The 105,913-nt window shown below is 52.1% G+C and overlaps 32 protein-coding genes across 32 annotated transcripts; 15 read left to right on the top strand and 17 right to left on the bottom strand.

The window, feature by feature from the left end:
• Positions 1-641: 641 nt before the first annotated feature.
• N0V96_001419 (uncharacterized protein) lies at positions 642-6,184 on the top strand (the record flags this gene model as incomplete). Its single annotated transcript, XM_065756227.1, has 4 exons — positions 642-807; positions 925-1,248; positions 1,341-5,557; positions 5,609-6,184. 4 exons carry the CDS (start codon positions 642-644, stop codon positions 6,182-6,184), a joined length of 5,283 nt encoding a protein of 1,760 aa, XP_065615467.1.
• Positions 6,185-7,027: 843 nt separating this feature from the next.
• On the bottom strand, positions 7,028-7,657 carry atl1 (Alkyltransferase-like protein 1; the record flags this gene model as incomplete). The annotated part of the gene is made up of 3 exons (XM_053191943.1): positions 7,028-7,172; positions 7,272-7,395; positions 7,543-7,657. The coding sequence occupies 3 exons, from the start codon at positions 7,655-7,657 to the stop codon at positions 7,028-7,030; spliced, it is 384 nt and encodes a 127-aa protein (XP_053050551.1).
• Positions 7,658-11,002: 3,345 nt separating this feature from the next.
• N0V96_001417 (uncharacterized protein) lies at positions 11,003-12,243 on the top strand (the record flags this gene model as incomplete). Its single annotated transcript, XM_053191944.2, has 2 exons — positions 11,003-11,007; positions 11,379-12,243. 2 exons carry the CDS (start codon positions 11,003-11,005, stop codon positions 12,241-12,243), a joined length of 870 nt encoding a protein of 289 aa, XP_053050552.2.
• Positions 12,244-12,623: 380 nt separating this feature from the next.
• N0V96_001416 (uncharacterized protein) lies at positions 12,624-13,939 on the bottom strand (the record flags this gene model as incomplete). The annotated part of the gene is made up of 3 exons (XM_053191945.1): positions 12,624-13,388; positions 13,446-13,576; positions 13,648-13,939. 3 exons carry the CDS (start codon positions 13,937-13,939, stop codon positions 12,624-12,626), a joined length of 1,188 nt encoding a protein of 395 aa, XP_053050553.1.
• An 818-nt stretch (positions 13,940-14,757) lies between these two features.
• On the bottom strand, positions 14,758-15,258 carry N0V96_001415 (uncharacterized protein; the record flags this gene model as incomplete). The annotated part of the gene is made up of 1 exon (XM_053191946.1): positions 14,758-15,258. The coding sequence occupies one exon, from the start codon at positions 15,256-15,258 to the stop codon at positions 14,758-14,760; it is 501 nt and encodes a 166-aa protein (XP_053050554.1).
• A 1,204-nt stretch (positions 15,259-16,462) lies between these two features.
• On the bottom strand, positions 16,463-17,062 carry N0V96_001414 (uncharacterized protein; the record flags this gene model as incomplete). The annotated part of the gene is made up of 1 exon (XM_053191947.1): positions 16,463-17,062. One exon carries the CDS (start codon positions 17,060-17,062, stop codon positions 16,463-16,465), a length of 600 nt encoding a protein of 199 aa, XP_053050555.1.
• A 460-nt stretch (positions 17,063-17,522) lies between these two features.
• On the bottom strand, positions 17,523-20,127 carry N0V96_001413 (uncharacterized protein; the record flags this gene model as incomplete). Its single annotated transcript, XM_053191948.1, has 3 exons — positions 17,523-18,107; positions 18,166-19,721; positions 19,854-20,127. 3 exons carry the CDS (start codon positions 20,125-20,127, stop codon positions 17,523-17,525), a joined length of 2,415 nt encoding a protein of 804 aa, XP_053050556.1.
• Positions 20,128-24,725: 4,598 nt separating this feature from the next.
• N0V96_001412 (uncharacterized protein) lies at positions 24,726-27,800 on the top strand (the record flags this gene model as incomplete). The annotated part of the gene is made up of 3 exons (XM_065756226.1): positions 24,726-26,297; positions 26,353-26,379; positions 26,445-27,800. The coding sequence occupies 3 exons, from the start codon at positions 24,726-24,728 to the stop codon at positions 27,798-27,800; spliced, it is 2,955 nt and encodes a 984-aa protein (XP_065615466.1).
• Positions 27,801-29,200: 1,400 nt separating this feature from the next.
• N0V96_001411 (uncharacterized protein) lies at positions 29,201-31,849 on the top strand (the record flags this gene model as incomplete). Its single annotated transcript, XM_053191950.1, has 2 exons — positions 29,201-31,098; positions 31,156-31,849. The coding sequence occupies 2 exons, from the start codon at positions 29,201-29,203 to the stop codon at positions 31,847-31,849; spliced, it is 2,592 nt and encodes an 863-aa protein (XP_053050558.1).
• A 1,475-nt stretch (positions 31,850-33,324) lies between these two features.
• N0V96_001410 (uncharacterized protein) lies at positions 33,325-35,352 on the bottom strand (the record flags this gene model as incomplete). Its single annotated transcript, XM_053191951.2, has 4 exons — positions 33,325-33,684; positions 33,761-34,729; positions 34,783-34,940; positions 35,016-35,352. 4 exons carry the CDS (start codon positions 35,350-35,352, stop codon positions 33,325-33,327), a joined length of 1,824 nt encoding a protein of 607 aa, XP_053050559.2.
• A 532-nt stretch (positions 35,353-35,884) lies between these two features.
• Positions 35,885-36,647, bottom strand: N0V96_001409 (uncharacterized protein; the record flags this gene model as incomplete). Its single annotated transcript, XM_053191952.1, has 2 exons — positions 35,885-36,153; positions 36,221-36,647. 2 exons carry the CDS (start codon positions 36,645-36,647, stop codon positions 35,885-35,887), a joined length of 696 nt encoding a protein of 231 aa, XP_053050560.1.
• Positions 36,648-38,068: 1,421 nt separating this feature from the next.
• Positions 38,069-39,001, bottom strand: CHT4_1 (Chitinase 4; the record flags this gene model as incomplete). The annotated part of the gene is made up of 1 exon (XM_053191953.1): positions 38,069-39,001. One exon carries the CDS (start codon positions 38,999-39,001, stop codon positions 38,069-38,071), a length of 933 nt encoding a protein of 310 aa, XP_053050561.1.
• A 1,867-nt stretch (positions 39,002-40,868) lies between these two features.
• N0V96_001407 (uncharacterized protein) lies at positions 40,869-42,862 on the top strand (the record flags this gene model as incomplete). Its single annotated transcript, XM_065756225.1, has 3 exons — positions 40,869-40,897; positions 41,034-42,109; positions 42,165-42,862. 3 exons carry the CDS (start codon positions 40,869-40,871, stop codon positions 42,860-42,862), a joined length of 1,803 nt encoding a protein of 600 aa, XP_065615465.1.
• Positions 42,863-42,939: 77 nt separating this feature from the next.
• Positions 42,940-44,135, bottom strand: N0V96_001406 (uncharacterized protein; the record flags this gene model as incomplete). The annotated part of the gene is made up of 3 exons (XM_053191955.1): positions 42,940-43,547; positions 43,604-43,998; positions 44,122-44,135. The coding sequence occupies 3 exons, from the start codon at positions 44,133-44,135 to the stop codon at positions 42,940-42,942; spliced, it is 1,017 nt and encodes a 338-aa protein (XP_053050563.1).
• A 627-nt stretch (positions 44,136-44,762) lies between these two features.
• On the top strand, positions 44,763-45,722 carry N0V96_001405 (uncharacterized protein; the record flags this gene model as incomplete). Its single annotated transcript, XM_053191956.1, has 1 exon — positions 44,763-45,722. One exon carries the CDS (start codon positions 44,763-44,765, stop codon positions 45,720-45,722), a length of 960 nt encoding a protein of 319 aa, XP_053050564.1.
• An 808-nt stretch (positions 45,723-46,530) lies between these two features.
• N0V96_001404 (uncharacterized protein) lies at positions 46,531-47,802 on the bottom strand (the record flags this gene model as incomplete). Its single annotated transcript, XM_053191957.1, has 3 exons — positions 46,531-46,995; positions 47,051-47,589; positions 47,652-47,802. The coding sequence occupies 3 exons, from the start codon at positions 47,800-47,802 to the stop codon at positions 46,531-46,533; spliced, it is 1,155 nt and encodes a 384-aa protein (XP_053050565.1).
• A 745-nt stretch (positions 47,803-48,547) lies between these two features.
• N0V96_001403 (uncharacterized protein) lies at positions 48,548-49,534 on the top strand (the record flags this gene model as incomplete). Its single annotated transcript, XM_053191958.2, has 1 exon — positions 48,548-49,534. One exon carries the CDS (start codon positions 48,548-48,550, stop codon positions 49,532-49,534), a length of 987 nt encoding a protein of 328 aa, XP_053050566.1.
• Positions 49,535-49,859: 325 nt separating this feature from the next.
• N0V96_001402 (uncharacterized protein) lies at positions 49,860-50,990 on the bottom strand (the record flags this gene model as incomplete). Its single annotated transcript, XM_053191959.1, has 1 exon — positions 49,860-50,990. The coding sequence occupies one exon, from the start codon at positions 50,988-50,990 to the stop codon at positions 49,860-49,862; it is 1,131 nt and encodes a 376-aa protein (XP_053050567.1).
• A 1,159-nt stretch (positions 50,991-52,149) lies between these two features.
• N0V96_001401 (uncharacterized protein) lies at positions 52,150-53,914 on the top strand (the record flags this gene model as incomplete). Its single annotated transcript, XM_065756224.1, has 7 exons — positions 52,150-52,153; positions 52,211-52,398; positions 52,461-52,680; positions 52,748-52,909; positions 52,974-53,075; positions 53,141-53,423; positions 53,479-53,914. 7 exons carry the CDS (start codon positions 52,150-52,152, stop codon positions 53,912-53,914), a joined length of 1,395 nt encoding a protein of 464 aa, XP_065615464.1.
• Positions 53,915-57,367: 3,453 nt separating this feature from the next.
• N0V96_001400 (uncharacterized protein) lies at positions 57,368-58,502 on the top strand (the record flags this gene model as incomplete). The annotated part of the gene is made up of 1 exon (XM_065756223.1): positions 57,368-58,502. A coding segment is annotated over one exon (1,135 nt), but the record flags the coding sequence as incomplete, so codon positions are not given.
• Positions 58,503-59,248: 746 nt separating this feature from the next.
• N0V96_001399 (uncharacterized protein) lies at positions 59,249-60,763 on the top strand (the record flags this gene model as incomplete). The annotated part of the gene is made up of 6 exons (XM_065756222.1): positions 59,249-59,381; positions 59,449-59,795; positions 59,855-59,942; positions 60,008-60,173; positions 60,232-60,430; positions 60,500-60,763. 6 exons carry the CDS (start codon positions 59,249-59,251, stop codon positions 60,761-60,763), a joined length of 1,197 nt encoding a protein of 398 aa, XP_065615462.1.
• Positions 60,764-62,390: 1,627 nt separating this feature from the next.
• Positions 62,391-63,570, bottom strand: N0V96_001398 (uncharacterized protein; the record flags this gene model as incomplete). Its single annotated transcript, XM_053191963.2, has 4 exons — positions 62,391-62,553; positions 62,625-63,138; positions 63,194-63,363; positions 63,422-63,570. 4 exons carry the CDS (start codon positions 63,568-63,570, stop codon positions 62,391-62,393), a joined length of 996 nt encoding a protein of 331 aa, XP_053050571.2.
• Positions 63,571-69,170: 5,600 nt separating this feature from the next.
• On the top strand, positions 69,171-70,739 carry N0V96_001397 (uncharacterized protein; the record flags this gene model as incomplete). The annotated part of the gene is made up of 2 exons (XM_053191964.1): positions 69,171-70,491; positions 70,561-70,739. The coding sequence occupies 2 exons, from the start codon at positions 69,171-69,173 to the stop codon at positions 70,737-70,739; spliced, it is 1,500 nt and encodes a 499-aa protein (XP_053050572.1).
• A 4,962-nt stretch (positions 70,740-75,701) lies between these two features.
• On the top strand, positions 75,702-76,851 carry BLI4 (putative oxidoreductase bli-4, mitochondrial; the record flags this gene model as incomplete). Its single annotated transcript, XM_053191965.1, has 3 exons — positions 75,702-75,716; positions 75,773-76,518; positions 76,575-76,851. 3 exons carry the CDS (start codon positions 75,702-75,704, stop codon positions 76,849-76,851), a joined length of 1,038 nt encoding a protein of 345 aa, XP_053050573.1.
• A 94-nt stretch (positions 76,852-76,945) lies between these two features.
• On the bottom strand, positions 76,946-79,682 carry N0V96_001395 (uncharacterized protein; the record flags this gene model as incomplete). Its single annotated transcript, XM_065756221.1, has 2 exons — positions 76,946-78,611; positions 78,685-79,682. 2 exons carry the CDS (start codon positions 79,680-79,682, stop codon positions 76,946-76,948), a joined length of 2,664 nt encoding a protein of 887 aa, XP_065615461.1.
• Positions 79,683-81,780: 2,098 nt separating this feature from the next.
• N0V96_001394 (uncharacterized protein) lies at positions 81,781-83,250 on the top strand (the record flags this gene model as incomplete). The annotated part of the gene is made up of 5 exons (XM_053191967.2): positions 81,781-81,808; positions 81,866-82,062; positions 82,115-82,473; positions 82,548-82,670; positions 82,728-83,250. 5 exons carry the CDS (start codon positions 81,781-81,783, stop codon positions 83,248-83,250), a joined length of 1,230 nt encoding a protein of 409 aa, XP_053050575.2.
• A 1,794-nt stretch (positions 83,251-85,044) lies between these two features.
• On the top strand, positions 85,045-87,432 carry N0V96_001393 (uncharacterized protein; the record flags this gene model as incomplete). The annotated part of the gene is made up of 5 exons (XM_053191968.2): positions 85,045-85,541; positions 85,597-85,802; positions 85,865-86,378; positions 86,435-86,756; positions 86,824-87,432. The coding sequence occupies 5 exons, from the start codon at positions 85,045-85,047 to the stop codon at positions 87,430-87,432; spliced, it is 2,148 nt and encodes a 715-aa protein (XP_053050576.1).
• A 597-nt stretch (positions 87,433-88,029) lies between these two features.
• On the bottom strand, positions 88,030-90,114 carry N0V96_001392 (uncharacterized protein; the record flags this gene model as incomplete). Its single annotated transcript, XM_053191969.1, has 1 exon — positions 88,030-90,114. The coding sequence occupies one exon, from the start codon at positions 90,112-90,114 to the stop codon at positions 88,030-88,032; it is 2,085 nt and encodes a 694-aa protein (XP_053050577.1).
• Positions 90,115-91,343: 1,229 nt separating this feature from the next.
• On the bottom strand, positions 91,344-92,402 carry N0V96_001391 (uncharacterized protein; the record flags this gene model as incomplete). Its single annotated transcript, XM_053191970.2, has 1 exon — positions 91,344-92,402. One exon carries the CDS (start codon positions 92,400-92,402, stop codon positions 91,344-91,346), a length of 1,059 nt encoding a protein of 352 aa, XP_053050578.2.
• A 4,309-nt stretch (positions 92,403-96,711) lies between these two features.
• On the bottom strand, positions 96,712-97,947 carry N0V96_001390 (uncharacterized protein; the record flags this gene model as incomplete). The annotated part of the gene is made up of 1 exon (XM_053191971.1): positions 96,712-97,947. The coding sequence occupies one exon, from the start codon at positions 97,945-97,947 to the stop codon at positions 96,712-96,714; it is 1,236 nt and encodes a 411-aa protein (XP_053050579.1).
• A 1,129-nt stretch (positions 97,948-99,076) lies between these two features.
• N0V96_001389 (uncharacterized protein) lies at positions 99,077-100,186 on the top strand (the record flags this gene model as incomplete). The annotated part of the gene is made up of 1 exon (XM_053191972.2): positions 99,077-100,186. The coding sequence occupies one exon, from the start codon at positions 99,077-99,079 to the stop codon at positions 100,184-100,186; it is 1,110 nt and encodes a 369-aa protein (XP_053050580.2).
• Positions 100,187-100,999: 813 nt separating this feature from the next.
• N0V96_001388 (uncharacterized protein) lies at positions 101,000-103,454 on the bottom strand (the record flags this gene model as incomplete). The annotated part of the gene is made up of 4 exons (XM_065756220.1): positions 101,000-102,258; positions 102,316-102,364; positions 102,419-103,164; positions 103,214-103,454. The coding sequence occupies 4 exons, from the start codon at positions 103,452-103,454 to the stop codon at positions 101,000-101,002; spliced, it is 2,295 nt and encodes a 764-aa protein (XP_065615460.1).
• Between the last annotated feature and the right edge of the window lie 2,459 nt (positions 103,455-105,913).

The following is a 105,913-nucleotide window of genomic DNA, read 5'->3' as shown; positions in this document are numbered from 1 at the left end:
GGGCTACCCTTTCCTACGAATATCTCCAACAATCTCGCGCGCGTCCCAAGCAACGCCAGACAACGCATTGCACCCGCAACGCAACACGACGACGGGCTCCCAGAGAGCCATAGGCGACCCGTCCTTGCTGTTGCTTGTTTTTATTCTGCTTCCTCGACACTTCGATACGATATTCGGTACCATATGACGCCTTTGTTCCTTCACTTTCACCGAGCTGCTGCTGCTGCTGCGCTGCCGCTTTTGTGGTGAATCCGAAAAAAAAAAGAGAATAGCCTTCCATCACTCCTTCACAGCCAACATAACAACAAAATTTCCCGACCCTCGATAGCATAAGAAGTAGTGCACCGGAAACAGCTTCTCTTCCCCTCTACGGACAGATAGGACCCTCCACACGCTCGCGCAATCGTCACCCGTCGACTCGATCACACTTTTGAGACAACGGCACAACTGCACAAGATACCGAACAGTGCTTCATACCCTCCGCAGTACAGGGTTCGAGCCTGGGGATCAGGACTGCACAATCCCGACACCCCGTTCGTTCTACCGTTTGCCTCGCGCGCGATTAACCTTATACAAGGAGGAACACTTTCCGCTCGCGCACCCGCTCCGAGAAAGCCCTTCTTCTCTTTCCCTTTCCCATCATGGCCAGCTCACCGCCGGCCTCCCCTGGGAATCATCTACCCCAAAGACCGCTGAGCGCAATGGTGCGACCATCACCACGGAGCAACAGCCGTCTGAGCATGACGAGCAAACATGGCGGTGGAAGCAAAGCCTCCGACGAAGACTCCCGGACGGCCGTCAAAGTTGGTAAGTGCGCAATTCCCATTTCCGGTGCCGTTCGTCGCTTGTCTGAGAATCGCGCGGCACCTCCCCTTTCATGCCGGTGTATCATCACACCACTAACCTCGTTCTCTTTCTACGTAGCTGTGCGTGTTCGACCGCCTCTGAAACCCACAGATCCAGGCTACGAATTAATTCCTCAACGATTTCAAAGATCAATGGCTCAGGTGACATCGAATACGAGCTTAGCGATCGACTCACCACAAGGAAGGAAACTATTCGTATTTGATCGCGTTTTTGGCTCCGATGTTGAACAAGAAGGCATTTGGGACTACTTGCAGGATTGCGTCGGCGCTTTCATCCAGGGCTACAATGTATCGCTGTTGGCGTATGGCCAGTCTGGCGCTGGAAAGTCGTACACGATGGGCACGTCAGGTCCTATCGATCAGGACGACCTCGAGGTGATGGGTTAGTTACACTGCGTTGTGTTACCGTGCTACTCGGTTATCTGCGAAGCTCTCCGGCTTCTACAATCTCACAAGCTGACAATGTTCTTCTAGGCGTTATTCCCCGAGCGGCGACGGCTTTGTTCGAAAAGCTCGACGGCCCGAAGAAACAAGCGAATCGTGGCTCCATGTCTCAGCTAAGAGCACCACATAGATACTCCGCCCAACCATCGTCGACCTCAGCAGCGGACAGGACATGGTCTTTAAAAGCGACATACCTCGAAATTTACAACGAGCAACTGCGCGATCTGCTTCTTCCGGACCACGTTCCACAACATGAGCGTGGCAACGTCACAATTCGTGAAGATGTCAAGGGCAACATCATCCTGACCGGCCTGCGACAGGTTGAAATTAACTCCGTGGAGGATCTCATGAATGCATTGAATTTCGGCTCGACCCTCCGACAGACAGATGCGACGGCCATTAACGCCAGGTCTTCCCGGTCCCACGCCGTGTTCAGTCTCAACTTGGTGCAGCGGAAGAGCGGCCTGCAGGGCTCAAATGGGGCCGACAAGCGTTTCTCCGTGCCCATCGAAGCTATGACGGGATCCGAGACCTGGGTTACCACAGACAGCAAGCTCCATTTCGTCGATCTGGCAGGTAGTGAGCGGCTGAAAAACACTGGCGCACAGGGCGAGCGTGCCAAGGAAGGTATTTCCATCAACGCTGGCCTGGCTGCGCTTGGAAAAGTCATTTCACAGCTTTCATCACGACAGGCCGGGTCGCACGTCTCTTATCGCGACTCTAAACTCACCCGTCTCCTCCAAGACTCGCTCGGTGGAAATGCCATCACGTACATGATTGCCTGCGTGACACCTGCCGAGTTCCATCTCAGCGAAACGTTAAACACCGTCCAATATGCACAGAGGGCCCGAGCCATCCAAAGTAAGCCACGGATTCAGCAGGTGGAGGAGGGTGACAAACAGGCCATCATTGATCGTCTGAAGGCGGAGGTTGCCTTCCTGCGCGAGCAAGTCCGCAGCGCGGAGCGAGGCGGGGGCGAGAGGCGCATCGCCTCCACGGGCGAGCGGTCTGAGCGACAAAATGAACGTGAAAGCGAACTGCAAAATCAGCTTCTGGACGTCCAAGAAAACTACACGACCCTGAGTCAACGTCACGCGAAGCTTATTGCTGAGATGGCCAAGGCCCGCGATAACGAAGCTGCCGAAAACAATCAACACGAGGAGTCCATGGGCGACACGGCCACAGAAAGACTAAATCGATCAAACTCGTTCGCTGCTGCAGTCGAACAAGTCGTGCTCGAGTACGAGAAGACCATTCAAACTCTTGAGCAATCGCTATCCAGCACGCGCGGCACACTCGCCAATACCGAGGCAAATCTGCTAGAAAAAGAGACCAAGTGCACGTACATTGAGACCATCAACACACAGCTACAGGCACGTTTACAAAAACTCATGGATAGGGAAGCGAGTACGGAAAATTACCTCCACGACCTGGAGAATAAGCTGGACGGCCACACCTCTGGGGAGGAAAAGAACACGACGATCATTGTGGAACTTCGCAAGGAGATCTCGCGGATCAGAGAGAATGAAGCCTCTTGCGAGGACTACATTTCTACCTTGGAGGAGCGACTCGCCGAGGCCGACCAGGATGCAGAGCTGATGCAGCGTGAGATTGATCGACTAGAGCAGGTGATTGAACGCCAGCGAAGTCTCGGAAAGCTGGACTCTCTGCTCCACGAGCTGGACCATATTCAGGGCGACAGCAAAGTTCCAGAGCCAACTGCCGAAGCATCGAACGGTGTTGCGCGCCAGATTGCTGACCACAGTCGTAGCCAGTCCCAGTCGCGTGTTATCCGCATGAGCCAGAATGATATCATTCCTGAGAATGCCGAAGAAGAAGCTGCGGCGGCAGCTGAGGCAACAGGTCCCGTTCAAAACGGCGATCACATTGAAAATGGCACCAATGTTGTGACACCTGATGCGAAGGAGAACCTTCAGGCTGATCTCAACGACTACCCCCCTCACAGCCCTGCTCAGTCCAAATTTGTGCACGACAAGCTGGAGAACGTCACCCAGGAGCTCATCGACTTGCGGGTAGAGCATGAGACCACGGTCAATGAATACGACCTTCTGCACTCCAAGTACGAGGAAGCCCTACGCACCTTGGCAGAGCTTCAGGACACCATCGACGAGTCTCGCCACCCCGAACGCAAGGTCCGAGACTCTATGATGTCTGTCACTTCTCCGAACCTCACCCGACCACCCTCGTTCTTCTCCGACGCCAGGTCGAGTGATCTTAAAGACGGCGGCCAATTTTCATCACGGTCGCTTTCATCAGAGCTTTCATCGGCGTTGGAGTCGCCTGCCACGATTGATCCGTCTGACGCCGAGACGGCAGTGACTGCAAAGCCCGAGTCGAGTTCCGAACATTTGTCAACGGAGGATCTCATGCACCAGGATCTCCTGGCGACGGAGGTTGAGAGGTTCAAGACTCTTGCTGCCGAGAAGGAAGATGCCGAGAAAGAGCTTGCCGAGAAGTACACACAGCTTGAACAGAAGCACCACGAAGCCCTTGATATGCTGGAGGAGCTCAAGACTGAAGTTGCCCAAGCAAAGGCATTGGAGGCGTCGTCACCACGAACTGGTCAACCCGTCATTCGCCGCAAATCCAGCCAAAATGTTATGATTATCGACCGCGCTCATCGATCTTTTGCGTCGCTCCGCAACATTGCCGCAGACAATTTCGAAGGCCAGCCTGATGTTATGCAAAACTTTGAGCTTAACCTCAACGCCGCTATGCATGAGCTGCATGCTCGCTCGGAGCGCATTCAGGAGCTCGAGGCTGACATTGCGTCCGCAAAGAAAGAGATGGAAACCAAGATGGCTCTAATTTCTGGGCTCACTCGCGAGCGATCTAGTTTGCAAGCGTCTCCGATGGACATGTCGATGATCTCCACCCTGAAGAACCAACTCGAGGCCAACGAGAAACAGATGGCAGAAATGAGAGAAACCCACGAAGCCACTGAGAAGAAGCTTATGGCCGAGCTCGAAACATTGCGCACTGCTGTGAGGGATGCTCCTGAAGGTACTACCGAGACCTTGGTTGCGACTGCCGCGGCCGGTGCCGTTGCCGACATCCCCATGGCATCGACCGAAGTCACCAACACCGAGTCAAGATCTTTGCAGACCACAGAGGAGAACGACAAGAAGATCATCGAACTACAAGCCGAACTCACGGCATGGGAGACGAAGCACCAGACTGCCCTCGACACCTTGCAAGAGACGGAGACAAAAATGAAGAAGACAATTGAAGAGCTCGAAACTGAAATTGTAGCGCTGAACACGCAGGCCTCTGCCCACTCCACTGCTCGGAGTGCTGAAGAAGTCAAGGAAATCGAGGAGAAGCACGAGACGCTGGTCAAGTCACTTCGCGACGAGATCGACGAGCACAAGGTTGCCATCACAACCAACTCTAGCAAGGTATCCGAACTGGAAGCAGCGCATGCTGCCACCAAGACGGAGCTGGAGGACGTTATCAGGGCCCGCAACTTGCATGAGACACAGGCTAAGACGCAGCAAAGTCTCATCACGAACCTGGAGAACCAGATTACGGCCCACGAGCAGGCCCTGAAGACGCATCAAGATGGTATGAAGCTGCTTCAGGAGAACCACGCAAAGGAGCTTGAGGAAATGAAGCAGATGGAGCAGAAGGGATACGAGGAGCAGGTCGCAGTCTTACTCAACGAGCATGCGGAAAATGTCAGAGCCCTCGAATGCGAGCTTAATGACGCCCGGGAAGATCTCATGAAGGTCGCCACCCAAGTTGCGTTCGCTCTTGGTCTGGATGTCAGCATCGAGAAGATCACAGAGCGTATCGACGACTTAATTGCCGACCAGAAGGCCTTGGGCGAGGAGCAGAAGAAGTCGAGCGCAGCTGAGAAGCAGGTTGCCGAGTTGTCGACCGTTAACGACAACCTGGTCAAGGAACTTGAGCAGGCCAAATCGACGCTGACCGATCTCCTTACTGCGGAGGGCGAGCCTCTGAAGAGCCCTGCTCCTCTCCCCGATCAGCTGTCTGCTATTCGTAAGAAGATTTCAGACCTGCAGAGCCGGAACAAGAAGAACTCTCGCCTTGTGGAGGAGCTCGAGGATCAGCTACAGAGCAACTTTGATCAGGTCCAAATGACCAACAACCGCCTGTCCACGCTGCAGACAGAGCGCAACTCACAGATTGAGGAAGCCCAGGCTGCCAAGTTCAAGGCCGAAAGTGAGCTTGATTCACTCAAGGCCGAATACGCGGCCCTCCAGGTATGTGCCATTCAAGTAGCTCGGTCTTTTTCAATTGCTAACGTAGTACAGGCCAAGATTGACGAAGCGTCGGCTTCTGGCCAAGTCCAAAGATCCAACTCGATTAGCTCGCCGCTGCGAAAGAGCGCCTCTGTTGCATCTCTGCCCTCTCCGCCGCCGGCCATCCCCTTGCCACCGCTGCCCGGCGCGTCGTCCGGCCCCAATGGCACGGTGCCAAGCACACCCACTCAAGCAGGTCGACCTGGCAGCAAAGACAACATGGGCTCCGCCAACCAAATCCAAGAAGACCAGGAGGCTCGCATCCGCACCATCGAGAAACATCTGCAGGCCGAGAAGCAACTCACCCAGACTCTGGAGGAGGCTCTCACCGATCTCGAGCGCCAGTCGAACAAGGTCAAGGCCGACAGCGATGCTTGGCGCAAGCGCTGCGTAGAGTTGGAGTCCGAGGTCAAGGAGCTCAAGGACCGTCCCGCGCCTACGCCGCAAGCCGACAACCGCTGGAGCTTGCATGCTGTTGAGGAGGAACGCAAGAAGCGCCAGGCTGCCGAGGCACAGCAGCGTCTTCTTGAAGAGCGCATGAATGCACTGTCCAAGAAGAAGAAGAAGGGTTCCCTCAACTGCTTCTAGTTGAGGCCTTGTTGCTGGAACCTCGCACCTCGGAGGGACCGAGTCCGATTGGATTGACCTGTCTCGCATCATCGACGTCGATTGGGCCGGGGTTTTGAAAAAAAAAATTTCGGCGTGCTAGGGCGTTCTCTTGATTTTCGATTTTGCCGTTTACACTACCCCTCGCGCCATATTGTATTTTGCGTTTGCGGCATTTTCCATGCTGGCCAAAGATGATTCCCCTTACGCATGGCGAAACCCAGAAAAATTGGGCAGGAGTTTCTCATACTGGTGGCTCGTACGTGCGTTATTCTTCTGGGAGGGTATTGATGATGGACCACTCCTTTTTTTTTTCAATACCACTACGCGACTTTGCTCATACGATATGCACCATCCATCCCTTCACTTCTCTTTGTTTCTATTCTAATTATTTCTCTTACATAACATTTGTTTTACGAATAGCAAGACCGACGTCGTGCACTAATGACGGCACGAGGGAAGGATGGTGGATGGGACGGTGATGGGTTGGAGGCGGACCGGTTTGCGTTTGGTGGCGGTCTCTTGAGGCGTTTGCGAGGCTGGGCTGGCTGCCTTTGGCTGCCTGGTTACTCAAAGGAGGTCTTGAGAGACGAGACGAGGGGGGTACTAGACACCTTGGCTATTGCTAGTTTGGTGCCCGCTGGAATGCCGTCGGTTGAATAAAAAGTGGTTTGGAAGTTCAGTATTTCACGTGTCTCGCCTCTTGCCGTGCCTCTGCCGTGCCTTTGCGTTGATGATTGTCAAGACAGGTTGCTGCCCTGTGACATTTTGGACTCTCCATGTCGAGACATCCCTCGGGTTCATCATCTTGACTGTGCCCCGCCTTCATTCTTCTTCAGAGGGGAGGACATCGGGAAACCAGCCGTAGGAACTAAAGTCGACCGTGAACTCGCCCATTGCCGTCCGCGAGACTTCGACGTCTTCGGCTTGGAGAGCTTCGGCTTGGTTTCGGGCGCCCGAGGGTTGGGAGCTAAGTGCGGGGATTTGATGTTAGCTGCGTGTGTGTACGTGAGTGTGAGTGCGAGTGTGAATATGGAGGTGTAGGAGTGGGTGGGTGAGGTGGATGTACCGTGGCGAAATGGTTCCTTTGGCGTTGATGACGCGCTGCCATGGGACGTTTTCGTTGTTGAAGCGGGATGTTGGGTCTGTGGGGAGGTGTTTGAGGCAGATGCCTACTTGACGGGGGCGTTCGGCTTTGGGGGGTTGTTAGCTGGTGGATGTTCATCGTGAATGTCATATATGATGCGTGTAATCGTGAGAGGGGTGAGATTTGATGAGATGAGATTCCGGGGATGAATGAGAGGGATGGGGTGGAGGGGCGGAGTGAGGAAGGGACTCACGGGTTCCGACGAGCCTGGCGATGTGGCCGTAGGTTGTTACTTTGCCGACGGGGATCTCTTGGACTGCGGTGTAGACTGCGTGGAAGAATGCTTCCGCCTCTTCTGTGCGAGCCATGGTTTTGAAAGATTGCTGACGGATTGTGGAGATCGGGGGGTTGATGTTGAGAATCGGGGTGGTGGTAGTGAGCGAGGGCGATGAGTTGGTGAAGATTGGTTGGTGTTGTGCTGGACGTGAAGTTACTACTAACAATTACGATGGGTTAGTGTAGGGATGTCTTGGTGTGATTGGCTAGAAGATGCTTGCCTCGGACTCTGCTTTCCGAGCGCTTCTCGGATTTGCAACTTCATCGCGCGTCAGACGATACCAAGAAAAGTCAACAGCGAATTCTCAGATTTGATTTCGAAGCTATGGTCACCTGATTTTTTGCTTAAACTGTTTTACGTGGTGTCAATACCTCCCAAAGACACCAAAGACGATACTTTGGTAAGTCCTCGCGCATATTATGGACCAATTACATGATCCACCGCGACGCACCAAGACAAGCCATCGCAGCAGATTATCCTGCCGTCTTTCAGCTCAGGTAAGCCCGATTCTATCTGACCCCTCTTTTCAAATGCTCCATGCCGTGTCGTTCAATAAGAGTCCAGAGCCCATATCAGTGGACTTTGCCGGCAACAACTCGAGATAAACGCTGTTCAAACTTATCCGAGCGACATCTCGATTCCCCGTCTTTGCCAGGAAGTCCACAGTCCTTCCCATGATTCTGTATCTAGCCCCCAAAGAACTCCGAAAACCCCGGGCCAAGGTCACGTAGCAGACTGCAAAATAGTATGTCCGATCAAGCAGGCTTCAGCCTACAAGCTGACGTTGTGGCTACGGCCTCGATGGGACATGTCTTGACCGGCCGATTACTCATATCATTCTGTTCTTTCAAAAGCCCTCAGCATTGGATGGGGCCACTCGCCACCAGTAGCGGACCTGGCTCGGACAGTTGCTGGAACGAATGCCATAATTCTAATGGGTACGCTTGCGACGGGATGCCAGGCCTTTGCTGCTGCTCAATGCTTGTCCGAGGTCATGGCGATCCATGGGCTGGAGGCCGATACGCTGCCGAGTGTCGATGTACTCAAGGGATTAGTTGGCTATTTGGCTCCTTTCACCCAAGGTCTGGGCTTTTCAAAGGTTCTCCAGCATATCACGAATCTTGCAGAGAGAGTGATTAGGCACGATGGCAAAGAGTTTCCACGCGAAGGAGAATCTAGCAGAACTGCACGTCTGCTCATGCAACTAAAAGATGTGGGGGGTGCGGCATCTCTGGCCGGGGCTATCAAGCAGCTCATTCACACATCCCAGAGAAACCAAAGAGATTATATGGCGCTCAAGACGCGCGGATCATGGCTTCCAGCTTTTGCAAGCCATATTCTCGGGATGTCTGTTGAAGTTCGCCTCAACCGAAAAGTTGTTTGGGCGAGCGGCGGCGACCATGGACATTGTCTCTTCCAGCTTGATGACGAACCTTCTGTTCAATCTGCGCTTTACCCATTCTCAAATACCGGCGGACTGAGGGTGCAAAAGGGTCACGAAGAGAAGATCCAAAACCCTCTGATGCTCGATTATCTGCTTGGAGAAGCTCTCGAGGCGCAAATCCTCCGACGACCAGAGATCGATCAGAATACTGCGGCTTCCATTCGAAGAACAATCCGAACCCTTTCCTACTTCCTAATGGAAAGGATGAGGATCCAGCTTCATTCGGACTCTTTTCTGTTCAACAGCTCTCAGTTTCATTCTGTTAATGATCGTTTTCAGGGTGCGAGAGCATTGGAGGAGGTCCTGATCTCGATGAATATCGGCGCTGGCCAACAAACCGTACCACAAAGGCCAAAATACAGTCTCGAGCTTGGGTCTCCACCAAGTATACAGCAAGCCAGGATAGAATACCAAGGACTCAGGTTCCTTCCCGTCGAGGATCTGATCATTTTGGTCAATAGCTGTCATGTTCATCAAGATCGCTTCAGTTGGAAGAAAGAATTCGACTGGGAAGAGGGCATGCATTCTCGCCCTTGCCTCTGCAGGACAGTCGGGAGAATGATCCACTGCTTTGCGATCACGGCTCTAGCACTCATGTTTTGCAAATTTAACGCCTCCGAGGTCAGAGTACAGGAAAGAGTGATCGCAGGCGATACTATGACGTTCTGGAGCCAAAACCTCATCATGGTCGACGATACAAATCTATTCGACGCCGTGCATAGAACGGCAACACACAGAGATTTGTTCGATCATCTTGGGGAACTTATCTGTTGTGACTACGAATTTGAATGGCTAGGAAAAGCCGGTGCGCCTGCCAGGATAGGAGAGTCCTACTCCATCCTTGGGATTTCGGGAAGAGAATTCACCATAAACTACGCATGCATAATGGAAAAGGAGTGCTTTGACGAATGTGGGAGGTTGTTCCGCATTCAATCTGGTCGGGCGTCTATGGCTGGAAGTTTCCGCAACGTCATCATGGAAGAGCCAATGCCCCTCCGTGGCGACATCTGGCAGTGGACGCGCCCTGTCTTGGACAAAACCATTGGTCTCGTCGACGAGATCGCGGAGCCTGTCTCGTTGGCCGGACAGACCCTGTTGGATCCGTGCTAAAGACCCCCGGATAGCGGTATTGCCATGGATGTGGGTGTCCATGAGCAAATGGTTTCTATCCGACTGAACTTGATCGGAAAAACATCGAGACCAGTAGCGGCATCATTCCAACTTTGCATTTCTCAGCTCTTCTACCGCTGGGCTATTCCTAAATGCAATCACCAGAAAGACGCTTCGTATACTGTGGAAAACGATCAGGATATAGTGCTCAATGGTTTCCATATTGCGTCTCTCTGCCAACGAGATGCCACACAAGTGGTGATATTCGCTTTACGTGGAAACAAACTCGAGCAACTCCTTGTTTGCGGGTTAATGCTCGACGAAGTGGCTAGGTGGGCGAGGGGCATCGACAAGAGTGCAACAGCTAACCTTGGTGTCCTTCAAAGTTCAGCTTGCCTGACTTGCTGCGTCCGCCTGGCTCGACAAGACGGGTATCTTCCATGCGTTGTGATGGGCGGTTGAGCATGAGATCGTGCTTTCTCTTATGCCTGTGGTATCACTTAATTATCATGAAGTTGTTTTCGCAGAAAGACGAGAAGGCTTCCTTCATACTACAAAATTGTCCAAGACCATCTATCGAGCAAATTTGGCTGGTAACGTGTCATAGACGCGTGCGTGACGACAGTGACCGATCTTCTTATCATTGACCGCCGGAAGGAGGTCCATTGCTGGGTGGTAAGCTTTCTACTTCATGTGATGGGACTGCAGTATTCTATGGCAATGCGCAGCAGACTTAGAGAAAATGACAGATCCATGTAGAGCGTACATGTAGATTTGACAAGCCATATTCCCGGATCCCGAGGTGGCTATTGCCGCGTCACCATGTCGTGCAAACTTCGGTTTCGGTGCAGAATACCCCGTCGACGGACCCGTCGTGACTACTTGAACCACTCAAATGCCCTCAGAGACCTCCGACGTCGCATTGCCGACGCCGGACTTGGCCCGATGCCCCGCGTTTCCAACTTGACTTCTCCCCGGATCCACATCCCTGGGGGCGGGGGCGGTACGACTCGGATACTGGGTACGAGAAATCGTTGAAGAAAGCCGAAACGTCCTCTTCCAATACCCCATTTCGCTGGCCTGTTCAACTACACAACTCCGAGTCTCAGACTTATCTCGCTCATCAAAGTCCACCGGAAGTTTCAATCATGGAATCCTTCATAAAGTCAAGGGAAACACGACCTCAACTCCTCCAAAGCCTCCTCGCAGCTCTCCCTCCACTTGACAAGTCCCTTGAGGAGTTCCGCGACGTCGCGACTCTCCCCGATGGCTACAAAATTGATCTCCAAGTCGTCCGCCCGCGCGGCGTAGACGAGTCAAACGCGGACCGGCCTCTCATCCTCCTCTGGCCAGGTGGCGGTTTCATCGTTGCCGGCGTCGAGCCGACGACCCGCCCCGCGCGGGAATTCGCGCTCGAGTTCGGCGCTGTGGTGGTCAACGCGACTTACCGTCTCGCGCCTGAGAACAAGTTTCCCAGGTCCGTCAAGGACGGATGGGAGACGGCAGTCTGGCTATCGAAGAATGCTAGTCGATTCGGCGCGGATATTAGCAAAGGCTTTGTCGTTGGCGGGTGGTCTGCTGGCGCGAACATTGCTTCGGTTGTCAGCCAGAGGTCTGGTGTCGAGGGACTGGGGATTACCGGCACGCTTCTGGGCATCCCGTTCTTACTTGTCGAGGAGATTGTACCGGACAAGTACGCCAAGGAGTGGGTTTCCCGCGAGACCAACGCTGAATGGAGCCCGACCTTCACTACCGCTGTCATCAACGATGTGTCGAAGGCGTTGCAGGCGGAGATCAAGTCGCCATGGTATTCGCCGTTCAACGACCCTGAGGCCATCCCAAAATCACCCAAGGCTTATATACAGGTTGGCGATCGAGACCCACTGAGGGATGATGGGTTGATTTACGCAAAGATTTTGAAGGATAATGGGGTTGAGTCGAGAGTTGATAGCTATCCCGACTGGGGGCATCAGGGCTGGACTATCTTTGCTCCTCATGACCAACCTGCGGAGCTGGGACCGAATACGATGAAGGGGATGCGGTGGCTGTTGGGGAAGGAGTAAACTCTGACTCAAAGAAGCGAAGTCACAGGCCACTGTAGAAAGTTATCGTAAGACTTTGGGACTGATAGAACGTGTGCAGGGCAAAAAAGGTGAAGGTAATTGGATGTGGGCCCAAAGGCCTCGGGATGTTGATGCACCCAGCTCTTTCATGACAGATTCAGCTAAGCGTAATCTTTGCGATGGATTGGTGTTATGATTTTAATAATTCAATCCATCTCAGCTTTCTGATGAAATTCTGAACATCTTCTACCTCAATGAATTTGAGAGGACACCGTATGGTCATTTTGAGTTCCATGAGGCCAGCACAACCAAGTGGGCGCCGTTTATCTTTGGCATCGCAACTGCAAGTCGAAGTGTTTTCTGCTTCAATTTAAGTATTGTTACAAAATGATACCCGCTTCTCTAAACTTCTTAAATGCCTCCAGCCAGCCCTCAATCGGATCTCTCTCTTCGACGAATCCCACAGACCTCAGCCTCTGCAAGCTAAGCTGTCGGTCAAAGGACAGCCAGTAACCGACACTATCAAGCTGGACACTTCCACCCCCAACGCCAGCAGTGACAGCCCTGCCACAGCCCTGTTCTCCGAATATCTGCTTATGTTTCTTGACGTACTCCCCGGGCTTCTCTGGATTGTCGTTCTCCCTCGGCCCAACGCCAACCAATCCGAACCAATCAGCGATCGATGGCCAGAGGTCACTAAACGTGGTAGGCTGCTCTCTATCGGCCATGTTAATGACCTTTCCGCCGCACTTGCCCCCATGAAGTGAGGCGTGGATGGCGATGCGACCGAGAGTCCGAGAAGAGACGGGAGTGCAAAGGCTGGTGTACCCCACCTGGTTTCCAGGGAACGGAACTTCAACATTGGACCTGGAGTTCTTGCTCACACCGTGGTTGCAGGCGTAAAGGGACAGGTACTGCGCCCAGTGGAGTGCTAACGAGAAACCAGATCCATTTGGGGAGAATCCGACTACTGCGTCTGGGCATACTTCTGACCAGGTCCAGGGTTTGCCGTCGCTTGCCTTTGCGAGGATCTTACGCCACCAGGGGTAGGCAACGGTCTTTGCGTAGTCTTGGGGGAGGTTGTCGGCCATTGATTCCTCCAAGGGGGGCTTGAAGGTTCCGCCAGGTGTGTAGATCCCATAGCCCTGCGTGATGGCTGTCAGCCTAGAGACTTAACATGATTGGCGATGGGGAACACTTACTCGGGTCCCGCCAGAGTAGACGAATGCTTTGATTTTCGTCGACAACGTGGTTACTGCATCAACAACCGTCTGCATCATGCCACAGTTGGTTTTGCACTCGGCAACATCGTCCCCATCGCCCTGATTGAAGACTGTAACAGGGATCGAAAGTTTAGTAGCGCCTTCCACTCGAGGACAATTCATGACAGGGAACGGTTCTCACCGAAATAGAAAACATGGGTGATGCCCTCGATTCCATCGACTTTGCCCTTGAGCTGCGAAGTCAGGTCTTCCAGCGTCCCAGTAAGATTGACACCAGAAGCAATTTGTAATCTGGGTCTAGTGGGTGACACAGGTGGCCAGAAAGAGTCGGATTCTGATAGCGGTCGGTTCATCACAGCCGTGACATTCTCAAAGGAGCCCTCGGAGGGGTAGTTGCAGAGCAGCTGCTCGACAGTCGCCCAGCCGAGCAGGCCAGAAGCGCCAAAGACGATGGCGTGGTTTGATTCTGACATTCTCCAAATGTTGTGGTTGTCAGTTGCATAGAGAATTGGAAGTCGAATGAAAGAGGACGTCCAAGGTAGAACAAGGAAGAGCTCGATATATACTGTACGTGTAGTGCTTAAAAGCGGCATCAAATTCCTTGGACTGGCAGGAGCGATCGATGCACGTGCCTGCCTAGATCATTCAGGGTCAAAGCCAATTTACTAGTACGTTAACGACCAATGAGAGTCGCGCGTTATACTGAGCCATGATGATTCATAGTGAGTTTTCAGAGTAGCTAGAAATTAGTTATATCTAGTGTGCAGGCCGTCGGGCGTTGCAAGATCCGTTTTATAAATTTTGTGCAATCCGTGGGACCGGGGAGCACGGCAACACTTCAATCTCCATCAATATCATGACGATCGAGGCGGAACCTTGTCTAGATACGTTCATCCAGCTCGTCAGACATTGAAGAACCAGATCGACTCCATCCGCCTGCCCGCTCGACTTTTCAATACGAGGCGAGGTTGAATAGCTAGGCGACAAAATCACCGAAATGAAGTCTGATCATTTCATGGGTCGATACAGCGGCCAAGGTAAGTAAGTGACTTCAATTGGGTATCGTAATCGCATTCATGTTCAATACCGCGCTAAGCATATCTCTCAAGTCCCATTCCGACTCAGAGCAAATCCACATTTCAAAGCTGGGTTCAGGTAGGATGCATTAGGTCTGTAGAATCCGGGTGATTTGAACATCGGTCCTCTCTCCCACTCTCTCCCTCTCCTTGCCTCCATCTTCCCCATCAACTCCCTCATCAACCCCCCCAGCACCACATCGAGACGACTTCTCTCACGGCATGGCCACCCAGATTCCACTCATGAAGAACAACGCACCGGCACAGACAAAGATGATGTGTGTAGAGGTATCAAGCGGCTCAGCAGGCGGGATGTTTGAAAACTGCAACACGGTGCGGATCGAGAAGTTGTTCGCAGCCTCCTGGATCGCCAGCGCCGTCAGGTTCCCGCAGGCCTCGTTCAGCGCGCGGTCCATGATGGCGGTCGGCAGCTTGAGGATGGCGGTGTCGAGGACCTCGGCGTTGAACTGGTTCCCGTTGGGCGAGGCCTCGAAGAAGGTGGCGCGGTAGGTGCTGTTTGCGCCGACGGTGGAGAGGTTGGCGATGCGGGAGTACTCGCCGCACGACATGATGGTCGACTGGGCGGGCGTCGTGGGGTTTGTCTGGCGGACGACGACGGCGGGGCCCGGGGCTGGAACCTCGATTGCTTTGCCGAAGGTGGAGGTGCTCATGAGGGAGACCGCCAGGAAGAGGTTGGTGAAGATTGAGTGCTGCATCTTGGCTTGCGGTGACACTTTTTTCGCTTTGATGTCGAGCTTAAACGAGAGGCGAGATGGGAGAATAGATGATGTTGTATTATGAAAGGTAAGCAAGGGTGTTGTCGAGAGAGCTTCAAGTTTAACTGAAAAGACTGCGACAGAAACCAGCCGATAAAGTTCAATGACAACCCAAAAGTTTAAAAGTGGCCGGCCACTGAGAAGTGAAGGAATACAACCCCAAAAGAAAAGAAGAGAGAGAAAAAAGAAGGATGACTCGGTCCAAAATGAGGGGAGAGTGGCAGCAGGCAACTGAAAAGAGAGGGATCCAGGAAGTCTGTGTCGTTATATGTGCCATAATTGACATAGAGGGGAGCAGTGGGAGGGGGGACACTCGGTAGGAGGGTGTTCTTGTCAGTGCAAGGGGCTGGAGCGTCTGAGACGAGATGACACATTTGGGATCTCAGATCAGACGGTCTGGTGTCTTGGGTGAAAGCCACGCCAGAGACTTGGGACGCCGCGGCTAGCTTATTTCTTCGTATATGATTGAGCACGTTCAAAGCCGTTGAATCCTTTTGCGAAATTCTTCTCTCTTTTGCAAAACTTGAGTTCGAGAACAGAGAGTTTCCATAGTCTCCAGTCTACAATGCGACCATCGAGAGAATAAGCTCAGCAAACGGGGCCATACTAAGAGTCCATGATCGCCAAGCAGGGTGTCTCACAATTCTCCTTCCCCAAGCACAGACCAATCAACCACAACAGAAGATTGTGGACGATGTGGTCCGGCTGTGGCCCCCTCCTGTTTGATCCTCCCTCTGGCACGACGGTCCATGTTTTTGGTCGCCACCAGCATGACGGCCCCGAGGCATCGAGCCAGTCAGACGTGAATTGGGCCTGATGAGCCGAGAAACCGACCACTGTCGTCCTACCAGGTATTTGCCTGGTCTAACGTCCGGCGTCATAAGACCCAGAACGACACTGATTGGAACTTGGCTTTGGCAGGTTTACTAGGGTGGCTAGGGCCACAGCTAATCGGGGGCTGCTTCACTGAATGAAAACTCTCGTATGGTCGTCAAGTGTCGTTATCATTATTCGTCAACGGCTAATGCCATCCTGTCATTGCCGGCGTCTCCGTGCCGCAACTCCCGCAAACCTCCCGGGCCCTTGTACCGGGGGTGGAATTTCGCTTCAAGTCCCAGACCCTTAACGCCTATTCCGTGCGAGTCTAGTCATCGTCGAGTATCGCAGACACAACCGCCCTCCTCGCCTTCTTGCCCTTCCCCTGAACGGGCTTCTGCATCTTGCCGCCCAAGCCACCCAAACTCAACGGCTTCGGCTCAATAGGTACGACACCGCACTTGATGCTCATACTCGCAAAGAAGCCACCCACGGGCCGCAGCTCGTCCTGAAAAACAGCCACGTTGGAAAATGCGCTGCACCGCTCCCCGCGAAACAGCTTGGCCTCGCACCCGTCCGCCTTGTTTCCCATAAAGATGCCGCACTGCGCCGTACCCGGTAGGTTATAGCATTGCCCATCCTTGGTCGTGAACGTCGGCTCCGTCGACGCGTTCTGCGGTAGCTCCATGTCGACAAAGGACGCGCCGCGGCAGTTCTTGACGCCTGGTGAGCTGGGGAACAGTCGGACTGTGATCGGGACGGGCGGCTTCTGTTCTTGTGGTGGAGGAGCGGTGGTGTTTGGTTGAGTGATGTCGACTTGGTCGGCCGTCGCGATGGGTTTCGGCGGCGCTGGTGGGGTGGGTGGGGGATCATCGCGGTCGACAACTTGAGGCATCGCGAGGGCTGTGGAGGCGAGCCATACCGCCATGAGGGCGGCTCGTATGATGGGATTTGATGATATTCGCATGTTATATGATGTGAATCACTCAAGGAAAGACAATTGAAGTTGTAGAGACTGAAGACAAATCTTGCGCTCGGGAGTCTGTCCCATCAATAGTTGGCGCACGCTGGAGACGACAGCAAAGGCAGAACGCCAAGATGCATCAGCCGCGTTTCAGACCAACTCCCTACGCGAATCCGCACGGATACAATCCTGAAACGCAGCTTTGGAGGCTTCACAAGTCTCATAGACCTCGATTGACAGTATCGTCTGATGGGAATGAGGGAAAAGATTGAATTAGAAGATGTAATCAGGCCCTCTGCCCAATCCCTAGAGCGGTATATGCAACAACACAACATGGTATCTGGATCTATAATCTTTGAACAACAATTACTACACCTCATCAAGCACCATAACATATGTGCACATCATGGCCACTTAATCAACTCTAGCCGCTCTTGAGAACCGACTCAGCCGACGATCTCTGCCCATCACTCTTGCTCTCCGCATTCAAAATCGCACTCTCCACAGCCGCAGCAACATCAATGTGGAAGAATGGCCGATTCATACCCTGCACGGCAGCAAGCTTGCCATCGCCACGTCCCACGACCCTCGCAGCACCGTCGTGACCCTTGCTTGTCGGAGAGATGACGTCCTCTTCCTCCTCGTCCCGGCTGCGCTGCGAGGTAACTCGGGGCTCGTGACCCGATCCAGAGTCGACGGGCGCGAAGCTGTAAATGGGCTTCCACCGACCAAAGTTGCCCTCATCCTTGACGGAGGGAAATCCGAAACCGGCGGCGGCGAGGGCACGGCGGGTCCAGCGGTTGTTGACGTTGGCAAAGTGCCACTCGACGACCTCAGGCTCGGCGTAGTGGTCTAGTGCGTTGCGGACGTCGATGAGGCCTTGAATCGAGGTCACGTCGATGTTGTTGACGGCAGAGCAGTCTAGGATGATGGCGCGGACGATGGGGCGGGTGTCGTCGAGATCGATCTTGGCGCCACGACGCGGGCCGGGGTCGTTCCAGGGACGGTCCTGTTGAGTGATTGTTAGATGAATTATCAAGCTGAGTACAGTAGGTAGGTGAACTTACGCCAAGCTTCTCGTAGCGATCGAGGATTGTCCGTCTGGCGTGCTTCTGCACATAGGCGACTAGAGCGTCCATGTAGTGCGCCTGATTGGTGTAGTTGAAGCCCTCGCCGAATCGGTAGACAAAGACACCAGGGTAAGGGGTCTGAACGTCGATGTTGGGGTTCGAGCCATCATCCTTCTCGAGAGGGATGTAGCTCTCGCGGGCAGGGACATCGATAGCCTCGCCCCTCTCGTTGAACGGGACGCCCTTGCCGGCGGTGTCCTTTGTGGCGCGGTAGACCTTGACGCGGCCGAGGAAATGGCCCTTTGCCTTTGCGAGACGCACCAACAGGAGAGCGGCGGAGGCACACATGGTTAGGTAGATGCCGTTCTCAATATTGGTGAAGATGGTCAGGAGAACGCCGGCGAAGAAGATGAAGACCTCGAGGGGCGAGACCTCCCAGAACTGGTACACCACCTTGGGCGGCGTGATGAGGTCACCGACCGCGTGGATAATGAGACCGGCGAGGGTAGCCATGGGGATATAGAAGAAGACGGAGGTCAGGGCGTACAGGGCCAGTAGCACGATTACGGCAGTGAAGATACCGGCGAGGGGAGTGCGAACACCGGCCTTGGACTTGATGGCAGTACGGGAGAAGGATCCGGTGGCCGGGTAGGCGCCGAGGAAGGGTCCAAAGAGGTTCGTGAAGCCGACGGCGACAAGCTCCTGCGAGGGATTGATGACGTAGTTATTGACTCTTCCGAATGACTTGGAGATGGCAATGTGCTCAATGATTAGGACGATGATGGTTACTGGCAAATCAGGGGCGACGGCACCCAGGAGCTCCGTGTCAATCTTGGGAGCGCCGGTGTGCTGGAAACCACTGGGGACCTTGCCCAGAATCTTAAACTTGGCCTTCTTGGCGTCCCAGTTGACGTGGCGGTTAACGAGCCAGCTGATTAGAACGTACAAGAGGATGACAAAGGCCATGCGGAGCGTCGACATGAAGAACCAGAACTTCTTGCGGTGGGGCTGCTTGTTCGACATGAAGTTGCAGAACGAGCGGATAGAGTACAGCAAGAACAAGGCCGTGAGACCCATGGCGGCATCGAGCCTGGCTGTAGGCAGCGCTTTCAAGAAATCGATAATAACCTCGTACGTCGGGTTGCGAGTGTTGACGCCCTGCAGACCGAGGAGGGCGGGGACTTGGCCCGCTGCGATGCTGATGGCGGCACCGGTCATGAAGGAAGTGATGGCCACAAGCGGGATGAACTCGACGATCCAGCCTAGGCGGACGAGACCGATGAACAGGAGGACGGCACCGGAGATAACGGCCAGGGCTTGAGCGATTTGAGGGCCGTCGTATTGCGGGTGAGAGTCCTTGACGCGGAGCACGATATTGCCGACGAGTTGGGACATGACGGCGACGGTTCCGATTGTGATGTCCTTGGAGGTTGCAAAGGCCCAGTAGAGAATGAAGCCGACGAAAGATGTATAGAGACCGTATTCGGGGGTCAATTGCGCGAGGAGGGCGTAAGCCATGCCCTGAGGGATGACGACAAAGCCGACAGTGACACCTTTACACAAAATTGTCAGCTGTCAAGATGTTGCGAGGTATTTAAGATGATATGGCAAATGAAATGTCATCACAAGGGCTCATTCGGTGTGTCCATTGAGCGAAAGCCAATGGCATTACATGAGAAACATACCAGCAATGATGTCTCCCAGAAGCCAGGTAGCATTGTAGTGAAAGATCCACGACCAAAAGGGGAACAAGCTCTTGATGTAGTTCACGGCGCCGTGAACCGTAGGCCGGTGCTCGTACAAGAACTCGGCGACGGTAGGTTCCCTCTCCTCGTACTGCTCAACAGAGCGGAATGAGGCAGCGGCGGACTGGACGGCCTCGGTAGGCTCGTTGCGGTACCGAGCATCGACGTCGATACCAAGGCCCTTGGCCAAGGTTCTTCCGACCTTGCTCGACATGGCGAAAGGCGCGTCCGGAAGCGACGGTCTGCCGTGTGTAATGATCCCGAAAGATTGATCCGAAGTAGTTTTCCCAAGATATAGGAAACACTTGGTAAAGGGTAGACAGGACTTGGTGACGAAGAATCAATGGGGTAGAAAACACCAAATCTCAAAAGAGGAGGTGAACGAGTCGACTAATAAGGTTTCTGACCTGGACCGGGAGACGGGACGACACGAACGAGGCATATTAAGTGTAAGGGCACGTCCGGGACCGGGGAACCTTATATGCTGCGGAACACAAGTCACCCCCAAGAAATAAATAAAAACTGACAAGAGCCCACGATGATGCTATCCCCCTCTTGGAAGCAAAGCTTGGCCGCGTCGCCAAGAAGCGTGGCTTCGGATCGTCCAGGCCTCGCCAAGGTGCCCTTCGATTGGAGCCCTGCGAATGTTGCACTCCCACATGCCGCCAAGGGTAGGGGTGTGGGAGTTGAAAGCCATTTTCTGACGACATAATCATTCTCTATGGCGTCGCATGGGATGTAGACTCCCTCTCATTTCGATTTCTTCCGTCTTGATGAATTTGAGGAAATCCAGAAAGTCTCTGGAGAAGGCATTCAGTCCCTTGGGACAGCCCACATGTTTTGAAGTAGCATCGCTTTTTCTGATATGCGGTGGCCCAGGCCGCACTGGGGGAAACGGGGTGGATGGCGGGGTGGACCACCAGTCTCTCCCCGTATGCATATTAGACCGAGCTAATAAAGGGTCCTCTTCTTTCGTGGGAAGAGCATGTCTGACTGACTGTTTTTCTGTAGGTACTTTCGCGTGTTGGAAATACGTACATGCACTCCAGGCCGGGGGTGTGGAATGCTAGCCTTTGGTGCGACCACTCTCTCGGACGACTGTCTTGCCTGACCAGAGCTAATTAGTCCAACCCAATTCGATGGCTTCTCCCTCGCCCGTGCCCGGCCACCGGGGATGCTGACTCTCTCGGTTGGACGCGTGGGGGCGACAGCAAGCAGGAGGAAGAGAGCTGTCAAAAAAGCAAAGTCCGCCGTCCCCAAAGTGACTGCGCGCCGGAATGGCCTTGATTCGGCATGTGCCATATGCAGCTGGGCTACCTGCTGCGCGGCTAACATACGCAGACATACGCACGCACGGCAGACCACGACTGGGATATTGGTACTAACAGTTAATGGATGTATGTATGTCTTCGCCTCCCGGACTACTCGAAAGCTGAGATCGGCTCTCCGTGTGATCATTCCGTCCTCTTCGGCGCCTTACACGTTGATCAGGGATCGACCGGTGAAGGACACGGCAGGTGGCACTGGGGCTGATCGGTAGAGGGTTGACTACTGGCGTTCCAGACCACCGGTGAGGGCATCGAGCGCGCGGGATGTTTGAGACGTTGGAAAGGCCGGACAAGGCGGGCGGTAGTGAAGAGTAGTGTAAAAGCTATTAGCAGACTGCGGCCGAGAAGAGAAGAAAAAAAAGGGAACTAAATTGGCCTTTCTTCGCGGTATGCGGCGGGTAACATAAGTTCATATTCAGTGGCTTGCTTGAGTACATGCAGGCTTACACTGGACCGACGGTCTTGCTCGTGCCTTTTCTCTCCTTTCTATTTTCCCAGCATGCCGGGTCGATGCTCCTCTCATTAAGCTTAAATGCCAGACGGGTTTGTCGGTTACTGCTGTCAGGTTCGTCTGCGATGCCGTGTCTAGCATAATCGACGTCGTGTGTGACCCAGATGTCCTGCCGAACACCCGAGATGGGAAAATCGACAATTCAATGCCACTCTCTTGGGGGAGCTCTGTCCACCATCACCTCCACCACCCTTTCTACCACCCTTTCTCTCACCCCCCGTAGGGATGACAAACACGGCTGGACCACTCCCCAGAAGATAACAGGAAGGCTGGTCCCTGTTCCATCTGTTCTCTGGTTTTCTCTCCGGGGCTGAAAGTGAAGGGTGTGATATGGGGGGAGGTGAGGATGCATGGGGGTGGTGTTGGAGAAAAAAAGAACGGGTCACGGGAAGCATATTGGACGATGGTGTCGAGCACGCCATTCTTGGCGTAAATGAGACCAGCGTTAAAGGATCCTCCCGATTCCAAAGGGATCGCACCCGCGCCAAACAAACACAAACAGAGCTGTGAAGAGTCCCCCAGCTTTCTCTCTCTCTTTATTATGCAGCACGCGAATACTCTCGGTGACATTGTCTCGATTTGGGGGCAAAGCCAGCTTGGCAAATCTCTACATGGTCCTGTACCGGAGGTTCGGAGTTGGCATGGTCTTACAGTAAGGTTTTCGCAGTAATCTCTTGTCTCTCTCTCTGGACTCTTCATTCGGTTCATCCAATTCCCTCCCCCCTGGTGGTCTTCTATGAGCATGCGCCCGCGCCCAGACAGCGAAGCTTCACCCAGTGAGCGCCTCAATGCCGGTGCCTTGAGCTTGGTGTTGCTTGTTCAGTCTCGGCATCGCGGGAAGGCAGCTCAGATAGCCAGCCAAGACGTTCAAGGCTGTCGGAAAGAAAAGTTTTCACAGGAACACCCCCAAAACCAGATTGAAAGTTGGAACGGCGTCTCTTGGTAAAGTCTTGGGTCTCTCCACAAACAGCAACTTGATCACGCGATGTGGGAGGGGTTGAGAGCGAGGATCGGAGGCAAAAAATCGGGGGAATGAAGGCAAAAGCCAGAACGTGTGCGGCCACTTTTCGGCCTTTGATATGTCTTGGAAGCTATCACATTGAGTTCGTTAGACGGCTGAGTTTTCGCGGTCCCAAGTGACTGCCGAAAGTGATATATCGGCCAAGACCCTGCGCTTTGGGAGGGACTATTACTATTACGAGACCGAATCGAGGCAACGAAATGGAACAGCGTGGGATGTAGCGTAATTCTCTGAGTCCCAGCTGAACGGGAGAGACTCATGCTAGACATGCATGCTGCCCGACGAATGTCTCTAGACAAATGCCCGATCGAGAAACAACTTGCTCAATCCTGCCAACAGAAGCGAGCTTCAGACTGTAGTGTCTCTCTCGTTCGCTTCATTGACGCCGTGCGTCTGCGATGTGTGTGTCTGCATGGATGTCCCTGGCGTACGGCTGAGAAGGTCGATCATATGGCATATCCTCGATGTGCATCAATGGCAAATCGTTAACCAGCGATCTTCGCGGCTGAGAGCCACGACGGCATCATTTCAAAGACTGGGCGCCGTCAATCGTGACGGAAGTGGCCCAGAACACTATCGATCTTCACTATTTCTCATCGCGCTTCGAGCGGCATTCCCGTTTGATACTGAGGAGTGACTGATAGATCAGACATCACAGGCGAATCTATGAATGTCGCCATACGCTTGAGCCCGCCGAGCTTCGGATAGTTCTATCCCGGAAACACAATTTTCCCACGCCTCACCCTTACATGAGCCATCTCGATCAGGTTTATTCACTGATGAGGCCTAGAGTGTGGAGAGTGAAAGAGTGAACTTGGAGTGAAGGATCATAACAGGACAGCTATGAACTTTCCTGCTTCAGTTTCTGTATCGCTGAAGGGAAGGGAAGCATGGTACACGATCGTAGCAGACGTAAGCTGCATCCATTTCACGGCCCCAGTTCCGATCCACATCCCATGACCGCATTAGATATCAGAACAAAACGATCCTAGAGTCTTCTGAAGCATTCGCCGTAATATTTAGCAAGCTGGTCCGAGAAATCTCTGAACACACCTTATCATCGGATCAAAGAACCTGTTGGATCCAATAGTACCTACGGAGGCCTCGATTCGTTCGAACGTCACAGCAATCCAAAAGCGACGGGATCGCCGGTACATCCAGCCTTTGCAGGGTTGTTCTCACATGAGAGCTCTCTGATTTCTTTGGAAAGAGCTTCCAGACTGGGCCGTAATAATCAAACAGAAGAATCCGGACGCGCTCTCGGATTGTGCCGAGAACGTAGACCCGTGATGGTATGCACATGCAAACACTGCAGAGACATGGGACCCTCTTTGGTGGAAATCCCATGGCTCTGGTCCCGTCAGTGCATCGCATCATGTACGGAATACGGGGGCAACTTACGAGACAGAGACGGGCAGAGAGGCCGCTCGCTTCCTACACAGTCCCTGGTGGCTACCCAGCCATTCCGCGCTCACCGGAGGCGGCGTTAGGCTCTGGAGGCCTGGTCTCCTGCTTAAATATGCCAAGAGACCATCTCGGTCTTTCCTGAGCACGTCATCGCCCGTCGGGCGAAGTAGGCCGAGTCCGCTCTGTTTTAGAGCGAAGGGTCCCAAAAAAGCGCCAGGGTCTTTGTAATGACAGCTTACGATGGTGCATTTAATTTTAGACAATAGTCTACAATCCTGTGGTCAGCATTTTCGGAATCGCTTTCCGGATGTCTGTTGGATGAGGCCTTCCGTTACCCGCTTCCGCCGGTCTTGGCGGGGCCGCCCCGAGGCCGGTCTCCGCCCCGGTACCCGGAGCCTCGGTCTCCGAGGGATCGGCCATCCTTCCTTCCCCACCTCCCACTTTCCATGGAGATGTGAACCCCGCGATCCTCACCAGTGTGCAATACGTTCTTCTGCCAACGTACAACAAACCGAGGACGCGGGTAGGTAATAGCATACTCTATCATGGCACCTGAACCGCGACACCTCCGCATCGGCGTCGACGTTGGCGGGACAAACACGGATGGCGTGGTTCTCGATCCCTCGCAGGCCTCTGAGCCCGATAAGGGCATCATCGCGTGGCACAAGTCGCCAACGACGACGAACCCCAGCGAGGGCATCAACAACGCCATAGTCACAATGTTTGAGTCCACCCAGATTGATCCGAGTGAAATCGCCAGCGTGACCATCGGCACAACGCACTTCGTTAACGCTCTGATCGAGCGAGATGCCGCTCGTTTAGCCCCGGTTGCCGTCATCAGACTGACGAGCCAGTTCTCCAAGCACGACCCGCCTTGTCTGGATTGGCCCCAAGATTTACGCGACCTGATTTTGGGCTACTATGCTCTTTGCAAGGGTGGCCTAGAGGTAGATGGCACTCTGATTTCTGACATAGACGCCGAGGAAATCAAAGCACAATGTGCTGTAGTTCGAGAGAAGGGCGTCAAGAATGTAGTCGTAAACGGCATCTTCAGCCCCATCGACTCCATCGAACGACAAGAAGAACGAGCTGCCGACATTATCCGATCAGAGATTCCTGGCTGCACCGTCACCTGCTCCAAAGATGTGGCTAACCTGGGCTTCCAGGAGCGGGAAAACGCAGCCATCCTCAACGCAACAGTGTTGAACTTTGCCCGCAGGACTATCAAATCATTCCAGGAGCCCATGAAAAGGCTAGGCATCAACTGCCCCGTCTTCATCTCTCAAAATGACGGTACGATCCTGTCAGGCGACATGGCCGCCAAACTACCCATCCGGACATTCTCCAGCGGCCCGACCAACAGCATGCGAGGAGCCGCCTTTCTGGTACAGAATCACCAACTTAGCAACAGTGCCGTTATGGTAGTCGACATTGGAGGTACGACTACCGATGTAGGTCTACTACAGGCCAACGGCTTCCCCCGCCAACAAGCCGCCTACAGTGAATTCGCCGGCGTCCGCCTGAACTTCTCCTGCCCAGATGTCAAGAGCATCGGCCTGGGTGGAGGCTCCATCGTCCGGAAGGGCGCCGAGAAGCTTACCGTTGGACCACACAGCGTTGGCTATAGGATCAAGACAGAGGCCATCGTCTTTGGAGGGTGCACCCTAACCGCCACGGACTGTACCGTCCTCGCCAGCTCATCCTCGCCCGCCGCCCCCATTGGAGACGCTACTCTGGTTCAGGGCGCTCTCGATGCCCAAGGCATGGCCCAATTCACCGCCATCGTCAAGCGAAAGCTCGAAAAGGTCATTGATACGATGAAGACCTCGCCTGAAGACATACCTGTTCTCCTAGTCGGCGGCGGTGCCGTGATTGCGCCTTACGAGCTAAGGGGAGCTAGCGAGGTGCTAAAGCCTGAGTGGGCGGGCGTCGCCAACGCGATCGGCGCAGCCATTGCACGTGTCAGTGCCACCGTTGACACGCTCAAGTCGACAGAGTCCAGATCGGTCCAAGAGATCTTGGGTGAAGTGGAGGAAGAGGCTAGGAAAAAGGCCGTTGATGCGGGTGCGGTTCCTTCGTCTGTTCAGATCGTGGAGGTGGATACGATACCCCTGGCTGTAAGTGTTCCCGGAAATCTGGGATACGTGAGATCATGTCGGCTGACAGATGTAGTACATTGCCAACAAATCGCGTTTCATTGTGCGTGCTGCTGGTGACTTTGACTTCTCTCGGACAGATTTTTCATCGCATTGCAAAGCAGCGAGGACGAGAGCCAAGATGACGAGGTCGCGACCATCCGAGTCGTAAAGACTGCCGCATTCCAGACCAAGGAAGAGACCGATGTCTTGACTTACAAGCCTCTTGTCAAAAATCGAGTCTGGTACATCAGCGAGACCGACCTCGACTGGATCAGCATCGGATGCTACATCCTCGGCACAGGCGGAGGGGGCTCCCCCTACTCTCAACAACTCATCCTGCGCGAGAAGCTGCGCAAAGGTGCAGTCGTCAAAGTCGTGAATCCCTACGACATACCCGACGATGCTCTCGTCGGCTGCGGAGGCTACGCAGGGTCCCCCACAGTCGCCATCGAGAAGAAGTCTGCCGACGAGATGCAGGAGGCCCAGGAAGAGATGTACAAGCGCTTGGGAGCGCCTGCCACGCACATGATCTCCGTTGAGATTGGCGGCGCGAACGGCCTGCAGAGCATGATGATTGGTTCTAGCACGAACATGAATGTCCCCGCAGTCGATGGCGACTGGATGGGCCGGGCGTACCCGACAAAGTGGCAGACGACGCCGGTGGTCTTCAACGAACGGAGTCCCATCTGGACGCCCGTGACTATGAGTGATGGGAATGGCAGTATCGTCACGATGTCGCGGGCCTCATCTGATAAGCAGGTTGAGCGGGTTATGCGTGCGGCTCTGGCGGAGATGGGCTCGCAAGTGGCTGTCGCTGATCCGCCGGTAACGGGAGCCGAGACCAAGAGGTGGGTGGTGGAACATACCATTTCTCAGTCGTGGCGAATCGGTCGAGCTGTTGCCAAGGCGAGGAAGCTCAACTGTGTCGATAATGTTGCGGAGACCATCATTGAGGAATGTGGCGGTCACGGCTCGGCCAAGGTTCTCTTCAAAGGCAAGATCGTGGGCGTCGAGAGGGTGCTCAGGAAAGGCCACGTCTATGGAGAGCTGGTCATCGAAGGCGCTGATATCTCTACATCGGAAGAGGAGGGACAAGAGGCAGACAAGAAACAGTCCACAGGATTCGTCAAGATCCCGTTCAAGAATGAGAACATCGCTGCAATTAAGGCTACGTCTGCCAAATCTGAGCCCCAGGAAGCTGGTATGGAGAAGCAGGAAGATGTCTTAGCTATTGTGCCAGATCTTATCGCAGTCATTGACGCGCAAAACGGTGAAGCCATTGGAACGCCAGAGTACAGGTACGGACTTTTGGTCATTGTTCTGGGTATCGCGGCTAGTGATCGTTGGGCTGGCTCTACGAGGGGTCTTGAGATCGGGGGACCTGAGGCTTTCGGATTCTCTCACCTCAAGTATCGGCCTCTAGGCAGCTTCGTGAAGCCTCGGAGTGTCATTGATGAGTTTAACACCGAGGTTCAAGGATGAGCTTTAACACTGTGGTCTCAAGATGAGGTGGTTGGTCTTACTTGGAGGGTACCAGTATAGTAGCATTAGAAACAGTACATGATCCTTTCAAAGAAGACCACCAGGCCAGTCAGTGACCCTCGCCTAAGCTCGCAGCTCGAGGTATCGAGCAAGCTGTAGGCATGGACTGGTATCCGGGAGAGCTTTGCCCAATCACCTGGCTGTGACACGAACCTCTTCCAAAGCTTCCGCGGGGCTCTCTGCTCGGATCACATTAGGGTCTGCCATCTCGTTCGTTTGCCCTCCGACGGCATAGTCAAACACCAAGAAACTTGTGAAAAAGAGGAACGTTTCAAAAAGGACTGAGAGATCGGACAAACTGTCTGCACAGCCTGAGTCGTTTCTGTGGTGGAAAGTGTCGCCAAGAGTCCCGAGGCTGCGATATGCTCAATCTCTAGGCCACTGTAATAAGGCCAGCTCGAATCCAAAGCACTCCTCCAATACAAGAAGATCCGCTCGAAGGATTTACTAGATCAGAGAGCAAGGGCGGTAACATTCCTGAAAGCCAGTGGGAAGAGTCATCATTATGATCAGCATAAGCTAGGCCGACCAAGCGGGCATACAGGTGCTCCTATGTAGCAGCAAACTCAGCCGTAGTTCGTCCAATTCGCATGCCTTCTACTCAGAGCTTCTCGAAGCCAAAATGCGACAACGGACTTCCAATGAAGGTAGCACCCAGCCGTCCCGTCGGCAGACAAGCAGGGTGGCGGCCGTCAACCCGCCTCCACGGACCAAAGCATCCTGACTCGGGAGGGAAACAAATAACGAGAAACGCCCACTTGCATTCTAAGAGATGGAAAAAAGGTTCGTTTCTAATGTGAAACGGTCGAGTTTGCGAAGAGATATACCTGCCAGTGCCTGCTTCCCGCCCCATTGTTTAAGTTTCTCTTGCAACTGTCGGGTCCAAGCGGGCTTTTGATCAATGCGACGACGGGACCGAGACCACGTTATTCGATTGCCGCGTGCGACCTCAGCTTATTGAAGCATCCTTGAAGCTAATAGATTCAATGCAACCATCAAAATGAAGAGAAAGTTTACACCATCCGGTCCATGACAAGTCCTACTGCGGGGTTGGAATCGCGGTGCGCGATGGCCGGTTTTCGCCGTTTACGCCATGATGCCCAATGGCCGCCTCAAGCTGGCATGAGTGGCATGCAGGAAGTTCTCAGCAGAGCTCGGAGGAAACTCTACTGGACTTGAGACCAACTTTAGCTTTGACGTTTCGTCACGTGTTGGCCGGGACAGCCATTTACTACTTGTATGATAAGGGATAATGGGAAATTTTCAGTGTGATTGTCGCTGCAGACTTTAGACTTCATTCGTCGTCAAGGTAGTAAACACATCATCAACCAGGATTCACGATGTGGAGCGTGTTGTGGTCCTTCCATGGCGCCGCGGCGTTGTTTCGCTGGTGGCTTATGCCAGATATCCATCTGCCTTCGCTATCTCACGCAGCCTCACATGCAGCTCACGACGCAGTACAAGCAGCATCGAACTGGGTATCCGGCTCATCCTCTGCAGACTTGACGAACTCAGCCGCAGTGGAGGCCCTGGACGATTTTGACGCTCTCAAGTATGTTGATCCTCTCATCGGCTCGAGGAATGGTGGCAACGTCTTCGTGGGTGCGACACTGCCGTACGGCATGGCAAAGGCGTCCGCGGACACGAATAGTAGCTCGAACCAAGGCGGCTTCACTCTGGATGGGAACCCGGTCACTGGCTTCTCGACAATGCATGACTCCGGCACTGGCGGACAACCTTCCCTTGGAAACTTCCCGCTCTTTGCCTACACAACTTGCCCTAGCGGAGTCATCAACTGGTGCACATTTCCAAAAAAGTCAAGGGCGAAGTACGGCTACTTTAACGAAAAGGACGTAATCGCAAAGCCAGGACTCTTCAACATCACACTGAAAACCGGCATCAGAGTCGAAATGACGACAACTGAGCGAGCATCTCTCATAAGATTCAACTTTCCCCAAGCAGGACAGCCTCTCATTCTCCAAGACCTCTCAGATCTCGGCGACACGAGACAAGACAACGCAACTATCAACGTGGACGCCAAATCCGGACGCATCACAGGCAACGCGCGCTTCCAACCGAGCTTTGGCAGCGGCACCTTTGTCCTTCACTTTTGTACCGACTTTAACGGCGCCGAGATCCTCGACACGGGCATTTTTGCAGACAGTCGCGCGAGCACAGAGGTCAAAAACATGACTATCTCGCGGTCCATCAACGGGTACCCCTTACCCGGCGGCGCTTTTGTGCGGTTCAAGTCCGCGGATCAGCCCATCACTGCGCGTGTCGCCACAAGCTTCATCAGCGAGCAGCGGGCGTGCGAACATGCTGAGGGTGAAATTTCGGATTACAACTTTGAGCGGGTGTCGGGTGAAGCAACAGCAATATGGCGTCGTAAGCTCAGTCCCATCAAGATCAACACCGATCGCGTGAACGAGTCGTTTGCGAGAAACTTCTATAGCGGCATCTATCGGACCATGGTCAACCCGCAAAACTACACCGGCGAGAACCCCCTATGGAAAAGCGATGAGCCGTACTGGGATTCGTTCTACTGTTTGTGGGACTCGTTTCGCTCCCAGATCCCGTTTCTGGTGATCATCGATCCAACTTCGGTAGCGCAAATGATCAGGTCTCTCATCGATACCTACGTTCACCTTGGGTGGCTGCCGGATTGCCGCATGAGCTTGTGCAAAGGTCTCACGCAGGGAGGATCCAACGCAGACAACGTCCTAGCAGACGCCTACTTGAAGAATATCACCGAAGGTATCGACTGGGACCTGGGCTATGAGGCAGTGAAAAAGGATGCAGATGAAGAACCGTTCGACTGGAGCGTTAATGGACGTGGTGGCATGGACAGCTGGAAGAAGCTGGGCTACATTCCCGTGCAGGACTTCGACGTCAAGGGCTTCGGAACATTGACGAGGAGTGTCTCAAGAACGCTCGAGTACAGCTACAACGACTTCTGCATCGCCTCCATGGCTGACCGGATGGGGCATGGGGATGATCGGGAGAAGTATCTTTCCTCGAGCAGCAACTGGCGCAACCTGTACAAGCAGGACCAGAAGTCAGCTTTCTTCAACGGTACCGACACAGGGTTCAGAGGATTCTTCGAGCCCAAGTTCCTCAACCAGACTTGGGCCTACCAGAATCCGCTCAACTGCAGTAATCTGGACGGCCAAAGCTCTTGTTCCCTACAGAACAATGGCCCAGAAACTTTTGAGAGCAGTCTTTGGGAGTATGGCTTGTAAGTCGACATGGAACGTGAGTGGCAGTGGGAGTCTCGAGTAACTGACTTCAATAGCTTTGTTCCTCATGATCAAGGAACGCTCATCAACACTCTTGGTGGTCCGGACGCCTTCGTCCGAAGGCTCAACTTCTTGCATGATCAAAACATCACCTACATTGGCAACGAACCCGCTTTCCTCACAGTCTTCCAGTACCATTACGCCGGTCGTCCGGCTCTCTCAGCCAGACGAGCCCACTTCTACATCCCCTCATTCTTTTCACCTGACCCAGCCGGACTTCCCGGTAACGATGATAGCGGGGCCATGGGATCATTCCTGGCTTTTTCCATGATGGGTCTCTTCCCAAATCCCGGGCAGGATGTGTATCTGATCATCCCACCCTTCTTCGAGAGCCTCGAAATCACGCACCCACAAACAGGTAGGACGGCAAAGGTCCGCAACATCAATTTTGACCCGACCTACCGCAACATCTACATCCAAAAGGCGACCTTGAATGGTCAGCCTTATAGAAAAAGCTGGGTTGATCACAAGTTCTTCACCGAAGGTCAGGAGCTGGTGCTTACTCTTGGCCGGCGTGAGAGTGACTGGGGAACGAGAGTCCAGGATCTCCCGCCAAGTTTGGGTCCGTATCAGGGATTCAACCGCACATTCCCTTCCAACCGTACCGATACGAGAATTGTAGATACCGGGATCATAGATACGACGTATAAGAGCGAGTTTGGGCATACAGGGGCGGACTTGCAGGTTTAGGGAGGCGGACGAGTAATTGACTAAGGCGATCACTATAGACTTTTTGCTTCAATCGGGCAGTTGGAATACCTTTTCTCACATTGTTTGTCAGTGTCAATAGGAGCAAAATGCCGTATGTTTTATTTTATTTTATTTTATTGAATATCAAATAACTACAGATATCATTAATCTGGCTATCTTTGGTCACTTTTACCCAGCCTCATCCGCCAAAGTGCGCCCACTCTCGCCTTAAACACCACGTTCCGCATCTTCAAACTTGGTAACATCATCCTCTACGCCCAGTTAATTGCCTTCTGTCCGTACACTTCACTCTTCTTCGTTGGGATGTCATCAAACAATGACGCCTTGATGAGAGCTTTTCCCGGAATCGCCTTTGTTGTGGTCTTGACAGGACTGCCAGATATGTCAGTACACAGATCAACGGGTCACCTAAGTAGTCGATAGCTTTACCTTCCACACTTTCCGCAAAAGCATCGCTGGGAACGCGATGTCAACAATGGTTTCTACCTGTTTTGGGGAAGAGATTGGACACACTTGAATGGTGTTTCCGGAATCAGTGTTTGAGTCCTGGTACTCTTTCAGCGTGTTTTGGCTGTCGTCGATCTCCCATTCACCATCGTCGACGAATAGGTTCATGGAAAAGGCTACATGTTTCCCTCACAGTCAGCCTAGCGAAATCTAAAGGCATCGATGTCTAACGTACGACCACCAGCGCGTTTGCAGTTTGAACTAATATTTTCAATCGTGTCAACTTATGACCTCCATTCGACATGTGTGGAGGCAATGGTGATGGTTGACTTACCAATGACAGATCACGATGTTATCCGGCTTCTTGTTGACTGTGACCTTTACCGAGCCACAGTTGCAATGACCTTGATACGGCGCCATGTTATTTTACTTGGGAATGAAGTTTACGTGTAGTCGAGATGAACGTCGAATGCGCACGGAATTGATGTGTGGGGAAGTCGTAGTCGAAACTGAGGTGTTTTTCTTGGAATCTCCCACCTAAGCTACAGCCACCTTTTTCATCAGATGATGACGAATCGAGCAGACTTACGTCAGGGATCACTTACTTTTAAGATGTCAAGCGTTTCCCAAAGCCTAACCCGGCCGGAGTTGGGGGAATGTTGGTTTTCCTAGTTCCGGAAGACAAGGGAGCTTAAATTCCTAGTTCCGAAGCGGATCTCAATTGTGGGGGATGAGGGGTCATGATGTCGCACGGCGGGCCCTCGATCGAGCAGCAAGCCGCGTGCCGTTGCGTCCGTCCCGTTGCGATTATTCAAGATCACGCACCGTCACGCTGTTGGACATGTTTCACTTGTAGACCTTGGCTGGGGGAAATTTCACCGCCTTTTGATGCTGTGGAACCCCACTACTCTTGTACGACGGACAAATAATCGGCAAGTTATAGTCTCGTTGAGCTTTCAGTATCCGGCGATACCTCGAAAAAGCTTCCTACATACAGCCGAAGGTGCTCAGGTCCAGTCGCTCCACTTGGAACCCTTCCAGTACACAGCTCCATCATGCTCAAACTGCGGCCCTTCGGCCTCGACAATGTGGCCCAGCTCGCAGTGATCAAACTGCACACGCGTCTGTTGGGTGTAGAACTCGTCGAAGCGCGGTGCGAGGGCTTCGAGTAGACTGCCAACATTTCCTGTAGGGTGGAGGGCCTTCCACGGTTGCGAGCACGTGGTGCCCTTGCAAGACTTGAGAACGAAGAGGAGGGAGTCGAGTCTGGGCAGGACCTTTTTGAGAGGGTAGCCGAGAAGTGTTGCGCCTGCAGCAAGGGCGGCTTCGTCGGCGTGCAAGAGGTTGTGAAGCTGGCCGGGGTCCGTCTGGATTAGGCAAATTGTCACTACGCTCTACTTCTTCACGTGCAGGATGTCAACCACTGGTTTCTAGCGAACTCACAGTCATATCGTACAACTCATGCTCGTTGGTGCACCAAACCGAGTAGTAGAGGTTGTAACCTTCGCCGACAACTCTCAGCGCTTTATACGTGTTGTTGAATATGCGCTTCGTGTCATCGCCATTGAAGCCGAACTTGCTCTCAGTAATTGCCCATCCCCAGTATTCAACATTGACATGCTCGCGAGTCAACGGGGACTCCGTCAGGTCCTTTGTCGAGAGTGGGATCGGGGCTCCATCAAAGTCGGCTCTCAACGGAGCACCCGCGAGCGACAGGATGGTGGGGACGAGGTCAACGTGTGCCGTGACAGCTTCGGTCACGCCTCCCTTGGGAACACCTGGTCCACGAACGATGAGCGGAATGTTGATATCTTCTTCGTACCCGCACTCCTTGCCAGGCTGCAGCCGGTGCTGGCTAATGTGGTAGCCGTTATCCGTCGTATAGAAGATGTATGTGTTATCCAGGATGCCATGCTTTTCCAATCTCTCCACGAGGCCGTCGACCAGCTCATCGACTGCTTGCAGGGCACGGAGACGTCCTTGGTAGTGCTTATCGTTATATGCCACGTTCTCATCCGTAAGCTTGGGTTGGCGACGGATCCAGTCGGCGCCCGAAGGCTTGTCAGGATTGAAGTTTTCTGTTCTCGGGACCTTGGCATCCTCAAAGAGGTGTTCGTGTCTCTTAGCAGCTAACGGGATGCTGACCCTGAACTTGTCATCAGAGACCGGCACGTCGTCATCTGGGCCCTTGACTGGGAGAAGGATACTGGAGTTGACGTTGCTGTGAGGTGCGATGGGAGCGATACCAAGGAAGAAAGGCTTGCCGGCGTCTACAGCTTCGTCCAGAAACCCGAAGGCCTTCTCGGCGACCAGATCCGTCGAGTACTCGCCGAGATGATTGACTGGCTTTTCATGGTCACGCTGGAAGGTGGCGTTGTAATAGTCATAGGTGTTAGGGTCAAGGAGGAAGTCCTGAAATGAGGTCAGTAGGAGGGATTTCTTGATTAGTAAAGCTGGACACAAACAGAAGAGTTCCAGCCCTTTAAATGCGGGCTGTCATAGTTCCAAACTGTATGAGCGTTGAACATTTTGCCGGTGTAATACGTGCTGTATCCGGCCTTTTGCAGCCAAATGGGCAGATAGTTCTCATTGTGGCCATTCTTCACAAAAATGGGGAAACCGCCTGCAAAATCAGTTAGTGTATGTTCACGAATCCCGTCGTCAGTCAATTGGATCAGTGGATGAGAGAATCTTTTACCGTATGGTGGGTTGAGGTCGGTGACGTTGGTATTGTGAGCTAGTTTGCCAGTCCACAAACTTGCACGCGATGGGCAGCAAACTGCCGTCGTGCAGAAATGTTTCTTGTACAGTGTCCCTTCTTCAATAAGCCGCTTCTGAATCAGCGGGATGTACTCCAAAGAGTTCATGTGCAGGTCCTGATCATCAGTCAAGACGAACACGATGTTTGGCCGCGAAGACGGCGGTATCGCATCTCGGTCGGGGCCAACGAGGGGAGTCTGGGCATCGCCTTGTGCCGCAACATTGCTTATAAGTAGCAAGACCGCCGAGGCCAGCGCTGATTTCTCGAGCTGCATTATGGTTCAATTTGATTCCGGCCCGTGGCTCAATTGATCAAGTCATAGAAAACTGAAAAGAAAATAGTATCGCGCAACCCCCAAGAGCAGTACTTAAAAGTTTGGCTCTTAGATAAGCCAAGTTCCCGTCTTCCGGCGCTACAAACCCGGCTCGCCGGATGGGAGAAGCGTCCTCCGTGCGCGAGTTCCGATGACGTGCTCCGTCCCCAGCATCGCAACAGACGAGTTATCCACATCCTTCACCGAAAGCGGAGAAGCAGGATCACATTCACAACGACGCTATCAAAATGAACAACACGTTACAGTGTCAGCGGAATTCTTGCGGTCAACGAGCGCAATATGAGTTGTCTTTTTGCATCACTCACGACGACTAAGTAAGTACTTCTAACCTAGCCGGCGGTTTCTCTGAAGACAACGTACAAGTTCCATACTTGTAGTTGCATCGAAGGGATATCTCAACCTAAACAGCTACTTGAGCGATTGATTCTTCCGCACACATCTGTGATGTTCTTGGGAAGCTGGATCGAATCCCTTACTGGGCCTGGATATTGAGGTTGCCATGGTCATCGTGAACGATGACCACGTTGTTAGAGCGCAACTTGGTGAAGTCGATAGCCACGATGCTGCCTCCAATCTTGCTCGCATCAATGATTTCTCCTTTGCGGTAGCTGCCAACGGTTAGGTAGTAGGTGTTGAGAGGCTGAATTTGGTATCGTACACTTGGCTCGGGAATGAAAGTAGCCAAAGGTCCATCCTGACCGTCGCCAGTCCTGGAGCCTCCAAGACCGATCAGGTAGTTTCCTGATAGGATAATCAGCTCAATGTCATGCTAATTTTAATCTTGCATGTTTGTAGTAAGGGAACTCACCTTGCTTGGCTAGTGCAACGGTAAAGTCATTGCCGGTTTGGATTTCAAAGGCATTTGGGGAGGCACTGTTAGGAAGAGGACTGTCGCTGAATTGCGGTGCGTCTTCATCAACTATAAGCTGCAGAGTGGTGCCCGGGACGGCGGTTCCGTCGTCTTTGAGAGAACCGAGGATGACATCTCTTTCACTGCTCACGTCGACCTCAACACCCATTGAAGGGCTGCCCTGGGAAGTTGCAACGATAGCATAGTACTGGCTGAGGACTGAAAATATCGTCCTGGAGCCTCTGGGGGTGTTCCCAGTCGCAAAGATGTTGGACCAAATTTGGCCCTGGACTCTGCCAGTGACCTTGGGAGGCTTGCTGAAAAGGACATACTGCTGCTGGGAACCAGATTGGTTTTGGACCGTGATGTTATACTTGTTGACCATTTTGAAGTATAGTAGAAAGACTCGGGCCTGAATACGATGGGGATAGAGCTAATAGTCTGAAGGTATTTGTGCTTTTTGTTCCGAACAGGATCCTAAAAGTGAGGGCGATCCCATCCAGACTTTATGTTCTTTAGTCCATTTAGCTGCGGTCATGCAAATCATGTCTTGAAATTATTCATTCGACTATAATCCAGCTGTGCATATTGCAATCTCAAAGGGGAATGAACTCTGACTATTGGCATGTGTTTGAATCCGGTCATGAACCTCACATTTCATGTACTCTTTCGTGTTTCCATGCCGCGCACGCGACAAGAAGCTAGTCGTCTTGCGTCGCCGCCACATCAGCTACCAGTATTGCTGTCCTAGTAAATGAGTCGGATAAGTGGTCGAGACTGGTTCATGACTCGTTGTGCCTAAAGTCAAGATCTTGTCTCAGCTGAGTGAACAGCATGTGAACAGGAAGATTGTCAGCCAGCCACAGTCATTGATCGAAGCCTAACCTTTCCTATATCGGGTGAGAGAATATTCAGAGACCGAATCCCAAGCTGAATTATCTCCAAGAACATGTACATGTCACAATTCTCAATGTAAAATGTGACGAAAGTCAGCCAGCCAGCCACTCGAGTGGCCTAGGCTTGTCCAACGGACTAGCTTCCAGATTGCGATCTGGGCCGTGTTACCTATACCCCGGAAAGCGGCTATTGAAGTGGGGAAATCTAATGAACGTTAAGACTGGCGCGACTGTCAACGAGGCATTTCGTGAAGAACATGTTTTGGAAACGGCCACCGCGTACCTCGTCCAAGCCTACGGGGAGAACGCTTGGGCCCGCATTCAATCATCTTTGAGCGACCTGCAGGTGTCGCAATACTCGATTGACTCAACCTCAGCCAGCCTCTTGACACAGTAAGACACATTATTATACCTACCTGGTCAGCCCATGCTATCACAGTACTCTGATACTTTGGCAGTCTGCATAAATGGAGGTCTTGTGCTTGCAGCTTTTATCGCACCACACTTTACACACCCGTCATCTGGTTTGGGCACTTACCAGTGGCACAAGTGGCTAGCTGGAGCTGCATTAGGATGTTCACGCTAATGCGATCACAGCGAATTCGATACAATACAAAAGCAACACGGCCAAGAAGTGACAAACGCAGGCGGTGGCAGGTGCTGCAGAACTATAAAGCTTCTATACCTCTCAGCTGCCTCTAGACACATACAGTCATGGAAACGGGATGACTTCAAAGATTCGATAGACAAGATTTCAAATTTGCCGCCTCACAGGAACACAAGTCACTTCTATCCACACAATTTCTCTTGATTACGTTTACTTGCATCTGTACACATACTTCGGCATTGAATTGAAGCTCAATAAGCACATGTAGCATGTGACTTTGGACCAATTTCATGATGTCCTGCTTCACGGCACAGTAGAATTTGTCTTCATCCCATTGCGAATGTTGTCATACTGAGAAGTCGGGTACGACAGTAAGTTCTGCGACTGTTCAAGTCTGCCCATCCCCTTCGCCATACTACGGACAAGACTCTCGTCACCCGCCTTGTCGCCCGTGGCCTCCCAAAACATGGCGCCGCCTAACCTCTTCTTCTTGATGTAAGCCTGCTTGTACTTTGCGCTCTTCATGTTGTCAAAGGTCACCAGCTCTCGCGTCGCGTTGTTGTATGAGTACGTGGCCTTGACCGTACTGTCCCAATGGACCGTCGCGCCGGGCCGGGGGAGGTCTTTGTAGAGATAGACTCCAGCTTGGCCGAGAGTGCCATTCGGTAGTCCGCTGTACGATTTTCCCAAACCCTTTGTGTTGCTGAAGGCGCGACCATAGAGGGGCATACCTAAGTTGATCTTGGCAGGAGAGATCCCTCCTCCTTCAACGTAGTCCTCGAAGGCCCTCTCAACGCTCGCCTTAGTGCTTTGCGGATTCCGCTTGCTGCGGAAGACATTGGACTGGTGGCCTGTGACATTCTCCCAGGCACCGGAAAAATCAAATGCCATGAGTGACCAGAAGTCAAGAGACTTATCCATTTCCTGGAAGTCAAATGCTTTGTAGTTCTGAGGTCCTGCAGGCGCGGGAAAACCTAGGGTGAAGTGGTACCCGCCTGCATTCTTCCTCGAAAAGTCGTCCAGGCCTGTGCGAAGTTCGGACAGGAGCTTTACGCAATTCTGATTCTTTTCAGTGGTGTTTGGGTACTCGTAGTCAATGTCGATGCCATCCATCCCAAAGTCGGCCATGAGTTTGACGGCGGAGGAGACAAAGGTTGCGCGACGGAATTTATCGGCGGCGACGGGTTCGAATTTGGGTGACCAGTTGTAGCCGCCGATGGAGAGGATGACTTTCATGTTTCGGTTTTTCATCTTCTTTAGGTAGAGTTGTTTGACAAGGCCGTGAGCATTCTGACCGGGCTCTGTAGTACTTTCGTTGCCAAAAGGCTTCCCGGTGTCGGTGCATGGATCTGATGAGATGCTGGACCAGAACGCAGATCAGGATCGGCACTCAAAGTCGAAGGAAGACGCTAGACTTACACAGTCCCATTTGGTTTGATATCTGCGAAAGCGTACAGCACATGCGTGATGTCTCGTACGGGAAGGTTGTCGGGGTTATAGCCCGCACCATAGATTCCCCAATTCGTGACATACAAGAGATTTCGATGAGCCTGCTTTGCGGTAGAGTTATTTCCACAGGGGGCCGTTCAAGGGACCAGTGAGTGCATATCTTATAGCAAGAGCGGCCACAAGAAATTGGAGTATCATTGTGGCGCGATCATAGGGTCAACGGAGGTTTGCTTTATTCAGCTACAAAACGTCGATGAAGGACACGAATATACGAACACCTATTACCCCTATGAGCTCCGTGGATAGTACAGAGGAAGATTGGAGATATGGCTGCCAAGAGATGAAAACTTTCGATGTTGAGACGACGCGTAGTCCATCTCCCCAAGCTTTCGGCAGCCGGGGGACGGCTCTCTCGGAAAATCCTACTTCTGGATCAATGCCATGGGATACAATTCTAACCTTGGTTTTGGGGCGGGCAGCTCAATTCTGCTATCATCAATCGTGTTCGTGGCAAGGCTTAGGAGGTCGGCATGGACTAGTCAAATGCTGCCATTGCGCAGCATCCGTTTATGGCCGAACGACTAGGCAAAACTTCTTTCGTTCTTGGTTTTGGATCGCTTCGCAGAAGCCAAGAAAGATAGGGGTATCCATCGTTGCAGTTTTTCAGCCCCCAAAAGCTTGTTCGCCTCCTTGAAGATTGACGGGAACCATCGGCGTCTAGCCCAACGACCATAAGTGCACTCAATATGTCAGCCGAGGCTGTCTGATTTTAAATTTCAGTCCACCACGATTGCGAACTGACGCACTTATCTTTTCTTGAAGGAACTTCTCTTGTCTGACGAAGCGGGAGATACGGTTGAGTCTTTGGATGAATCTCCATCGTGGTTCTGCTGAAGCCAGGGTTCAAGACGAGCCTCGCACACAGGAGATGAGAGCTCCCGCCCATGTCAGAACTCGGTCGTATTACAGTTCATTCCTCCATATTCTGACCACAGTCCGAAAGGAGAAATGTTAGGCTCAGTTGTAAATGAGTTTGGACTGGATGTAACCTAAGAAAGGTGGACAACGTTAAGAGACGGATCCCAGCTTTATGCGGGGAAGCGGGGTCAACTCCGAGCCTTCAATCATCTCCAACTGCTTTCTAAGCTGTCGAGGGAGGGAAGCCACTCGATCTCACCCCTTGAGTCTCGACAGCGTTGGCCCCCCTGTTCATTTCTCCACACAAGTGCCGACCACGCGGTCGACTCGCGCGGGCCATTGCGTGTTTTGGAGCCGAACTTCTCCTCTTTTCATCCTCCTCACGGCCGACGACTCCAACTATCCAAGCGAGATCTGAGTGCGAGATTCTACCGCCAGCCTCATTCGGAGGCTCGAGGTTTCAGCCATGGCGAAGAGAACATGGTCTGATGCCAATGACAACATGGAGTTTATGACGGTAGGATGAGCGGTCCTTGTTTGGGGCCTTCAGATCACACACTAATACTCCAGTCCTATGTAGTTGATGACGACCGGGAACGGGGAGCAGTCTTTTCCGCAAATTTCCCGAAAGATCAAGGCATGCGCGGCCTGTAGAAAGCACAAGGTATGCAAAGACAAATAGGAGCTGGATCGAAGAGGCGAAAATATCTCAAGGCTGACCCGGCCCCAAGATCAAATGTCTAATGGACGAGAGCGGACCACCATGTCGGCGATGTTCTGAAAGAAACCTGGGTTGTGTCTTGGGCAAGAACCTGCAGAGTATCATCGACGAGAAAACACAGTAAGTCCACAGCGAGGACCTGAAGGGAGACGAGGCATTGAGTCGACTAACCATCTAAAGGTACAACGAAGCAGTCTTACAAGACATTGAGAACCTGCACAACACTCTGAAAGAAGTCACCAAGAAGATGGGCCTACCTGAGCCAGCGGCACTACAGAGTTCAACACTTCAAACAGCAGCCGAGTCCCCGTCACAGCAGAGCCGGTCCGGCCCCGGGCTAGCTGCCAACGCAACCCGTTTTGGCGTGGCCGGGCAAGACAATCACGGTCCCTCGTGCGACAACTCCCCCAAGATATCCCCCGAAGACGAAAACCTCCCCCACGTGCCGATCCACTCACTCTACGCTCTCACCAAACTTAGGGCGCTCAGGTCGCCAGACGCCCCGGAAGGCCATTCCAGTCCGGCTCAAGATGACTTCATTGCCCGAGGTGCCTTGCGTCTAGACGATGCCGAACGCCTTTTCCGTCTTTATCGAGACCGTCTCGATGCCTTCATGTATGGCGTGGGGTGCAAGTACCAACAGCTTGATGAGTTGCGTCGCAAAAGTCCTATACTGGCTGCGGCGACCCTGACTGTTGCTGCGCTGCACGATCCCCAGGCAAACAGTCTGTACGGTATCTGCAGCTCGGAGTTCAGGCGGCTCACAGAGAGATCTATGTTCGATCGGCGAGTGAACCGTGATTATCTCCGCGCCATGTGCGTTGCGTCGTACTGGCTCTCTGATATGTCTTGGATGTTGTCCGGGTATGCAATAAGGAGAGCGGCGGAATGTAATCTACACAACAGTTATACCCGCGCCATACAAGAGAAGAGCGAGGAAGCTGCCGATGGGGCGCGGCTGTGGTACATATTGAACATATGCGATCAGCATCTTGCCACGCTGTATGGGAGGCCGGCTATCGTGCAGGAAGACTCGTCTATGCAACAATGGGAAAGTTTTCTTCAGTCACCGATATCGACCGAGGAAGACAAGCGCCTCGCAAGTCAAGTTGCCCTTCTTGGAATTATTGGTAGCATACGAGAGCTATTCGGGCCTGACAAGGGTCAACCGACGCCACGAACCTACGTCCACCAAATCACTCATTTCAACAAGGAGCTCGATCACTGGATCAAACATTGGTCTGAAACGCTATCAGGTGAGTCAGTCCTTTACTCAATATCCTCAGGGTAGTTGTACTAATCCACGTATAGAACAATACCAACACATAGGCCGCTTCCCTCGCAAAGGCGCTCTCTTACACTTCCACTTCGCCAAACTTCATCTCTATTCTCACATCTTCCGGGGCCTCTCCGGAGACAGCCCGATACCGCACCACTTTCTCGAATGCGCTGCAACAGCTATCTCTGTAGCGACGTCAACCATTGACTTCATCATCACCGACCCGGACGTCGCTGCAGGTGTAGTGGGCATGCCGTCATACCTGCACTGCATGACGGCATTTGCCTGCATGTTCCTCATCAAGGTGGCAGTCAAGTACGGCGGCGACTTGATCGAGCCGGAGCGCGTCTGGAACCTGACCACGAGCCTTGTGCGGCACTTCCGATCTCTACCAGCTGGTCGGTGGCACTTAGCTAATCTCATGGCGCCTGGTCTCGAGCGCATGGCTAGGACGTTGAGGTCTGGCCGTGGAGATACATCAGCGCAGGTATTGAATACGCAACCGGTCAACGGGGACCAGTCACAGGTCATCGATCCTCAGCTCGCCGGTGGTATCGCTGATGGGACTCTAATGGGCCCGGAAGGAGAGTTCTTCTTCGACTATGACATGAGTTTCGGTCTGTCTCCAGTATTTCAGTTCGACATGACATCGTTGAACCCGGATGGTACAGCAATTGGGGGCCAAGACTTTGCAAACGTAGAGTATCAGATGGAAAGACCCGGTTCATGACCACATTCAACAAAGAGAACGGCCCTTGTAGCTGCTTTTTGTTTCTCAAAGCTTCTCATTCGTACGCTTGTAATTATCTACATACCCTGAATATTCCTGGGTCGATATTCGCTCTCCAGATAATTTAGTTCCTCCTCTGTCAACTTCACCTTGAGCGCCCCTATCGTCTCTTTGATTCTCTTCTCGGAACTCAAGCCAACGATCGGCCAACATCCCTGCTGCAGCACCCACGCAGTCGATACAAGGGCCATGCTAACACCCTTCTTCTTCGCAATCTCTTCGACCCGGTTTACGATATCCAGGTTCGCATCTGCAAACCACGCCTGCGTCTTCTTATCCGTCTGACTACGCAGCGACGTTCCTTCATCATTCTCTTTGGCGAGGGGCTTCGCCAGCAGGCCGCGAGCGATTGGTGACCATGGGATCACACCGACACCGCTTGCTCGGCAAAACGGCAGCATTTCCCGCTCTTCTTCGCGGTAGAGCAGGTTGTAGAATGGCTGCATTGAGACGAACTCTGTCCAGCCGTTGGACCGGGCGATGTATTGCAGGCGGGCAAACTCCCATGTGTACATGGACGAGGCGCCGATGTATCGGACTTTGCCGGACTGGACGACGTCGTGGAGGGCTCGCATGATTTCTTCCGGTGGTGTTTCGCGATCGAGGCGGTGGATCTGGAGAACATCTACGGGTTATCAGCTTCCGGCACGTTTCTCGTTGCGCTACTCGTAGTAGTCTTACCGATGTAATCTGTGCCAAGACGTTCGAGACACTGGTCGACGGCATGGAATACATGTTTCCTGCTCAGGCCCATCTGGTTCACGAGCGGACCATCATTGACGCCGGCGGGTCTGGAGTCGTCGTCTGGAACAGGGTTGAAGATCTTGGAGAGGATGACGACTTTTTGGCGCGGAATATTGAACTTCTTCAGAGCCTTGCCAATGATTACCTCAGACTTTCCGTTTGAATATGTGTCTGCCGTGTCCCAAGTATTTATACCGTTATCGTACGCTGCTTTGAGGATCTGGAGTCCTTCTTCCTCATCGAGGACCCATGGTGAGCCTTCCCATTTGGAGGAGCCGAAGGTCATGCATCCGAGGATGATTTTGGAGACCTTGAGGCCCGTGTTGCCGAGTCTACATACTAACGATTAGCATTTTACAGATAGCCACAATGCTTATGGCAGTTTTTTGTAGTGAAGAGGAACAATTTCATGACAATGCGGGACCAAATGTGCTTGAGATCATTGTGGTACTAACCTCACGTATTCCATGTTTTTGACCCCAAAAAATCTTCAAATAGGTCTATCAATTCGGCTTGATTGAGTTTGATAGCGCTGACAATTGGCACTCTGTAGCAGTTCTCATCCAATTCATACAGAGCCCCGAGGTTTTGTTTTGTACCATCACGTCATTTTACCTCGCTCTGCGGCATCACTTCATCGGCTTTCAGCTCTGTCGCCGGGATCCCTCACCACCCCCACCACCTCCGACTGCGCGATTGCCCTCTTACGCAGTGCGGGGAAGCTCCCGGACATAGATCCACCGGTGGGATGTTCGGCATACTCACCGATGGCCGGATTAGACGACCTGCATCGGCGACCTCTCCGATCTACACGTTCTGAAGTCTGAACTTCGCGTGTGGCCGCATATCCGTTCTTCAGTCGCCGGATATGTTCGGTAAATGTGCAGGCAACAGAGGCGTGAGGAGAAACTCCGACAACAAAACCATGCGAGTGAACTGTACCCCTCATGACGGCACAGCAAGATCGGATCAGTTAAAGCCGAGGGGCACGCGATCGCGTCTCTTTTGTGACGAGACGCGTGAACGTTTCCTGACTGTAGAACTCTGTTTCCACAAGACCTTATCTAGAGAGTTACATGCCAAAAGTTGAGCCAAAATGTCAAACGAAATCCTCGTAACCGGCGCCGCAGGCTTCGTTGGCCAGGCCCTCGTCTCCGCCCTCATCAAGTCCGACCCCTCAGCAACCCTCACCATCACAGATGTAATCGAACCCCCCATCCCCGCCGACGTGGCAGGGGAAAGCAGCAAGATCAATGCTCTGAAAGCCGACCTCACCGATTCGGCAGCAGTGAGCTCTCTGCTCTCGAAGCAGTTCTCCGCTGTCTACCTCCTGCACGGTCTCATGTCCGGAGGGGCGGAAGCGAACCTCGACTTGGGCCTCAAAGTCAACCTCGATTCCGTCCGTGCCGTCCTCGACCACCTCCGGAAGCATTACCCCGGCACCACGGTTGTCTTTACCAGTTCGTGCGCCGTCTACGGCCCGCGCCAGCCTGTTATCGAGAGCGAGATTGTGCCGAAGCCGCGAACATCGTACGGCACCGAGAAGCTTATTATCGAGTTGCTTGTGGAGGACTTTTCGCGGCGTGGGCTTATCGACGGCCGCATTGTGCGACTTCCGACCGTCACAGTGCGACCTGGTGCGCCTTCTGCTGCAGCATCAAGTTTTGCATCAGGTATTGTTCGCGAGACTCTGAAGGGTATCAAGAATGTGTTGCCTGTTAGCCGTGATCTCGAAGTCTGGGTTTGTAGCCCCGCTACGGTGGTGAAGAACCTTGTCAAGGTCAAGGATGTGCCGAAAGAAAAGTTTGGGGAATCGAGAGTCGTCAACTTGCCTGGTATCACCGTCACGGTGCAGGAGATTCTCGATGCGGTGGAAAAGGTGGGCGGCAAAGAATCGCTGGCGCTCATCGAAGAAAAGAAAGATTCCGCCATCTTGGCTATTGTAGAGACATGGGCTGCCCGTTTCGATGTCAGTAGGGCGTATGGCTTGGGCTTGGAACCTGATGGTACGATTTTGGAAGCTGTTGAGGCATTTGCGAAGACCCTTCAGGCATGATCTGCCCATAGAATGACCAGCGCAGAACCAACTTAATAATTATGGAATTCACCAATCCTTTCCTAAATGTACTTCGCGTATTGCTCATGTACGGCTCTATCCTGATCATTAGCAAAGTACTCAAGTAGCATACCATTCGCTTTGAAGACATGAGAGGTGTAATAGTTTGCTCGACCTGCCGCAGCGGTTTCAAGTACATCGATACAATCCCCAGTTTCCTCAACGTCTTGCTACCATGGGCGTTCCACAATTGTGATCATGAGATGACTGATGTATCATTACCATGGTATCTATGCGTGCCTATACACAGCCTAGAGCTTTGACCTTGGCCTTCTCACAGGCCTCTTTTGCCGGGCTCTATCTTCGGAAACCACCAAATGGTCAATATCTAACGTGTTCACCATCGCGGGGGTAGCTTGGCTAAGGCTAGTAATGCCACAAAGTCTCATGGAGGTCTCCAACTCGTCTTTTAGAACTAACGTGCGTTCGATGGTTAGCCCTAGCCCTCATAGTACCGCATATGACAAGTTGAGAGGACTTACTTTGAGAGAGGTGTTCTACACCATCTTGGCCGTACACAAGAGAGTACAAGAACGGTCTTCCAACGCCCACAGCAGTAGCTCCAAGAGCGATAGCCTTGAGAATATCTGAGCCACGCTCGAAACCCCCATCTATGTAGACTTCGAGCTTTTCGAATATCTCGGGACATTGTTCTCGGAGTTCTAGCAGAACTAGAATAGAGGCTTGTGACCTTTTGCCACTGTCAGATGCTGGTTCCTCTTACTAGCGCTTTCGCGAGATTATAGACTTACCCATCCAAAGATCGGCCACCATGGTTGCTCAAGAAGACTGCTTCAACCCCATACTCAACCGCTAATCTGACATCGTCAGCAGTTTGGACCCCCTTGAGCACGATTGGCACGCCGCTGGCCTCTCTGATCCAGGTCAGGTCCTCCCATGTAATCGACTTGTCGATATACTGTGCCATCAAGCGTCCCAATCCGCTACCCTTCTTGTCTTTGCTGCTTTCGGCGCCGCTGATGGCCGCTCGGATCGTTCCTGCTTGGGCTGCACGCTCGTCTGCCTCTCTCTTTCCAGGGACGGGGGCATCGACAGTCACGAAAATTGCTTTTATGCCGAGTGCACGCGCCGATCGCAGGATTTCGATTGTCTTATGACGTTCCGAATTGATGTAGAGCTGGAAGAAGAAGGGCTGTGACGGCGGGGCGGCGGATACGATAGACTTGAGGGTGTAGGATGCATTGCTCGAAATCTAATGTTCATAGTCAGATGCGGCGCCTGTGGGATAGTTCCTCCTGAGCACTCACACATTGTATAATTCCTTCATTTGCTGCGCCGCGACTGAGAGCCAGCTCGCCATCTGGATGCACAAGCTTTGCCATCGCGGCTGGCGAGATGAAGAACGGGGCCGAGCTTTCGAATCCAAGAATGTTCGTCTTCATATCAATATGCGAGACGTTTCTTAGAATCCTTGGCCGGATCATGATCCTTCTTGTGAGCTGCTTGTTGTTTCGGTGCGTGATCAGATCGGTAGCCGCGGATGAGTAGAAGGCCCATGTCTTTGGCGTTAGTGCTTTCGAGGCCACAACCTCTAGATCTGGCGCCCCGATGATGGACTCTAGAGGCGGAATGCTGTCTTCCTCGGCAGAGGAGGGCTTCGAAGTCTCGGCGGGGGCAGATAATGTGCCATTTTTACTCTCGGGCTGTGATGCAGCAGCAGGGACGTCTGGCGTAGCATCTTTCAGTATACCGATGAACTTCTCGTCTGGTAGCTCCTCGAGGATATCTGGTGCGTGGACTTCGTCGAATATCTTTGTGGCATTTGAGCCAGCGCATTTAAGAAGAACTGACAATTGTTCATTTGTAAGTTCCCCCAAGAACGAGGCTAGTAGCTTATGCGGAACTCACCTGACGGACCTCCCGGATGTTCATTGATGAAGTCGGTGATATCCCAGACTTTGGAGTGTACTGCTATCCAGCAATCCGACTTGGTATTGTGCTTGCTGAGATCTGTCACACTTATTGTGGCTCTCTCGCTCTCCTCTGTCTTTGTCGTCATTGTGTTTCGAATTTTGCTCGCGTTCGGACTCGCTCCTCACCAATTCACAAGCACATTCCGAGAGTCTGCTAGTAACAAGACGCGAGAGATCTTTTTTTGCAAGAGGGAGTTTGGTCAAGCAGGTTGAAAATGGTGTAGCCTGGTGTTTAGATCCCATTTCCCATTCCCCGAAGTTGCCACAGCCACGGTCAAACCCTATTAACCCCTACACCGCGTTTGTCTGAGAGCTAATGGCATTTCGGATCGCCTCTCAGATCGCGACATCCCCGTCATTCCGGCCGGTGTTTTGCCACCCCTGTAAGCTCCGCACGCTCGTTCCCCATGTTTCGGCATTCTCGCCGATGTGGATAGCGGGTCAGCGACCATCACCGCGAGGATCTGATTCTTGCTCGCAACCACATGACTTCTCACGAATCCTCAAACATGTTTGCTACTACTGATCGATTGGATGAAGGTTTTCCATGCGGGTAGGAAAGTGCAAGCTGGTTGCGTGATCGGAGCAGAAGCCGTGTGGATTGTGGTTCTTCTCCATAAGCTGGCCGAGAAGCTCTCTCCGCAGTTGTCTCCGCATCTCAGACTTGGAGTCGAATATTAGGAGGGGTTGACTTTCTCGACCAAAAGTGAAGCTGTTTGCATCCCAGTCCTCACACTCAATTACGCCCCAAGATCATCGGCATCACCTTTCTGCTAGATCTGGCTTCCGTTGCATTATTTCGTTCTTCTCACGTTTATGAAGACCTTCACAATGCCTTCTAGCACCATCGCACCCAAATCAAAGCCCCTCCCGCCAGGGGTTTACACCCCCGTCGTCACAATCTACAAAGCCGGTGAACCTCTGCAACCAGTAGACTATGACGCACTTTACAAGCAATGCCAGGCCTTAGTCCGCGCTGGTATGCACGGTCTCGTCTACCTTGGAACCAACGGCGAGCTCGTTCTCCTGACAGCAGACGAGCGCAAGGCTATTCTCGAAACAGCAGTGCGCGCTGTCAAAGACCTTGGAAAGCCTGACTACCCTATTGTAGCTGGAATATCCGCGGAATCGACCCGCGAAGCCATCCTCAACGCCAAAGATGCCAGCGCAGCAGGCGCAAGCTTTGGACTTTTGCTCCCGCCCAGCTACTGGGCTAAAGCCTTATCCAGTGACGCGATATTGGGATTCTACCGAGACGTCGCGGATAACTCTCCCATCCCGATTGTCATTTACAATTTCCCCGGCGTCACATCTGGGGTGGATCTCGATTCGGATCAGATCACTGCTCTCGCGTCGCATCCCAATATTGTGGCCGTGAAGTTGACCTGCGGTAACGTCGGCAAGGTAACTCGTTTGACTAGCAAGTTTACACATGAGCAATTTGGTGTCTTTGGCGGTAGCAGTGACTACCTTCTTCCAACGCTGCAGGCTGGGGGAAGTGGCTGCGTAACGGGTATGGGAAACATCTTTCCGGGCTCAACGTCAGCAGTGTATGATCTGTGGAAGGCTGGGAAAGCAGAAGAGTCACTGAAACTGCAGTACGATGTCGCGAATGCAGAATGGGCTTGTAAGAAGGGTATTGCCTTGACAAAGTACGGTGCTTGGCACTTCTTTGGTCGCGACATCGGGCTTACTGACGAGTCGTCGTGGGAGATGAGGCGGCCGTATTTACCACTTGGCGACGCAACTAAGAAATGGGCTTTAGAAACACTTGGTGTACTCGGAGAAACGGAAAAGCAAAGATCGTGGAACAAATAGCCGGTTTACAGATAGATCATTGATCAGGCGTTTGTTGACTTGCGCTACTACCTCAACTGGGATCATACAGTATGCGTTCGCTACTGTAATAGGTATCAAGTGCATGTTCGACAATGCCAGGATTTCCCTTAGCAAGTCAAGAAGTAGTATCCGTACTTGACTCCATCATATTACACGGATCCTCCTATGAACGCATTCAAGTGCGATAAGCGGAGACAAATCTGATGCAAAATTCGAAGTGCAGCCATTTGTCAGAGCATAACGATCATGGTTTTCGAAGCGATGTGTGGGGCGTAACGGGTGTGTTTTGAAAATGGATATGAAGCTATGCCTGATCTACCCAGCTCTCTAAATCGTCTATTCTGACATATTTGATATACTGGCGATGAAATGTGAAAGCAACATGCACACGTTCCTCTTCAACAAAAATGCTAGGATAGCTCAACTCCCTATTCGTCTTCTCGATGGAGTTATTTGTCATGCAAAACCCATCGCCTTCCTCAAGGACCTTCTCCTTCCATGTCAAGCCATCGTCGCTAGACACCGCCACCGTAAGCGTTTTGCGCGGTGTTCCCCAAATCGCATTCTTTCCATTGACTGAAGCTTGGTTAGGCCTCTTGTCGTCTTCTGGTGTAATATCGTCATAGAGACCCTCTCGCTTGGCCATGTCAGGCTCGGCGGCGGAACGGTTGAATACCATGGCCAGGTTACCTGATGGTAGTCGTGCGGCGCAGATACCGCTGTTGGGATTCGGAAGAGAAGTCGGCTTGGGAGGAGCCCAGTTCAGGCCATCTGGCGATGTTGAACGGTAGACGTTGTCTGCCCACCGACTGCGGAAGAATGCTACATATTCGGAATCTTGGCTCTTTGGTGCGATGATGTTCATATGGACAGATCCAATGCTGTCAGGCACCACATTCTCCGTCCATGTTTGACCCTCGTCTTTAGAGTGAAACACCGCAGAGATGTCATTGTTTCCAATCCACCTCTGACCTGGTGTTGATCGGCAGTGGAAGACTGGAAGGACCCAAGTATCATCTCCGAGAACGACGAGAGGTTGTCGCACAAAGGCTCCGGTGACACCCTTCAGTGGATAGCGAGGCGATGACCACGTCTTGCCATTGTCGCTTGATGTGCGGGCCATGACGATTGCCCCATCTTGGTTGCCGGCATCTTGAGAGGTGTGGAAGAGCCAGATATCTCCCGTCTTGGGTGCTCGGAAGAGTACCGGGTTCTGGCAGCTGCGGTTGGTATCGGAAGATATCTTCTCAGGCGCCGACCAGGAAGTTGCGCCAGGCTCTTGACGAGATAGCCAGATGCTGATATCCGGGAGACCTTCCTGGGAGCCGCCGAACCATGCGCATAGTAGGGTTTTGTTGGGCAGTTGGAGTAGGTTGGATGCATGGGACTGAACCGTTGCCGCGGGGATGGCTGCAGTCTGCAGGTTTGCCGACATGGTAGACCTAGTTGTGCGGGCGCTCTGGTAAGTTATTGGGAATTTGAAGTCTATCTAACCCGATAATGGGAAGCTGGCCGAAGAGTGTCTGAACTGGTAAGTTGTCTAGTATCGGTCCAGCCATCAAGTCTGGTATTACCGCCCTGTAGAGCCAGGTTGAGTCTACATGTATGTCTTGAGTCGAATCATGTTTGCCGAGTACGACTGCAACACGCACTCTCTTCCCGCCCTTCCCCGCATCAACTACCTTCGCCCGCCGGCGCGATTTCCGGCCCCGCAATTCATACCTCCCGGGAAGCCCCCGTCCAGGCTCCGTGTCATAGGCGTTTGGAGAGTTCTGAGCTAGGACAAGTCTCCGAATTTCCTATTCTGTCTAAGGGTAACGAACAACGCTCACAGCCACGAGCAAAGCAGCGTAGAACAATGCCGGTCATTCTGAATACGGGACAAGCCAGAAACTGAGCAGGCGACGATCAATCATTGTCAAATAGCAACGCGATGCAACCTGATGACACCTCATGACTACGGCCTTCTCCCCGATAATAGTGTTGATTGATTTTCCAATAAGCACCCCCATGCATCCATGGCTCGAGAAATGCTGTGGATTACGCGGGGTAATTCGGCTCTTGGAACTGCTCCCCATGGGGGAAGGTGAGTGCTAGGGCCAGTTTGTGAATTGGCACGGGGATCGAGTCAGTTTATCCGGGTATATGATACAGTCACAACCTTCTTATTAACTGGATCTAAAACCAAGAGAGAGCCAAGAGTATAGAGTTTCTGGCCCGACGAACTCAGCTTCTTGCAACACGCCACTCAACTCCTTTCGACTTTCGCAGGCACACTCTCTTCGACAATGGGCGGTGGAACATCGCTGTGGGCTTCGCCCGACTGGAAGAAGGATCCGAAAGAGATCTTCAACTCCAAGCTTCTGCTGTTGGGAATCACAATAGCCTTTGCGGGATGTTCGTACGGTTTTGACCAGGGAAATATTGGGGGCATCATGACGTTTCCGTCCTTTCGGCGGGCCTTTGGGTTTGATACAATAAGCGAAGAAGAAGCCAATACGAGAGGTAAAGTCGTTCACTTCTATCACTCTGTTCCTGTTATTTGTTTGAACTGCTGCTAACAGAAACCCAACACAGAGGGCAACATAGCAGCCATGCGTAAGTAAACCTCAATCAATACCTGATTAACACATCCCCTCTAACATGGCATCTCAGTCGCTGCCGGCGGTACTGCCGGTGCTTTGCTAGCAGCGCCTCTCTCCGATTTCCTTGGCAGGAAGAAAGCCGTCACATCAATGGCCGCTCTATTTCTTATAGGTTGTTCCATGCAAGAAGTTCCCAACCTGAACGTCCTTTACGCCGGTAGACTCCTAGCTGGTGTAGCAATCGGTGCGACCTCAATGGTTAGTACTCTGGTTGCAAACCTAACGAGACTTCGGCGATGAGACTAATGCACAACCTTTAGTTAGCTCCCCAATACCTGGCAGAAAACTCCCCAAAGTCGATCCGAGGGTCCCTTACTACATCGTACAACTTGATGATCATCTTGGCACTCGCTATTGCCTTTTGGGTAAACTATGCAGTCAGCCTTTGGCCCAATCAGGACCCCGACAACAACAAAGCTTGGCAGTTGGCTCTTGGTATTCAGTTAATCCCAGGCTTCTTCCTCTTCGCTCTTATCTGGTGTAAGTCCTCGCTATACATAGCACCTTCCACGTTGGCCCCCAAAGACTAACGTGGCCATTAATATAGTCGTCGTCGAGACACCACGAGCCCTTATTTCGAAAGGCAAACAAGAGCGCGGACTTAAGAACCTGTGCAAGCTGAGAGGCCTGCCGGCCGAGCACCCATACGTACACCAAGAGTATCTAGAGATTCTGGCCCAGTCGGAAGCCGAGCAAAGCCAAGCAAAGGGTATGTCAAGACATAGGACACGGAGACATACATGCCCAAGAATAAAGTTGACCCATGCTCTTAGGCCATGGTTATGTGGTGGTGGTGAAAGACATCGTCACCAACGCCAGTAATCGGCGGCGACTTTTCCTTGCCGTCATGCTATTCCTGTTCCACAAGCTCACAGGTAGAACCACCCGAACTATCCTTCAAATCATGCTTTGTCATTAGGCTTACAAGGCGCGATTTTAGGCACTGACTCCCTGAACTACTTCGCGCCTCAAATTTTCGCCATGATTGGAGTACCTAAAGGCTCGAGTTCTCTTTTGACAACTGGAGTCTACGGGGTTGTAAAGCTTGCGACAACCATCATCTACGTCACTGTAATTGTTGATCGTGTTGGGCGTCGTCTCCCTCTCATGATAGGAGCAACAATTCAGGCTACAGCCATGCTCTACATAGGTCTCTTCCTCCGCTTTTCCGATGTTCAGCCTGGTAGTGGAACGACTCCGGGTGGCATTGTGGGCATTATCATGTGAGTTTCTTGAAGCGTACACTCTCAAAGTGATTTCTGTCTAATTCGAAGTCAGGATATACCTCTACGCCTTTGGTTGGTCTTTCGGGCACTCAGTAGCACCATATGTCGTAGCCGCTGAAATCTTCCCCTCGCGCGTCCGATCGGTCTGCATGTCCTGCTGCCTCTTCACAAATTGGATTGTCAACTACGGTATCACGTCCGCCACACCACACATGCTGAGTACCATGAAGTACGGCACGTTCTTGTTTTTCTCCATCATGACGTACATTGGTGTCATCTTTGTCTTTTTCTGTTTACCCGAGCTCAAGGGCCGAAGCATCGAATCCATGGACGACCTCTTTGCTCATTCACTATGGACCATGTTCAAGCGCGCCTATCCCACCGAGGATGAGAAGGTTCGGCATGATGTTCAGGAGCAATTGCAGCACGAGGAAGACAAAGTTGTTTCCCATGTAACGATGGTTGAGGATAGTGGTAGGCGTGCTTAAGTAACCAGCGCCTATCCTATGAGTTGGGAATTTGGAGTACAGTTGTGATATACAGACACAAGACTATTTGGGAATTATATAAGTCATGCTTGATTAAGTTATGGAGCGAGTTCAAAGTCAAGACTCTTTGCAATACCTTTGAGGCTACAGGGAGCCTTCCGCAACTAACCTTTCAGTCGAATCCCAGGCAGTGACAGTTGAAAGACACCTGGCATTGCGTAGGTTTCAGGTTTAACAAGTCTTGATGCTCTCTAGAAATGGCATTCAGCGATAACCGGCTTGTATAATCCCTCAGCAGACTCCTTCACAAGAGTCACGTCTATGAGAACACACTGAAGCAAGGATGCAAGTTTTATTCAAGCGTGACATCGCACCTATGACCGACCGGACTAATGAGCCAGACATTACGCATTTCCATCACAACATCGGTCATATCGTCAGCTATTCTTATGCCTCGGCGTTTGCGGGAGAATACTGCCACGGCGAACCGTAGCTCCATGTGAGCCAAGTGTGCTCCGATACAAACCCGAGTCCCGGCTCTCTAAGGAGGCAATGACTGCTTCTGCACTTTCGTCAATCCCTCATGCAGAAACGAGTCTCGTCAAATTTGCGCAGGGACCAGCTGGATTTGCTAAATTGATGAGTCTATGACATGGGCCATGCATCTTACCTCCCAGGGTCTGGAAAGACATTGGGGTTACGGTGGGGCGTGTACGACTGCGTCTCTACAACTGCGCCCTCAGAAATGAAGATTTCACCAAGCACCAACCAACCCGGAGGCGCAGACCTAGGCAGGTTGCCCCCCACTGTTCCATACAAACGCAACGTCTCTTCGATGCCATCCGATCTTCAGAGTCAAATGCCAACTGAAAAAGGTACCACAGTCTCTCTCCGCCTGAACTACCATGCTACGCAATCCCATCAAGATGTTAGAGGCAAGTGGGTAGTGTCTCGTATTGAATTCTTGGGTGTGGGGTCCTGCGCTGGATAAAAGATCAGAATTTGGTGTGATCAGTAATCAGGTTTTCCGGAGTTGAGTGCAATAGGTCTTGTCACTGACACCCGCCCAAGTTCTTTGTTTCTGTAAGTTTTGGAAGAGCATGCTTTTTTTCTGATCACTTTATGGCCTAGATGAAACCATTACTGGCAAATAGTTCTTCTTCGATTCATGCAAAACCTTGGCGACTGAAGGGCTCCCCTCTCTAAACTTCTGAGTTTGAAGAATGTGCTTCGTTACTAACATGAGCTACACTATTCTCGGTCCAATGGAAGTTTGTGATCAGAAAGCCAATTTGAGACTACGTTAAACCAGGACAAAACATACATGTTATATTCTTTTAGGAGGGCTTAAATTCCAATGAGCCAGTTGCTGCGAATGCCTGAGTACTGATAGATGTGTCAAACCCTTTTACAATTGGTACGTACATAAGTAGCTTCTTCGATGCTGGGTCAGACGAAAAGAGGCTGGGGATACGAGTCAAGGGAGTTGGTAAGCTGGGCCGGATATATTATACGCTTCCCCGATGCTCTTGGCTTACCCGATCAGATCCCGCGGCACCACTTCACGTAACGTTCCCGGCTTCGACCGCAGGAGGCGAGAAGATCCTCTCGCCATACAAAACCGCTGACAAACGCTGAATAGACAATTTAATACAGTGGGTTATTGACAAACTATCCTACTGTTCAAAAGTGCATGTAATCACCGAATAGCGTAGCATAATGACGGTCTAAGTAGACAGGCTTAGCTCAGGCTTAGATTAGGCAATGGTTGGAAATCGGCTGAGCTATCCGCAATATCCGCAAAAATAGACATTTATTATCCGTAACAAGGTAATCTAGACTGGGATGAAGTGGTCAACGTGTTAACTCAGTCTACCAGCAAGTACAAATGGCGGACGGATGTCACAATTTCACTTTCAGTTGTAGCCCAGCAAATCACCTTACAATAAACAACTAAACTTAGAAACTCATATCTGTGTATTGCGATGCCTGCCACCGAGCTTACGGACATATCGGCAGTCGAAGATGCGATCGGTTCTATCGATCCTAACAAGCCGGTGTACATGCTCAACATCTTGAAATTTCACCCCGTCGCTGTTTACGACCCTACTGCTCCCGGCGAAATCCTCTCCCTCCCCGCTTGTAGCGGTCAAGATGCGTGGCAACAACGCTACGTTCCCGCCTTTTTCGCTCTCCCAACGATGAATGGGACTCGCGTCCCGTTTTCAGGCAAAATGGTTGGCAAGGTTTTAGGACTGGAGGACGATGATTGGGATGAAGTGGCTCTTGTGCAATACGAGAACATCGGAGTCTTTAGAGACACAATCGCGAGCGAAGAGTACAAGCGATTCGTAGTGCCGCACCGAGTTGCCGCCCTGGCTGATGCGCGATTGTTCGTCTTAGAGTTTTCAGGTTCTCTTTGAGTAGAGCTGACTCAGAGGCTACGGGAAGCCTTCCGCAATTCTTTCCGGCGACGAATTCCGGCCTCTTTGTCCTTAGCTCGAGTCATGCACCCTAGCGATTGGCTGACATCTAAAGATAGCGACAAAAAAGAACCGTGTTATCCTGATAAGATAAAGTGAGAAAAGAGATAAGTGTGTCAAGTGAAATCAACGAGGAAGAATTCCTGCAAAGACTCAAGATGTACTCCGTAGTGAAGGGCCGATGACGCTCGTCCATGGCGGGGAAAGACATTCATACCGACACATTGGTGCTAGGACTGATCAGGCAAGTGTCCCAGTAATTACTTTGGAAACTTCCGTTATTTGTCCCCGTAATCCACTCATCGTGCTCGGGCCGCTGAAAGAGTCCCTCTTTTTCCTTCTTGACATCAAGAGCCCCCACGTGTCTGTTGTCTGTTACGCCCAACACGCCGGAGTTGGATCATAGCAACGTTGCTTGCTCTTCATAATGGAAGGTCAACCCGAGGCCATCATGTCTTTGCATTTTCAATCAGAAACGCGGCGACGAAAGGGCTCCAAACACGACAAAACAGGATGTCTGACCTGCCGATATCGGTAAGCCCGCCTCACCGATAACCCTGTCGCGGGACCTCTCATTCTGATAAGTATTCTTGGAACATCAGGAGGAAGAAGTGCGTTGAAAATACATTTCCCATCTGTGGAACATGTTCCAGATTGAATCTGAAATGTATCCGATCGACGGCTCGCGATGTAGTTCCGACGACCTGGGTCGAACAGAAGAAGAGCACACCGCAGGCAATTCAGGCACCGCAACCGTCCACGAGAGATAACTCGCATCGGCCATCGTCATGTTTTCCGTTGCTTCCTTCACCGCCGGGCATGGACCAGGCCGAACCGCCACAGAAGCGACAAGTAATGCGATACTACATTACAGTGTTGAGTCATTTCTTGACTGCAAGCGAGCAGTTCAACTCTTTCCTGTCTGGTTCGTCACTCTTTGAATGAACAAGACACATCTCTATATGTCCAGGTGGACTATAGCTGACATTGAAACTACTTCAGAGTTTCTGCCAATGGCTATGGAGTCGAGCGTGCTTTACGACGCACTCGTCGCTTTTGCTTCTGGTCACTTGTCACTCTCGAATGAGTCATATCGGGTCTCTGCCTTGGAAGCACACTCGACAGCGATCACCAACCTCGCCACAGCCCTCAGTCAGCCGCAGCACGAAATTTCATGGTACGAGACCAAAGCAGCAACATGCTTAGCCTTTGTCATTGGCGAAGTATGCGTGGGAGACAACGACGGGTGGTGTGCCCACCTCAACGGTGCCAAGCTTATCATCGAATCCGCTGTGGTCAACCCAAGCTCGGGCACGACTTTGCGAGGACCAGAAGTCTTCAAACTGAGCTCTGAGGGCCAGTGGATTCTTCGAAACTTTGCGTATCATGACATGATTGGCAGTGTGACTATGCGAAGGAGGCCGCTGCTGGACTGCAATTATCTGGACGGCATCACAGATGTTGTGGATACCTACCTAGGAGTCGCCACCGATCTCTTGCGCTATGTAGCTACTCTGAGTAGCATCGATGAAGAGACCAGACTCGATGTCACTCTGGGAGCCGAGGAAATGACCAGAAGAAGGGAATCGTTTCATGCCACCTGCGATGGTGTCGAGCAAGAGTTACAAGACTGGCGATGTAGGCCAGATGCTGCTCCAGAACTCGCTGCCTTGGCGCATGCATTCAGGAGCGCTGTCCTGATTGTCCTATTCCGACTGATACGGAGTCGATTAAGTTTGGACGAATTGTCTACTCGAGACGCAAGCTCTCAAGTAACAAGATGGGGCATACTACCGACAAAGATGAGGACGCAGGTGTCTAACATCCTCAGACACGTATCAGATATCCCAGTTGGATCACACACAGAATCAGCAATACTCTTTCCTCTCTTCCTTGCTGGCGGCGAGGCGACCGAGGACGAACACATGGATGCTGTCCGTGTTCGGTTACAGATGACATTGCAGAAACGACGGTTCCAGAACATTTCTCGTTCTTTAATAATATTAGAAGAGTTATGGCAAAGGCGGCAAAGCTCAGATTTGACTGAGGAGGTAGACTGGACCGACATTTTGGATGAGACTGGGGAGCATCTTCTCTTGACTTAGGGCCGGTTATCGGTACATGTGTTGATCCGTATCAGTCTACTAATGTGATAGGAATGCATAAACAAAGGCTAGCTAAATTGAGCGTGAGGTCGGCGACCATGTATAAACCACGCTCAGCGATCGATACTGAACCAATAATATTTAAGCTCACGACTAGATCTAGGGAGGCCAGGAAGATCGGAGCCGGTCCTTACCCCGCCTTAGGCCGACGCAAAGCCTCCACACACGCCAGATACGCCATGCAGATACGCCTTGAGCCCACATGATACCGTATCAGATAGTTGGCATCCAATCTCGGCCAGCGTTCAGATGAAAGCAACGATAACGATACAAAGTAGTACTCTTGGGACTAGATATGTATTGCCACTTCCCGCCGATGGTCATAAAGCTTGTCAGCTCGGGTACATCTGCTTTCAACGTCGGAAACCCTCGAGTACTACGTCCATCTCATTCTGTCCACTTGACCAGCCTTTACAAATATTCTTCAGATGGCCACCGCGTCGCAAAAGATCGTCAAGATAGCCGCGAAGCTTGGTCCAGAAATGGTATCAACCCTCAACCCCGCCGTAAACGGACTTCCATCTGCCAGCGCAGTCCTCCACCGATCACTGAAAAGCGCGCCACCACATGTGGTGTCGGCAAAGGGCAAATATTTAACATTTTCTGATGGCCGAACCATCCTAGACTCAACATGCGGCGCAGCAGTAGCGTGCATAGGATCGAACAATGCACGGGTAAAAAAAGCCATGGTTGAGCAAATTGACAAGTTTGCCTACTGCAACTCCATGTTTTTTGGCCACGAGATTGGGGAGAAGCTTGCAAATGAACTCATTCACGGCACAGGGGGTGCCATGTCGAAAGTGTACATAATGTGCTCGGGTATGCTTCTCAACCCCTTTCTAGCGGAAAGAATAACAATCACTCGACAGTGCACTAACGCTCCTAGGCTCTGAGGCTATGGAATCCGCAATGAAGATGGCACGACAATACTTCATGGAGTTGACTCCTCAACAGCCAAAGCGGATTAATTTCATTGCCAGAGAAGGATCATACCATGGCACGACGCTTGGCTCGCTGTCAATGAGCGGGCATGTTGCGCGGCGGAGTCTCTTCCTCGATATGCTGCTCCCGAACATATACAGAGTTTCGGCTTGCAATCCGTACCGCGGTATGAGCGAGGGCCAAACCGAGGAGGAATACATCGCTCAGCTAGCCGATGAGCTGGATCGAAAATTCCAAGAGCTTGGCCCCGATTCTGTTTGCGCATTTGTCGCAGAGCCTGTTGTTGGAGCGGTAAGTTGTCTTCCGTTCTCTCAACTATTATGACCTCGTTCTCATGTGTATTCCTGCAGACTCTGGGTTGTATTCCGGCTCTGCCTGGGTATTTCAAGGCCATGAGAAAGGTTTGCGACAAGTATGGCGCTCTCCTTATCTTGGATGGTAAGAACATTGAACTTCAAGCGGACTTGTTCATCACGTTGTACTAATCACTGGCATACATCTAGAGGTCATGTCCGGCATGGGCCGCTGCGGCTCTCTGCATGCGTGGCAACAAGAAGGAGTTATCCCTGACATTCAGACGCTTGCTAAAGGTCTCGGCGGCGGCTATGCGCCCATGGCTGGTATGCTTATCAATCACTGTGTGGCTGATGCTCTCAAGAAAGGAAGCGGGTAAGATCTCTTCAGTCTTCTCCTACATGTCATTCAGGGCTGACTAACCACTATACAGCTCATTCTCACATGGACACACTTATCAGGGCCATCCCGTTGGATGCGCTGCCGCACTAGAAGTCCAGCGGATAATCCGAGAAGAGGATCTCATTGCAAACGTTCGAGAACAGGGCGCTCTGCTTGAAGAGCGGTTGCGGTACTACCTAGATGACCACCCTCATGTTGGTAATATCCGAGGCAAAGGCCTCTTTTGGGGGGTAAGTCTATTAGAGCCTATTCACTCTTGACTTTCTTGAGGCGCAAACTCACAAGCTTTTCTCTTGTAGATCGAGTTTGTCATGGACAAAATTACCAAAGAACCTTTCCCAAGATCTGAGGATATTGCGAACAAAACTCATCTTGTTGGATTCAACGACTTCGGCATCAGCTTGTATCCAGGAATGGGAACGAAAGACGGTGTTCTGGGCGATCATGTCCTTCTTGCGCCTGCATACACCAGTACAAGCGAAGAGATTGAGGAAATCGCGTCTAGAACTCGAGATACTGTCTTACGAGTATTCGAGAGTATCGGAACTGCCACCCATATTTGAATGTTTAGGAGCGACTTGTCTGTACTCTTGATTTTAGATGGTATTCGGGTTTCCCCTTCAAAAATGCCGAACTCAACCAAACGACAAGATTGTCAGAAGCCCGCAATTAAGTACACTTTCACTAAAGTCCCTCAAGATGATAGGACATGACGATCGCCACCCTAGTCGACATACCAAATTCAAGCTAGCGGCGGCAGCCTAGTCATCACACCCTGATGCGTCAGCAGGTTTCTGCACACATTTCGCGCCTTGTTTATTGAGCTTACGGATCTCTGGCTTCTTTGCCCATGTTCCCAAGGCAAACAAAAACATTACAATCTTGTTCAAAACGCACAAGTAGCCACCATGAGCATACATCCGAGGTGTGCTGGTGATGTGACCTTCAACACACTCTCGTCTAACGCGTTCTCTGAATGGCCAGAGTCCATCGCCGGCATAATATGCAAGACTCCGCCCGTCGGCCGTAACAGCGCCCCGCACTTTGCGCAGTGCTGCTCCGGTACGGTCTACAATATCACAAGCCCGACGTCGCTCAATGACAAAGCGTACCCAGTCTCGTGCGCTACCTTTTGTCAAATCAGTCCGGAGATGAATGCCGACAATCCGAATAACCCCTACGGATTCAGTGACCACTTCATGTGTCTCACCGACGGCACAAGAGAGCCCTCATCTTGGGAGGTTGTCTGCGCCACGGTGACACTGTCAGGCGTGGCATGGCCAACAAGTTTTCCCAACACACCTGTTCTCTCGTGGACGACTAGGTCTTGGACGACCGATATTTACTCGCGTATCAGCGAGGTTACGTCTGTCGTTGATAGTCAGACTACAACGCCAACCGCGACGGTGACGACAGATATCACGATAATTTCGTCGTCTCAAAAAGCTTCTATCTCAATGTCTGACTCAAGCGCAGCATCCGCACCGCTTACTACAGCGTCATCAACACAAACGAGCGCGGCTGTGGTGACGCCAACGGGTAGCGGCGCCGCCGAATGCACGAGAGTGCATGCGAAACACCTCATATTGAGCGTACTGCTTCTCATAAGCGCCCTTTGTCGCGCTTAAACCTGTCACCTCGAGCGATCGAGTCAGGAGAGTTGCTGTCAAAGGTTCTGGGCACGCATTCATCAGTCGCAACGGGGTTTTCTTCGCTTATGTCGGATCTCTCTCAAGGTGATGACTCGCATTTCAGACTTAACGTCAAGAACTAAGGTTGGGGTGATCGGTCATAGTATATCAAGTGTTATTTAGTGGTCCGTGATCAATATGAGCGACCTTTGCTTGGACAACCTTGTTCAGACCTCTGGGTGAAACCCGACGACCCACGGGATAGATTAAGTCGCCAAGCTTTAAGACAAGCATTCTTCTCAGTACAAGGACTATCTATACCAGGTTGATGCTCAGGTGATCAACTCGTTGCTTCACCGCTTGTTGACTCGAATCCAGTTTGAGTCCATTCACATGATCATGAATGAGATAGGGAATGTGATATAGATTTCAATTTAATACTCCGAAAATATGACATCCATTGGGTTTTCCAGATTAATGCATTCCGTCTGGAAACCTTGGTAGGCACACACGATGGATTAGGGTTATCACATGGACAATACAACTCGACGTGATCCACTCAAAATCCAAGGGTCTGTCCGGCTTCCTTGGTCACAGCAGCCTTCACATTGGCAGATCCAAGCAGGGAGTAAGAGTAAGGAGGGCTGTTAGCATTCAGCGTGCCGACTGATGCAGTGTTTTGGCTTTCACCACCAAGCACAACATCAATAGCAACAGCATACCTATGGAGCAGCATCATCAGTCACGAAATATTACCAGCTTAAGGTGGACCAAAGTGGTTGAACACACTTACCCAATCTCCTTACTAGACTCGCTGAAGATGGCCTTCTTCCCAACATTCTCAAAGACAGAGCTCTGAATGAGAGCTTGTGCGCCCATGCGGGTGTTGAGGCCCGTATCCATTGTGTTGTAGAACTGGTTGTAAACATGGGCGGTTCCGAATCTCAACAGGGGGCCACGACTGCGAACGTTGTAGAAGTGATTGTTCGCATAGGTGACGTGGAGAGTTCCCGTATCCTCGGCGGCATTGCTGTCAGAGTGGCCAACCAGAGAGCCCTTGGAGTGGTCATGGAAGTACGTGTGAGAGATGGTGACCCAGTCAGCGGCGTGAGAGAGGTCAGTCAACCCATCATAGAAGTCCTTATCGCCGTCGCGGGTAGCAGATAAGTCGCAGTGGTCTACCCATACGTTCTTGGATAGCTGGATGGTAATGGCGTCGCCGTAGTCGGCTTCGACCTTGCTGATCTTCATGTTGCGGACGATGACATTCTTTTGACCAAGAATAGTGAGGCCGATTCCCTCGAGAGCTGTGGACGAAAAACCATGAGCTTCGAGTGAACTCAACTGAGTGGCGTCACTTACAGCTGCCTGTCTTTCCAACAATAGTTTTATCAGAGCCGACTTGAACTTTTGCCGCGCCGACAATGTTCCCTGAAACAATGACAATTCCTGGGCCAGATGCAATAGCCGCGGCGGACAATTGAGCCAGGTTTGTCACTGTGGTAGTAGTTCCCCCGGCGCCACCCTTGGTTCTAAATTTCACAGGTCAGTTCAGATTATTCAAAGAGTTTTGGTGTCGTCTCTCCTTACCCGCCATTCTGAGTAGCATAACCAATATTCGCTGCATCCGTGATAGCAGCCCTCTTATTCAAAAGATGACCGTTAGGATTCGTAGGAGTAGGCGAAGCCGACACAGCGACGGCCAGCAAGGCCCAGGACGCGAAGCCGGACAACTTCATGGCGACACAGATGAAAAAGACGAAGTACGGATATATACAAGATAAACAAATTTCACGATCTCGGTGGAGCGCCGAGGCTTATCATAAGTTTCAGGCAAACATGCGGACGTCGATCGCTTATATGCCGACTGCTGATAGACACAGTAGCATAATGATATGATTTCTTTACTACAAATCTCTCCTTACTCCTCCTCAAGTCTCAAACTGTTATGAAGCCAAGACATCCATGAGAGGAGAATATCTAGGCCGACATATTGCTCTCTTGGCATTGTGGCAACGTCTTCCTCCAATGCTAGCCGTTCCAGGACTCTCAAGATGCCCTCTTAGGTGGAATGCCCGGGGTATTTCAATTCCGCCGAATGAGACGGCATCCTCTCCATTCTTAACCATGCTTCACGAGATTCGACCATGGCTACTCGGTTGAAACGGACACTTACCAAAAGCGTAACGAACGCAACGTGAAGTCTTTCTCGATTGGTCCAGCAATCTATTCAGTTCTCTTGTCGACGGGGCTGTCGATCCCTACTCACATGCAAAAGGGTCCATTCTGCGGAGTAAATTGTTGTTGGAGGAAAATTGCTGGGGTCGGTCGCCCACTCGCCCCAAGAGAAATGGCGGGATAACGCGTGGGGGTCCGAAGAAAACGTGATCATCTTCGGGGTGCTACACTACATCGTCTCCACTTGGCCCCGGATTGATCGGGGCCGGCACGGCAGCCGCATCGGTGGATCATAATAGCGCCTATTTAGCGTTCGATTCATCGTTCTTGACTCTCGGAGTAAGACGTTCAACGGATCTAGCGCTGAAGGTATACCAAAAAAACAGACGAACGAATTTGGTAAGCAAGTCGGCGACTGACGGACAGTTAAGCTCTGACGTCCCACCAGATTGATTGTACTGCGATTCGGTGATGGGTGAGACATCCGGCTAAACTCCAACATGTGAGCTATTGGCTGGCATGATGAGCTTCTTTGGAACATACAAAAAACTTCACTTGGTGGTGTCTGAGAGCAAACGCAGCCCTCAACCTTCACTTCGGGCGAGGACGCTCACACGGCCGAGCCTCGCGGTGGTGGGCGTCTCGTACGAAGGGGGGGGATGCACGGAATAGTAGAGACTCACGGCCGAATCTGGGTAGTTGGAGACTTTTTCTGCGTCGCATGTGGCAGCCTGGACGAAGCAGAAATCCAAAAAGCCAAAATGGTTCGTCCTGCGTTCTCCAAACCATGGGCTTTGCATGTTTTCCATGTGAAATCCCTTCCTGGTGTCGCTTCCCTTCAGAATGGGCGGGAGGGAGATGCCCCGAGCACTCGCTATACTATTGGGTCCCAATCACAATGGCCAGAAGTAGAGCATGTAGCCCATTTTAGACCGTCAAAGAAGCTTTGGTCTCAGTCGTGAGGGCTGCGACCCCTATCTTAATGCTTGACTAAAATAAACCGATTGGCTATTGGAGATTCACAGCGTAGGGCTGGATAAAATTGCCCAAATCCTGTGAGAAAAGGGAAACAAAAACAAGCATTCAGCGGCAACAGGGCGGCAGGATCCGGAATGGCCTGGACTGGACTGTTCGAGCATGCCGCGTATGTTCAGGTTTCACGGCATCCCTCAACGCTTTTCTGTTTTGTTCGAGGTTGGTGCGGAAGGACCTCGACCCTATTTTAACATTCATCTCAAATCATCAGTTCGCTTGAAGTGCACCTGCGACGTCGGGTGAAGTTGCTCTTCTGGACAGCATTTGGTATTTCATCGGAATCAAGATGCTTTTCTAATCGATTCACCACAGTTCTTGGAGAGCCTGAAGGCTTCCCTATATTGCAGATGGGCTTGCTCTTTCCATTCCAGTTTGCCTTTAGAGCACACTTTTCTCACTAAACAGCCTCCTGTTCGGCCATTTTGGGATCCGAATGAATGTCACAGAACACAAGGGTGTTTCAGCTCTTAGCTTTGTCATTTCTGCCTCTTGGCTCTTCCATCGCGAGTAAGGACGGCATTTCGAGCGACTGAACTCTCGTAAAATTCAAGCTTAGCCAAGTCACAATCACGAGATCAATATTTAACCTTTTTGCAAAGCACTTCGAACCTCCAATTCTTCACGTATCTAACATCACCAATGACTTACCAAGATTGTCTTCAGGCACTCAAACGGGTTGGAGAGAATGAGATAAGATAGTCAGAGAGTCATCGCAAGATTGAAAGCTTAGCAGCTACCAGAAAGCGTGAACCACCCAGTCCGAGCCCGTGTTTCGACATTCACAGTGATTTTCCTCCATGGAACGAACACAAGCCCTCTGCCCTAACCCCAATATTTTCTGTTTCGCCGGATCCCTCTTGGAACCTGCACTGGCCTGAAGGTGAACAGCCAATGGAAGAGCTGACGTTGTCACCAGACCTCTCCCCTGAGCAGACTCGAGCAAGATCGAACGGAACTAACCGTTACCCTTCCTCTTGAACCCTTGCCAGACTTTTCCCGAAACAGCTGTTCAATTGATTCTTATGAAAGATGAAGCTACCGATGCAGGTACAAATTTTCGATTGCCAAAATTTGAAAGACTCTGTGGTCCATTAATTTGTTCTAGAAATTTTACAAACGTGCTGTTTCTCAACTGGCGGTCTGGACCAGTCGTTGGAACTGCAGCGTTCTTTCATATTTAGGGCCCTTCAGCTGGGTTTAGGATTCTATGCAATCACAGGCATATGTGGCACATGAGGAGGTGAGGCTGATACTCAGGGGTACCAAGTCTTGATCAGAGCCCTGAGCCAGGGTATGCCGACTTCTCTGAAGACTTGACTTTTCGAACCCGCCCTCTCCGACCTCACTCTTTTAGCCAACCTGAGCGGCTGTAACGGACTTTTGCGCATTAAAAGAGGGTATCCTAGCAATCTCGATCGAGATTTCGTAGATCATCACCCACTTTAGGGGAATTTCTCACAGAACTCCAACTGGGTCGTTTTAATTCAGAAGGCTGTTGGCACTTTGTCCAACCTCACTTTTGAGAAACCAGCCACACGACATTGACTCGGAAGAAAGTCAATGGATCGCGGTGCCAACTCATCGTCACCATTAACTGCCAAGAAGGGGGAACTTTTACCACCTGTTTGACACAACTATCCTGCCACCATTGTGTCCGCCTCGTCGCAGATGGGGCAGAGTGTCGTGGCATCAGTGGAGATGCTGCAATCATCTGCAAGGACTTGACATATTCAGGTCACAAGGCCAGCCACCTCGCTGAGGAAGTAGCTGGAGTGAAGGGATTCCCACACCTCATACAGAATGCCAACACCACTGGAACGTGGTACGGGACTTTTTCCGTCACCCACTTGGACTCATATCGATGATAGTCGGATCGGAAGAGCTTTTGGTCTGCTACACTTTGTCACGGAAAGACTGGAGAAAGGGGGCTGGCGCCCGCCACTATCTTGGCACTCGCAATTCAACCTCCCATGAAAGCACTTTCATTATTGCGTCCTATCAGCCTACGCATCGTCGCTGCTCATGGGCAGATGACAGCCTGGGGTTAACGGCGGATGGAGGGGACGCACAGATGAGAATCAAGGGAGCACGGGAGTAGTCATAAAGCCATCGGATGTCCGACGTGGAACCGCGTAATACTCTACGTACTCAAACTCGCAACTTTCGCAGCCGGCAAGGGAAGTTTTCGGGTTCAGAGCTCCCACATGGAGGAGGACGGGATAGAACAAGGGTATCCGAGCTTCCTTCGGTTGCGGTGAGCGAGCTAAGCACATGGAATGCTAGACAACGGTTGCAGAATATTGATGGAATTCCCACTCTTGGGGTCGTCAAACGACCTTCTTTTCGAGATTAAGCGTCGCGTGAAGGGTATTCGAGCTTGAACGGCGAGATGCAAACGGAATGAAAATAGGAGCCGTGATTTCCTCGGCGTGTGGCACGGAGCAATCGTTGAACCTGGCAATCCGTAATTTTCACAGACTGATTGACGCCCAGACGTCTAACGGAGTTGCCATTTGCACTAGGAGTCTAGTTCGCGACAGGTAAATTCTTTGAAAGTTGCCGCCATTTCTTCCGTCTCCCGCCGGTTGTCTGACAATCCACCCGAACACAAGAGCAAACAGCCACAGGTGCGATGTGATAGCCCAAGAGAGGAAGACGCTCGCGAAAGAGGGTGGTAGGCGTAAAGAACTGGTGTAGAACCATACGGGGCACCGTGCCAGGCTCTTCATTTGACTCCATCCAGTCTGCTTCTCATCCGAGCCACACCACCATCGGCTCTTCTCGACTATACGTTCGTGCGAAAACTGCCCCATATCGAATGACAAGGCCAAGACCACCGTATCGCGCAATTTTTATCTCGGACCTTTCGTTAAAGTTAGGCGATCATCTGCACCAAGGGTTAAAGGCCACCCGAAAAGCCAAAGAAATCCAGTGGTGATGGTGGAGCGATGCGACGTTTCCAAACCCCAGACGATGGATCGTCGTCCTCGGTTCTGAACCCTCCACGATTCAGCAGCACCGTCCGTCCCGATAACCGGTGACGCGCCGTATTTCCCAGCCCTCACTTCGTCTCATTCGGCAATACCAGAGCCCTGGCGAGGAAAACTGGGCTGGTGCCCCTCAGCTCAACTCATATTATCTGGAGTTTTAATGGGTGTTCTGGAAGTGGCAGCTTAGCGTCTCCCGATCTTTCTGGGATCTAACTCGAGAGGTCATAATCGTGAAGCTGTCATACAAGGATACTGCAGTCGACGTGTCAAAGGTGGTGCACTAGCGCCTTGGGTCTCCTGAGTTTAAACGTCGATGATCCCAGCTCTGAGCCCGTATTAACGCCCGGTTTTATAACTCAAGACCCCAACCACACAGACGCCGCAATGCCTCATTTGCCTCAAAATTGGACCTCGTTTCACCCTGTCCCTTCAGCCCCTACGCACTTGAGTTGATTTGATCCCATCACTTTCAGTCTGATTTTGACGTCACCCGTCCGGGATCTCGGCTTCACTTTCCCCCCATATCCCTCGCTCTCGCCGGGGCACGCCAGCAAGCCTTACCCGGCCGCAAGATTCGCGTGCATGAGATCGGCTCTGGGGTAATCCATGACTTCCGCCCTCCGCACTGCCCGATGAGCCGACCACTCACGTCCGTGGGATCGGTGACCCCCGCGGGCCAGAGGCAGGCAGAACACTCTGGGAGCACTCTACGAGGATGATGGAGGCTCAACGGTCCCCTGTCGAACCTCCCCATCCCACCATTGCCTATTTCGCAATCCAATGTCCCCGCGGTCCTTGTCGAAACTAAGTCGGTGGCTGATCAGACGAAGGAAATCAAGGCCTAACTAACCGAAAAATGCGGTGACGTCGAGGTAAAGAGAGGGCTGGTTGGGCATCCATTTGAGTTTGAGAGCAGAGGTATATTATGCCTTCGGACACCTTCGGAACACGGGATCATGGTGCCCTTCAAACATCAAGCCCACTTGAAGACTAGACGACAAGACTCAAGCTAACTCGAGAGTCGGACATCTCTCAACAACGTTTTCACGACGGCAGACTTAACTACCCAAGTCCCCCCCGGCTCTATAATACTTCCTTCCTCGTCTCTGCGTTTGACACGCGACTTCGATCAAATCATGTCAGCCCAGCAGACAGGAACACTCAAGGCAACTGAGGGTGAACCCTCTCCAGTATCACCAGCAACAGCAGTCGATCCCAACTCCTTCTCAGACGACGAGAACCCAATCCAATCACCAAGATTTGTACCGTCACACTCCCAACAACCTTCAAGAGGCGGCTCACGTTCGGTCCCTCTCCGTCGCACAAACACCCAGACACGGCAGAGGGAATCAGTAGACGACCCCTTGCCCACCGGTGTCTCTACAAAGTCCACCCGTCCACTGAAGGACAGCGCCCGTTTCGGGGATTACGACGACGATTCGGAAACGGATCGCTACTGGGGAACCAACGACCGCCATCCAGACTATAGCGGCGGGCGTGCACCTCGAACGCGCCCTCCCCGCGCGCACCTTAACCGTCCTCAGCCGTACTTCAACTACGACCCCCAAACGGAGACCAAAGACTACTACGAGGAGACCCGCTCCTACGAGCCCGGTGACTACGGCGGCAGACCGCCCTCGCGCAGGATGTACGACGAGGAGATGGCGGGATATCCGCGCAGCGGTGTCGCTGTTCGCAGCACCAATGGTGAACAGGCTCGCATTGACTGGCACAACCTGTCCAGGGAAGAGAAGGCTCAGGTTATGCGCCTGCCTCTCACCCAGTGGATGAACTCGGACTTGAAGAACCACTTTGTCGCAAGTCTCGGCGAGCTCGTCGGCACTACCATGTTCTTGTTCTTCGCCTTCGCCGGTACAGAGGTTGCCAACATCAAGTCCGCTTCCAACAACTCCAGCAATCCGTCAGACAGCAATTCTACTACTGGAGCTTCCACGGGTTTCAATACCGGCACTCTTCTCTATATTTCCATCATCTTCGGCTTTTCTCTCATGGTCAACGTCTGGGTCTTCTTCCGCATCAGCGGTGGCTTATTCAACCCAGCCGTTACGCTTGGCATGCTTCTTGTCAAGGCCATTCCTGCATCACGCGCCGCATGCTTATTCGTCGCTCAAATCTTGGGTGGTATGCTTGCGTCTGTCATTGTCCGCTTCCTATTCCCCGAGAACTTCAACGTCCGTACGACACTTGGCGGCGGTGCATCACTGGTGCAAGGTGTTTTCATCGAAGCCATCTTGACGGCCGAACTGGTTTTCACCATCTTCATGCTCGCCAAGGAGAAGCACAGAGCCACTTTCATTGCTCCCGTCGGTATCGGCCTGACGCTCTTCATCGCCGAGTTAGTCGGTGTTCAGTTCACGGGTGGTTCGCTCAACCCGGCACGAAGCTTTGGACCCTGCGTCATCACGGCAACCTTCGACCCTGAACACTGGATTTACTGTAAGTTTTCTGTCTTTTTAAACTTCTTCTACCTCATGACTAGCGGAAAGCTAATCTTGATTGTCTTAGGGGTCGGGCCTTTCCTTGGCACAATTATTGCTGTCGTCTTTTACAAGTTCATCAAGACCTTGGAGTATGAGATGGCCAATCCCGGTGCAGACGGTGACCCTGAGAATGATCCTACTCAAAACCCCGCGAAGCTGGCAGAACTGCGCATGTCTCGCACAAAGTCTGCCAAGCAAGGTTGAAACCAGACAATTAACGACAAAGAAACACGACAGAACCGGCACGATAATGAGGGAGAATTTGATGTGGATAATGATGATTTTTGATAATGATTTGCAACGTGTCACCAGGAAGTATTATCTCCTGGCAAAATGACGAGAACGTATTTCTCGCGATGAGAAACCAGAGTAAGGGGTGCCGCTTGACAGCTGACACTCACTTCGTGCTGGGAAATGAACATAGATCTGGGTTTTCTTAGGAAACTACTTTTACGAAACAGTATGCTTTGGTTTCATAGCCTCGCAACTACATAGATCGCTATTGAAAGCGGCTCATAACCGATTACTCAATTCCTCTAAGAACAATTTCTCCTCGGGTGTGATGAACATGTGTTCTGGCACAAGCACTTCCCCGGGCCTCATGATCAGTACCGCGTCTTCCCTCACTGTAGAATCACTTCTGCTACGTCCATCAACCTCGTCAGGTTTGGGCTCCTCTTTGCTCTCCACATCGCCTACATGGCGTCTCCAAGGCACGCGGTGTAGCCGAACGTCCTCGGGCGACCACCAATACTGCGGGAAGCGCCGCTGAATATTGTTAATGACTAACGCAACGACCAGCATTAAGGCACAGCCGAGGAGAACAATAGGCACCAAGAACCATCCCAAGTGTACGACGCCGTCATCGACAACAGCGAGCAGCGCCGTCGCGCCAGCAGGGGGGTGAATCGTCTTCGTAAGCGCCATAACGGTCGTCGCCAAGGCGCATGACAAGGCTCCTCCCAGCCAGCGAATGGAATCAAAATGCGGGCTCAGCTGGAACAGCTTGCAGATCGCTACCCCTACGATGGCGGAGAAGAGTTGGCCGAAGACTGAGTTACGGGGCTGAGAGAGGGGCGATTCGATCGAGTAGAACTCTAAAACGGCGGCTGCGCCCTGTGTCGGGAAGAGAAAACGAGTCAGCCAGTCTGTTACGTTACTGAGCGTCACCTCTTGGCTGGTGAGGTGCCGGTGTGCTGGTGTGGCAGTGGTCGGTCGGTGTCGTCACCCGAGAGGTGTATTATGAAACGGGATGAGGGAGTTGAGGTCCGAGCCTCCCTCATCCACCACCCCCTGACAGCGCTGCTCCGTAATAATCTTCGGTGTGTGGAAGTGGATACAGGTAATGTGTGCAGATTTCGAGATGAAAGGGGGGATAGACTTACAAAACTGCCCACAATAATGGGCGCACCATGGTCTCTGAAGGACGGTATCTGACGGGAGACGACGGAGACTACGGCGACTCCGCAGAAGACGCCAATACAGGCCCAGAAGATCGAAACGAGGTTGCCGACATTTTGAGGCTTTGACTTGCGGTAGCCAAAGAAGTGAGAAATAGGATATGGAAGATGTTTCCAAGGAGGCGGTGGAACAAAGGGGTTGAGAAATCGATCAATGTCGAAGTCCCAATTCCTTGGGTTGCAGCGCAACATCGGGTATTATGTGATCGTCGTTGCGCCAAGTCCGGGGTAGGACTAGATAGTATGGGGATGCGGAGCCACTATACCAGGGGAATGAACATGAGTTGCCCCTTCAGAAGCATGCTATGTCGGAGGGCTACCACTTTCTGTTCCTTTTTAGTAACCTTTCCTCAGTTTGTTTGACATGTTGAATTTGAATGTACTCACGTATTCCTCGGCAATAGTTGTCGATCCAAATGCAAGTTTCTGATTGAGATGACAGCACAAGCCACGCACAGGCAATGGTGGTATCGTGCCAAACACCGTTACACAGTAGCGTGGTGAGAAGAGACTGGACCAAACAAGGGACGAGTTGACAAGTGATAGCAACACGGCCCATTCACATTTCATCCAATTCAATCCCATCCCAGACCCGACACGGGATCTGGGGATCTTGCATCAGCTTTAACGGCCATTAGTGCCGCGGAGATTCAGCATCGACAACGACCGGCTGACTGTTCGTTTTGGTGTTGACTGGGGAGGCCCCACGTCATATTTAGTAACAGAAACTCCCGAAGAGGCTTAGATGCCGGACCAGGCGGGCTGCCACCGGGCATATGTGGACCCAAAAACGGCTTTTCGAAGAGCTTGAGAGCTGTTGAAGCAGCGTTAAAGCAAACTATTATCTAACAGATGGCAAATCACCCATAGTGTGACTGTCTTGGTCCATCCAGGTGAGCAGCCGTGCCGTTCTGGCGCGCTTTGCTAAGGTAGGCTCGGTAATCTCGCGGTGTTCGCTCGGGAACGGCCTGTTTCGGTGGGCAGGGTAGCCAGTGTGACTCCCCTTTGTCGCTGTCAAAGTTGTCAAATCTCCGGACGCCCGGGACGGACTGCTGCTGTCTCAGAGTTGCAGAGGCGCTGATTACATTGTAGGCAGGAAGATGAGATTTGAGTCTTGCCCTCGACGGAATTACCACTGAGATTGCCATAGGAATTGAGACCTTTGGGGAGAGTCATGTTTGTCGCTTGTCGTTTGCAAGCCATTAACGCTATGGCGTGCTTCATCAATTCTAGTAGGTATTCCGCTCGCTGTTCGCAAACCCCAGATGTGGGATGCCGATGCTACCCAATGAGTTCACATTGTCTTCTAACTTGACACCTAGGCTGCTGAAAGTTGCACATTTCGGAGTTTCTTTGGACCATGACTCTTTCACTTCTCTTACACCACCATCCACAACGGCACCAGCCGTTCGACTCAAGCCAGCCGCTCCCAAACCTTATACATACTTAAGTAGGCATCGAAATGACGTCCCGTCGCTAAGAAGCTTTGTGGCGTACAGCTTACTACCACCACATGTTACACGGTACACCCCTGTGAAGGTTGCACCGAAGCAGTTGGCATTCAATCAAGAAGCCACAACATATCGCGACAGCCCGGACTGTATCTCCAAGAGATATCACTTGAAGAAATGGTTGCTTCTTCTCTCACTATCGCGGTTACAATTACAACCACCCGGTGGTACAGACACCGACGTTCATGTTCGCACGCGGACCTCGCGGCCTGGCAACAATAACCGACTTACAACTGATCAGCCCAAACGAGAGCGAGGTCAAAGCACAGCTAGTCGCCTGATATTTGTCCTGGGGTCATTGGTGGCCCTGCTACACTCGGTCGATTCTCTGCACGCGATCGATGGACGCAAAAGTTGGCAAACTTTCAACGAGTGCTCGTGGCAACATCGGTTGCAACCTGAATTTCGTAGTGAAGTTACATTCAGAGTAGTTTTGTGTCATTTCCAGGCTTGATAAATTCAGTTGATACGGTGAATCTCTTGACCTCGAGTCACTCCTCGTCTGTGCGATTACGAGACTTTGTGAGCGCGCATTTCACGTCTATTTTCAGATTCGATCAATATGTGTGCCAAGGGTAATTGAGGGAATGTCTGCGGACCTCACACTACGGCAAAAGAAAACTACTCTATCTCTCCGCGAATGAGTAATAGATGACACTTGGTAAACAATGGAAGGCAGCAATCAAATAGGCGTTGGTGATATGAACGTAAGATTCCGTTTAATTCGGACTTCAAGTAGAAAGACATTGATTCATTCTCAGTGATCAAGTCTCAGATTCATTTGCCGCATCCATATCGTGATTCTGGAAGGTGAATAGATAGAAGTGATCAGTTCAGAGAGGTGCCAGCGTGAACCAGAGCTGATACGTTCAAGCAAAGCTTCCGCCTTTATTAACACACTGGTAGTAATATATGCTACTAGCTCCACGTGAGGTAGAATGGCATACAGCCATGAGTAAGTTGCAATTCAAGAGAAATTAGGCGTGTCTTGTGATGGCTCATCAAGATATAAAGGGCCGACTTTACCATGTAGCTCTACTTTGATCCTACCCAGGCGCGGTTCTGGATGACCTCGGACCAGGCGAAGTCTGAGATGAAGTGAATCTAGAATCCATTGTCTACATACCCCTCAAATGAGAATGTATCGTGATATTGCCGATTTCAAGACCGATTCCACGTCACCAAGGTTTGTGCACTTTCGAAGGTTTCGGAATCGATACTTAGTCGTGCGAGGGGGCAGCTGAGGAAGTAGGCCTCAGCAACACTGCACTCATTTGCCGTGAAGAGGACAGACTTTGCGACGATGCCTTTGTGGATCCTATGCAGGCAAGTCGTTGCTCTCTGCTCAGGTTTGAACTGGCCCAAATCTACGCCTTCATCGGAGACATACCTTAGACTGAAGGAGAACCAAGTCATTGAAGGTTTAAATGATGCCATACCATGATCAAATTAGGATTGAGGGGTTCTTTAATCTGCTCTCCATAATTGACATACTCAATCAGCATTCGCTGTGAGATCGTACGAAAAGGTCTGGAGTGTTTGTATACGGATTCGCGGCTTGGAGAAAGTTCCTGCGTAGAAGGGAGACTTGGCAGCTCGTCGCGAGCTCAGAATAACGATGTTGACGGGGCGTTGATGTACAAGGCGGCACCAAAGTTATATACAACTACGCAACTATTACGACACCCCAGCTAGATCTTCTACCACTGGTTGTAACACATACCCAGAAGGCATAGCAAGGCTAAGTGTTAGCTTGCTTTTTTCAACTGTATTTCACTCTGCCTGGCTGTAGGGCTTAGTCCCTCAGGGGAGCTTTTGCCCCGGAATGCAGCGGCCAAGCGCTAGCCCGGATGCGCCAACACGGACATCAGCGCGTCATCAAGCAGCCCTATGCGGCTGCGATCTCCGATGAGACAGTGACATGATGGTGATTCATGGTGCTCAAACCACTTTCCCATATAAGCAATCAGAAGCAGGAGTGGCCCAAGGGACTTGTGCAGTGACAGACGGATGAAATCATTCCATATAGACAAGCGCCAATGAGTTGCAAGCGAATTCCAATCGGTGCGGTGAAGCGAAATAGGTTTTTAGATTCGTCTCACCCCAGGGTCTCGTTTGCTGCGCTTCAACTCCACTCGCCTTCTGTCTACTCTCGGAGCTACAATACAACAAGAACTCTCAGAATCCCTGCAGTCATGGATGCTATTAAGGTTAGTATCGATGATATTTACCCCGATTGTGGAACGAGGATTAACAGAGTTGCCAGAACACCATTGCCGAGAACTTCGGTGGAGCAGCTTCGAAGCTGGGAACTCACCAATTCAGCCTAGACGAATGTCCTGACCAGACAGGCAAGGTAGCCGTCGTCACCGGGGGCAGCGAAGGCATCGGCTACGGCGTCACTTACACCCTCCTCAAGCATAACATATCCAAGATTTACATCCTCTCCGTCTCCAAGGAAGTCGTCGACGGCGCCAAGGATGCCATCACAAAAGACCTCGGTGCCGAGAAGGCCGGGCGCACGAAATGGTTCCAGTGCGACATGGGCGACTGGAAGCGCGTCAAGGAGGTCGCTGAGCAGATCAAGAACGACACAGATCGTCTTGATATTTTGGTGAATAATGCTGCGAGGGGTATCATGACCTACCAGCTCACTGACTACGGTGTCGACCGGCATATGGCTGTGAATCACATGGGCCATGTCGTTCTCACGTCGCATTTGTTGCCTCTCATCAAGCAGACAGCGGAGAAGGGTGATGTTGTGAGGATTGCGAATCAGGCCAGCAACGCACACCAGGCTACACCTAGCGACTGCAAGTTTGAGAGCCTGGAGGAGCTAAATACTGATTTGGGACCCAACGGTCAGTACGGCCGGAGTAAGCTCGCAGGTATCTTGTACGCGAGGTACTTCAACCGGAAGGTCACTCAGAATGGACATCCGAACGTTTTGATGAACGCCACTCATCCTGGGTTTGTGAGCACCAAGATGAGCAAGGAGGAGATTTTCGAGCCGTGAGTTCAGACCTCCATTTCCGTAGATGCTAAAGCTATGTATTGACGCAATGCAGATACCCTCTTGGAGGCTACGCCATGGCGGTTGGGATGGAACCTTTCAAGAAGTCACAGTGGGAGGGTGCTGTGTCTATGGTGTACGCGGCAGCCGCCACGAAGGAGTCCGGTCAATACATTTGTCCTCCTGCGGTTCCTGAGCCGGGCAGCAAGCTTGCTCAGGACGACGCCCTGGCTGACCAGTTGATGGAGTTGACTCGTCAGATCATCACTGAGAAAACTAAGACGTCCTCAGTGGATAAGGGATGTCCCATGGATGACTTGGTCCTGCACTAGATACTAGAATCGCTTCATTTACTGAGGCCATCGTATCAAGGTTAGATATGAGCTGAGTATTAATCTAATTACTGACAACGTGGACGCTCGCTCGCTATCGATGAAATAAAGATCCTTCCCTCCTCCTCTGGTTTACATCACCCTCCAATCCAAAGCCGCACCTGATCTCGCTCGGCGACCAGAGCATGCTATCTCTCGCCCGGGGGTATCTTCCTCCATCCGGACCCATTCCGTCCCCAACATTCTGGCCCATCACGCCGTACCCCAGCTTCAATTGCTTCACATCCTTCGGTACATCGCCCCTATCCCTGTCAGGGCCCTCCCAATTGACCTTCTCCAACGCTGGGCCTCTCGTCGCCGCTACCACGCTCGAGAACCGCGTGTTTCTCAATACACCTCCGTTCTCATTGACCGCGAACCCACCCGCAATCACGCCCAGTATAGCCAGAAATATGGCAATGGAGTACACGATCCACAGGTCACGTTCGTGGTAGCTGTACATATTGGCCATGCGCGACTTCTGGCAGGGGAAGCGATATGCCGAGTGGTTCCCGTCAACGCCGCCCTCGCGCAGCCCGCCCGAGACCTCGCCCGGATGAGCGGCCCATACGACGGGGAGGAACTGCGGGGTCGAAAAGATGGAGAGGATGAGGTCCTCGTAGAATTCCTGCACCATGTCCTGCAGGTCAAAGACGGGGAAGTAGTTGTTGCGGGGGTCGAGGAGCTTCGTCTGGATGGCTTCCGTATTGGCCATTGGATTCGCTGATTGCTTGTCGATCTGCACGGTGCCGTTGAGGAATTTGCGGAGCATGAAGCCCAGGGAATGGTATGCAGCGATCCGTCGATATCGTTCGACGTCTTGAGGGACAACGTAGTTCTCTTTCGGGGTCGCAGTAATATTGTCTGCCGTGCCATCGTTTGCGTCGAGACCGGGGATGTAAGTTGTATTGATGACGGGTATGGTGAAGTTATGTTTCTTCATGTATGCTGACTGTGTGGTGTCGGTGTAGTTGAAGACGGCAGTGTACTCTGTTACATAGTGCTCGCATGCAAAGATCTTGGGGACGTATTGCATTAGCTCATCCTCTTCCTTTGATGAAGCTGGATGGTCCGCGTCGGGCGGGACGACATGACCAATCCAGATGACCGGTTCAGTGCGAAGAGCTCCCATATGCTCAGGATAGGGCGGGTCCATCTTTGGAATACCTCCAATTTCGACGTCCTTCATCTGGGTGGTAGAATACTCTCCACCGCTGGTGAAAGCGTAGTACGCGTACGTCCCTTCAGGGATGAGAATATCCGTCCCAAACGGCGGGGGAGCCTGCCCAGACTCTTGCGTGAGGTTCGCGGGTGTCGAGCCGATACCCCTAGCCTGTTCGCTACACTTATACCCCGGGGCTGTGAAGTCTATCTCAAAAGTACAGTTCCAGCCCTTGCTGCACACCTCCGTTGAGGCGTTCTTCCGCGCGACAACTTCCTGCAAGAAAGCTCCGAGAGTAGCGGTCTGCTGAAAGTTAGGACTTGGCCCGGTGTAATAGTCGAACCAGCCCTCCGGCTCCGAGTCCGCCGGCTTGGTGGAGTTCCAGATGGACAGCGGCATCTCATAACGGCCGTCGATCTTGATGGGCTTTCGCCAGTCGTGAGTGTCCTCCCTTGCGAAATTCAGACTGCGAACGGCCGGGCAGGTAGTGTTTTGCAGAATGGTCTTGGGCTCAACAAGCAAAGTGTTGGCTGTGAGAATGACCACCAGAGGAGAAAGCCTGTGACCTATGTGAGCAAATTCCCTTCATCGTTTCTCATCAACTTCCATCTTCGAACGCTTACCATACGAACAGGGCCAAAGCGGCAGCCACCTTGGCACCCATGAGAAACTCCAAGTTCACAAAAGCAATCACGTTCTCTGTAGCAGCAAACATGGAATCCAGCGCGGCGATACTCATAAACCTCGATCTCACAGTGGTCCAGATCCGCTGCTGGAATGCCGATATGACGGCAGCACCCAAACTCGCCTTGGCCGCAAAAGCCAGGATCGTCCCGTACCTAAGCATACGCACCTGGTCGTCCGCGGGCTGGCCGTTCAGGGTATGATAGTAGACATGGTGGCCGATGGCGCAGCTGATGCCAAGCAAGAGCCACAGGTACATGTTCCATGATGAGTGCCAGCCGCATTGAGGTCTCTTCATCCGTAACGGCCTGTTCCTCTCATTTGGCGGACCCAGATAGTTCTCAGGCACATACGGTGGCGGTTTCGGCGGCTCGTGTTCGTGATCATGCTCGTACTGCTGCTGTGCACCGACTGGAGGTGAGCGATGCCCATCATAGACGGATTCTTGCGCATTCTGCAGCAGGCCGGCACGAGCATCATGGCGCTGGTCTCCGCCGCCGTGGTGGTGATGCGCATCCGCGTCTCTTGGGGAATCATCAGGCGACTCCCGGCCGTGGAACGTGGGATCAGCGCGGTAATGCGCCGATCCGCTAAGCGAGCTCAGGTCGATGCCATGCGTGTCCATCGGGCCGCGGGTCGTCGTCTTCTGTGCCGTAGTGTCGTCCTCGGGCGTCGTCTCCGTGACATGAACGGATGGGCCGAACTTGCTCGGTGCGAATAATGATGTGAGCGGCACGGGTTTGCGAGGGATGGAGTTTGTTCGAGCGTGCCATCCCAGTTGCGGAGAAGAAGTTGTTGACTCTGGTGATACGGGAGAAACCACTTCTGATGCAGGTTGAGGAGCTTGATGAGGAGGTGGAGGTGAGCTCGGGGAGGATGGGATGGAGGATGCGCTAGTTCGCTGGCGCGCATCGAATCTGCCGAGGGGCTGCGGCAACGTCGTCATGTTCGCTGTCAAATGTCTGTCCGTATGGCTGGATGAGATCCAGCTGGAATTTCAGCCCCCCCTTGATAGTCTGGTCCCACGGGAGAGAGACAAGACAAACAATCAGTCTCACACACCAACCCAAATTGCCCATGCATGTGCCACCAGGCAACCACAATAAGCAAGATCCACGAAAGCTTCCGCGCGGTTGGCGTTCCCCGTAGTCGGTTGGGTCACGGGCCTGGACCCTCCTTGGGATACAGTAATCCTCGTGGCTGTGTCTTGAGTGTGCTTTTGCTGCTTGGCCACGCGGGGGAATCCTTTTCTGCAGTAGGGGAAGCGGCGCGCGGGCGTCGTAGACACGGGATGGCTGATGCGTTTCGATCTTTGTTTTCGTATCAAGAACCGGTTCGTCCAGTCTCTTTCCCGTCAACTATGATCCGGGGTCCCGGTAGTGTGGGTTCTTGTCGCTCCTCCGTGTCCGAACGCTACCGCCGTATGGTTGTTGATCGGCGCGTATATCCGTCGCGCAATGGGTACCAAAACCTTACTTTACCAGAAGTTTTTTTTCTCTTCGCAAAGAATCACTGGTATGGTCCATCTGAATTTTTGGGGACCAGTGGAGCATTTGTACACAGGGATGGGCATTTCTGAACCCTCATCAAACCCATGTCGGCCCTCCAGCCCCCTTTTCCCACGCTGTTGGGACCAGCCGCAACATTCTGGGTCATTCTGCTGACACCGATGGTATGGGACGCGCCAATAAGACGGTACGACAACTTTTGAGAGGGAAAAGTCTTCCAGGTTCCAACAGTCTGACTGTTGGTTTTCTGCTTGATGTCACCATCTGGTCGGATTTGCGACCAATAGTACGCCGCCATTGGAGAAGCTGAGCGAAGGATTCAACAGTCCCCGTTCCAGACTTTCTCGGTTGCGATGCAGGATACAGGTGGGTGGGCGGTGTCTGACTCGGCGACAGTTGGTCCCAAAGAAGAGCTCCGTTCCGATACCGTGGTTGCGGACCTGGGTCCGGAAAGAGATCGGGAGCACCCATAATTAAAGGGTCCTCGCCCGTCATGTTCTTTCTATCGTCTATCGTATCTGAGTGACCGCTGGCTTCCGTCTTCGACATTTGAAAAGGTCGATCAAACCACCATGTCTTGCATGAATCAGACCCATCTTGTGCAGCAACTCGAGCACACCCTTTTCCACGAGACGCCCGAAACCTCTCGTGCCCTTGCTTCCTTAAAAGCAGGTACACTAATGAAATCAATATTTTGATATCCCGGGCTTACAGGCGACTCGAAGTTCCATATCGTTGTCAACCTTCGCCATTTAAGGTACCTGTAGTAACACCCGCGCCAGCTCCATACCGCCGCACCCACAAATCTTCAGTGCAAGAACGCCGGCCCAAGACAGGCTCCAGCGACCAACGGGTCTTCAACCCATCTCCCGGTTCCTGTTCACCTGTTGGAAGCCTGAGTAGCTCATCCCTTATGAATCGTTATCAGCCCACTGTATTTCGTAGAAGGTCTGCTCGAACCGTGATTTTCACCACCACCAATCGACCAGCGACAAGGAGGTTGGTTGACCACCTGATATCCCACATAGATACGACCGAACAATCAGACAACCCCAGAAGCAAACATGGCGATCCCTGGCTGTAACAAAGATAGGGTTCAGTCCCGGAACAGGCTCGCTCGCCCCCAGCCATTGACGTCGAGAAGAATGGAAGGGCTTTCCCCGCACAAGATAGCGGACCAAAAGTTATCTGGTATAACAACAAGTGCAAGGGCCCATCAATCTGGAAGACTTTCAACCGTAGAACTGTCGTGTCGTTGTCATCTCGTCTGCGTGCACACGCCGCCGACAGAAAGCCGCGCTGCGCTACGCAACGGTAGCCATGCCTGTACAAGATCAGATCCCCAAACTGCGAGGTACTAACGATGCGTTCTTTCTACCCTCATTGTACAGCAGCATTACGCTCTTTGCCTTGATTTTGCTGTGAATTTGGTATCTATCATCGTGGTACCGGTTACGACACATCCCAGGCCCTTTCCTCAACTCTCTTTCAATTCTACCAATGCAGCATATGACAAGAGGCGGAAAATTAAGTTTCATGTTGAAAGATCTGGGAGACAAATATGGTAAGACTATCAAAATTGTGTCTTGATCCCGCCTAGGCGGCTTACCATTGAACTTAGGACCGCTGGTTCGCGTTGGCCCAAACGAAGTCTTATTCGGCGATCCAGACGCATACCGCAAGATATCAGCGGTCAGGTCGGACTTCACCAAAGGTCCCTGGTATGCTCTCGCCAAGGTCGTGCCTGACCAAGACAGCCTATTCTCGATGAGGAATGATGATCTACGGAAGGAGTACAGAGCCAAGCTGAGTCCTGGTGTATGTAGAAACGTACAACTCGCTAGGCTACGTTGAAGCTGACTTGTTCTAGTACGCCGGTAGAGAAAATGGTGGCTTCGAGCCTGGTGTTGACAGAATTGTCGCGCAATTCGTCAACCTTGTTGAAACTAAGTACATCTCGACGCCAAAATTTTTTCGACCCATAGAGTTTTCCCATAAATCTCAATACTTTGCCCTCGACGTCGTCAGCGAGCTTTCATTTGGAGAAGCGCTTGGATTTCTTGCAAATGATGAAGATTTGTTCGGTTACGTGGCGACCAACGACCTCATCTTTCCGTATCTTGCCGTCATGCTCAATGTACCATGGGTGGGTATATTCATGCAGCAGTGGCCGTTGAATAAGCTTCTACCCTTCTCCAGTGACGAGGTTGGCTTCGGTAAGCTTATGGGGTAAGTCAAGGGACTCTGGCCTTGCTCTCGATGTGCCATCTTCAAGTCGTCAAGTGTCGACTAACCTGTAGCAGAATGGCCAAGAATCTGGCGGACAAGAAGTTGGCAGCCGCATCGGATGAGAACAATATGGTCCAACAACATCTTCGCAACGGGGTAACTTACAAGGAGCTCTTGGCAGAGATCTTCCTGGAATTGTAAGCCTGAGTCTAAAAGCAGCCCAAACACCTCGATGCAAACTAACAACGACAAAGGATAGCGGGCTCCGACTCTACCGCAACGGCGGTCCGCATGACTATGCTCTGTCTGCTCAACACGCCGTCCTCACTGAATGCACTACGGCGCGAGATGGACCAAGGTATTGCCCAAGGCCGCATTAGCTCCCCGATCCGCGACTCAGAGGCCCGCCAACTGCCTTACCTACAAGCCGTCATCAGGGAAGGCATACGCTTGTACCCGCCGTCTACGGGCCTCAACTATAAGCAAGTAGCAAAGGGCGGCACAGAACTTCACGGGCAGTTCTTGCCAGAGGGGACACAGATGGGAGTTAACATTCAAAAGTTGATGAGATCCAAGGACACGTTTGGCTGTGACGCGGACGTGTTCCGGCCGGAGCGCTGGCTGGAAGCCTCCGCTGAAGATGAAGAACGCTTTCGAGAAATGTGTGGCGTCGTTGACCTCGCCTTCGGACATGGCCGGTTTCAGTGTCTTGGGAAGACTATTGCGACCATGGAGCTGAACAAGATCTTCATCGAGGTAAGTTGGCGTCGCTTTTGAATCCTCAACGTTTGTCTTGGAATGGAAGAAAGCTGATCATGATTCTTTGTAGCTGTTCCGGAGATTCGATTTTGCGGTGGTGACTCCTCATGAGCCTCTCAAGCTGTATGATGCTGCTTTTTGGGTCACAACCGATTTCTGGCTGCGAGTAGTACCGAGGTCGAGCGAATCTCCCTGATCTGACGTGCAATGCTTTCTAGAAGTTATTACAGCTTGAAGACTTCGCGCTACCTTGGCATGCAATTGCGACGCCCAAAATATCCATCCTCCAGTTGTCATTGAAAATGTTGAACAATAGTCAGGGGGATGGGACTCTGGACAACATCAATTCACTCAGCCTTTGGGGGTCGAAATGTCATAGAAAGTCAGCGGAGTATCGCGTACTCTTCTGCATCCCAGAATGATTATTGATTGAATAGGAAACAGCCACCGCTATTTGCGCTGATGTATATGAGACCACTCATGTTTGCTCCGAGACTCGGCGGTGAGAAGCTTGACCCTGTGCCCCAATATTTACACTTTCCGCCCACAAATTCCCTGAATATCATCCATGGCGCCGGAACAGAGTTTGGCGGCAATCCCGATGCATCCGCTGCCCTTATCGCCTTAATCCTTAAGGCTCATTTGGGTACGGTGAGATTATCGAGACTGGCATGGGTCCTGGTGGGAAACGTTCAGCGATAACATTCTTGGCAAAGCTCCCAGATGTGTACATGCATCGGTCTGACGGCCGAAGCAATTCAAGTCCTCACAATTGACAAACAAAGGCTAGTTCGGGCGAGTTTCTCTTTCATGGTACGAGTTCGAGCCAATAGTTCATCTGATATTGGTCACGTCAATAGCCGCAGTCAGAACTCCAATCCAGAACTTCGGGCCGCACCTAATAGGCCTCTCTCAAGCTCAAAAGTCCCCTCGCCAAAGACACTCGTCATCAGTACATGGGAAAAGATGGTGTCACTTGCGGCACGCAATGGATCCTTCCAAAGGGACATGGAAAACTATAGCGGGATCGGCTTCGGTGTCGGCTTCGATCAGTGACATACGGGACCAGGGCACCTAAGCTCGCTCCTCTCGGAGCGGGGGAGGGGAAAGGGAGCTGTCATTGCGGGGATTATCCATTGACATTTGTTTCCCCATGCACCTCACATCAACACTCCAGTCATGTCAACGCGGCATACGCAGACGTGTGCCATCAGCTTATCCACGGCGAACAAAGCTACCCCGCCGGCATTGCTTGGCATACATCGAATTCTAGCACAAACAAGGCAGGTCGCCCACGTTTACAAGCAGCTAAGCTCTCTCTTCCACGCCGTCTTACTGCTTGCCGGCCTTTCAAGTTCCATCATTGCGTTAATTGGGGTAGACAAAGCTCGAAAGTACCATGTCTCCCCCAGAATCGGGTCAGCTTCTTCCCAAAGTGCCGGGCTCTTGGAGAAAGATATGACGACGTGCGTTCTTACTGCCTTGCCTGCGGACAGCAGGTTCTTCCCGCCTGCATATCGCTAATGCCAGCAGAATAGGGCGAACAGCTCCAGAATGCCAAGCAATGTTACGGCAAGGTCTCGTGCAATGGCATCACCGGCTTTACCGATGGCTGGCGATCGCTGGGCATATTTTCTGCGATTCGATTGTGGTCGGGCTGCCTGCGGGCAAGAGCTATAACTGCGCCTTTCCGTCACCCCTCCCGGAGACCGAGTTTCGGCAGAGACCTTTTTGCTCTCAGGATCTGGCCTTTACCGGTAAAATACTGCTGAGCTCGATCTTCGCTTATTGCTTGTCAGGACTTTGCCCATCATGCGTTGTCGTCAAGTGTCACTCGCCCTGACCTACGCGGCTCTCGCCTCGGCCTGCCAACGGGACTTCTTCGTCGAAAAGCGGCACACCCACCGCAAGCCCATTACGAAGCGCGCAGACGACGTGTGGCCTCCAGTCCTAACAGAAGAGGAGACGATCTTGGTCAACGCCTTTGACAATGTCACTGTTGACGAGTGGTCGGATTACTACGGCCACCAGGTCAAGCTGGCGGGACTGGGCAAGGAAGCGGCGCAGTGGACGGCTGACCGGTGGACGGAGAACGGTTTCGATGCGCAGCTGAAGGAGTACCATGTCTACTTGAGCTATCCCGTTCATGCTTCACTGGAGATTACCTACTCTAATGGCACGACAAATAATGTCAGACTCGATGAAGATGTTCTCGAGGAGGACGATGTGACGGGGAGGGAAGATAGACAGCCGACCTTCCACGGTTACTCTGCGTCAGGAAACGTGACTGGAGAATATGTCTACGTTGGGTGAGTGCTTCGCTGCCAAATAAGATGTATTGGCCCATGCTAATCATTCATGAAGACGCGGTTCCCAGGCAGACTTTGATCGCCTCGTTGAGTTGGGAGTCGAGCTCGAAGGCAAGATTGCACTGGCCAGATACGGCGGGCTCTTCCGTGGCTTGAAGGTCAAGAATGCGCAAGATCACGGCATGATTGGCGCAGTCATCTTCACCGATCCTGGTGATGACGGAAACCAGACCGTTGCGAACGGTTACGAGGCGTATCCCCGTAAGTCTACCGTTCCATCTAATCGGTACCTCAAAGCAGTATGTTAACTGTATACCGCGCAGACGGACCTGCCAGGAACCCTAGTGCTGTCCAGAAAGGCTCCGTTCTGTTCCTCTCCACTCACCCGGGCGATCCAACCACCCCGGGCTACCCATCCCACGAGGGCGTCGACCGCGCAGACATTTCGCCCGTCACGCCCAAGATCCCTTCCATCCCGATCTCCTACACATCTGCCGAGCCTCTGCTGCAGGCACTAGATGGCTTCGGAGTGTCCGCAGAGGAAGTCAACCGGACAATCTGGGCTGGTGCATTGAACGCCAACTACAGCTCCGGCCCAGCCCCGGGAGTCACCCTCCACCTGGACAACTTGATGGAAGGCAAAATCACGCCAATTTGGAACGTCATTGGTCACATCAATGGCACCAATGCCGATGAGACGATAGTCATTGGAAACCATCGTGACACCTGGATGATTGGAGGCAACGGCGACCCCAATTCTGGATCTGCCATTTTGGTTGAGTTCACTAAAGCCGTCAATGCTCTTGTGTCCAAGGGCTGGAAGCCTAAGAGAAATATGTAAGTCGATGAATCTCTAGTTGACTGGGCGATTACAGACTCTGACTTTTGCCTAGCGTAATCGCGTCCTGGGATGCCGAGGAGTACGGCCTCGTCGGTAGCACTGAATGGGTCGAAGATAATGTCAATTGGCTTACCGAGACAGCCGTGGCGTATCTGAACATTGACGTCGCAGTATCAGGCCCGAGGCCTGCCCTCGCAACCACACCGGAGCTGCAGACTGTTGGCACTGAGATCTTCAAGAAGATCATCTACCCTAACTTTGGCGGCTTCAACATTAGCCTCTACGACGCTTGGTTGGAGTCCTCTGAAGGCATCGTCGAGTCTCTGGGAAGCGGCAGTGACTTCACAGGCTTCTTGCATAGGGGTATCAACTCGGTGAGTACCATCGGCCAAAGGCGACATCAGAGCTATCCGCGAGACAAATGCTAACCCGCCCTCCAAGCTCGACGTCGGCTCCAACAACGGCGCGACAGATCCGGTCTGGCACTATCACTCGAATTACGACACCTACCACTGGATGGCCAACTTTGGCGACCCAGGCTTCCTCGTCCACGCCGCTATTGGCCAGTACCTCACCCTCCTCGCCTATCACCTCGCCGACGACGAGGTCCTCCCCATCGACGTGCCAAACTACGCCACCGAGCTTCGCGCGTACCTCTCCGACTTGGAAGAGTACGCCGAATCCGAGGGCGCTGAGATTGATCTATCTGAGCTCTCTGAAGCCATCGAGATCTTTGCGACGCGGGCCGACGAGGTCAAGGCTCTAGAGCAGCTCGCTGTCACGACGGGCGACGCGGACCTTATTACGGTTGTAAACCACAAGTACCGAGACTTCCAGCGGGGATTCATTAGTCAGGGCGGTTTGCCTGATCGTGAGTTCTACAAGCATGTCATCACTGCCCCGGGCTTGGACACCGGATATGCTGCTGTGCTCTTCCCTGGAATCACCGAAGGCATCCAGTACGGCAAGGGCAACCTCAGCGTCGCCGAGGAGTGGGTTTCAAAGACTGCCCGAGGTATCTTGCGGGCTGCCGATATCATCAAAACGTAATGTTTTAACCAACCTTGTGAAGAGCGCATGATGAGCGGCGCCGAGTACCAGTAAGAGTGGGCCCAGCCATCTTCGGGCCTCCGGCGCTGATCGGGTCCAATTCTCCGAGCCTTTCTCCGACATACCCATGAGATAATGCAGAGAAGATTTTCATCAGATAATAAGTACTAATTCTGATTAACTTAATGAGACATAACCCATGCCTTGTGCAGCCAGTGCAAATGAGAAACGACGTTCACTCTGGCATTTAAACTGTCTCGGGAAGTTGTGCGCATTCGAAGATACTCGGCAGCATGCCTTTTTCGGCCTGTGATGTATGACCACCTGACTCATATATCCTCAATTCATTGATGTAGTATTGGTTTTTAGTCTATGGTGCTAAGATCGTAGTAGCGAAGCTTCGATGATCATGTGTCCATCCACACCTCATTTGAGGTTTCCAAGTTGGAGTCACATCGCAGACGTGAATGCTCAGGCATGATGGCCATTAATTGTCATTCATTGAACTGTAAAACAACCTGAACTCCTACCCATCCTTTCAGAATAACCGAAACCGTACCCTCGCGCCCATAGTACGTCCCTGAAAGGCCGGCTTCCCTAAGAAGCCTGGCCTCCAGGTCGCCGCTTCTCGATGTTAAGAACAATGTCAATGAAGCTGCGCTTGAGTGGACTCTTCTTCCTAGCAGCCAGCAGCTGCGCAGTCTTGAGAATGTTCTTAATCTGCCGACCGTTGAGCGTCAGCTCAGACAACTCGGCAATGTCGTCATCAGAGACCTCGCTCTTGAGCGTCGCCCCCTGCAAGAAGTTGCGCCAGATCTGGCGACGTGACTCCGGGGTGAGGTCGGGGTACTCGAGCGAAACGTGAATGCGAGACTGAAATGCCAGGTCGATGTTGTCGACGCGGTTCGTTGTCATGAAGAGAATGCCCTCGTAGTACTCGAGCGTCCGGAGGAAAATGGAGACGACCTTGTTGCGCTCAAGGTCGTGCGTAGAGCGTGCCTCGAGGAAGACGTCGCACTCGTCCAGGAGTAGGATCGCGTTCCATCGTGCCACGAGTTCAAGGATGCGAGAGAGGCCATGCTCGACTTCCCACGGCTGGGAGCCCAGATCACCCGAGCTGAGGGTGTGCAATGGAACGCGGAGATTCTCGGCGACGGCTTCCGCCGTGAGTGTCTTGCCGACACCAGGGGGACCCGAAAGCAGGCAGATGATGCCCTTACCCTTGCCGGAGATGACATCGTCGAAAGTAGAGCCGTCCAGCTGCGACTCGGAGAAGGCGAGGATCAGTTCCTTCTGGTCCTCGGGCAGTACGAGCTTGTCAAATGCGTTTGTGTTCCAGGTGATTTCGGTGACTTGCTCGACAAAGAAGTCGAGCCACTTCTTCAGCTTAAGGGAGTACCCCCGTGTCCGAGACCGTGCCAGCATCTGATGGTAGGGAGTCAGCTTGAGGTTGCCGTCCTTGCCCAGTCCATGCTGGCGCTTCCACGCTGAGAGCGCCTCCATGTCCTTTGCGTTCCAATCGTCAACGTAGCGGTTGCGATAGGGACTGAAGCGGTTGAACGAGTTGATGTCGACGACGATGCGGCCCTCGACCTGGATGGGTACCTCGTTGCCCTCACTATCCCAGGTGATGGCGGTGCCCGAGTACTGCTTGTAGTTATGCCCGGCGAGATCCTCGAAGATCTTGCCGCGCTGGATAAGGCCGGTACGCAGCTTCTCCTTCTGGGTGTGGAATGCCCAAGGGTAGGCGTTGAGGCCAGTGATCTTCTTGGTTCCAAGGAATTCAGAGATGTTGATGCGCTCGCCGTAGCGGCCGAACTCCTTGCCACCGTAGTCAACGCAGTCGGCACGCAGCTGAAGGAACTTGCCGCAGTTGTTCTCCATGTACTCAGTCTCCTCGAGTTCAAAGGCCGAGAGGGGACCCTTATGGGCTGAGAGGACAATGGCACCAGGCTGGAAGATCATCCACAGGTGCTCAAACGTGATGACGCCCTTTGCAACGTAATCCTCGAATGCCTTGATGGTGTTACCAATCTCGTACTGGAGGATGTCGTGCAGAATAGTGAGATGCTCCTTGGTGTTGGCATCGAGATCCTTCTTACCCAAGTACTTGCGGAATTCCGTCCAGCGGTGCACAAAGGGACGGAAGGGAGCGTCGAATTCAAGACGTTCTAACTCGCAAGCAACGCCCGTGTAGCCGTCTAGGATAACGCTCAATGCCTTCTTCAGCCAGGGGCTCTGGATGACAATGGAGTCGGCCTCGAGTTTCTTCCGGCTATCGTTGCTCTTGACGTTGCGCACCACGACGGCATACTGCTCAGTCTCTTCGTTCTCGGCGGCTTCCTGCACGTCTTCTGGGTACTTGTCGACCCATGTCCAGTTGCCATCGCTGTCTTTGGCGGACTTGTAAATATTCTTGGTAGAGGCGATTGAGCCGAAGGGAGCGAGTGGCTTCTTGGGCTTCTCCTCCTCATCCTCATTCTTCTCCTCGCCGTTGGTCTCTGCTGACGTTTCGTCTTTCTCGGCGGTCTCGCCGTTTGTGGAGTCGCCATTTGACTCTTTGCCGTTTGTGGCCGATGTGCCATTCGTCTTTTCTTGGGCAGGGGTCTTGGTTTCCTTGGCCGAATCGTCGACCATCTTCAGGCCCAAGGCGGCCGCTGCCGCTGCGGTTGTGCGTGCCATTGTGAATACTCTATAGTGAAGGTACAACGGAAAGAAGAGATGGTGATGACTTTGAATTCCAAACTCGGATCGAACATGGTCTTCCGTAGATATTTATCTTCATTGCGATACCTCCAGAAAGTTCCGCGCGCAAAGTGTAAGAAGTCTTTCTTTTGCCATCTCGTCAAACCTGACAGCAAAGCGCCAGGCACCACGCATCGTGCTCTAGTGGCTGCCTCAACAGGGGTCGAATCATTGATGCCTCTGATGCGCATGGCATGTGGCAGTGACTCACCCCTGTTCACGGCTCATGGGCTGCCGACTGCGAAACGCATCCGTCTCTGTGTGGACAAGAGAGCATGTTGCTGCCTACAATGGGCCGTCCGCCGCAGAAGCGTTGATCGAACGAAGAGGCCAATTGACGGGGGGAGATGTAAGCACTAGAGCGGGATGAGATCCCGCATTTGCAAGGCAGAAGAGCCGCCCTAGCACAAAGTTTGTTGTCAGGATTCAGGCCGCCAGAACTGGCCGTCTTGCTCATTCGCCGATCTGTGGCAAACAAGGTGTCTTTCGTTAACAAACGACTGACAGTGTTCCAACGTGCAAAAGAGTTGAGCGAACTTCTACTAAGAAGTCAGAACAATAGTGAGGTGGTTGAGTCAACCTCCAGAGGCCTCACGAAGGATTCGAGAAGAGGCCTAGACAACGCTAAAGTCTTGTCAACTCCTGCAGGCAGACGAGCACTGCCTACAGCCCCCATTCTTTCAAGCGGTTCTGCTCGCTTCAACCAAGACGGGAAGCACCGATCGCTTGTTCGACCCCTGGAAGGGCTGAGCATCATAGCGTTACAGCGCCACATAAGCGGCAGAATAGCGGGGGAACGAGGACTGATAGGGCTAGGATTGTTGATTGAGACACGTGTAGCGCGTCCAGTGTTTCCTGTAAGCCTCGTTTGCATCCTGTTCCAGCCACGGCTCTTGCATGTGTTGAATAGGTCCTGGCAACTTTGATACTCGCGATAAACAAACTATGTCATTGTTCATTATCTTTCAATAGTAACTAGATGGAATTCAATCTGCTTCAGCTGTCCCCACATATATACGATTCTCACTGATCCTGAGAAATAAAGCACGAACACAAGCTACAAAGTACTGTAAGTATGTACAGAGAATCCAAAACGCTGACCACTACGTAGCACCTTACTGATTGACCCCAGATTCCTCAGTTCTTCAAGCACGCCCACCTTGGTTCTACTTCCAGCTAGTACTGACCGTGACTGCAGTAGAACAACTTTGGGGCACAGTGTAGGATCTGTTCGGGTCGCTCTCCCATGTCGCAGTCCCGTCCGACGCCACATTGATGAACTTGTACTCAAAAGTCGTTCCGGCCGGCAGTGAGACAGTGTAGGTCCACAGGTTATTCGAGCTGGTGTACTGCGCCGCCGAAAGCGCCGGAGCCGAAGCCACATTCCAGTTGCCGAGCGCAGCAATAGAGCCCGCGACCTTGATTGTCTGGCCTGGGACTGTCTTGACAATTTCGTTGAACGTAACAGCCACGGTACTGGCGATGGCGCAAGTGCCGCTTGTAGCTGTCGCCGCGGCGCTGGTTGTGCGTGTCGAGGACGGCGAGGTGCTCCCCCCGCCGCCGATGGCAATGTCGGCGCATGTGAGGTAAACCTGGCCGGTCTGGAACGAGTTCCAGCGCAGCGACAGCAGGGTGTGGTTGGAGACGTAGTCGGGGATCTTGATCTTCTTGGTCACGGTGTAGCCGCCGGCGATAGAGGTGTAGCACGACCCCAGCGCGTTATTGTCGACGCCCTGGCACCCGCGTCGGCTGCTCGCCTGGAACGCGTTGCAGGTGAACCAGTCGTTCCGCCAGCACGCCTGACCGGAGGTGCAGTCCGGGCTGTAGTCGCAGCTTTGACCCGAGACATCGGTGCACTTGAGGGTGCCGGCCTGGAAGCAGTTCTCCGCGGCCTGCTTCTCGTCATCGGTGGGAAGGTATCCGGGTGTGATGAACTTGTCGACGATGGACTGGTCCTGGCAGATGCGGTAGCTGAACATGCCGCCATGGTCGCCATTGTTGTCGACGCACCACTGGACATCGACGGTCTGGCCGCGCGTATAGGTCGCGACTACATTGCTGCCCCAGCTGCTTCCGGGCTGGTTATAGTCAACGCTGACGCGGGCGTTGTAGCCGCAGGGTCCGCTTCGTCCGACGGTGGCGGCCGTGAGGTCCGGCCATGCGGAGACGGGCTCCCGGATAGTGCACTCGGGGCAGGAATCTATGCCGGCCTGCCGATAGTCCATTAGCTCAATGCTGGAGCAGTCTTCGATACTACTTGATGGGTTCTTACCTCATGGCCGAGACGAGTGCGGCTAGACGGGATCGTCAGATATCCATGTCCATACACAGAGGAGATGAAGGTGGCAACTGCCAAGGTCGTGAATGACTTCATGTTGAAAGGCTTGCAGGCTTCCTGTGAGAGGTCTGACCGTTCAAGATATCAATCTACAGCTACTTCCAGAAGCGATGCTCCATATCTCTCACAGCATCAGTCTGAGAGGAATCATCTTGGCTTTATATGCCAAATTTCACATTTGGTATCCCATAACGTCGCAGCCATAGCATACTCACATGCTTCTATGATGCTACTAGACATCTCACGATCCAACTTGCCCTTGCTGCTCCCACCGGCACACATCACATCAAGCAACGCCGAAGTACCTCCAACCGAGACGGCCCTACCCGTTCACGTTTCCCCGGACCTAAACTCGACCTGGAAGTCCGGGGCATCTCCAAAATATCATGCAGGCGGTGGCGGGGTAGCAAAGTTCTGTTAGTGCCGGCTGTCATATCTCCAACTGGCAACCACCGCGGGGTGAGTAGGCCCGCTGTGTGGCCAGCCATCCGAACACCTACCTGCAACGGCTCACCTCTGTAGACTCTGCATGCGCCCAACCCCGCGGTGCCTGATGTAGCACATGCAACACAAGAGAGTTCCTGATCTTGGCATGGTCAATGACACCCTACGCCCACGTCCAAGGCGGAGTTGTGCGGAGTCTTGAGGAGTTGGGGAGTTGAGGTAGCATCCCGCCTTGCACATCAGATGACGGGTCACGACGACCTCAAATTTGCATAGAAGGCCCGAAGATGAGGTCCTTCTCAGATCATGGCATGCACTCTGATCAAAGTCAAGCTCTACCGCCGTCAAATAAACTGCCGAAAAACGCCCGGCTCCTGCATACAGGTCATCGATCGCAGGCCAACTCATCTGACTATTGGTGGCTTAATCAGGTAATACTTCTAAGCTTGTGAGGAGTCGTGGTTTCCACCAGGTTTCCTGCCTGTTCCTGACTGATCAATCCGGTTCTTGTTTCTGTCTTAGAACTTGCATCGCATAGTTTTGGTTGTTCTGGAAATATGGTCATTTTGGTATTGCTTCAAGGAATACAGTCCGAAAGCACATGCACTTCAGGAACACCGGAGCCTCGACTACCTCAGTTTCTTCAACCGCGCCGTCAATAGCACACATAGTTCGGACCAATGGCATCGCTGATGACCCATATAGTGACGAAAGTATTCATTCACATCTCATATGACGCTTAGCATTGCTTTGTTCTGAATGATTATATCATCACCTGATACCGGGACAAAATCACTTGATCACTGGAAACCAAGGTCTGGTTTACAGAAGTAGGTGGCAACATGGATGAAACTCGCAACATGTATTCGTTTAAGGAGACCAAATCATTTTATGTGTTGAGCCTTCTCAAGCAATCTGATATCTTTGTGTTTCGGCTCTGATCGTGGTTCCTGTTTCGCTCATGTATTACTTTAGGGTCCCATAACGCCTGCTTGTATCTGCCGGGTACGAAATACAGATCAAGCCATCCATATCGGCCTATCTACCCCGCTCATACCTCTAGCCTTTGTAACGGACCGACTCCATGGTGGTGTTGACGCATGATATACCATTGAGAAGTTGGTGTTGTGACGGACCGATATTCAATGTAGACAATAACTTGTGTTGACAACTATGCTCCATCTACTTGTGGCCACCGACGAGTCACTTACCTCATTCCGATGTTATTTGTCCAGTTCCTTGTGACAAGCGCTTTCGACACTTCTCAGGCGTCCCGAAATTGCCTCCAGGCTCTCCACTTGAAGGCACCGGCATCTCTACATGTAACAATACGAGCAAGCCCTCCAACTATTCTCGCCGCATCTTACCTTGACTGATATCCTGATGTCCCGTTACAAAGATTATGTCGTATTAGAAGGATCTCTTTCGTCGCTGTGCCTGTCTCAAACTCTTCGTGACGTTCGTGGACTTCGGCACTTGATATTAATACTGCATGCATGCTGCACTGTTAGTCACCATGGACTGCCAAGCTCGTCAGTAGAACCACTGCCGGTACTTTCCTTCTCTTCCACGAGGCGCATAAATGCTCCTGTAGCATTTGTCATGTTTTTGCCACGTGTCAGGATGCGTTCAAGGGCAACATCAATTCAAGCTTGCAGCTTTTCGTGGGGAGCATTTCTTGGTTCCACAAGCGCCCCTAACCCTGATTCTTGTTTTCCTCTACACCTCAACTTCACGGATAACGTAGCTCTGCCCCCTGAAATTAAACTTTACCATCAAATGAAGGAGAAGTTATGACTATGGCCACTTTGACTGCCGATTGTTCAAGTTGAAATCCCTAGAATCTACGGAGTAGTACTTCGTGTATTTTACAAACAACAGAACGGCAAATACCCACGCAGCAGCAGAAAGGCTACGGCGGGTAAGAACCGCGGTAGAATACATCATGCTGTGTGAAATACTAAGTCATGTGATGCATCGATTTGCGTTTTAATATAGATCACTTGGCGACAGCGTCACTTAATATCGCGAAAGTCCCGATCCTCATAAACAAAGCTAATTACGGGAAGGGTGAATCATCAATATAGTTGACTTTCAGCACAGACAGAAATGCGGTAGCTGAATACGGCTCTGCCGAGGAGCGATACCGAGGCTGAAAAGCAGTTTAGACTTCCATTGGGACTTTGAGTTATCTACGTTCGAGGCGAGATCATTGCCTGGCTGGTGTGCTCACTCACTGCCTACATTTCGCCGCGGCTTCCCTGCTTAAACCGTGTTGATGGAGCGAGATCCTAGAATCCCGCTGCCGTATTTTGAGTTCATCTACGCCCACTCACGCGCGCTATCCAATGATAGTGATTAATGGGTACACGGCCGTAAGCTTTCCAGGATCTATCCCATCGCGCCGAGTTGTCATCCGAGCGTTTTCGCTCCCATCATCCCAAATGGGTATCGTCGTGGCCTGAACTGCCCCGTAGGTACTCGAACCACATGAATATATGACCTTGGGTTTCTCAACTCGAAGCTTTGCGTTCGACTGTATCGCGTCAGTTTTTGCGGCAGGTACATGTCTGTTGTTTCCTGCCTTTGGCGGCAGATCAGAACCTTGTTGTGACTGGGAATCGTATCAACAAGTATAAGAATGTACTTTCCCAGACTGACGATGTATAGGGTTTTTGTCGATGCATTTCCTTTATCCATTCAACCTCCATGGCAACGAGAAGCCGATATTACCCCTTATCAAGCCACACTTAAAGTTATTCTCGAAATGGCCGGTGTTCCAGTAGCCCGCCGTCTAACGCTTTTAGCGCCTTTGCATCTGAACTTCTAAAGCCGTTAGAAGTCAAGAGTGCCCTACCGTTGGGCCGCCATACCTCAACTAGCGGAATTTTGAGACAAGCCACCGAAATACGAGCTCTGACGATCCTTCGTAGCCTTCGCGCCACTTCCCTATCGCCAAATGGCCAACCTTTCTCTTCGTGATCTCATTTCGAGCGATGCCTCCTAGCGATTCATGTCACTGCCGCCTTAGCCGGTATACACTTATCCGCGCTCCTGGTAATCTGCCGCGAGCATGGACTGATGCGCCTGGAGCTGATATAGAAAGTCCCTTCAAATTGCAGTGCAAGAGAGTTAATTAACCTGGTCCAGCGCACGTACTTGAGACCATTAATGTCAATGGTGGAACCGGCGCCGGTCCGGCAAATGTCAACTGTTTCCTGGTTCTCGGGTCCTGATCGAAAAGGAAAAACGACGAGTTTCGAGTCATTGTCTCCTGGTAAAATGGGTCTTCGGCCGTGGTTTATCAAGGACCCATCCGCGCGCGGCACGCCCACATTACGACTGGGAGTCCAAACAAGCACGGACAAGGCGATCGACAATCTGCTCGCGAAAAAAAAAAAGCCTCAGGGATGTATCAAAGATTTGCGCAGGCTTTTTCTGCCAGTCTTTGGGGCAATCGAGGGCAGCCATGGAGCCCATGATGCCCATGCAAAATTGTCTCTGGGGTTCGCTTACGACACAGCAGGGGTGTTTTTTTCTTTCTCATTCGGAATGCTGCCAGATCCGGCTCTGCGCTTACATTTGACGCTCAGTGCACGTTTGGCCGGCATTTCGGGGATTTAGGAGTTGGCCGTGATTCTGAATGTGTGATGAACGACGGGTGTGATTCAAAATTGCATAGCAATGGTGTTTGATATTTTTTCTATGTTTATCGATTACACTATGTTACTTCTACCATCTAGATCGTTTCTTCATACCATGTTGTTGACTCTGTGCCGTCTGTCATGGCCCGTAGTGTCTGGAATCGAGTAATTGTCACCCGTGTCGTCGGGGCCGTTGTGTTGAATAACGTCCATCTCCAGGCCATCGTCCTTGCCAACAATATTCTCGGCCGAGCTGGCATAATTTTTCCGTGGCCCGGAACTGATTGTCTCGGGGTTTGTTCCCCTGGTACCCTTCGTCCCCCTGCTATTCTGCTTGTCTGGGTTCGAGAGCCCGAGTGTAGATTTCGCCGCGTGCCATGATCCCATAATGGCCGCGTCGAGCACCGGTAGTGAGGCCGTCACGATGCCCATAGATATGTCGAGTACCGTCCATCTCAAGATGATGGTGTAGTCCCAGAAAATATCTGTTGACGTGAATGGCTGCAGCTGTTGTAACAGACCGCCAGTGACGGTCAACCCTCCCGCAGCCCAGATGATGAAGAGCCTAATCTTCTTGCCCCTGTCGATACGAATACTCCACAATATGATAATTGGTGTTGCCAGGAGGAGGATACTCTGCACGACGTGGATGATGCTAAGAACCTTTGCACTGAGGAACTGGTTTCCACACGTCGCTGGCTCTGCCAAAGCTCCTGCAAACTCTCTATCCCAGACAGCCCGTGGCGGATTGCAAAGGAAGATGCTCCAGAACAAAGCGGCAATGACATAGGCAACAACCGTGACGAGGAAGATATCCGCTAGAATCCTCCACGTCCTGTACGCTGTGTCGACCAGCCGTCTGATAAAGAGAGTGATGGATATCTTGATGATACCGACCGTAGGGTAGTATAGAAGCCGGCAAATGGTAAGGTAGTACGAGTAGAACTGGTAGTCGTCGTAGGTATTCTCCCAGGTATGCGTGCCGCCTCCTGCGTCGACGACGACGAGGATCTGTAGTATCGGATATACCACCGCTAGACTCGCTGCCGCTATGATGACCCAGTCGTCCCATCCAAACTTGGTTTGTGCTCCCCGCCCTCGAACCCAAAGTCTTCCTGCTGTCGGTACTATGATGGCGAGCAGGACGACAACCATTCCTGCGATGATGGCACCTTGCTTCGACTCGTGGACGGCGTTTGCGGGCTCTTTTGCGGCAAAGAGGTAGCCTAGACTGGGGTCGAGTGTGGTAACGCCATACTGTCGGTAGATACCCCTGATGATGTTGTAGTCCCTCGTATTATTTGGTGGTTTTCCAATCTTCGCTGAGGTCGTTACGTTCGACATGGCGAAGGGTAGGGGGTTTGGTTTGGAAGTCAGGGGCAGGTCGGACTCGTAGTAACGGATCACCCGTATGGGGAGGGGGAGGCCGGACCGCTTTATGATATGAATTCGATCAGATGGAAGGTAGCAACATAGCGGAGATTTTGATGTATCATGGTGCGCAGTCTAGGTTGGTTTCATATCGTGGTTATCAAGATCAGGTTCCTTGATGAGTGATGGCCTAGCTCGCGTTCACCCCATATGGTGTGGATTAAGTCCCGGGAACGTGGGATGGGCTGAAAGGTCGAAGGCTCATAGACTCGCAGACCATCCGTAGTACCTAGTGCAATTGCAAAAAGTGCGCAACAGTGAACAGCGGGCAACAGCATTGGGAAAGACGAGCCGCTGTTTTGGCTCGTGTTCCACCAAGGCCCGCGATGGCCATCCAGCTCATAAATTAAGCGCAAGGTCAAGGTTGTCTTAGAGCGTGCAGCTGAAGTGGAGGGTGAGGCGATCTCGAGTCATGGCCCCTCCTTCACCCTATGCCGTCGGCAGCCTACCTTGCGACGCGAACGCCGGAAGGCCTGCGAGTTCACGGCACGGGTCCAATGGTGAGCCCTGGGCGTCAAAGATCGGACAAGCCCAAAGCTGCAGTGAGAAACTCTGAAAAGAGGTTCCTCAGCATTCCGGGATTTCCCCCTTCTTTAGCACGTCACGCCTCTGCCTTGTGCAGATGGACTGGCAAGGGGCGACTTGCGGGCAGAGGCTTGGCTGCGATCGGTTGGGAAACTCGTCCGCCGAGGGGAACATTCTCTCTCCACGGTGTTGGGCCCAGTCTTGCCCAGTTCCCCGAGATTGCGTTCAAAAGTTCGTTGCTCCAATATTTGCAATTTGGAGAGTCCTGTTTGGCTTGATCCGAACCAACACAGAAACGAACCAAGCTCCGGTCGTTTAGCGTATATTAACGGTAGTTCTCGTTCGCAAGCCTTGCTTTAGAACTCGTTCTCGCCCTTCCTTTATTCGTCTGATGATGATGCGCGTTTGACTTGTTTGTGTGTTCCAGCCAGATAAATCTGTGCGCATCTAGCGCGCTCCTCTCTCTGTTGTCTGGCGTGTGTCAAACTGCTTCAACGTCCCGCCAGCCACAAGAATCATGGTCCGATTTGCGGGTTTCTCCGCGCTCGCGCTGGCCGCATCAACGGCGACGGCCACCTCAAGTGCCGACAGTAGCTGCATCGGCGTCAACGCCGTCAGCTCCACGTGCAGACCTTCAGAGACGTTACACAGTCGAGAATTCTTCTACGTCGGGGGCCAAAGCGCACCAGACCCCACGGGCAACATCACCATCGGCCAGCTCTACGTTGAGAAGCTCACCCCCATCCTCACGCTACGCTCGACCCCCTTGGTCTTCATTCACGGCGGCGGCATTCCGGGATCCACATGGCTCAACACCCCTGACAACCGTCCCGGGTGGGCGACCTACTTCCTGAGGCAAGGCTACCAGGTCTACCTCGTCGATGCTAACAGCATTGGCCGATCCACGGCCAACAACGCCGCCAACTTCACCATGGCTGTAGGCATGTCGGCCGAGTTTGTCGAGATGGGCTTCACCGGCGTCAAGAACTACAACATCTACCCCCAGTCCCAGCTTCACACCCAGTGGCCCGGCACGGGCATGCGCGGCGATCCCTTCTTTGACCAGTTCCAGCAGAGCTTCATTCCATACACTACCAGCCAGGTTTCCCAAGAGCTGGCCATGCGCACCGCTGGGTGTGAGCTTCTCTCCCTCATTGGCGCACAGTCTTACCTCGTCTCTCACTCACTGGGCTCCAAGTTCGCCATCGGCATCTCCAATGATTGTCCCCAGTATCTCGCCGGGAACATCAATGTCGAGCCCTCGACGATCCCCTTTCGCGCGTACGGCTATGGTCTGACCAGTACCGCGGCTAATCCCTGGGGCCTGACGAACACTCCCGTCGATTACGAGCCGGCGGTATCCAGCGCCGCGGAACTTAACGCCACTGTCGAGTCTGTGGGTGAGCCGTCGTTGGCTCATCGTAACTGCTACCTTCAAAAAGAACCTGTTCGAAAACTTCCCAAGATCGCCAGTGTACCGTACCTGGCTTTGACGGGAGAGGCCAGTGTTCACATTACCTACGATCACTGTATCATCAACTATCTGAAGCAGGTGGGTGGCCAGCCGGAGTGGATCAAGCTTAGTGAAATTTGGAATCAAGGGCAATGGCCACTTCATGCACCTTGAAAAGAATAATCTCGACATCGCTCCCTTGGTCCACAAATGGATCAAAAAGCAGCAGCAATGGTGGTGGTGGTAATGGTTGCGCTTTGCTGTGCAGCAGCTGGACTGAATGAGATGTGATACCTATGTAAATAGTATAAGCATACCTGTACATATACGCAGTAGTCGTAATCCGATACCCTCAACGCACTACACGGGATTCCCGGACATTTAACTCACCACAATCACATCGGACTGTAGCGCAAGCCGTCTCTGCCTGCCGGACCAAGAGTGACCGCGCATATAAGCGCAGAGTCAGATCATCTTCATTATTTATACTGCCGCGCTGCATATCGTGGATGTTTCAATATAAAGCTGTGAACTCTGCTAAGACGGCCCGCGGCATCCCTACTATTTTTAGGTTCAGGACAGGGAGGTTTAACCACTGGTCCACTGGAGTTTTCCCCGGGAATAACGAAGTTCACACTATGGGATAGTTCGATCCAAGCTCCTCGGCAGTCTCAAGCCAACAGACCAGTAGCGGTTTCATCGACAGCAATGTTATGCCGGCCTTGCGGCATCGAGTGTTTTGGCCCCCAGGAATCCTGCTCATGCCTAACTTCAGTTTTACAACAGCTATAAGAAGCACATGTCTCGAATCGCATGACAATATGGGCTGCTGATCTGATAGACTGATGCTGACAGAACACGTACACAATGGTAGGAAACGCGTGTGTCACTGCACCCGGGGCTGAAATAGGAAACAGCATTGAGGATTGAATACGTTTGGTCACAATTGCTATCTATTAGGGTACAATCCCTTGGCCACACAATTTTTTATGGGTAGTAATCTTGCGGAACCTCGATGACACCGCTCATCCAAGTAGACCAGTCCTCGGCCTTGGTCTCATCTGCACCATACTTCAAGTGAGATATCAGCAGTCTGTATCCGCCCTTCAACATAGGGATAGGCACAGACGCAGTCTCGACGTCCCACAACCTTGGAACAGGCCAGGAGTCAAACAAGCTAGTCACTGGCGCATTATTGTAGTTAACGTACAGGTTGCCCAGTAACTCAGCACCTCCGACTGTGCCGTTGACAGGCTGTGCTGTCTTTGTGTAGTTCAGAACTCTGTTCTGATTGAATCCATACCATGTTGGTCTAAAGTCTGTGTCTGCGCGAACGACGTCCAGCCGCTCAATCTGCACGGGCTGCATGCCAGCATAGTACAGGGTCAGCTCGGCGGGATCAATTTTGATGTAATCCTGGATCCCGAAGCCGTCGGAAGTGACAAACTGTGGAGCTCCGAACACGGGATACTCGGTTACGGGTATGAGGACGTTAGGCGGCACAGGGTCAGTACCCAAGCTGGGGGCAGCCGTGTAGTTGTACCCGGCGCCTTGGTATGGGACGGAGAGCTTTTCATTTCGGTCAGAGGAGATGGAGATGAAGCCTGAGTAAAAAGGGATCATGAAAGCTCGGAGATTTTGCGGCGGTAGGATATCCACGGAAATATTCTTGCTCTCACCCGGACCTAGAGTGACTGTCGAACCTTCTGGGAAGTTGATGGTTGCTGCAAAAGGAAGAGAGGCTAGCCGTTGATAGACGTTGCTAAAGAATCCCACCTGGCCTGGGATATCTGGATTAGGGTAGCGAGCCATGCCAGGGGCTGGGATGTGACCCAAGGTATACTCTGTGGCCTTGTCCGATGGGTTTGTAATAGTGATAGAATAGCTGGACCTGGCAACGACCTCGTTGGGACCGAGGTCAAACTGGCCAGGCGAGATGAATGAAGGATAGAAGATCGCATTGTAGGCGTCGACCAAGCCTGCTCCTTGATGAACGGGAGGCGAAACATCATCACGGGTGGCACGAGTCGTAGGCTTCGAGGTTGACTGGAGGCGGTTGAGAATCTCGGTCACTGATAGCTCCGGGAATTGCGACTTGACAAGTGCAAGAACTCCAGAAAGGTACGGAGTAGCCATTGAGGTGCCACTGGCCAGCGCCCATCCTGATGCAGCAAGAGGCCAGGTGGACAGAATTTGGCCGCCAGGCGCACTGATCTGGGGCTTGAGGCTGAAGTCCCATACAGGTCCTAGACGGCAAGGTTAGAATATCTCAGAGACCCAGATCTTCCAACTTGAAAACTTACCTGGACTGCTAAAGTTGTTCATCTGGCCGCCCCACGCTTCCCGAGTAAGCTGGGGAACAGCAGTTCGAAACGTTACAGAATATTCGCCTTTCAGAGATCCAACCTGAATCTTGTTGTTTGTCGTTGTACCGAAGTTACGCGCAGCATTTGGCAGGGTTGCACTGAACCCCTCCAGAAATGGATTGTCCAGGACGTCCTTATCAGGGTACGTGAGAATGTTATTGAAGCCTGCGGTAGCTGCAACATCCTGCATCAAGGAGAGACCGCAAAGCCCACGCCGAACGACGACCACGTAGTTCTCCTTTGAGCCGCTTACCTTGCTTGCAATGGCATCGTAATCAGCCGCCCGGCATCCGAAGTTGCCTTGAACACCCCCATCGCCGACGTGCACGGCCGTGAGTGTACAGTTCAGGGGAAATGGATAAAGACTTCCATAGCGAATAACGTCCCCATTCGAATCGACCAACTCAAAAGTCTGGAATAGAGCGTTCTCGATAGAGCCGACTGCAATGGCAGCAGGGCTGTTGGCGGGCGCATTGACTGCAAAGGGGAGGTTGGCCCCGTCATTGCCTACGGCAGCCACCACAGCAATACCGCTATCCGTCAACTTCTGAATCAGAACGTGGTAGGGGTCGTTTGGCGAGTTACCGACCGACGAGAAACCGCCAATGGACATGCTGATGATCTGGGCTCCGTCGCTGGCAGCGCGCATCATCGCGGCGACGAGAACGTCGCTGCCGACGCCACCGGAGCAGCCGAAGACGCGGTACATGCCTAGGGTTGCTTCGGGTGCGACGCCAACCATGCCTTTGAAAGTATCGTTTGAAGAGGATTCCATGGTAATGATTCCTGACGCCGTCAGTGTGGTCGTAGCATTGGAAGTTGAACGACGACTTACCCGAAACGTGACTGCCGTGTCCACCCCCGACACAAGCGGCCAGAGGATCTGCATCTTCAACTGGAGTGCCATATCCGTCGTAGTCGTCACCAACGAGATCATATCCGAACGAAATCTTGCACCCGGGTCCGAAACAGCCGCCAAGGGCAGGGTGATAGTAGTCGACACCAGAGTCCAAGACGGCGATCTTAACTCCTTTTCCTTTGATGCCAGCGGCGTGTACACGGTCAACTCCAGTCATGGTGTGAGGAACGTTATAGTCCAAGTTGTTCTCGGGAATCTGCTGTCTCTTTGCAAGACTGCGAGACAAATGCGACGAAGGGGATGATTCCGAGCGACGACTTTCATTATCGATAGCAGCAAGAGGTCGCGGGACGAACTGAACAGGGGAGACTTTGACAACTTCAGGTAGAGACTTCAACGCAGCGAGAGATTCATTATTGTGGATAGTCATCGACATGCCATAGAACAGTTCATGGTTGGTGTATTCGTATCTAACATCGTAAGATGTCAAGGACGAGAGCGCACGTTTGAAGGCCACGTGAGTGTGTTCGTCTGAGCGGCGGCCGAGGCTAATTGGATCGCGAAGCTCAACTACAAATGCGTTCGGAATGAGCTCCGGTTTGGGTCTAGGATTGTCTCCAAAGGCAGCAGCTTGTTTCAATAAGAGCGCCAAGCTGGCAAAAACGAAGGGACAGTGCATTCTGGCGGATGAAGTACACCAACAGTGAGATAGCGAGTGATATTGAGCGAGCTTGCTGAGAACAAGATCTCATCTTGGCAGAGATTAGCATCCGACGAGAGGCTTATATATCGATGCGATCAACTGGTATGAACTCATTTTTCTTTAATACCGCGGAATCCGCGGCGTTGTGAACGAACATTCGACCCAATGCAGGGCAACGTCGCATCGCTTCTCGAGGTTGTTCGTGATGTTATCAGACCCTGGTATGTTCTCGTATTCCAACCTAATCTCGGCAATTGCGGAATACGCTTAACACAATAGGCAGTCAAGTTCACCATTCTTTCGCTAGATATCTACAAATTGGCGCACTTCCAGTCCATCACAATGTCACAGTCCGATACTGCAATCTTCAACACCTAGGTGAATAGACATGGAAGTAGATCTCGTATACGCGGAAGACCCTGGAATTGCGCGATCAGACCTGCCTGAAGCAGCCATCTGTTATCGCGTGATCTATGCAACTGGCTGACATTCCAATCAAATAATCACAACCATCGTACGCCAAGGTGAGAGTCTTTATGCAGGCAATTAAGAGTTATCACATCACAGGATCACAGCACAACTTTCCCAAGCCGATAATCCTATGCACCGTCTCAAGAAATTTCCTGTAGCGGTGGCGTTATTTGCTTACTAGCCCAAGTACTTGAGTGTGTTAAAGCGCAATAAAAATCCCGAGCTTTCACATTTTGTAAGCGGGTGCTGAATGAAATTGTCCATGTAAAAAGTCTGGTGGCAAGCCGCTTGTAGAATGATAGAGCCAAAAATGCACAGCAACGCGCTTATCGATGATTGTTCTGATGGAAGTACTCTACTGGAGTGATTCTTTCTCCACCTGAAGTAGAAAGAAGAAGCTATAATCCGTCAGTCCGGCGTAAAGATTAGCGAGTAAAGAATGGCTTTCGCGACTCAATGCCTAACAAGAGAACTGCAAGATTGATCGGGTAAGTATGATGATTCGTGGGGATGCACTCCAGAACATTCATTTAATAAACAAGTTCCAAAACCCAAGAATGCTTGGTAAAAGTCTGTGTGAGTCCTTTGATATCCAGAGCTCTATCGTGGACTAGATTCTATGTCCCAAGGCAATCGCGTGTCAGATCACCGATCTAGACTAATGAGTTAGGCTATCAATCTGTTACAAAAATGGAAAATGCCAAAGTCATTCCCTCTTTCGGTGAGAACTCAATCCAGAACAAAACGTGAAACGAATCTAGTTGACCATTGAGAGTAGGCAGACATGGCACAGAAATTGGCGATCTACCAAGCATGAATCCATTGATCGCCTGAAGTTTCCAGCCAAGAAATTCTTTAGATCTACTCCAAGTTAATGGAAACCTTCTTAAGCTCTCAAAAGTTCACGTAAGCGCGCTTGTCAATTTTTGTTGCTCGACACTATTCAGCTTAATAAAGTAGCTGTATCCCCATGGGGCGAACCAACTCGACTAGATAAAAGTAACACTAAGTTGCCGGTACTGACATAGTCTCCTACAAATAAAATGCGTGAGGGAGGCAAAGTTTTGGGCATATCATTGGTTGTCCCTTGAAAGCCGAAGTGGAGAGGTAGGGAGACGAGATTTCTTGCTTCGCATTGAATGCATACATGCAAGTACTCATTAGAGTCATAACACCGGCTGTCACGATGAGAGTCTAGAGCTTCCGTTAACTCATGTTGATAGTTTGAAGCACGTTCGGAAGCCAGCTTTGGATAGTAAATCGAAGATAAGCATGAGCGAATCTTGGGGGTCGTGTCGAGCAGACATGGGGAGAAAACAACCTAGCCATAAAATGAAGTAATTAAGGCAACCTTAGGAAGAGGGCACAAGGATCTACTGTAGAAGTACACGATACCGGTCAATCTCAACCTCAGCCAACTCCAGATGAAGTTGAGGTATTGAGGGCGGTGAGATGACTGAGCAAAGTAGGGAAATCACGGAATCAAGTCATTCCACGCAAGC

The sequence above is a fragment of the Colletotrichum fioriniae genome (genome assembly GCF_027942845.1).
Source record: "Colletotrichum fioriniae strain IMI 355084 chromosome Unknown scaffold_1, whole genome shotgun sequence".
Lineage (NCBI taxonomy): Eukaryota > Fungi > Ascomycota > Sordariomycetes > Glomerellales > Glomerellaceae > Colletotrichum > Colletotrichum fioriniae.
This window is presented reverse-complemented; position numbering and strand designations above follow the sequence as displayed.